General features: G+C 38.7%; 3 protein-coding genes across 4 annotated transcripts in view; 2 read left to right on the plus strand and 1 right to left on the minus strand.

Annotated features, from left to right (window-relative positions):
• Nucleotides 1-2897: 2897 nt before the first annotated feature.
• tmbim4 (transmembrane BAX inhibitor motif containing 4) lies at nucleotides 2898-20234 on the minus strand. The gene is made up of 7 exons (XM_028806854.2): nucleotides 20038-20234; nucleotides 16361-16469; nucleotides 15199-15304; nucleotides 14404-14437; nucleotides 9674-9791; nucleotides 8390-8435; nucleotides 2898-3815 (listed from the first exon to the last, which is right to left on the minus strand). Exons 1-7 carry the CDS (start codon nucleotides 20126-20128, stop codon nucleotides 3609-3611), a joined length of 711 nt encoding a protein of 236 aa, XP_028662687.1. The 5' UTR covers nucleotides 20129-20234; the 3' UTR covers nucleotides 2898-3608.
• Nucleotides 20235-42989: 22755 nt separating this feature from the next.
• irak3 (interleukin-1 receptor-associated kinase 3) lies at nucleotides 42990-110606 on the plus strand. Of its 2 annotated transcripts, none has more exons than XM_028806866.2 (14): nucleotides 42990-43214; nucleotides 59671-59853; nucleotides 61734-61813; nucleotides 67220-67268; nucleotides 69119-69294; nucleotides 72444-72508; nucleotides 75537-75651; nucleotides 91155-91273; nucleotides 94235-94433; nucleotides 103055-103117; nucleotides 105227-105394; nucleotides 106905-107355; nucleotides 108655-108783; nucleotides 109542-110606. In XM_028806866.2, exons 1-14 carry the CDS (start codon nucleotides 43088-43090, stop codon nucleotides 109589-109591), a joined length of 1974 nt encoding a protein of 657 aa, XP_028662699.1. In that variant the 5' UTR covers nucleotides 42990-43087; the 3' UTR covers nucleotides 109592-110606. The 2 variants fall into 2 exon arrangements, with proteins under 2 accessions (XP_028662699.1, XP_028662709.1); XM_028806876.2 differs by having other exon boundaries at nucleotides 61752-61813.
• A 10206-nt stretch (nucleotides 110607-120812) lies between these two features.
• helb (helicase (DNA) B) overlaps nucleotides 120813-144179 on the plus strand; it is an 82622-nt gene continuing 59255 nt past the window's right edge. The window contains exons 1-3 of the mRNA XM_028806935.2: nucleotides 120813-121079; nucleotides 141191-141559; nucleotides 141652-141836. Coding sequence (XP_028662768.1) covers nucleotides 120890-121079; nucleotides 141191-141559; nucleotides 141652-141836 — 744 coding nt within the window. The 5' untranslated portion in view covers nucleotides 120813-120889. The remainder of the gene's footprint in view (nucleotides 121080-141190; nucleotides 141560-141651; nucleotides 141837-144179) is intronic.

Here is a 144179-nt window from a genome sequence, read left to right on the forward strand (position 1 = left end):
AAAGTGGTGGTGATGGACTGGCAGATCAGAAACAGCAGAGGAATAAAACAAGAGCAAGCAACACCAAGGATAAGGTGGTGCAGATTAAAAGTGGGAGGGTTTAAAAACAGGTTTAAGGAGAAAGTTTTAAAAGAAGAGGAGGAATAGCAGGAGAAGAATAGAAAAGTCGTATTAAGATTAGGTGAAGATGTGTTGGGGAGGACAACACAAAGGAGCCCACCTGGGAGCAAAGAGACATAGTAGTGGAACAGAGAGGTGCAGGATGTGAAGCTAAGAAGGAGGCAAAGAAAAAAATTGCACCAATCAGGGAAGGAAGAAGACAGAGAAAGGCATAGACAAAGAAGGTCAGGCACAGTCTTTGGAGGTGCACTAAAAATTCGAGACAAAAGAGGGAAAATGATTTTTCGAATAGCGAAGACTATGAGCAAGACTGTAAATGATTTTAGTCAGATAAAGCAGATGAAAGATGAGCAAGGTGTGGTCTGAAATGAGCGTGATAGGATTAAGAATAGATGGAAGTGGTTGAAAAACTTTGAAAAACCGTTCTCCTCTAGAAAAGAGAAATGGAAAACCAGTGATTGTGCCCATTTAAAAAGAGAAGGGCAATATTCAGGATTGTGGAAACTATAGAAAGATAAAACTGATGTCACACACAATTAAATTTTGGGGAAGGGATATAAATAGAAGTCTTAGGGAAGAGACCACCATAGGAGAGGAGCAGTTTGGTTTTATGCCAGGGAGAAGAACAACTTACTTTACACTGAAACAGCTTATGGAGAGGCATCAAGAAAAAAAAGATTTGCATATGGTGTTTATTGATTTGGAGAAGGCTTATGAAAAAGTACCATGTCAAGAGGTCTGCAGGTGCATGAGGGAGAAAGGAGTACCAGTGTAGCATGTGAGGATTATCCAGGATATCAGGGAGTGAGGACTTGGGATAATAGTAGTGTTGGGATAACAGACAAGATCCCAGTTACAGTAGGTCTGCACCAGGGATCTTCTTTAAGTCCTTACCTCTTTTTATCTTGCTATGGATGAGTGGAGTCATGGGATAAAAGACCAACCCCCTGGTGCATGCTTTTTGATGATGACATTGTGCTGTGTAGCACCAGAAAAGAAGTGGAGAAGGTGGAAGAATGGAGAACTGTGTTGTAAGATAGAGGGTTCAAGATACTGTTAAACAGGAAGAAGACAGAATATATGATGTTTAATGATGATCAGGATTCAGAAGACATCCTTCAAGGAGAGCTAATGAAAGGAGAGGATAAATGTAAATATCTAGGATCAGTGGTAGTCCAAAACATAAAACTAGATGCAGTGATAACCCATAACATGCAGTACCAATGAAACAATTAGAAGGTGGTATTAGGAGTATTGTGTGATTGAAGAATTTAAGTAAAAGTTAAAAGGTAAGGTTTTAAGTCAGAGGTAAGACCAGCAATGATGTATGGAGCTGACATATTGTCAGTAATGGGAATGCAGGAGAAGATATACGTAGGGGGCAGTATTGAGAGTGTTAAGATGGATGTGTGGCGTTACAAAAAAGGACAGAATAAGAAATGAGACAATCAGGGGTACACCAAAACTGGGAGAGATATCTAAGAAAGGACAGGAAAGTAGGTTGAAGTGGTGTGGACATTTGATGAGGGGAGAAAATTAATATGTGGGCAAAATAGTGATAGGAATGGAAGTATAAGGGAAGAGAAATCACTGGAGGCTAAAGTAGAGGTGGATGGATAAAAAAGAAAGATCTGAAGGAAAAGGGCTTGACTGGCGAGGTGGTGCAGGACCAAGATGTTTAAAAAAGGTTGATCAAGCAATCACCCCACATAGAAATGGGAAAAGATTAAGAGGAAGAAGACACATTGCTTATGCTTCTTTGTAGTCAAGACTTTTTCTAATTTTCATTGTAGCTGGCTAACCTACACACTTTCATGTTTTTCATCTACCGTATTTTTTGCACCAACACTGCATTTCTTTACAACAGGCACATTATAGACACAGCAATTCAAAGATACCTATAGTGCTTGGTTATCTCCCATTTAATAAAAGGAAAATACAGTTGGTTTGGCGAGTCGTTTAACTTTCATTCATTCAGTCAGAAATTTGGCAGACTGTGTCGGATGCATTGGTGTTCCACAATCTTTCCAATCCTTGTAAAGGTTTAAGGTGAATATACTGTACGCCTGACACGATTAGCTTTTGCTTTTTTTCCCCCATAATCCTTAACAGGACAAATCCGTGCCATGATGTTGTTAGTCCATCACTTCTTTCCAGTGTTATTTTGACTCATGCAAAGTTCAGTTTAGAAAAATATTAAAAATAAAGAACAATTTTGAGAATGTGTCACAGTAAAACCAGTGTCCTAGTATTGTATGAGTCCAAAGACATGCAGGTTAGGTGGATTGGTGATTCTAAATTGGCCCTAGTGTGTGCTTGGTGTGTGTGTGGGTGTGTGTCCTGCGGTGGGTTGGCACCCTGCCCGGGATTGGTTCCTGCCTTGTGCCCTGTGTTGGCTCCAGCAGACCCCTGTGACCCTGTGTTCGGATTCAGCGGGTTGGAAAATGGATGGATGGATAGTATTGTATGGGATCTGTACATCACTGCAACATTCTTCTCTCCCCTGTACAGGATGCATGGTACACAGCAGCCCCAATTCAAGTGTGTTTGTGATAAACGCATTCTTGGCCCAGAAACAAATTTTTACTGTCAGTCAAAGAATTGAACAACAAGGAAAATATACTCAACAACTGTTCTGGGTCAAAGTTAATCATTCACCTAGTTTCATTGCAAACTTCATTTATATTTGCAGCTCTTCAGAATTTTTGTATTTAGACTTTTTAAACTGTGTAGAGAGGGGTTTGTTTCCAAGAGAAGAACATGAATATAGGAAAACATCACATTAAATCACTTTATTATTTCTTTCACTAACAGTCACCTGAAACATTTCAGACAAACATTAACAATGCATGTAGTCGGTTATGTTCTCATCTGTTATTTTCAGCATTTGCCAACTTCTCTGCAACCCAAACTCTTAAACCAGCAGGATACCCTGCTTTTGGAATATCTCCCTTTTATTATAAGAAATGTATTTGTAATGGGCTGCTGGCAGAGTATACATGGACTTGCATAGGCAAACATTCATGGGCATGACGGGCAGCTAGGAACCCTATTTTCCCTTTTCAGGCATGCTGGATTATGACTCTTGTCACTACCATACATGCAGCCAATTAATGAATCTGTTTAAGGATGTAATTTGAGCAAACTATCATTTAAACATAGGGAGTTATTTAGTAATAAATTTATAAAGTACACTTTCAAGACATACTGCTAGCAGGAGAGACATTCAGAGGCCAGTTAGCCACAACAACCATGGGAAATACTGCAGTAAGATGCAGGAAACAACACTTCATTCAAGTTTGTGCTTAAACATTTAAATACTTTGCATGAAAGACACAAAGAGAGAGGTACTGTTCATATTGCACATTAAAAAAGTAAAATCATATATTAAATCATACATTAGAAACACCTGGAAAAACAGTAACCACCTGCACATCCCTATTCCCCAAGAAGCCAAATATCCCAATTCATTTTTTCTATTCCATATTCTAGTTCTTCCTCATTGCCTCCAGAAGACGAAGAAGATACAAGAAAAGGTTGATGATGTCTAAATATAGGTTGATGGAGGCCAAAATGTACTCTTCAGGTGATAGCTTATGCATAAGCAGGTGGGTATCATAGATGATAAATCCACAGAACACCAACGCCCCAGCAGCTGAAAATAAGAGGTCCATGGTGTCACTATGAAAGAAGAGCTGTAGAAGGAAAAAAACAAGATTGAAGTTAAACTTTCAATCTAAAGTTCAGTGTTTTCTATGGCAGAGAGAGTAGAATTGCTAATGGCTTACAATTGAAGGGTATGCAGCTACTTTTTTTGTTAGGTTTTATGCCTAACTGGGCTTATTATCTGCTTATTTTGCTATTCCAAATACATCATAAAATATATCCTCAAATGTTATTTGGCCTTTTAAAGAATTCATCATGGCTTCCAGTATCCTCGGTTTCAATCCTCTGCCCAGACATCGTCCATGTGAAATTTATACCATCTCCCCATGTCTGTGTAGATTTTGCTCAAACATCCCTAAAGACATGCATGGAAGAAAAATGTTGATTCCAAAATATCCCAGTGTAAGCTGTGTGTATGTGAGTGGGCCCTGAGACAGAGTGACCACTTGTCCATGCTGTTTCCTGTCTTGTGCTTACAAGTGTTCCAGCCTCCTATAACCCTTAATTGTATTAATCGGGGTTGAGAATGTGATGTTTTGCCAGTGATGGAGAACCTTTTGGGCTCAGTGTGTCAAAAATTCTGAAAATGCCTAATTGGACTCTGCTGGCATGTCACCCCCACTAAACATAGAAACAATTCTTTACATAGTCATTTATTAAAAAAATACAGCCTAATCATGTGTGGTGCTATGTATTATAAAAGTAAAAGAAAAATCAGTGACTTACAACAAAGAAAATGATATGCACACTGATAACTGGGCTTATAAGAGTGCATCAATTAATGACTTTTTGCTGCCGAGTTTAAATAGACAAGTCTGAAATTGAAGGTAGGTACTTTGTGCAATTCAAGCCCAAGCAAGCAGCACTAACTTCATCAGTCAGTCGGTTTCTTTTGTCTGTTTTAATGTAGTTTAACCCCGAGAATAAGGTCTTGCAAAAGTATAATGTGGAAAATAAGCCAGTTTTAGAAGGGATTAAGAAGGATAGTTGAGAGACAGGTAAAATGTAAAAAAAAATACAGACGGAGGGAAAACAATGTCAGCACTGCCCTTTGCACTCTTATCGAGACAGTATACCAAAATAATCTTTGAGGCTAATAACGTCCTTACCTCTGCAGCAGTGTTGTTTAGGGAAGCTCGGGACAGTACAATGAAAAGGGATAACCCTCATCTCAAGCATATCCTATCCATATTACTAACCGAGAATGCTAAACCGGATGGACGCAGGGACATCCGGCCATGGGCCGTAGCCGCAAAAAGACGTACTGTGCAGGCGCCCCAAGAAATGAGGGGCCGCGAGAGGCGGACAAGACCACAGAAAAAAGGAGTCAAAGAAATGAGGCGCCGCGAGCACAGAAAAAAGGAAAAGGCACAGAAAAAAGTAGTCAAACACAGGCGCTGCACAGCGCCGCACAAAACCCACTGCACACGAAACTAACACACAAAAAAAAAGAAGACGCTCGCGCACAACACCGGACGGGACACACACCAAGAGGGGGATTCAACAAGCCCCTGGAACACAAAAAAGAAAGAAGACGCTCGCGCAACAACAATCCTCACCCCCCCCCCAAACAACATCCCCCCCCCAACATCAATAAGAAGTGACACCCAAAGCCACATTTCTAAAGGAAACGTCCATATTAAACATACGTCATCTCAACACCTTCACACTAGGCAGCATAGGTGTCAGCATGGGTGGATCTCCTTACAATAAAGCACTATTAACCGTTCAACTGCAGAAAAGGCTACATATTAACAGTGAGTGCGATCCTCCTTATTACTTATCCATATTTCGCATGCTGAGGAACAAACAAGTCATGAATACACGGTGACGGGTACAAAACGATTCGGATCGGATAACGGGACCAAACACACGAACACGAATGAAACAACAAAATACACGGCGGCGCATACAACGCGCTTCGGAAACTCCGGGAGAAAAAATGTCTCGGATCAAAAAACGCAAAGCTCAAGTAACCCCGTTACAGAGACATGCCCAAATGGACAGACACAATGAACGTAGACGCATACAGCGCGCGTCTCAAAGTGCTGCATCGAAACAAGCACGATTTCAAACCGAAAGAGCTCGCGTCTCAGACATACAAAAAAGGGAGCAAAGAGACAGAATAAATGAACGCAGACGTGTACAACGCGCATATGAACTGCCAGAAAACAAGCAAGCAAGACTCCAAAAGCAGAAAGCTCAACTGACCGACATACAAAAACGGACAAGGCTCGATACAAACAATGCACGACGTAGACTGAAACGGACTTTTCGCAAAGCGGAGGCGAATAAAAAAAAAATCCAAAATAGCGCGTCACAAATAATGGACATGCAACAACGCGGCACTCAAACGCCACAAGCAAAACATGCCCGTCGCGGACATCAACGCCAGACACCTGCTAAACACTTACGCCAGTTGGCTGACAACGCCTTCAATAATGAGTCCACTATTGAGGAAAATTCATTGGGATTAATGAATGTCATTTGCAATCATTGTCATTCACTTAACTTCCCAGAAGAAACAACTGGCAATACAAATAATGAATTTACACGTTGTTGTCAAAAGGGGCAGATTAGACTGCCTCCTTTACATTCATATCCTGAATATCTACAGAAGCTTCTAACTAACGATGTGCCTGAAAGTAAAAACTTTATGAACTGCATTAGATCCTACAATAGTTCATTTGCTTTTGCATCTACCGGAGTACATATCAGGCCACCAAAAGGCAATGGCCCATACTGCTTTCGCATATGTGGACAAATATTGCATCACATTGGAACAGTGCACCCTGAAACAAATCAACAACGCAAATATGCACAGGTCATTTCATTACTTCCTGGAGAGACACAGCTCTTTCTAAGCTCTGACAAAGTTGACTCTGATGACGACAATGAACATCTGAATTTCCCCTTAGAATATTTGAACACTATTAACCCGGCCGGATTACCACAACACAACTTTACCCTTAAAAACGGAACAATAATCATGCTATTAAGAAACCTTAACACTAAACAGGGTTTATGCAATGGCAGACGGTTAGTCGTCAACACCATGACACACAATGTTATTCAAGCAACAGTTCTTACAGGATCACATGCTAACAATACTGTTCTCATTCCTAGAATTGACCTTACGAGTTCTGACCTAGAATTACCTTTTACATTGAAACGCCGACAGTTCCCCATTAAACCTGCATTTGCCATGACCATCAACAAATCACAAGGACAAACCATGGACAAGGTTGGCATGTACCTCTCTGAACCCGTTTTTGGACATGGACAACTTTATGTTGCCTTCTCACGTGTTCGACATTCATCTAACGTTAAAGTTAAAGTTATAAATGATCCATGCCAAGGAAGACTCATTCAAGGACAAGACACCATCTTTACTACTAATGTTGTATACAAAGAAATATTCCGATAAAACATTACTCTATGCCAAACACTCTATTTTTTATTTCTATAGGCATCATCCAAACCTGCACACTATTCTATATCTAATTCATACATCTCACTCTTTGTCATGCCCCAACGCCAGGGGTTGGCGAGCGAAGCGAGCAGAGGGCGGAGCCCCCTAGTACATACATGAAAATATCACAAACACAGTACATACAGGATACATACAAAATGAGGATTATCCCATTTTTTTTCATTTGCGTTTCAGAGCTTCCATACTTGTTGAACTGGCTCCTGGCAAAATAATTATACGCACTGCAGACAAGTAATGAATGCAAAAGCTGATTTCAAACAAATGCTGATAGTGCAATCATTTTAAAGACTGCAGTTGCAGATATCACCACTTGTACCATAAAAATGAATGTCTGGTCGCCCAGTTAAAAGTCAACTTAACTGTGCGGCTGCTTTGATGGCAGATGAAGTGTTGATACGGATAGTGAAAATCCACTTTAAGCTCAGAGTGGTGCAGGATCTCAAAATTTCTAATATTTTTGTTTATTCAGTTTCTCTGAAACTCGGGTGTTGGTGAACCATAGGTATGTGGTATACCATAGGTTTGCCATCACTTTGTTATGTCCTATTGAAAAACAACATTTGTCAAAATGAAAGAAAACGTTTATGCACTTTTCTGAAAGGTTTTAAAAAATTTTGTCCTATTCTGATGAGCAGGAATAGATACAGGCCCAGTGGAGAGGTATCGATACTAAATAGGTAATTTTCATCTAAAAAGCTTGTAAATATACAATGACAAATTACCACATTACAAGAAGTTTATTAAACAAACAGGATATCTGCATTGGAGTAAGATTCCAGTAAGTGACTCTCACATCAGGACATTAATCTGACTTGTGAAAGCATGGTCTATAAGTATTCACACTCTGTATTATTAAAAAATCAAACTAAATGAGCTGGTTTATTTGACAAAAGCCCCATAATTAAAAACTAGTGGGACTAAAATTAGCAGCCATAGTGATCTCACAGAACTGAGGCTGATATCCCCAAGGATGAAGTGTAACTATATTTTTCACTGCAGTGCTTCATACAGAATAATGGGATTAGACTAATTTATATTCTACCCCTTCAGCCTTTAATTAAGAATTTCATTATAGTGTTGTCACTTTATAAAATTAAAATGAATACTTACTCTCAGGAAACTTGTAATGATCAAAATCCACAAGCAAGCAAAAAGTCTTAAAAGAAAAACATTAAAAAGTAGCTTTAACACTGGATTTTCACTTGCATAGAGTAAACTTAAAATTGCCCAACTGGAGGATTCTTTGAAAATAAACATTGCCTTAGTTTGATGACCTGTTCATTTAACGTATTACATACATCAAGACACAAGAATATGAAAATGCAATTGGGGATCAAAATTAATTACGATTATGCTATGAATAGACCAGGCAAAACTTGGAAAAGCACGATGGTGAAAAAGAAAGAGAGCTCAACAAAGACTGAATCGGATGAGCTTACTTTACTTGCAATACTAAATGAAGCTCCAGCAAACTTTTTCACTTGACAGTCTTCAACTTAGCTGCCCTGTCACATGTGATGCCATTTGTATTTGTACCTGTAGTCATGTAAAAAAAACTCCCATAATTCTCATGTTTTCTACTTTGGTCTCTATCAAATGACTAGATGTTGCAATTTCCTTCAGTTATAGTGGCCATCGATTAATTAGGTGTATCAGCAGTACTATGTAACCAAGTACTTTTCTGTATTCTGTATACATTTGTTTTTTTAAACCAGGAGCTATTAGTTCACTACTCTTAACAATGCTACATACAATTGGCATTGCCATGTTTAGGCTTCCAGAAAGTATACTTCAGGGAAAGTGCTTTTCCAAAGGTTATAAACAAACAAGAAACTGCATCAGGCTTTGACAAGAAGACCTCTCAAATGTGAAAAAAAAATCATTTTGGGTCTAATTTTCAGACCAGCTTAATGCACTGTGGGAATATCAAGACATTTTGAAATTATTTTCCTGCATCCTACATGGTCCCTTCTTTTTCAAAAAACAAGCCCTATTTTTCTTAAGTGAATCTTTCATTTTTATTTTCCTATGGGGCCGGATAAAATCGACACCCTAAACCACCCCCTCGGTAAACTGGCTGTATCTCGAAAAATATTGATCGTGATTTTTTTATTGGTGATTTTTCCAGAATTTTTTGAGTCCGAAGTATGTGGGCCATTGGTTGATTTGGCATGGAATGACGATATTTCTGCATAAAGACATGGCTTAGTTATTGTGTTCTTACTTTCAAAGGATCATGCAGAAATTATTATAACATTAGTTGCTTTGTTATTACACAATGATTCATTAAATGAAAGCAAGCTTTCTTTATTTTTCTTTTAACTTTAGTCTTTTTATAGCAAATGTGTGCACTAGTCTATCTCTCTGTCACATTGTTGCTGGATAGCCACTTACCCTGCGCCTAGCTTGCTGAAGTCCCTCTTTGACTGTAGAGTGTAGGCAGTCAACCCAAGAAACACAGCAGCTGTTAGTATAAAGGCCTGGAGAACTATCATATGCTCATAAAATGTCACTGTAAGACAGAAAAGTGTTGCTTAGTTTACAAACAAACAAGTTAGAAATGCAATTACAGAAACAATCACCTTCCATTTAATAAGTCTACATTAATCCTTCAAAAATTTCCTGCCATGCCTTAAACATGTCACTAATGCAGTCTTTATTAAAAATGTTAGAAATACACAAACTCAGCAAATGACCATTCCAACACATTCCAAAAGTGAAAAAGCACAAAGTTACACTTACACTACTTATTTGTACACAATAAGTACACAACTGTTTAATGAACTGCATATGTTTTTGTTGAAATACATGTAATGATTTGTATGTAGGGCGGCACGGTGGCACAGTGGTAGCGCTGCTGCCTCGCAGTTAGGAGACCCGGGTTCGCTTCCCGGGTCCACCCTGCGTGGAGTTTGCATGTTCTCCCCGTGTCTGTGTGGGTTTCCTCCGGGTGCTCCGGTTTCCTCCCGCGGTCCAAAGACATGCAGGTTAGGTGGATTGGTGATTCTCAATTGGCCCTAGTGTGTGCTTGGTGTGTGGGTGTGTTTGTGTGTGTCCTGCGGTGGGTTGGCACCCTGCCCGGGATTGGTTCCCTGCCTTGTGCCCTGTGTTGGCTGGGATTGGCTCCAGCAGACCCCCGTGACCCTGTGTTCGGCTTCAGCGGGTTGGAAAATGGATGGATGGATTTGTATGTACCGATATTCTTCTGAAGATTGTTTAAATATTAATAGCAAACCAGGTACAGGAAGATTCCCTGTGAATCTCGTCTTGTAAGATGCCACCATAGTCTTTTATGCATTATTATAAAATGACTGAAATACCTGCCAGCAGAGAAAGGATTAGTGTTTCTTTTTAAGCCAAGGTGAAGAGGAACTGTCACAGCTAAATCAATGCATTGAAACGTTCCTGCGTTGGGGAACATAGAGGAAATTTTGGGCAAGTGGAATATTAATACCTGTTCAAGTTACCTTTCCCTGGCTGACCTGTGACAGACAAGAACTGGTGAGCCATGAAAACTCCTAGCTTTAGGGATCCTTGTGCTTTTTTTTTCTAAATTGACAGATTAATTTGTACAAAAGATCACATCAAAGCTTACTGTGGATTACTTCTCATTCATGTAAGAACAGGAACAAAATCAGGACGTTTATCATTATGTTTACTAATACCTTACATGTGTAATATATTTGTGTCTATAAATGTTTACTGTCTATTTGTTTCCCTGCTTTCTTCTACTAAACATCATCACTGTCACTATTTTCAGATTATCAATCGAGGGAACAGTGTGGAGGGATTGTGGTATTGCCTAAAGGCAGACATTTCAAGCACAAAAAGGATTTCAGTACAGTAATCCCTCCTCCATCGCGGGGGTGGCGTTCCAGAGCCACCCGCGAAATAAGAAAATCCGCGAAGTAGAAACCATATGTTTATATGGTTATTTTTATATTGTCATGCTTGGGTCACAGATTTGCACAGAAACACAGGAGGTTGTAGAGAGACAGGAACGTTATTCAAACACTGCAAACAAACATTTGTCTCTTTTTCAAAAGTTTAAACTGTGCTCCATGACAAGGCAGAGATGACAGTTCCATCTCACAATTAAAAGAATGCAAACATATCTTCCTCTTCAAAGGAGTGCGTGTCAGGAGCACAGAATGTCACATAGATAGAGAAAACAATCTCTAGCAAACAAATCAATAGGGCTGTTTGGCTTTTAAGTATGCGAAGCACCGTGCAGCATGTCGTTTCAGGAAGCAGCTGCACAAAAGATAGCAACGTGAAGATAATCTTTCAGCATTTTTAGACGAGCGTCCGTATCGTCTAGGTGTGCGAACAGCCCCCTGCTCAATCCCCATACGTCAGGATCAGAGAAAGTCAGCGCAAGAGAGAGAGAAAAGTAAGCAATCTAGCTTCTCAGCCATCTGCCAATAGCGTCCCTTGTATGAAATCAACTGGGCAAACCAACTGAGGAAGCATGTACCAGAAATTAAAAGACCCATTGTCCGCAGAAATCCGCGAACCAGCAAAAAATCCGCAATATATATTTAAATATGCTTACATATAAAATCCGCGATGGAGTGAAGCCGCGAAAGGCGAAGCGCGATATAGTGAGGGATCACTGTAATTCAAAAGAGACTGTACTCTACTATACCTACTGTATGTCTCCCTCTGTAGGATATTTTCTCTTATTTTAGTAATAAGAAAATGAATATCACTGAAAACATCTTCTACCCCAACAAGTATGTTTCTCACATTGTTTTAAAAATAATAAAGTTTTGCTAATCCTGCTGTAGACTTCAAGAAATCTGCATGTTATTATTTTTATTTTTTTGCATAGATTACTTCTAACCAACTATGAAAAGCCTATCTATAGCATGTACTGACTTCTGCAAAGTATGATTATTTAACACTAGATGGAGTCCAATATCGCTTTTGAATGTGATTTCACTGCACTATTCAATCTGACCAGAATGCACTTAAATACTGTACTGTATTATTTAATGCCAGAAGTGCCACTATTTCTCTTAAGGGTAGTAAGTTAAAGGCAACAGAATAATCTGTATATTCATTAAGAAATTTTGCAATCATCCACAAGGCTCCATCAGTTCAACCTAATTGTTTGTCACAGATTCCCACATACACGATATTGTATGTAATTAACTCTTTTTGTTGTTTAGTTTAGCTAGTTTAGTTTTTCAAAGGCTAGAATGTACAATGCCACATTCAAACCTGTCTAAAAGGCATTTGCTTGTTTCAGCAGTGGGGAAAATTGATATAATTAATTGTTTTTGTGCAGTGATCAGTGGCTCCTGTCTAAAAGCTGTCTCTTCATGTTGGCCACCTCCTATAGTTGACATGAAGGGCAGCTCAAAGCTACAGTGAAGCTCCACAGAGCTACTCACATTTGACACAAAAATAGAAGATACCATGACAAAACTGTAAATGGACATTTCCTCAAAGTGATGTGCAAATAAGACAAATTTTCATCCAGGCCAAAATGAGACTAGGTGGAAAGTGTTAAAATTTTCGTTTTAAATTCCAATATTCAAACTGTAACATAGTTAATTCTAAGATCTGAATGTTTTAACCTCATTTTCTTCTATAATACGCTACCGTGGCTGTTCGTTTGTCTGTCCAGGATTTTAAATCACCTGTAGCTCGCAAACCATTTCACCTATTGACTTGAAATTTGGTACACATATACTACGTGACGTCTACTATCAGCTTTCGGGGTGATGATTTTATTACTCTTTTTATTTTTAATTTAATTTTATTGTAGAATCAACTCTCGGCAGCACAGCCATGCAGCGCATGCATACGGGCGCCGTTCTCATTCCCTACCACCTTCGCTAATCATTCTTGAGGCAGATTGAAGACTTAAGTACCAGATTAAGTGAAAAATTAAAGAAAACTTACTAAGTAATTGCAACACAAAAACTAACTTAATCAGTTTTAACGCGAAAAAATGCCGACAAAAGAAGAGAAGCAGTGGGCCGCTAGGGTGGAGTAAAGAAGAGCTGCTCAGGAAGCAGCAAGCACATCAACCTCTGAGCAAACGAATGCTAAATGTACAGAGAAAGAGGATGAATACTATGACTGCTCAAGTCAAGTGTATTCACTGCATGTTATCGTGCAGTGCACCATTACTGGTACTAAATATAAGGAGAATCAATTGTAACACAGTCTACTGTCACAAAAAATGTAAAATGAAACTAAAAAAAGTTTAGAGGAAGAGGACATAGTAAGAGACAGCAGCATGAAGGACTGCGCTATAATCATGCCGTTTAAAGCTGTGCTTGCAAAGCTGTGATGTGTTCAGAGTCTTTTAAAACTCATAAATACAATGCAGTACAGTACTTGTTTCCAGTGAAGAGTACAAGTGCAAATCTAAAGGCTTCAGCTTGTACAGAGTGGATATTGATCAGGTTTTAGTGTAAACACAAATACATGACAATTTAAGAATTTTAATCCTACCTTATTACAAAAGTATATATTGAGAAAATAATTACATTAAAAAACAGCAAAAATCATTTCAAATCAAAATGCCATCCCAGTACAGGAAAATTTGACTGCACAAAGACAGTGAAAGTCATCATGAACCAAAACAGGTGGAAAAGAGACAAACTTTCTGTTTAGTCAAAGTTAAAGGAGTAACAGAAAAATGAATGTAGTGACACAATACTTCATTTCTTGTCATGATTCCCAGAAAAGTATAGAACTTTTTTTTTTGTAGTGCAGTCTCTTTATATGCTCGCGAAATATACCTTCTGAACAGATAACAATAAAAGACATGGCAACTGTGAACAGACTCAAATGGTTGCTGGTAAGAAAGAGAAAACAAAAACTTGAAGTACAATTTAAATTACACACTGAAATTAAAATTATATATAAAAATAAGTAAGAAACAAGTAGAAAAGTGTATAAATATTTACTACCATATAATCAATACAGAACAACTGTATAAAGTAGGAACTGACAGTTTTGTGTGGATGTTTTCATGGTTAAAGCATGATATAAAAGGTATACTTTTATTTTACCACTAATACAGTACAATATTTCCATAATCAATCTTGTCACATATTGTACATTCTTTACATACATTGTATTACTGGTTGTGAATTGCTTACCTGCTATAGCAACAGTTACAGCCTCAGACAGAGTCTGAAATAAAAAGGAACACCATTCAAAATTATGATTGCTTTTTCACCTCTGCTGTGAATGGCTGTAAACAACACACTGAAATATAACCTCCAGCTTTATTAAGAATACAGCTATGATTCTTAGTACTAAAAATATCAGAATGTATATTTCTGTAACTGTTGTAAGAAGTAAAAATAATAATTTTAAGAAATTGATAAGTTGTATTATGTGCTGTAGTCCCCGGCTATAAGTAAATCAAATATTATGCCTATTCCATAAAAATTATTAAAACATGTAGCATGTAAATTTTACTTTTCATTAAATTATTCCTTCATGTCAGAACCTGCTTAATTAAGTACAGGTTCACAAGGAGAAGGGTTCTTTATTGCATGGGCACCAGTTCAGCAGAAGGCACATTAACTCTTTGTGGACAATTTCTTTATTGCCACCTACTCCAACACACAAGTCTTGGAAATAGGAAGGAAACCAGTACACAAAGACAACCTAGTCAGACACAGGAAGAATGTGCAAGCTCCAGACAGACAGTGGCCATGCTGTAAATTTAGTGCATGCACTTGAAGCAATGTCCCATTCTGCTGGCTTATACTATGGAAACTGTACTGCATTATTTCATAATAATGATTTGAATGGTGCTATACAAAGTATCGATTTATTCATTACAAAAGAGGACTGAAGAAAAAATATTTATTTACGTAAGATTAGAAATGAGTAAAGATGCAACATAATATAGAAACACTTTGGGACTTTTCCATAATACTTACAAATCCAAGAAGAAGGTAGAGGTTGGTTGGATGCTGGAGTCTGTAAATTGACAAGGCAACTATAAGTCCTAAAGATCCAAGGGCTGCTATCAAAACTACTGCTGGGCTAGAAAGAAAAAAAAGACAAAACATTACAATTAACTACAAATGCTTATCCTATAAAAAAGTTAATGACTCCTTAGAGTTTAAATTATTACTGGTACAAATGAAAAGTAGATTTATTTCAGACAATCTGGCTTGATTTAATTTATCTTAATTTTGAGTACTATAGTGTGGTTTAAAACACCATTAAAACATAACATTCTCAGATCAGAGTTGCAGCTGAGCCAGAACCTATACCAGCAACCCTGGAGTTTCCAGTCCACCACATGACCCCATCACATACACACTTACATCGGACCAATGTACTACTAACAGTTCATACACACAGTTTGTTTGGATGTTTGCAGAAAACCAGTGGAAAATGAATGCTAACACAAACAGAACGAGTAACTCCAAAGACTGCAGCTAGGTATATGGGATTCAAAGCAATGTGCAGATATTAAAGGAATACTCTGTCACAGTTTATGGTCATGTCCAAGTAAAAATTTTAGTGATATAACGGAACTCAGTGGTGACCTGTGCTGTACAAAAGCATAAACAGGAAAATGCATTCCCATTCCCACATTTCGAATTTAAAACAGAATCTTTGACCAATGAATGATAGAGAGAGGCAGGTCTTCAACTCAAAAGCAAGGAATTATGGAAATGCATTTTCCTGTTTACAATGTATGCTGCTTTTTATGGAAATAATTTAATATTTTAGCAAAAACTGCATGTGTTTTGCACAATTTCTGCATATGACGGAGTAAAGGACATGCTGATAATGCAATATGAGTAACAAAAAAAAATTATTTTTTCCATGGACATTTTTCATCTCATTTTCTGCAGGCCAGCCTGTGTCATCATTGGGTTCAATTATATCATTATTTTTTTTCTCTAGTTCTGCATAAAAACATGAAATAAACATTTTTCTTGGCCATCACTACAAACTACATGGTGTAACATATAAAAATCTAGTTTTCAGGTGAAGTACTCCTTCAAAATAGAATTTTGAAAATGTGACTTTGATTATGTCTTAATATTTCTTATCAATAGTACACAAAATGTTTTTAGGCATTACCTTGAATGAACAAAGTTCTTAATTGGATCACAGGACATGAACAAAGCAGAGGTCACTGTTGTTAGCATGATCTGAACAGTAAGAATACTGTACACTTTACGTAAAAAATCTGAAAAAGAAAAAAGTTGTTAATTTCTTAATCCAAACAAAAAACACAAATATAAACAAACATGAATTGTTTTGCCCTGTGTAAGGAAAATAAAGATGCAAAGAACAGTCAGTGAGACAGAGATGATAGGTCTAAATGATAAACAAGGGATGAATTGGGAATTAGGGATGTTGATATTAAAAACATAAATTTTAGTTTTCTGAATGGTGCCAACACATGTAAAGATCTTAATGAAAGGATTGATTACTTGAAGTGTATTACTCAATGATTAAAAGAAATTCTTGTAATAAAAAGCCAGACAGATAACAACCAGGACCAAGTGTTATCTCTCCTGCTGTATTAGTTCAGTAAAGCACAAACAGGGCTGTCTAGAGAGGACATTTAAAAATTACATGCTATGTATATTAAAATTCAAAGTTCACTTTTTTATTTCAGTTCATTTCTCAAAAAGCAAGCCACTTAACTTTTTGTTGCCCTAATTTTTACCAAAAATATGCCTCATTATCGCATTTTGATAACATATACATACAAAATCACTAGGAGTCTATTTTGGTTAATATTTAAAATATGTATATTATGACCTAGGGTAACATGAGGTTAACATTGTTGAATCACAAATCTTGAGAGTAGTGTTCAAATCCCACCTCAGGCACTGCCTATATGGAGTTTGCATATTCTAACAAAGTCCTTGTGGGTGTTCTTTGGGTGCTCTAGTTTTCAACAACATCCCAAATATTAGTATTTTGGGTTAATGTGAAACTCTAAATTAATATTATGCATATTAAGTAAGGTGGCAAAATGGTTATTACTACTGCATCATTACGCCAGAGTTCCATGCTCAAATTCCAGCCCAGCACTCCCAGTCCTTATAGTATTAACTATTTTTTGCTGATCATCATATTTACAACAAGTCTTACTACAATTGCAAGCCAATCCATTGAACCTCAAATAAAATTAAAGCAAATGATCACTTACGATAGTATAATAATAGTCACATAAATTGAAGCTTCATATTTTATTGCATACATACTCACTAATCATGGTGCTGGAGATGGAGAGTGCTGACGTGATGCAAGTCAGTTAACTCAGGTAAAGTAAGAATTTCACTGTACCTTGCACATGTGACAATAATGACCTCATAAAACTATAAATTTGTCCTGTGTGGGTATGTAAATAAATGTACCTTGAAACTGCCTGGACTCCATCCAGGGTTAGTTCTGGCCCTGTAATTGAATCTGATCAGATAGCCGTAGTCTCCAAAAACTGTATTGGAAAAAACAGGGCCAGAAAATGAATGCATATATGAATATTTTGGTTTTAGCAATTGTGGAGAATTAATCAGCTCCACATTCAGAACTAATAACTGCCTTGCCCTCAGTGCTGCTGCTGCACTCGATTTGTAGTAGGAAGTCGAAATTTCTGTGTTCCAACTCGGACTTTTCAACTGGAATGCCCCCTTAAGTCACATTTTCATCACAGAAACTCATGGCTGGTCTGTCAAGGTTCAAGTGGTAAACATAATTTAGTGTGGGTAAGTCATTGATTCTTCATTTCTACAAAATCATAATTAACATTCTCCATTATTATACTTTCTAAAGTATGGTACCTTTAAAAGTTCTAAAGTAAAATATTTTTTTTCAATAATCCAACAATTTTTTCTTTGTTCCAGTCCCTACTTTGACTCACCAGCAATGGGCGATTCACAGACTTTTTGACTCTTTTCAGTAAGTCATATAATTTGATAAATAATCATAAGTAAATCAATTCAGTAAGGAAGTGCTATAGCACAAATGACATGTTATCAGTATTGTTTGTTTCACAGGTAGATATTTAAAGTGCATGTGCAAGTACCGCCCATCTAATACTCATTCACTTCCCTTATGATTCCTCCAAGTCTGAACTGAATTATTACTGGCAAATGAGAACTCTGTCACTGATGATTCTCCCCTTCATCACAGTAACAAAACATTTATGTTAGAATATGTCAATTGTTTGTTTTGTACAATTCATTATGGTAAAGAGAGTATATAAACAATATTAAACTAATTCATTCATGGGCTTTTGCATCTTCAACAAATTATCTGCACAAAACTGAACCTTACAAAATTATTAGTCGGATTTCTAACAATTATTTGCTTTAAGTTATTGCTTTAATGCACTTTTTTTACGGCTCATCGACTGCACTGAGCAAGTGTCATTCACTGATTCATTACCTAGGGATGAGTCAAACGATTCTCGTTCATTTGGTTCTGGAACTCGATTATTACCATTGAATGAAGCTGCACAATTCTTATTTATTTTGTGAACTGAATCGTTACCCAACAACAAGGCATGTGATTCTTGTTTATTTCATTTATGAGCTGAATCATTACCTGTCAATGAGTTGACCAATTCCTGTTCATTTATGAGTCTTGCGCTTTCAAACAGGACAATGTTATACTATATGAATTAACAACATGTTTAATATATAGTTTCTGTCAGCCCTGAATACAACTGCTTAATCAATCAAATCAAATCAAATTAATAGTTTCAGTTAAAGGGGGGGCTGGGGGTTCAAAAGAATTGAATCAGTAAAGTGAACTGAAATGCCCATCACTACGTTTCAGTGCCCCATTTAAAGCCACACTGGGAGTACTGTTGGTACATCAGAGGTGTAGCCCAGAAGCAGTTCCAGTTCGGACGGAATGGGGGAGACTCCTCCCAGTAGCTCTGAAGGGCCTCAAAATGACAGTACATTACCATTAGATATCCTGCAGATGTCCACACAAGAAAACTGGGGGGATTGGGGGCTGGGGATGAAATCCTGTTTACTGAAGTTAGACTCCCATTCACATAACATCAAACATACTGTATGCATGCCTTCCATTACAGTGTATAAAGTAAAATATGCATGTTTACAACATTTATCATAAGGTATATAGTACCAAAGGAATTGAGAGCGTGTGATCAGTTTTTTTTTTTCTTTCTATGTACAAACATAATTCGGTTTTTATTGGGTAAACGTTTTTAACAAATTCATCAACTTGTTACTGATTGCTGTGTTTTCTTGAAAACGCCAAATACAACTTAGGACACTCAGTTCTCTTCTCAATTCTTAAAACGTGCTTCTTCTAAACAGTCCAGTGGCAGTATTAAGTTTGAAACTACCCAACTTGTAAAATAAAGATAATCTAAAACCAAATTAAAACTCAGGCCTCAATGCTACATGTTAACATTGTTTTTAAACTAATAATGCTCGACTCTCTCTGTAAAAGCTGAACAATCGCAAAAACTGTGGGTTGTAATTGACAGTCATCTGACATTGCACCACCACGCACGAACGCTAAATGTTTGCCACGATGTCTTACCTAACGTGTAGGACACTACGTAGCAAAGCGATACGAATGTAAAAGCAAGAAGCGCAAAGTTGCTAAGGAAGTTGCCGAACTGGGATCACAACACCCATGGGATTATTGGCCTAAGGGCATATGACGGCATTACTTTTTTTTTCTTTAAAGCAATACTGGTCTTTTGGTTTTTGGCCATTTAATTGAGCCTTTTCTCAGAATTAAAAATGTTAAAATGTTACCCATTCGAATCTGAACGCTGGACCCGGCCACATTGGTGCTATAGTTAAAGTCATCTTCAATGGTCGAACGTGGATACTTCTCCGAATTCATTTTTTATTTTTCACTGACACCAAAATGTCAGCAGACTAACACGAAAGTCCAAAGAGACGACACCGATCACAAAAATAAACATCTACTTCCTGATTGGTATTACGTCACTGTACGGAATTTCCTTTTCCGATAAAGAAAAAAATAACTCTGTGAATTGCCTTTAGATGTACACTACTGACAACTAGCGGTTAGGATGAGTACTTTGTTGTTTAAAGGCAAAAAAGACTGCTTAACTCGTACTGTTTTCAGTTTAACAAAAAAGCGAATTTAGCGAAAATGTAAGCAGCCGCAGACCTTAATACGTTTTTATATATCAAACTTATATATTCTGTTCCGAAGTATAGCATTTTGAATGCTGCACGCTTATAATAGTCCTCAACTATTACACTAATGGGTTGTGCAGTGGTTGGAATTGCTGTCTCCAGTATACCAGGTTCAAAATCTGCAGCTGGTCTTTGTATTGGGGGACGGGTGGCTTTATGGGGTCCTCAACCATCCCAAGTTCTGCATGGTAAGTCAACTGTAAATTAAGCAAGTGTAAGTGTGGACAAGTGGACCCGGTGATGGACTTGTGCCCTGTTGAGGATGGTTTCTGCCTTGGTGCCGATATCTAAGATAGACCCCAGTGTTCCACAACCCTGAATTAGATTAAGCAAATTTAGGAATGTTATGGGTCATTCCATGTCAAATCAAATGATTTTTCAGAATTCCCACGCACTTTGGTCTCAAAAAAATCTGAAAAAAATATCAGGTGTACCCATGTTATCTGTACTTTGATGTAAGATCAATACTTTCCAAGATACAGTCAATTTTTTGAGGGGAGAAGGGTGTCAAAGTTGACACAACTTTATTCTTTCATCATATCTCAAGAACTAAACCACCTAGCAGGCTTAAATTCTGCATACTGGTACCTTTTATAGATATAGTATGTAACAAAATCAAAATGTTTAGTCCAAATGACACCACTTGGTAAGAGCAGACTTTCAAAAATGGGGGGAGGTGGGGGGGGGGGGGGGGGGGTTGTGTCTTTGGCTTTGCCATTGTTAGGTTTTCAGAAAGCATACTTTTGACTGATACAGTCTGCTGAAAATTTTTCCATGTTTAGAAAAGGTTATAAATAAACAAGAAACTGCATCAGGGTTTGACCAGCAGACCTCTCAGATGTGAAAAAAATCATTTTGCTTCTAATTTTCAGACCAGCTTAATGCACTATAAAATAAGAGAGCTGCTGCTGTCTGATCGCAGGCTTGTAGGAGGGAGTAAGATATACTCAAATCTGTGCAGTTGTGCCACAGGTTTACATTTAAAGGCATTAATATTTAGATGGAGCAGTTCCAGATTATCATGTTCACAAATCCAAGATGAAGTCACCTGCATTCTAGGTGCAGAATTATTCCTTATTAGAGTGAATCATTTATAATAAATATTAGCAAGAATGATGTACCTTATCTACTTAGGCAGGCTTCTTTCCTTCCTCCTTCTTATTTTTGCCCCACTTCTGTGTGGGGGCAATGTGCTTGATCAACCTTTTCCAAACAGCTCAGTTCTGCACCTCCTCACTACTCAAGCCCCTTTCCTTCAGAACTTCTTTTACTTTCTCCATCCACCTCTGCTTTGGCCTTTGGCCTCCCTCACTTTCTATTCCCCTCTTCATCTATTCCCATCACTCCTTTTCCAACATATTCATCGTCTATCCTCATCAAATGCCCATCCCACTTCAACCTACTTTCCTGTACTTTCTTAGATATCTCTGAACTCGCTATGTCTTGCCATGAGATGTGATAGTTCATCTAACTTATTTGAAAGTGTTTAAAATGTCTTTATTATATTGAGGCAGGCCAAATCTGAAACCTTTCCACCTTAGTTTTATCCTTGGTCCAGATTTTTGCCCATCAACTGCTCAATCAAAAAGGTGTAACATAGTGGTAGTGACTATATACTACTACTACCACAATATTTGCTCTTATGATTGACTGTTCAGCAACTTTACGACCTGTAAGTAGAAACTGTGCCAATGGCCCTTTACCATTCGCCAGAAATGAGGAGTGAGAAAAGCAGATGTGCAGGATGGCTGAGATGTTTAATTATTCTGTTTGCTTTTCTAAGGCAGCCAGCGATCCACATGTCCTAATGAGAAGGCAACTAACTGGGTGCCAGTGATATTCTGTACAATTTTCCCTACCCACTGCAGTGTTTTGTAATCTTGAGCCGAGTAAGTGCATTACCAGAATGTCATGAAGCAAGTGAGAAAAGATTTTACTGTACCCCTTTAGACGTATGTAAGAAAAAATGGAAAGTTGCAACCTGTCTTCAGAGGTCTAAGGAAGCAGAAGCAGCAGTTAGCCTTTTTTTTTTTTTTTTTTTTTTTTTTTTTTACAAGAGCCGAAATATGATGTGCCTACATCAGATTGTCAGTTAATAGTCACTCCTAGAAATGTAAAGCTGCTCACTTTTTCAAAAGCTTCCCCTCCACTATAGTGATAAGACTTGTGAAGTCCATGAAGCTCCCTGGTTTTGCTGAAATTAAAGGTGACATTGTTATGCTGGCATCAAGCTGTCACCAGGCAAATTTAATTTAATGATGAAGCTGGAGCTGTGTCTAGCCACACAGTCAAGGATAAACAAGAAGTACAGATGGGGGCTTAGCACACTACCACGTGGAATACCTGTGCTGAGGGTCAGAATGTAGGATGTGAGGCTGCCAGTACTTAGAACTTGAGGTCTGATGGTTAGGATGTCTAAAATGCATTTGCACAAGGTGGTACTAAGTCCTAAATTGGTGATCAGCTTTGGATTATGTGAAGTGCAAAGGAAATGGAATGTGGACCATTTGTGATGATAAGCAAATTTAAAGTAAGCATGACTATGTGAAATATTCTGTAAATGTAACACAGCACCAGCCTCTCAAAGCACTTCAGCACAACTGGCTTGAGTGCCACCATTCTGTAGTCATGAGCACACTTTTCTTTTCTTAAGCATGAATCATATGGTGCTCCAGGCAATCAAATGACTGGTAGGTTGCTATCTCAATCAAAGCAGACATACTGTAGAAAGCTTTAAGCCAATCAATAAGGGAACATGCAGATCAGACTGGAAAGGTTTTAGTTTGCTTTATTGTCAGTTGTTCTGAGGAGACATCCAAGTAAAAATTTTATTGTACTAAGTTCATATGAGAATAAACATGACCTGATTTGACACACTACTAAAATACTCCCCCAGAAGAATTGGGTCTGCAGAATGTTTCTTGTGGATAATATTAATCTCCCCTCTCTTCCATTATCACACACACTTGGACAGTCTTTTGATTTTGCTGCACTTTGAATGTGATTGTCTGAATCAAAATGTAATCCGTTTCTGTAAATAAAATATTTTAATATATAAGACTTAGCATACAAAATTAAGTGACTGGAGTATCAAGTTACTGCATATAATATGATCCATCCATCCATTTTCCAACCCGCTGAATCCGAACACAGGGTCTCGGGGGTCTGCTGGAGCCAATCCCAGCCAACACAGGGCACAAGGCAGGAACCAATCCCGGGCAGGGTGCCAACCCACCGCAGGACACACACAAACACACCCACACACCAAGCACACACTAGGGCCAATTTAGAATCTCCAATCCACCTAACCTGCATGTCTTTGGACTGTGGGAGGAAATCCACACAGACATGGGGAGAACATGCAAACTCCACGCAGGTAGGACCCGGGAAGCAAACCCGGGTCTCCTAACTGCTAGGCAGCAGCGCTACCACTGCGCCACCATGCCGCCCGCATATAATATGATAAAAATAAAATTCTTTAGCCTGTTTATAATTTGAGAGTGCAGAATAACTGGAAAGTCCCTAAGTTTGTATAAATTAGCCTTCTGATTTCTTCTACATATTCCATTTGCTATTAAGGCACACTCACAACTGTTCTAATGACTGTTATATTGATATATTCAAGTTAACTGGCATACTACCAAATTCTGCAATTTTCGCAGTTGTGTGCATTGTTAGAGGTGAGACTCCACAATTTAGTGCCTCTATGAACATTTTATGGCTTAAATGCAAAATGTATTGCCTTCATCAAAAGAAGAGGGAGGAGACTTGTCCAGAGGCAGAAGGAGAGGAGGAAGGTAAAGAGAGTGCAACTGAGGGTAGGAACTTTGAATGTTGACAGTATGACTGGTAAGGGGAGAGAGTTAGCAGATATGATGGAGAGAAGGAAGGATGATATATTGTGCGTGCAAGAGACTAAATGGAAGGAGAGTAAGGCCAGGTTGATCGGAGGTGGATTCAAATTGTTCTATCATGGTGTGGATAGGAGGAGAAATGGAGTAGAGGTTATTCTCAAGGAACAGTATGTCAAGAGTGTTTTGGAGGTGAAAAGAATGTCAGACAGAGTAATGATTATGAAGCTGGAAATTGGAGGTGTGATGATGAATGTTGTTAGTGCATATGCCCCGCAAGCTGAGTGTGCAATGGATGAGAAAGAAGATTTTTGGAGTGAGTTGGATGAAGTGATGAACAGTGTACCCAAGGGACAGAAAGTGGTGATTGGAGCGGATTTCAATGGACATGTTGGTGAAGGGAACAGAGGAGGCGAGAAGGTGATGCGTAGGTATGGTGTCAAGGAGAGGAATGAAGAAGGTCAGAGGATAGTGGATTTTGCCAAAAGGATGGCTATGGCTGTGGTGAATACGTATTTTAAGAAGAGGGAGGAACATAGGGTTACGTACAAGAGTGGAGGAAGATGCACACAGGTAGATTACATCCTATGCAGAAGAGTCAATCTGAAGAAGATTGAAGACTGCAAAGTGGTGGCAGGGGAAAGTGTAGTTACGCAGCTTAGGATGGTGGTCTGTAGGATGACGTTTTAGATCAAGAAGAGGAAGAGAGTGAGGGCAGAGCCAAAGATCAAATGGTGGAAGTTGAAAAAGTAAGACTGCAAGGTTGAGTTTAGGGAGAAGGTGGCAGAGGCACTGGATGGCAGTGAAGAGTTACCAGACAGTTGGAAAACTACAGCAGATGTAGTAAGGGTGACAGCAAGAACGGTGCTTGGTGTGACATCTGGACAGAGGAAGGAGGAAAAGGAAACCTGGTGGTGGAATGGGGAAGTACAGGAGAGTATACAGAGGAAGAGGATGGCAAAGAAGAAGTGGGATAGTCAGAGAGATGCAGAAAGTAGACAAGAGTACAAGGAGATAAGGCACAAGGTGAAGAGAGAGGTCGCAAAGGGTAAAGAACAGGCGTAAGATAAGTTGTATGAGAGGTTGGACACTAAGGAGGGAGAAAATGGACCTGTACCGATTGGCTAGACAAAGGGACCGAGGTGGGAAAGATGTGCAGCAGGTTAGGGTAATAAAGGATAAAGATGGAAATGTACTCACAAGTGAGGAAAGTGTATTGAGCAGATGGAAAGAGTACTTTGAGAGGCTGATGAATGAAGAGAACGAGAGAGAGAAGAGGTTGGATGATGTGGAGATATTGAATCAGGAAGTGCAAAGGATTAACAAGGAGGAAGTAAGGACAGCTATGAAGAGGATTAAGAATGGAAAAGCCGTTGGTCCAGATGAAATACCTGTGGAAGCATGGAGATGTTTAGGAGAGATGGCAGTGGAGTTTTTAACCAGATTGTTTAATGGAATCTTGGAAAGTGAGAGGATGCCTGAGGAGTGGAGAAGTGTGCTGGTGCTGATATTTAAGAATAAGGGGGATGTACAAGACTGTAGTAACTACAGGGGGATAAAATTGATGAGCCACAGCATGGAGTTATGGGAAAGAGCAGTGGAACCTACGTTAAGAAATGAAGTGATGATTAGTGAGCAGCAGTATGGTTTCATGCCAAGAAAGAGCACCACGGATGTGATGTTTGCTCTGAGGGTGTTGATGGAGAAGTATAGAGAAGGCCAGAAGGAGTTGCATTGCGTCTTTGTGGACCTGGAGAAAGCATATGACAGGGTGCCTCAAGAGGAGTTGTGGTATTGTATGAAGGCGTCAGGAGTGGCAGAGAAGTATTGGTTTTTTTTTTTTGTTGTTTTTTTTGTTCTTTATTTCGTCTTATACGATTTCTCGTATTAGAAATTTGTTAGTTTTCGCATACCCCTTGTGGTCAGAGCGCAGGGTCAGCCATTGTACAGCGCCCCTGGAGCAATTACAGGTTAAGGGTCTTGCTCAAGGGCCCAGCAGAGTAGGATCTCTTTTGGCAGTGACGGGGATTCAAACCGGCAACCTTCAGGATACCAGCGCAGATCCTTAGCCTCAGAGCCAAGTATGTAAGACTTGTACAGGATATGTACGAGGGAAGTGTGACCGTGGTGAGGTCTGCGGTAGGAATGACAGATGCATTCAAGGTGGAGGTGGGATTACATCAGGGATCGGCTCTGAGCCCTTTCGTATTTGCAATGGTGATGGACAGGTTGACAGACGAAATTAGACAAGAGTCCCCGTGGACTATGATTTTTGCTGATGACATTGTGATCTGTAGCGATAGTAGGGAGCAGGTTGAGGATACCCTGGAGAGGTGGAGATATGCTCTAGAGAGGAGAGGAATGAAGGTCAGTAGGAACAAGACAGAATACATGTGTGTAAATGAGAGGGAGGTCAGTGGAATGGTGAGGATGCAAGATGTAGAGTTGGTGAAGGTAGATGAGTTTAAATACTTGGGATCAACAGTACAGACTAATGGGGATAGTGGAAGAGAGGTGCAAAAGAGAGTGTAGGCAGGGTGCAATGGGTTGAGAAGAGTGTCAGGAGTAATTTGTGACAGACGGATATCAGCAAGAGTGAAAGGGAAGGTCTACAGGATGGTAGTGAGACCAGCTATGTTATATGGGTTGGAGAAGGTGGCACTGACCAGAAAGCAGGAGACAGAGCAGGAGGTAGCAGAGTTAAATATGCTAAGATTTGCACTGGGTGTGATGAGGATGGATAGGATTAGAAATTAGTACATTAGAGGGTCAGCTCAAGTTGGACGGTTGGGAGACAAAGTCAGAGAGGCGAGATTGCGTTGGTTTGGACATGTGCAGAGGAGAGATGCTGAGTATATGGGAAGAAGGATGATAAGGATAGAGCTGCCAGGCAAGAGAAAAAGAGGGAGGCCTAAGAGAAGGTTTATCGATGTGGTGAGAGAGGACATGCAGGTGTTGGGTGTAACAGAACAAGATGCAGAGGACAGAAAGATATGGAAGAAGATGATCCCCTGTGGCGACCCCTAACTGGAGAAGCCGAAAGAAGATGAAGAATGTTTGGGTTATTTAAGACATTTTTGTTTACTAGTATACTAGTGGCTAACACTAAAGAAGCTGCTGCCCTTAACCATTCAGTATCATTTGCACATGCATCTTCTCTTCTCATTATTTGCCAGTACTGGATACAATTATGAGAGCAATTAAAAAGAATATGTCCAAACAGAGTTAGGCATTTAAAGTTAAGGAAAAACATTTCTTTAAATGTAATTGTGACACTAATGCACTTTTGTGAATACACTTTTGTGTACAGTATACTATTCTGTTTGTGTATTGCTACAGATTGCCTTGCTTGCTACTGAACTGTTGTTATTTATATTTGTTATCACCATTTTCTTTTATGACATCTCTTATGAGCAAGAATTCCAATGCACATGTTGCATATTGTAATAAAGATAAGCTTGTACTTGAGAAAATTTGTAAGTACAGATGATGAATTAATCTTCCTAGGCCCATTGTCTTGTAACAAAGATTGTATCTATTTTCGCTTTTCCAGACATTCAATCATGCCGTGTATCACTAATATTTGCCTGTATGCAATGCCATTAAGTGGATTACACAATGGATGGATGGGCCCATGGCAATACTCCTTGTCCTTATAATCTAGAATCGGAATACATGCTTTCCAGTCCTGCAAAATCCACTCCTTCTTCCCATTCAGGTTCTACAGACAATGTAGGAGAATGCTGTATGTTCACTCAGTTAATTAATATATGAGTTTTGCTTTTGACAATACCAGTAATGAATTAAAACCTAAATGCCAAATTAATGTACATTGTTTCACTTTCCAGCTGGGAAACTAGAAATATGAAAAGATCTGTACAATTTATGAATGAAATTATAAATCGTTGAAAGTTTATATTAAACACTTTCACTTCCCCTGTTGTGGTTCAGCATGGCGATAGACTTATTTTCACAAATAATCCAAACACACTCATTGTAATAAACAAAATAATACAATTTATTTATAGCATTAGGATAACAGAAGATGGATATATATGCAAAAACATATATACATTGTGACCACTAGTGGGAGTTGCAGCAACCCAAACCCCAGACAAAACCACCATGGCACAAGTCCTAGATTCAAATTAAAGGTTTATTTATGCAAATACCTTACTAAAGTCTTCTTGAAAGTAAATACGCACATGTTCTTCTTCTCTTTTTCCCTCTTCTACCACTCCTCTAGGCGAGCTTTGTCTGTCTTCTACCTGACTCCAACTTGCCTGGATGAAGTTGAGCGGCTTTTATCTTAGACATGGGAGTACTTCCAGTACTACAGCGTAGCCCATTGGAAGCACTTCCAGGTCAAGTGGAAGCCCCGCAAAGTATGAATAATTGATCCCTGCAGCACCACCTGGCTTCACCCATGGAACCCGACAAGGCTGCCTCATGAGACTACAGTTCCCAGCATGCCTTGTGCATGGCTGTACAGGTACTGCTGCCCAGGGATGCTTTCACCTAGTGTTTTTTAGGAGCATTTAGTCCTGACAGGTTGTAATTCCCCTGTCCTTCCATCATACTGGTCTCTTGGCCAGGTATTGTACCTTGATCCAAACCTGCTGGGACACCAGCTTACCCACTTCTGCATTGACAACTCCTGCCTGGCTCCTGGCCGTGGCATGATGATCCTTGTCTTCTTTCTCATGCTTCCATAGGGCTGGCCTCCCATCTAGGTACGGAGCCCTGCCCTACCCCACCCCATCCTGGCCAGAACACCTATCCACATGTGCCGTCCATCATAATGCCCCTCCCCTAGTTGAGCCTCATAAGGTGAAGTGGCCAGTCCCACGAGAGGTACAATCCCATTGGAAAAATGCTGTGAGCAACAGTGTCCATAGCACTGGTTTAAAACCAAGGAATCACAGTCAGTAGTTATACAGCCTTTTCAGCATTTAACACAACACCAGTTTTCCCCCCTGCATTCTTCAAGGGCACTGTCTCTTGGCTTCATCATCTCCCAGTTTTTGGTCATTTGGTTTCAAGGACCAGTAGGGTGGGAGTTCTATAAACACGTCACCCCAGTGATTTTTTTGTAAGATTGTCAGGTGAACCCGACCTTTTCACTTGGTTCACCTTCTTAATGTGTGGTAGTTGAACCATCTGAAACCCTTTACTAATAACAGAAGGGCCCTTGGCTATCTATACCCATTTAGTCCTTTTGTCTACGGATTCAATATTATACCCATTAGGAGTCTGAATAAATTGGTCACTTGCATCTACATACAGGGCCTTTTAATTCTGAACTGGGCTCCTTAGTGTAAATGTTTCACTAACTGGATGCTCAAGCAATGGAAAATCAACCATTTTTCACTGTCCAGTTGTTGGAACTGCAGCTACTCTGTTCCCTTCACCTATGTTTAGGACCCCTTCACTCTGCGTTCCCTTTTCTCTGCCCACTCTAAATTCAGCCATCTGAGATGCTGCCTCTGAGACTTGTGGCTCAGATGTGGGAAAATTTTCTAATACATTTAACACAGTTGTTGAAACAAGTGCTGCTTGGTTCCCCTCAGCTTGATCAGGGACTGTTTCACACTACTATACTGTACAGGGATTTCTTACGTCTACAGCCATATCTATTCCAGGCAGCAGTCCTGTTCCCAGACATAGGAAATACCTTTTGACTGCTTGATTCCCTTTGACTCTGACAGGTCAATTTGATATTTGGGCGTTTTCAACAGCTGTTGATCAGGACCTTGGAATATTTCATTTCTTCCCTTGGACGAGAAGACATGTGCGTGTTCTACATATGCTTAGTCGAGTCTTCTGGAGTTTCCTGGGAATTTCGGGTGATCACTTGGACAACCGGTGTGTTCCAGTGGCAAACATTTTTTGCTCCCAACTATGTTTACTTTTGGAGGGAGAAGAGAGAATAACACTCACTGGCTCTTCTCTTGTGTCCATTTCCATGGTACAGTGCTTTGGAGTGCACAGCTCCATTTCTGGGTTACCATCTTGGTTTTCCCATAGGGCCTTGCGTTCTTCCCTGTGACTGGTCTCCACCAATGGGACATCTATGACACAAGGGCTTTTCTGGTTTTCTAGTGTCTGGCAGCCATCTTTTCTTGGGGAAGAGGAATGCAGGAAACAGCAAGGCATGGACTCGCCTGTCATGGTAAATTGGTATTTTGGTTTGTGAAACTCCACTGACTGCTTTAACCAGGCAGTAGCCCACAAGAGGACTAATGTTGAGTCTACCACAATGTTCTGAGGGATGTCCAGGACTACGTCCTCTGAGAGACTATTCATCCTTTTGGATGGAACTTCCTCTACATCCCTTAATGGGAACTTGCTCCCTTCTGCGATCCCCAGACAATCGGGTGAACTTGCCATGACAACCAAGCATTTACGCTTTCAAATACCTCTAAGGGGCTGGCCACCCGTCTGGTTAAAGAACATTTCCCCATCCTGGCAGGGATGCCCACCCATGTGTGCGATCCATCACAATATCTCGTCAAGCTTGGATCACAGAGTTGCACAGGAAACTGGAAAAAAGGATCGGGTTTCAAAGGTACAAAATCTTTATTGCTGAACTGGTAGGTACAGACACAAGACTTTATGCAGAAGGAGATTATCTTGAGCAGATAAGCACACAGGTTTCAACTGTCAAAGGTGATGGTCCATCTCCCCTCTCCTGGAATATAGATATAGAAAAAGAACAGTATCAAGCAACACAAAATATAAAATTAGGATACACTGTAGATTAGTTGAACTTTTCCTCTGTTGCAGATAAAGGCACACAACTTATGAGTTCTATCTCCTGGTTTAGCGAGATCAGTAACACATTAGTTTAGGTATTGCAAAAATTTATCTATTAATCTTTTATAATTATATTACACTTCCTTGGTTCTTCAAAACATTTGCAAAGCACCAGCCAAGTGTTTATTCTTGTCTGCCTACTTATAAAACGTCACTTTGGAGTGGTCTGAGGTGGCTTAACTGAGATGCATTTCCCTTGATATTACATATTTAGTACAAGTCCTGCAAATCCTTTATATTAACATGTAATTTTGCCATTGTGCCCCACTGCACAGAGGTGATTAACCTATCTACTGATGTTTTATAAGTGTTATGAAGACTATAAGTAGTATTTTTTAAGGTCTTGAGTAAATGTGTAACTGATGCATTTTTGCAGTACCTAAACTAAAATGTTTCTGATAGATCTTTTTCTCTCCTATAGAGGAAAGCACACGACTTATGAATTTTGATTATTCAATACATCTAGTTAAAATGGATAATTTCTTTAGTTATTAAGTTTCTAGTGCCTGCAGTGTGGCATTGATTTACTCACAGTAAGTCTGCACTGGCTTACCCTCATCCTCCACACAGTGTTTCAGTGTGTGTGAGAAGCTGCTCTGCACTTTCTTACTGGATTTAGGAAGAAATTTATAAAATGTACAACTTATCCTTCATAATGTTATTACCTTATGACTTTACAGTTATATTGAAACCAATAGCATAATACATTAGGTGGAATTGTGGAAGTCACAATTAAAAATTCTCAGAATCAAAGTTGGTGTACTTATGGTCTGATATAGGCAATGTTTTGTTCCTTTCCTGGTCAGCTTTCTATGGCACATGAAAAAATCTTTAAATGGATCTCTTCTTTCATTGTTCAGGAAGTTCTTCTCCACCTTGGTCACACCTTCTGGTTGTGGGCGGTACTGCAGTTTTCTCTTTAAGGCTTTTACATGCAATGTCCCTGGCTGTTAGCAAAATTACACCTGAGGGATGGTTGGTGATCAGTCAGCTCCCATCATTAGCAAGATTAATGTGTAGCTTTTATGTATGGTCTCTCTCCTCTCATGCAATTGCCTTCCTTAGCAAGGTTTGGACTCGCGGCTCCCTCATTCAACTCCTATGCAGACAAGTCTTCCACCTTTCCAGTCCTGCAGTAGTTGACCTTTGTAATAAAAGTGCAGGAGTTATGGCCTTCTGAATAGAGAGCTTCATAAAGAAGAGAGAAGATCTGGAGTGTGTAAGGGTTTTTACTTGGCCGAGAGGCCACCCTACCAAATAGATAAGATGGTCCCTGCTGCAGCCAGGAGATAGACAAAATGAATATGCTGGCATCCCAGAAGGACTTGATCAAGGATCCTTAACCAACTGGGATGCCAGTACAATGGAGGGACAGGGGATGCACCCAATGTGGATGATTCGGACTTCATTCAAAATGTATTTGTATCCATTCCAATTGTGAACACTCATAAAATTATAATGGCTGGTGACTTTAATTGTGTTTTAAATCTAGACTTGGATAGGTCTCCTGCCACAGAGACAATGACATCCAACACTGCTGTTTGTAACTGATCACAACTTATCAGACCCCTGAAGATTTCTAAACGCAAACTCAACAGCATATTCCTTCTGCTCACCAGTACATCACTGTTACTCAAGAACTGATTATTTCTCTATAGATAACAATTTATTACTCACTATTAAATTCTGCCAGTACAACGTTCTTGTAATCTCGGACCATGCCCCTTTGATCATGGAGTTCAAATCATTATGCCCCACATACTCATCTCGCAGCTGACGTCTTAACCCACTCTTATTAGCACACAAGAACTGTACAGAATTTATATCCAAGCAAATTGATTTTTTTTTAATTTAGAGACAAATACATCCTCAGAGGTCTCTGAGGAAACTCAGAAGGCTTTCTTAAGAGGACAGATTATTTCATAACTTTCCCACAAAAATAAATTGGAAACTAAGAAGGCATCAGAGCTAATCAGTGAAATTACCAGAATAGATCAAGAACATGCCAGGTGTCCAAATGAGGCACTTCATAGGAAAAGACAGGCTTTGCAATCAGAACTCAACCTCTTGACAACAAAAGAAACAGAAAAAATTATTTTTAAATCATGACATCATTACTATGAACACGGAGAGAAGGCTAGTAAGATGTTCACTCAACAAATCCACAAGCAGGAAGTTCTCAGTGCAATACCAGTAATTACCAGCACAGATGGAAGCAAAATCATTGACCATAAAAATATAATGCACACATTTAGAGACTACTATAAGTCCTTATATTTTACTCAGTTTAAAGAAGACAAGACACAACCTAATGTGTTTTTGGATGCATTACAGATACCACAGCTAGATACTCTTAGTGCTGTGAAACTGGATAAACATCTGGCACTCTTAGAAATACTAAATGCTATAAACTCACTTCAGAGTGGGAAAGCAGCAGGCCCTGATAGCTACACTGCCAAATTTTATAAAAAATTCTCAATTAAATTAGCTCCCCTTTTATTAGAAACCTTTACAGAAGCTAGAGACAATTCAATTCTACCTCAGACTTTTCACCAAGCATTAATTACTGTCTTTCCTAAGCAAAATAAGGACTTACTACAATGAGCATCATACAGATCAATCTCACTTCTGAATAATGATGTTAAGATACTCTCCAAAGTTCTAGCTAGAAGGACTGAGAAAGCTCTTCCTTTGGTAATATCGCAAGACCAAACTGGATTTATTGAAGGTAGACACTTAGTTTCCAATCTTTGATGCCTGTTTGATGTAATATATTCACCCACAAAGTCTAAAACCCTGGAGATATTATTATCGTTGGATGCAGAAAAAGCATTTGATATGGTTGAATGGGACTACCTTTTCACTATGTCTCAATGCATGCTCAATAATCCTGGTAAGGAAATTCTAGAAAGTTGATTCAGTTCATCTGGACATAGTTCTTTTCCAGGGAGATACGTTACATCACTCATCCAAGTGACTTTGTCAGTCTCAGTTGACTGCAGGTTTCTCCAACGTTATAAACAGTACCTTTGAATAATGACTGAAACTAGCACCATTGACTTCAGTTTGTATTAACAACATTTTTTCAGACTACTTCAAACTAGAAAGTGGTACTAGACAAGGATGCCTCCTGTCTCAAACTGCTTTTTAAAATCGCCATTGAATCACTGGCAGTTCACTTTCAAAATGCTTATAAGATAAAGGGGGTTATCAGATAAGGACTTGGACAGAAAATATCACTATATGCAGGTGATATGGTACTGTATTTATCAGATCCACAAAACACTGTGCCTGCAGTCCTAACAGCACTAGCAGAATTTCAAAAGATTTCTGGACTCATAATGAATTTGAATAAAAGTGTGCTCTTTCCAGTGAACTCTCAAGCACACAATATTAGATTGGACACCTTCCCTTCTATCATCGCAGATCAGTTTAAATACCTAGGGGTAAACATTACAAGTAAATATAAAGGCTCTTTATCAACACAATTTTGCTGTCTGCATGGAAAAACTTAAGCAAGACTTGCATAGATGGTCTACCCTTCATCTCACTTTAGCTGGAAGAATTAATACTGTCAGGATGAATATCCTTCCTAAGCTTCTTTTTTTTATTTCAGAGCATTCCAATATACATCAATAAATAATTTTTAAGAAGTTAGATTCAATCATAACCTCATTTATTTGGAATTCAAAACAACTACGCATCCAAAGGGCAACCTTACAAAAACCTAAGGCCGAAGGTGGAATGGCTTTACCTAATTTTAAATTTTATTACTGGGCGGCAAATATACAAGCTTCAAAAACTTGGTCATAGACACAAATAAATGAATATACATAGGCTTGGTCCACAATAGAAATAAAATACTGCAGTACTTCTTTATTTTCCTTGATTTGTATCCCTGTAAATACAAACCATCGCTAATTATACTAACAATTCAATTGTGCTTCATTCACTCAGAAAATGGAACCAATGAAGGAAGTACTTCAAGACAGAAAAGCTTTTAGCTGTGGCGCCTCTACATGATAACCACCTCTTTACACCCTCCCAAACGTACACAGTTTTTAATGTTTGGAAAACATACGGGATTAAATCACTTAGAGATTTGTACATAGATAACGTCTGCATTCTAGGAACAATTACACTCCAAATTAAATTTTCCATTAATGCAAGTCTTTCACTACCTTCAAATTAGAAACTATGCTAAACAAAATCTGCCCAACTTTCCTCACCTCCCACCTACTTCTGTTCCAGAAGAAATATTGTTCAGTCTTGAAGACTTGGACAGCATTTCTGTAATATATAAAAACATTTTAAAGTCCCTCCCTTTAAAAGATCCCAGAGTACAGTGGGAAAAGGAACTCTTACTCTACATTTCAGAAAAGGAGTGGAAGGCAGCCATGCACAAAATTCATATGCGCAAAGCATTCAATTATTCTCTTAATCGTTTATCGAGCACATCTGTCTTCTTTAAAATTGTCCAAAATATTTCCAGGGCAAGATCCAACCTGCAAACGTTGCTATCAAGTACCAGCCTCACTGGGTCACATGTTTTGTGCCTGCACCAAATTAACATCATTCTGAACCAAAATCTTTAAATGCCTTTCAGACAGCCTTTGTGTTACACTCCCTCCTAATCCATTAACAGCTGTGTTTGGTATACTTCCAGATGGGCTTAAAGTGGAGAAGGACAAACAAACTGTAATTGCCTTTACTTCTCTATTGGCATGTAGACTTATCTTGCTCAACTGGAAGAATCCTAACCTACCTGTTTTAAGTCAGTGAGAAACTGATGTTATATAGTATTTGAAATTGGAAAAAAATCAAACTATCACTTAGAAAACTCTGTTTTGTCAAGTTTGACTTGTGTGTATGGAATGTTACTTGCTTATAATAAATTCAATAAAATGCCAAAAAAAATATCTACTAATGGCTTTTTAAGTCAAGGACTTGTGTTCCAACCTTAGCAAAATGAACAATGTCAGTCCGTCCTTCAGCTACAGTGCAGCAACAGCTTGAGAAAAGCCTGGTAGAGCAGGATGTGTTTGTGTGTATGTCTGTGTTTGCGTGTGTCTGTCTGTGTGTGTGTGTGTATGGGTAGGTTTTGGTGTTATAGAAGGTACTTCAAAATAACATGACGTTCTCAAAGGTGGCATGATGGTGCATTGGTTAGCACTGCTACCTCATAGATTAAGAGTCCTCAATAAGAATCATACAGTCAGTCACTGCATGGAATTTGCATGCTCCCCCTGTACTGTATGTGAGATTGTCTTCCTCGCAAATCTCCAAAGAGATTTAAACTGGCCATTTGTGAGTGTGAATGTGTGTGTGAGAGTGGAACTGATAATAAACTGGCACCCTGGCCAAGGCTGGTTTCCAAAAGGGAAACAAACCTGGATAGGGCACTAGTTTATCATTCTCACACACACCAGTAATCAGACACCATTTTGATTTAATCTTAAACTGTATATATACTCAGTAATTTTAAATCTAGACTGTAGAGAAAAAACCTAAAGTGAGGCAGTACACAGGTCAATTAAAACACATCCTTTCTGCTATTCTCCCTGAAAATATAACAGCATGCAGGATGTGCACTTGCCAATGTTTACAAATGATAAAAGACCATTTTTTTCTTTTTACTCATTAGAGAAATTCACTCTAAAACTGCTAGAAATGGAGCAGGACATGCCAAAAACTGTCAAAGGCTATTGCAAAACATAAGGTAATAGAGGAGAAAAAACTGAGTTTAAAAGAAAAACCAGAAAGGAAAGCGACAGGATATGTCAAGTCAAACATATGGCCCAGGAATAGGTTTAGAAGCTCATCTCTAGCATTTCATCAGTGCTGTTATATTTTTTGTAATGTGATGATCAAAACTGAACATAGAATATTCCAGACTAGGCCTCTCTATTGTGTTATATAGCATAATAATCTCATCAAAATCCAAATTTTTATCATAAAAGTAACTACACAATATATTCCGTATCAATACTACACACTTATTGATCTACAAATCTCATCGAACTCTCACCTCCAATGCACTTGAGGAAACCAGTGCCATACACGTTATCTGAGACACAATTGTTAGCATTACACAATGCATTTGTTAGTTGTGATGAAATTTGTTCCCACTTAGCCCCTGTACCCAGAGAGGACAAAGGCAACAGGTGTCCTAAACAAAGAAGGGTTTGTTTTCTTTTACAACTAGTGGGTGTACCACTGGCAACATTCTGCCTAACTTACCCTGGCCACTCTTTATCCCTACCCACAAATTATTATAATTTGTCTCCTTATTTAAACATTGTACTTATAGGCAAGGGACAATACAATTCTTAAATATTCCCAGAATCACTTCTTATTTCAAGACTGTCTTTAAAAGTCCCAGGGCTACTAGAAGTACTATCATATAATTTTGCTGGGCTACCTGCATTTCTCTCACTATAACAAAAAGAAACAGGTCATATGCAAACTAGTTCAGCACACATTTGTGTAAGTAATCTTAAAACAGGTTTTCCTTTTGTTCCCCTTCATCTGACTGTAAATCCCATTTTTTGGTTCAGTTGTATCCTTAGGCTAGGTCACACTATCATGCAGATCCGTTTTTGCTGAGCATTGGGGGAAGTTTTCATTTTACTGTATCTCTTACCGGACCTAACCATGGTTTCAAATCTACATTTACTGACTGAACCTGGGATGTGACATGGCCCATTGTCTCTACTTTGAACAGATTTTATTCTCATTTTCTATTATTAAAGGACTCATGTTTACTATAGTCACCTTTACTTGCAGGACTTTATAATATTATTTGTTTAATTAAACTTAGTTTAAACGGGCAGTGCTGTTCAGGATTAAGTGGGATAGACAATTACATGAAATATATACTTGCTTTTAAATAAAAAAATGGTAGTTAAGAGGAAGCATTATGTATCAGTTCCACATTCACTTTTTTATGTTAGCAGAAGTCTTTTGAGCTTCCACAGGAATAAATCCTCTTAGGGCAAAAGTGAACTTTAGATTGTACCACATGCAAGGACTGACTAAATGTTGTTTAATGCGCACTAAAAAGACAATTCTCTATTATAGCTAAAGCTTAAAAATATAAATTATTTATAGCTGAGATCAAATTTAGATATTAAATATTTTATCATACCAGCTCATGAAATACCCTAAATGAGGAAATACCACAGGAAAACAACTCATGATTCACATTAAGGAAACTTTAAAGAGTTTGTATTGTTTATCTTCCCCAGAAATCTAAGCCCCCCTTCACTGCAGGCTTCAGAGGTTTATCCTAGTGATTAGTTATGACTTTTTAGTGGATGTTCTTACCTGGTCTAGTTACAGACACAGGTTGGTCAGCTACTACATGGTATTCCAGTGTTTTTCGCAGGTTGGGATAATGTTAAATTCTATTAATTTCATTTTATATTAAAGTCCTCTGTGTAGAGTTTTACAGTCACAGTGTGGAATTGACTTAATTGATTAACCTTTGGTATTGATGAGTAGAATATATTATTATTATTGGATAAGCTGCTTGTATAGAGAATTTAAAATTATGAATCAATGCATTCTCAATCAAGTTAAAACACAACATGTTGTATTAGCTAGCTTTAGGTTATAAGAGTAAATTACTAAAGGCTTGTTTGCCTGCTTGTTTGGACACTAGCATGAGGTAATGACAAGTCAAGGACAGTGTGTAATATAAAAGTTAAGGCCACTGTTTTAGAAATGCAGCTGCTGACTTTAAACCGGAGAGATGGTTGTAAAGTAATTATTCATTTGAGCAGGCACAGTATTGCATGTATGGGTCTTCCTAGTCTCAACTATAATGGTGAGAAACTGATCAGTAAATAAGTTTCAGACAGCTGCACAGGGTATGAAGTAAAGATGGCCACTTTCGGTCAGATGATGGACATTAGATAATGGTGGGCATGGACATTAGGTAATAGTGGGAAGAGCTAGAAGAAGGACTGTATTTTGCATAGATGATAAGAAATGTAATGTGAACCAGTGCACTTCCTAGTTTAAGTACTTGCACCTTGATGAAGTCTTTTTAGTACATTGCTGTGTAATAAAGAATGTAGTATATGATTTAAACTTCCAACTGCCTGTCTTTGGTTAACAGTCATTTCTACCACAACTGACATGTACAAAACTTTATATACTCACTGACAAACCTTCTTTGAGCTAACAGTCATGCCTAGCCTCCTGGAGGACATCACCACAGCAGACATTTTCTCAGGTCTAGGATGCTGTCCTACATTTTTAATTTTTCTATATCTACTTGGTTAGCTTCCAAACAAAACTGATGGGTGTGAGTTTGTGTGTTTTATTCTTGGCAGTTTTTCAATATGTTTAATGTTCTGGGTGCAACCGACATTTAATGTTAAGATTCTTTTAGATAGATAGATAGATAGATAGATAGATAGATAGATAGATAGATAGATAGATAGATAGATAGATAGATAGATAGATAGATAGATAGATACTTTATTAATCCCAATGGGAAATTCACATTCTCCAGCAGCAGCATACTGATACAATAAACAATATTAAATTAAAGATTGATAATAAGGCAGGTGAAAAACAGACAATAACTTTGTATAATGTTAAATGTTAACGTTTACCCCCCCGGGTGGGATTGAAGAGTCGCATAGTTTGGGGGAGGAACGATCTCCTCAATCTGTCAGTGGAGCAGGACAGTGACAGCAGTCTGTCGCTGAAGCTGCTCTTCTGTCTGGAGATGATACTATTTAGTGGATGCAGTGGATTCTCCATAATTGCTAGGAACCTGCTGAGCGCCCTTCGCTCTGCCACAGATGTTAAACTGTCCAGCTCCATGCCAACAATAGAGCCTGCTTTCCTCACCAGTTTGTCCAGGCGTGAGGCGTCTTTCTTCTTAATGCTGCCTCCCCAGCACACCACTGCGTAGAAGAGGGCGCTCGCCACAACTGTCTGATAGAACATCTGCAGCATCTTATTGCAGATGTTGAAGGACGCCAGCCTTCTAAGGAAGTATAGTCGACTCTGTCCTTTCTTGCACAGAGCATCAGTATTGGCAGTCCAGTCTAATTTATCATCCAGCTGCACTCCCAGATATTTATAGGTCTGCACCATCTGCACACAGTCACCTTTGATGATCACGGGGTCCATGAGGGGTCTGGGCCTCCTAAAAAAGATTTGCACTCTATTCTTAACAGTTCAGAACTTGAAATTAAAATGGTCAATACCAAATCTTTTCTGAACTGAATCAAATACACCAAACAGTGAAAAGCAAAGACAAGGTCTAAACCAGGCTTCATCTCTGTTTTCATGGTATAATTCATATATGTGAACAATGCAAATAAACCAGAAAATAAGTAAATATTACATTAATTCTTATGGGGTTAGGATGGTGCTGCAATGGTCAGTGCTACTGCCTGCCAGTTCCAGGGTCCGAATTCAGATCCAATGTTGGTGACTACCCTTGTAAAGTTTGCACATTCATCCTGTGCCTGAAGATGCTTTCCTCCCACATAATAATAATTCTTCACATTCATATAGAACTTTTCTCACTACTCAAAGTGCTATCCACACATGAAGGACCCAGGACACAAACCCATGATCTCTTTACGGTGAGGCAGTAGTACTACCAACGCATGGATCCACATCCCAAAAGTGCGTATGTTATTTTACTTGGCAGCTCTAAACTGGTCCCATTAAACTGATCAACAAAGAACAAATATTTTGTCACAGAACAGCTTAGGGTTGTTTTAAAAATGCCTTTCACATTGATTTTAGAAATGTATTCAGATTTTTTCTATCACCCATAGTTTAAGATTTATGTTTTGTTTTGGCTGTATATTTAGTATATAAACTCTTATTATGGTGTATGGGTTGTTTAAAGTTAAATTCTGGATTAAAATAATTTTTTTGCTGTTTGTGAACATTTTAGAACTTTTAAGCCTTTTCCATTGGCAAACAGTTTTTCATCAGGACATTTCCACATGGATTTCCTACCACAGTCTTCTGATTGGTTTCTCTTCTTGGCATTTGGATGTGGCACTTGGTTCCGCTGTTCTACTGCCAGGGTACTCTCCGCATATGGAAAATTCATCTTGGATAAAGGGGCTTAGGAATCATTAGATGGAAAGATTCTCCCATCGGATTGGACAGGCAGCACAGACTCCACAATAGAAAACCCAGGAGCGGGACTCCAGAACTGTGACTTTATTTTTGACCTTCTGTTGTATGATTTTTAATCTCCATCATTGTTAACTGGCCATAGTTCATTAATTAATTAATGAACAGATATTCATGGTTGGGCGGCACGGTGGCGCAGTGGGTAGCGCTGCTGCCTCGCAGTTGGGACATCTGGGGACCTGGGTTCGCTTCCCGGGTCCTCCCTGCGTGGAGTTTGCATGTTCTCCCCGTGTCTGCGTGGGTTTCCTCCGGGCACTCTGGTTTCCTCCCACAGTCCAAAGACATGCAGGTTAGGTGGATTGGCGATTCTAAATTGGCCCTAGTGTGTGCTTGGTGTGTGGGTGTGTTTGTGTGTGTCCTGCGGTGGGTTGGCACCCTGCCCAGGATTGGTTCCTGCCTTGTGCCCTGTGTTGGCTGGGATTGGCTCCCGCAGACCCCTGTGACCCTGTGTTCGGATTCAGCGGGTTGGAAAATGGATGGATGGATGGATATTCATGGTTTCAATTAATGTTTAATCAGTTCTACCTTGTGTGTTTTAAGAAATCTGCATTTACACGTGTACCAGTTCTGTATTTTGTAATCAGTATAATCTGTAATTGTATTTTAACTGAGATTTGTTCACAGTGCTCTGTGCCAGCACTCCGTGAAGAGCATGATACAAAAAAATAAGTTCTAGGTTGTAACAGTCCAAAGGCAGGCAGGTTAGGTGAATTGGCATTGCTGAATTGGTCCTTGTGTGAGTTATGTGTAGGCTCCAGCATCTCCCATGACTCTGCTCTAGCGGGTTTATAAAATGGGTGGATGGAATTCTGACATGGAAATGTGATACTAAGACAAGCAGATTCCCAGTATGCTTGCTAACTGCTCCTGAACCTTTGAGGGATATTCCTGGAGTCAAGTAAAGCAAGAAATTGTACACTTCTACCGGATGTTTCTGGGATGAATTAGGGTCACTTTGAATTGGATTCAACAACCATGAATTAATCCATTTAATGAATGAATGGATGAATTCTTTAAGTTTCCAATACAACATCATGGGTAAGATGACTTTGGCATTTCTATACTGTAGTGGAAAAGTAAGTTCAGTAAAAAGATGGAGGAAATGGTAAGAGTCTTTCAGTTACAAAGTCTATAACATAGCACCGTCTTCTGGCAAAAAAGGAATAATCCATAGGTCTCTCACATATATTAGGCTGAGGAACTGCCTCTAATAATTCAGTTAGTCAAAGTGAGTGCCATTTCCACAAACTTTTACTAATGCTCAATCTTATAATACGTCCTCTGGATTCCATGCTATAATCCTAATCTAAAACATCCACCCAACAGCTAAATTTCAGATACGTCCTGTCGGTGATGGCCTGGCTGAAATTTGTTCAAAATATTTTTTTGATATTTATACAAAATATCCTAACAGTTCAAGAGTTCGATGATACTGAATTAACATCTAACATCTGAAATGTCAAACTGAAATTCCAGAAGCTAAATTCACTGCTGAATTTACGCTCTATGAAGCACAGACACTCTATACAGGCACGTGCGCCCTTAACAGGTGACCGGTTGACGTCAAGCCAGCAGAGCACACAGAGGCTGAAGTGAGAAACCTCATAAACAGCAAGTACATTTTCAGAAGTGGCTTTCACACGTAAATGCACTTTTGCAGATGGGTGGGTTTCGCAATATTTCCGGTGTTGTCAAGCGCGAGCGGGGAGGAGCCGGGGATTTTCCCATGGCACAACAAAAGCACGAACGCTATTGCCCTTACAACATTTACATGACCGTCGACAGCCGCGATGTTACAGTCCTTCAGCAGCACCGTTTGCCTTTCTACGCCACTGTTTGACGTGCCACCCAGCCTTATCGAAGAATTCTGCAAGATTCTAGATTGCAGCGATGGACGACTGGGCTGGCGAGGTCTGGGTAAGAACAAGGCGGGTACTTCGTATTTTGTGACGCGAGAACAGCAGCAGCAGGTAGGATGCGAGGCGATTGAGCATACTTTATCGGCAAGACCCATGGAAGTACCGGAGCCAAGCGGCGGTGTCTGGCTGGTTCTATCAGCAGGTTCATTTTATGAATCAAAATACACTTTTCTATCTTCCCTTTTTACTAGGTCGATTTTATAGTCCGTCTGTGATTATAAATAAGAAGTTGAAGTAGCCTTTATATTTATTTGATTGACTATGTCAGAAGTGTGTCTTTAGCAGAGTTCTGTCTGGCTGGAGTGATACGCTGGCGCAGTGCTTATTGGTTGCTTTATGTAGACTTTTATTATTGTAGAGAGAAATTTGTTTGCAACAGGAAAGTACAAAACATAAGGCATTGTTACACAAATTTAAGAAAACAGGCAAAAACACAACAACGGAGAACAAACACACCATTGAACAAACTTCTGAACAGCAGATCCATGGCTGTCCTCTGTATTTTGAAGAAGACTCACAATGACAGAATCATTTGCAAATTTCAGGAAATGCCTGTCCTTGTGTGAACTCCTGCAGTCACTTTTGTGTAAGACAGACAAAAAAGAAGAGAAACAACAGTCTTGAGGCGTCCCCATGGATGTGTTAAGCCTATAATAAGTTCTGGTAATTATTTAGTGTCGGAAGCCTCCATTGCAGTAAAGAGTACAAATAAAAATGTCACAATGATGAGCATTTTGAAAAACTTATCTATAAGATGCAGAATCCTAAATTAGAGCAATGTTAGTACACTCCGAATGGATATAAAAGCATATATTTTTCTGGAAATTCCCGAAGATAGGTGGTATGTTTTGTTGAAGGAAATTGTGTGTGATGCACACTCCTAACAACATGAGCTAATGCTAGTACTATGATGAAAAACACATTTTTTTATAGAACAAATCAAGGAGCTATTTCATAACATTTTTTGTGGTGTAGTATGTTGTAACCAATTGAAGTGACAGTCATTTGAATGTAAATGATATCATCATCGTCTTCTAAAATTTCTTAAACTGAATTTGTGAGCATTTGCAGTATGTTGAAAGTACTTTAAAGTACAGAAAAAGATTTGTGTCAAACATAAATTAACTCGGTCACTACAATGCACTGACAACCCTGCCCAGTGTTGAATTCCTCTTTGTGTCTGAAGCTGCCAAACTTGGCTCTAACTTTCTGTGTCACCAAACTAAACTAAACAGTTGTAGTGTATTTTTTGGAGGTATTTACTGTGTTTCTTATGTTATGAATTAGCTTAGTGTTCTATAATTATTTTACAGAGTAATGCCCATAGCTTTGAACTTTAAACCTCATACTTGTTCAGCCCCCACCTTCAATTCACTGTGAGGAAACAGGAATCACTATAGAAAGCCTATATGACCAGTACAAGAGCATGCAAGCTTTGCGCAGACAGTGACCCATCTGACATTCAAAATGGGCTACATCTACTTGGAAATGGCCTGAGCACTTAATAAACAAGCTTAATTTCTTTGTAAACATCATGCTAAAGTTATATTCATGAGTAGTAAGTGATATGTAATAGAGTAATGCTGCAAGCTGGTGAAGGCTCACGCAGGGAGTTAAAACATGTCAGCAAATTGACACCATATTATTCTACTTCACTACCATTTAGCCAAACTGTATAGGTTAACATTTCTGGAAGATTACCTGACCTTGTCACCACTTATTATTGAGAAAGAGGAGTGTTTGTGTGTTGTACCCTTTTCTTAATTTTAATCAAGTATTGCTTTTACTTTTTTAAATAAGCAGTGTTTTATCTCTCATATACGCACATTTACAAAGGGTCAATTTAGAATAAACAATTCATAATATGTTATGTGGTTTGATGTTGAAGTTGTAATTTTTCAGATGATCCAGGATTTGGGCTCAAAAAGGTCCAAATACAGAATTTTGGAACTATCAGTCATGATTATAATCATTAAATTATCCATTTTTACTTAATAATGAAAGTTAGCCCGAAACATTTAAGAAGCAAGCCACTATGCCAAATCCTGTAATGTTTCAAGTCATAATGTAAGACTAGTTTAGTTTAGTCCACAAGCCTGAGATTGTTCGTTGCTAAAGCTGATGTTTTTGTTAGTTTTGTGGTTTTAACTGTTTTTGATTATATTGGAACGATAAAATGTATTAGAGACCAAAAAAATTCAAGTATACAGAACAAAGAAACCCCTACAGTAACTGTGTGTCTTCCTAAATTCAGTACCGGTTCCCTGTCTACCTGCTTACCCAAGTTACCCTTATGTCAAGTCTGCTCCTGCTTGTGCCTTCTAACTTTGCCTTTTGACTATTTACTGTATCTTACACGAGTCAAATATTTACCCACAACTAGCATCCCAGCTCTGCATATAGTTTCTCAACTGGTGAGAAGGTGGCTTTTAGCTTAAAACAGGATCTACTTCCAGGTACATCCTGAGAAAGACATATGGAGTTAGGAATGCCTTTTGCATATTCTTGAGCTTTCCTGATAGGACTCCCTTCATTGAACTTATCTTCATGTGGCACTTTGAGCTACATCTTTTATATGAAAATGTACTATATAAATAAGTGTTGTCAATTGTCCCTGAAGTTTTAAGCTCCAGTGCTATACTAAAGGATAACAAAACTCCCAGGTAAACTTTACCTTCTATAGAATTACAGGTTGACCATAGGTTCACCCTGATGAGACCTGTCTGGTAAACTGGGTAAACATATCATTTAAATTGCATAATGCCTATGGTGGTGGCAGCCCAGCTTCACTGGCATGGTCAAAAGTCAAAAGTGTTACCAATACCAGAGGTCTTTCTACCGGACATCTTTAAGATCCAGCTCTTATTCTGCATTATGTTAATTTCCTTGCATCCCTAGTACTTTAAGGCCCTATTTTCAATATATCCAACTGGCTTTTATTTTTTCAAAGGTCTTACATATTTACCAATATCACAAGTTTCTTTGCAGCATCATGGGTCCACTTTGGTTAAGGCTGGTGCAATGTAACACAGAGATGCGAGTTCAGATCCTCGTGTGGTGCTGCCTTTGTGGAGTTTGCATGTTCTTCCTGTTTCTGTATGTAGTTTTCAATTGGGTACTTCTGTCTTTCTCCCACATCCCAAAGAAATGCCAATTAGGATAATTTGTGGCTTTAAATTGTCAGAATGTGAATTTATGTTATAAAGCATCTCTACCAGGTACTGAGCAATATATCAAATTTTTGATTCATATTTAATAATCAATATGCAAATATTGTGATGGGGCGGCACGGTGGCGCAGTGGGTAGCGCTGCTGCCTCGCAGTTGGGAGATCTGGGGACCTGGGTTCGCTTCCCGGGTCCTCCCTGCGTGGAGTTTGCATGTTCTCCCCGTGTCTGCGTGGGTTTCCTCCGGGTGCTCCGGTTTCCTCCCACAGTCCAAAGACATGCAGGTTAGGTGGATTGGCGATTCTAAATTGGCCCTAGTGTGTGCTTGGTGTGTGGGTGTGTTTGTGTGTGTCCTGCGGTGGGTTGGCACCCTGCCCAGGATTGGTTCCCTGCCTCGTGCCCTGTGTTGGCTGGGATTGGCTCCAGCAGACCCCCGTGACCCTGTGTTCGGATTCAGCGGGTTGGAAAATGGATGGATGGATGGAAATATTGTGATGTTCAGCATTTATGTTTAAAGTTCCACAGCTTCTTCTGAATGTTAAATAAAATGCACAAAAATCTCCATCTCTCTTTCTAAGCCTGACTACGTCAACTGAAATTGAGAGTTGAAAAAAATAGTGATAATCAGAAGAGGAAGCATTTAGAACAGGTAGGGTTACCACTGCTGTTTGCAAATAGTTTGGTTTCCCTAGGATGAATGTTCACGTAGTACAGCATCTAAAGATTAAACATGTTACTGCATATGAGAAGGCCATTCTGGCATGTGCAGCACTTGCAATGTGGCTTTCTATTTTCCTGATAAAATGGATCCCTGCTAAGTGAAGTTCCGTAAAATGTTTGCAGTTCTGGTGCATAGCGTATAAGCAGACAGCAGCGGGGACGGTGGTGGTGTAAGAGCTGCAGTGACTACCGTATTGCAAAGCACACTTTTTCCTACTTAACTTGCACCCAGAAAATACCCCTACTTTGACAGTGGTCAAATAACTACACTAGCCAGTAATTCACATCACATCAGAAGAAGTCTGCACACCCTCATCAATTCATTTCACTGCAGCCTTTGTAGTTAATTTTTTCTTTTTTTCAATGTTCGTGTATCAGTTATGGTTTAAACTGCATTACTGGCCATTTTATGTTCATATTGAGTTTTATTTTTGTTTAGCAGGTGAACTGAGCTTCTTAATGACTGGGACAAAGTCTGTCCTGAATGATTGAATTATGGCATTGTGTTATCTCATCTTGTTTAGTGTTCTGTTTTGTCCTTGTGTACTTACTGTACTTTGTGTCTTGCTGCTTCTAGAAACGGCAGTTTGCACTCTGACTTATAACATTTCCCAAGTTGTTTGCATCAATGATCAAACATAAGTATATTTAGATTTAAAAAAATACATCTGTTCTATAAGATTAGATGTCTATACTGTATTAATTATGTTTATCTTTAGTTAGATATTACCTATTTACTGTGCTTGAAGTGGAACCAAACTACTGACAGTACTTTTTTTGGGGGGGGGTTCACTGTGAAAATTTGCAAAATGTGGCAATACTCACCTGTACACAATAGAAAAAGTATGTGGTAGTGTGTGGGATACAGCGTTTCTTTGTGTGCTTTTGTAAATAAATGCAAATTATTTTAGCACAGGTTCTGTTAATTGTTAGATTTCTTTTGTAATGATTTTTCAAGAATTGGTTGATTTGAATTGAGGTGTCAAAAGAACTCGAAAGATATGGAATTTTACTCATTGTTTGGTGTACTTTAACAGTTCAGTTTCATTGACATTATGGGGTGTTGTGTATAGAATTCTGAGGAAATAATTGAATTTAATCCATTTTGGAATAAGGCTGTAACATAACAAAATGTGGAAAAAGTGATGCGCTGTGAATACTTTCCGGATGCACTGTATATCATAGTATATGACTGGTTGCAAACAACAACAAATAGTGTGAGCACACAAACAGAAATAAAAAAGTTAAAGTACAAAAGAATGAAATAAAATATGCTGAACCAAGCCATGTACTGTAATTATAGAGTTTCTAAAAATACATGTATTTTATCAAACTTTGTACATACATGTCTGTTGTGTTATGTAATAGGTATTATACATTTTAGAAAAAAACAAGACCACTGTCTAAGGTAAAGTATATATAAAAAGACTTAATGGTGTGTGAAAGTTTAGCACGTGAATTGAGTGTCATTTTCTAACCTGCTTAATCCTGAGCACGGTCGCAGAGGGGGTTGCAGGGCTAGAGAGATAGTCTAAACCAGCAAAAATAGGATGCATTGAACAACCCCTAGACAGGGTGCCAGTCCATCACAGGGTGAACACACACATTCACAATCACAAAGTGGCAATTTAGTGACACCAGTCCTTCTAACCTGCATATATATGGACTGTGGGAGGAAACTGAAGTGCTTGGAGACACAGGGAGAACATGTAAACCCCACACAAGGAGGACCTGGAATGTAAACCTTGATCCTAATTCTGTGAGGCAGTACTACCATGCTGCCGCCATGCTGCCCTGCATGTGAACTGATTTTCTTTATTAAAATAAATATGTATTTTTAGAGATGACTTAGATAGAAAATCTGCAGTCCTAGTGCTTACCACCCACTATTAGAGTTATTTTGTAACTTAAAGAATAATATGCCTACATGGTCATGAGCTGATAATACATTGCAAGCAGGTGGGCAGTGAATACTTCTTATGATATCAAATATACTAGACAGTCTAGACGACAAAGCATTGTGGATAAACTTCAAATACTGAGAATTCGGAAAAGGAATGGTAGGATTCTTTCGGGAGTTTAAATTGCTGCAGGCAACTCAAGTAAATACTTCTAAGTGTAGACTTAAAAGACACATGTATGACTGTATACTTAAATAATTACAATTTTAACAAGAGATGGGTCTGTTAATTAACTTCATTATTAGGCAACATGATTAGATCATCCTTTACATTTCTTCAGCTGTGAATCTGCTCACACTGAGCCACTTTTTTTTCTTCATAGGTTCACTTTGTCACAGCTTCAGTGAATACCATTCTTCACAGATTATTGTCAATCTTGATTATTTTGTCTTCCTATGCATGTTTTTGGGGAGAGTAGAACAGCCTTTACTTTTAACTAATTGTCAATTTACATTGTATTCTCTCATTTGTAAAATGTTTACTCTTCTGTAGTAAATGCCTGAGGAAAGCCTGAATGTCTACAACTACTGTATGCTTACCAGCTCCTACAGGTAAACAGTGAAATCTGTAATCACTGGCTCTAAACATTCTGGTAGGACATGTGCTTCACACAAGATGGCAAAGCACTGAAGGGTATGGAGAATCAAGCTCAAATGTTACTGGCACAGAGCTGCCTTCTGTTCAGGTCATACAGTATAACAATTTTTAACAAAGTACACAGTAGTATTAAAGACATCAGCTTTCCCACAAAGCCACTCATACCTTCTGAATAAAGGTACAGGATTGTTGGCACACTTCTAGACTTAAGAATAATTTTATTAAATGGTCATAAAACTATTCCAAGAGTCTCTCATACTGATAACTACATGAGTGTTTTTTGTATTCCTCTCATTTTTGATGTTGCATTTTTGTATTATGTTCCATTTATGGTCTGTGTTGTATTCAAAGTCTGTTCTTCTTATTGTACTACTATGATTAGTCTGTGGGAAACTTGCTAGTAAAAATTGTGTTGTTCTATGGACACATTTCAGTTATAAAACATACTTTTGTTCGCTAAAGTTATTTTTAGGCAATTTTTACATCATGTAGATATCATTTATGGATCCATACTATATATTGTGTCACTTCATAAAGTGAGGTGACATCAGCTTGAGTAGTCATTCTGACACTTGTCCTTTTACAGATGTAGTTGAACAGATCTGCAAGAAAGGTTCGCAATGGTCAGCATTGTAAGGGCTTGGTTATCAAAAATGCTTGAAGCTGCCTTTGTGTACTACATCCTGTTGACTTCACCCTACATTACAATACCACACATGAAATACAATAAATGAAATAAAACTAGTAAGTAAAACAAAATACAGTATATAATTGTGTTTGCAGAATTCTAATCTTCAGGGCAGACATTGGCTGTACCACAAAGTGGTGGTGTGGTACTGGCTCATTACATTGTTTGAAGTCATGGGTCCACGCATTTAGTACATTTTTTTTTTTTTGTTTTCAGTGTATCTGTGCAGATGTTTTATACTTTTTTCCATCAAGAAGATAGAAACACCTTGTAAATAGTGTAAAATAAATCTTTTGTTATTATTTCTTTGGCTCATTTGTTTTCTGACTTGGGTAGGGAGACGGCTCCTTTAAGTCTTGTTTTGACTCGTAGCAAATTATTCATGCATTCGTCCAGCATATGAAATAAGCCAATGAGACTCCACTACAAGTGAGCATACAGAGATCAGTGTGTTACATATTTGGTGGCAGTACTCATAATATTCTCATTATGGTCAGCCAATGTACTCCTCAAATGAACTTGCTGCAAGTTTTTGTTTATAAGCATGTGCAGGGTGCAAATCTGTCTGGAATACAGATGGGATAGTGACATCATGCATGCACAAAGCACATCAGGTAGTAACGGAAAATGTGAAGTGGAGTATGCTTATAGTATAAAATAAGTAAAAAATGCTTTAGTTGCCTGATATTTTTATGCAATTGTTTTGTTCACCCCACTGAATTAAAGCTGAAAGTCTGCACTTCAACTGCATCTGAGTTGTTTCATTTAAAATTCATTGTGGCAATGTACAGAACCAAAATTAGAAAAAAGTTGTCTCTGTCCAAATATTTATGGACCTAACTGTATGTAACTTTACCAAGTTGAACATCATAGAATTTCTTTCCACTTGAAACTATTAACTACAGAGTTTCTCATTCGCTCATGGGGCACAACTTTGCTCTATGCCTTATAAGAGCCTGTAATGAGGATTGTTCCCTTTGCATGACTGGGTTCCTTTAGGCAACCTTTTAGACAGTTTGAAAGGAGATTGTCTTTGTTTTTACTGTTTCTGAAAGGAAACTTTGTAATTCAGTTTGACTTTCAAGAACAACCTTAGTGTTTGTTTTTAAGGCAACATGCATGTACCTGTATGGACAGCCTCAAGTACAGAAAGCTCCTTTTTCTGAAATGTTTGAAGGAAATGATAGAAAAGTATAAAAATAGGTCATAAGCCTCAACAGTTTCAGTAAAGATGCATAACTGATGACCTGTTCTGCTTTGCAGCTAGAGTGCTAGATCCATAAAATTCATATCAAATGAATGTATTTAAAACTTTTGTCATCATACATCTCATCATCCAGAAGATAATGTTTTTGTAACTTGTGTGTTAATAACTAATAACCAATCATATTAGATACTTGCTAAACTGACATCTGTTTTGCAGAATCATCACCCTAGAAAACAATATGCTGTGTATTGGTTGAGAGTTTCCTGATTTAATTGAATTAAATCTTTTTAGTTTGCATGTACCCAAGTAATGAAGAAATTTCGATACAGTAATCCCTCACCTATCGCGGGGGTTACGTTCCAGAGCCCCCCGCGATAGGTGAAAATCCGCGAAGTAGCGACCTATATTTATTTTATTATTTATACATATTTTAAGGCTTTATAAACCCTTCCCACACTCTTATAAACCTTTCTTACTCTCTTGTTAACCTTTCTTATAAACACTTCCTATGCTCTTAAACACTTTCTACATTCTTAAACACCTTAGACCAACACTGCACACTGCACGCAGTGATCAGACGTCAATGTGTTTGCACTCGCTTTGTGAAGGGGGGCAGCTGAACTGACGCTGAGCAGAAATGGACTTTGTGCTGCTTCTGCCGAAATGCCTGCTTGTCGCTCTGCGCGTTCGGAAGGAGGAGTGTGTGTGTGTGTGTGTGGGTGTGTGAGTGAGAGCTGAACGCACCTTCGCTCAAACCCCCCCTCCCCGGAAGCGCAGTACGCTCCTGCCACTTCGCATTGTCAAGGGGGTGGGGAGCTGAATGAATGCTAAGGAGAAGGGGACTTTGTGCTGGCTTTGTGCTGCTTGTCGCTCTGCGTGTCAATAATTTAAAAGCCTGTACAATCAGGCTTTTAGGTGTACATCACCTATTTTCCTGTCTCACTGTCTTGTCTTGCGTGAAGTTAAAATGTTTTATAATAGTGAGATGTTACTCATATCCTTAGCCCGACATCCACATATCATATGTGTTAACAAAGTGTGTTTTATAAGTTTACATGTGTTTAAAGCATGTGGGATTGGTATTTTAAGGCTTAAACTATAAAAATGTTTATTTATATGGTCTTTCTATATCGCGGATTTTCTCCTGTTGCTGATGGGTCTGGAACATAACTTCCGCGATAGGCGGGCAATCACTTGTATTTAAAAACCCGCGAAGTCGTGAATCCGCAAAAAGTGAACCGCGAAGTAGCGAGGGATTACTGTATAACCAATGTGTGTTCAGTCTTGTACATGTAGATTCTAGGTGTCATGTAATTTACACCAGTATCCTGAACATTACCTTGCATACTGTATCTCATCTGTTCTTAAGAATGTTTTGGAAGCATCTTTGTATTTTATCTTACTCTTCTTTTTTCCATTACAGCTCAGTAGTTTACAATGCTTCAATTAGCTCTAATTCAGAAAACTGCACTGTAGAACAAGAAAGCCCTATATAGAAGCAGATTTGAAAAGGAAATAAAAGATTTGTAGAAAATTAAAGTAATCCTTACTAGATGAACAGAAGTAAAATAAGTGTGGTCAGTGAAAGCACAGATAAATGTTGTGGCACCAACCCTGTCATCCCTGTTAAATTCTGACCACAAAATAACGAAAAAGAGCCACTATGTGCACCAATATAAGGTTAAAAAAATGAAACAAGGAAGTTGTCAGGCTAAGCAAATGTCGGTTCTGGTCAGGGCAGAAGGAGCTCTATCTTGTGGTTCTGTTTGTTCCAAACTGAATGCCTCTTTCTGGGAGCTGCAGACTTTATAGGTGGGGAACTGGAAGGGGCAGAGTCAGTTACACTCACTGGGCGTTTTCTCTGTACTGCAGAGGGAATAAAAGAGGAGGTTATCGCAAGCACCCCCTCTCGACCCTGCGTTAGTAATACCTACCTCAGATGAGCCCAGAGGGTGATCCACCAACACACATGTGTGAGACAAGCCATTTGTAATGAAGCAGAGAACAAGTGGCTTTTCAATTAAAGGAATTTAATTGTACTAAGTACGTATAACATTGAACTTGAATTTAATTTGAATGTTGAGATCAAAAGAAAGTGGTACTTGGGAAAAAAAACAAATTATTGAATTTGTTTTATACTGTATGTATTCAACAGACAGCACTTTATTTGCATGTACATTTTGGTAGTTTTTTGTGCCTTGTATTTTTACTTTGAGTCGGCTCTGATAAAGCTATCTGTGTGAAGTAGCATGTGTGATTCTGCTGGCAGGCTGAACTCCTGTTGCACAGTAAACCATATGGTTTCCTCTTGTGACTGTTCATTTTCTTATGCATGAACCTTTAATGCTTTTTGGATCAGTCTACTAAATTTTACTTCTAAGATAATGTGATTGATTGCATTCCTGGAATGTTTTTGACAATATGTTGACATGTGACAAGAGGATCTAATACTGTATGAGTGCTAAGTGAAAGGAAAATCTGCAATGGTGACTTGAATGTCCATCTGAGTGGCAGTGTAGGTACTAGGGGTCCTTCAGAGGGTGGTATACCTGCATATGAAGTTAAAGGAGGATCTGTCCAGCTATTCATTCAACATGTTTAATCTAACCTTGAAGTCGAAAGGAGCCAGATCTTATCCTGGGTGCTTCAAGCAGAAGGTGTGAATGCAAGGCACAGTCACTCACACTGGAGCGCTTTAGAGCTGTGAGTGACCCTCATACAAACATTTTTGGCATTTAAAGCAATTGTCAACCCTAACATTTGCAATTGGTTTCCTGTTTTGAAAATGTGTATGGGTAAGAGGAATCTCTTAAGTACTACACTTAAAATCAACATTTTCTCAGCTTTCCTAAAGATTTTTTAATGTTAATGATGATTACTAAAGTCACACTGTAAATAGAATGTCAACATTTCCACAGTACACTGACTCAATTCATTCAACAGTTGTGAAGATAAAATTTGTTGTGAATGAAGATTACAAAAAATAATTTCACACATTCTTAAGAATATAAAAAGTTTCACAAATGAGGGGAGACCCTTCAGTCCCATGAGCTCTTTTACTTAGCTAATAGCTAAGTTGTCCCAACATCTTATTCAGGTGCCTTTTAAATGTTGATTACTTGACTCAAAAGTTTTTTAAAGATTCCTATGCCATTTGTGTGAAGAAAAGCTTCTTGGCTTTGTGATAAGAAGTAATTGGTGAAGGTTGATTTTAATAAGTAATTGAGTGCAGGGTGCAAGTTGGTGCAAGTGCACATACAGTACGAGTGTGGGCACGCAACTCTGAGGTTGATACGTGTGCTTGGCTAATCGTACATTCATGTCCAAATATCAGAAGGTCAGTCAAGTGCTTCATTCACACCTTGGAGCAGGTGGAGGACAACACATGCCTCCAATTGGCGCTGTAAAGGGAGCCTGCATGGCAAAGGAAAAGATAAAGGAAAAAAGAAGGAATGGAGGTTAAGGGAGAAAGAGGCAGGATCAAGAGATCCCATGCTGGGAAGAAAGGAGGCAGTTGGTCAGGAGTATGCCCTGGGGGAGGTGAAGAGTAGGAATGGTCCTGCTGTGCAGCATCTCCCAGGTAGGTGCTGATGGAGATGTGAATGGGGTTCAGAGTGGCATCCTACAGATGTCAAAGGACTGGTGATGAAAACCGGAACTTGGGATTAATGGATGATTGCACCTTCTCTTGCTTCAAGATCTTGATGGGATAAGCTGAGGAGAAGTCACATTTTAGAAAGTGCATTGGAGCTGTTGACTGTTTTAAAAGAAGATTCTGCCTGTATTTTAACCTCATTTGTATTGGATTATTTATTGCATAATTTAACCAGTAAATTTCAAATTTTATGGATTATTTATGTGAAGATATCTGCACTGCACTTTGGACACTTGTAACAGCCCCTTGCTGACTGTGTGCTCACTTGTTGCAGCTCATCCTCTGGTATGTTATTGGCAGTTCTGGGTTCAAGAGGCTCCTGCCAGCAATCAGGGAGTGTGGAGCTGGCCCGAATCATCACAGGGTTTTATCTTAAAAAAAAAAAAAAAGTCTTTATTTTCACTAGTGTCCTTAAGTATGTTATTCACTATTCAAGGAGGAATTCTGATGTGTCAGTTTTATCAATGGCTTTATGAATTTCAAAGATTTAGATTAGGTCTCCACACAGTCTTCTCTTTAAATTTGGTATTTTTCAAGTTGTTGTTATTTGCTCACAATTATGGTATACATTAATTTGTCATGTTAGGTTGAGTTCTAAAGTAAAACATTTTTTTTATAAATTAAAAAAATATATAATACATATTCTTTTGTTTAAAATGTTTTTCAAGGGACACAAATCCAATTAAGATAACAAAAACATACTGAATATGTAAACTTTTAAGCCAGGAGTGTTACCAGGTATTGAGCTGCATTTTGAGTTTTAACACATAGTGTAAAAGAGCATATTTCTGTTGTTTTAGATAGGAAAATAGCAAAAATATGTTTGTGAGATTCAGCCATTTGCAAATGAGACTGGTTGTGTGCTTCAGCCCACTGCTCGTCTCCCTTCGCAGCACATTTTCATTGGCATGGTTTCCAGCTGGGATATACTTTTCACCTCGAAAAATCATCTCCAAGCACGGTTATTGACATTATTCAGTGCTGATGCCCAGATGTAAGGATGTGAATTGCTGTCTCTGTTCTGTAAACAACTAGACAATATTCACTGAAAAAATGCTATACGTACAATTTACTCACAGTCTTCCACTATGTGTGATAAAAAATATTTCAAAATTGATTTAAAATCAATTATCATATTATGAACGTGATTAAACAGTGGACCAACTCTACACCCTTGGCAGAGTCCTGGAGTGTGCATGGGAGTTTGCCCAACCAGTCTGCATGTGTTTTGTGGAATTGGAAAAGGCATTTGACCATGTCCCTCAGGGAATCCTGTGGGGGGGTGCACCGGGAGTATGGGGTACCGGAACCCCCTGATAAGGGATGTTCGGTCCCTGTACAACCGGTGTCAGAGCTTGGTCCACATTGCCAGCAGTAAGTCGAACCTGTTTCCGGTGAGAGTTGGACTCTGCCAGGGCTGCCCTTTGTCAATGATTCTGTTCATAACTTTTTGTGGACAGAATTTCTAGGTGCAGCCAAGGCATTGAGGGGGTCCGGTTTGGTGGGCTCAGGATTGGGTCGCTGGTTTTTGCAGATGATGTTGTCCTGTTTGCTTCATCAGGCCGTGATCTTCAGCTCTCTCTGGATCGGTTCGCAGCCAAGTGTGAAGTGGCTGGGATGGGAATCAGCACCTCCAAATCCGAGACCATGGTTCTCAGCCGGAAAAGGGTGGAGTGCCCTCTCAGGATTGCGAGCAAGATTCTGCCCCAAGTGGAGGAGTTCAAGTGTCTCAGGGTCTTGTTCATGAGTGAGGGAAGAATAGAGCGGGAGATCGACAGGCGGATTGGTGCGGCATCCGCAGTGATGTGGGCTCTGCATCGATCTGTCATGGTGAAAGAGAGCTGAGCCGAAAGGCAAAGCTGTCAATTTGCCAGTCAATCTACGTTTCTACCCTCACCTATGGTCATGAGCTATGGGTAGTGACCAAAAGAACGAGATTGCAAATACAAGCGGCTGAAATGAGTTTCCTCCGCAGGGTGTCTGGGCTTTCTCTTAAAGATAGGGTGAGAAGCTCGGTCATCCGGGAGGAGCTCAGAGTAGAGCCACTGCTCCTCCGCATCAAGAGGAGTCAGATGAGGTGGCTCGGGCATCTGATCAAATGCCTCCTGGACCCCTCCCTGGTGAGGTGTTCCGGGCATGTCTAACTGGGAGGAAGCCCCGGGGAAGACCCAGGACACACTGGAGGGACTATGTCTCTTGGCTGGCCTGAGAACGCCTCGGAATTCTCCTGGAAGAGCTAGTAGAAGTGGCCAGGGAGAGGGAAGTCTGGGCATCTGTGCTCAAGCTGCTGCACCCGCGACCCAATCTCGGATAAGCGGAAGGGAATGGATGGATGGACGGATGATTAAAAATGCAGGTTGTTATGTGTCCAAAGTACAATGGAATTCTTATTTGCACACTTCATCAACATACACCATTCTCGCTGCATAGGTTATGTAAATGTAACAACACAGAATGTAACAGAGGGGGCTGATTTTCCTGTTGCAGTCATTCCACCCTGCAGGGTCCACATTCCACTGTTTCATGATTTCAAAAAGGGGATCTTTTACCTTTGATATTGTTTAGATAGTTCACTTTAATTCTCTCCCTCTCACCCTCTTCTCTTTTATATTCTTAGAAGAAGCCTCACTATGTTGATATACTTTTCCATTTGATAGTTTTGTTCCTCTGGTTTCAATAGCAAACAAATGTGATATTTCAAGAATGCAAAGCATTTTGAGATGGTGCTCATCATGATCAACCCACCCCGCCATTACTGAACCAACCCATTCCACTTCAGGGTTGTAGGGGCAGAGGTCTATATCAAATGCATCAAACCTAGAACCAACCATAATACTGTATTACCTTTCAAAGATAAAGAATAACAGAGACAGCATTTAGCCACTTAGTGACAAAAGCTACTATCAGTTATTAGTACAGAATTTAACTGAGTGTTGGCAAACCTGGGAAGAATGATTTTAAGAAAAGCATCAGTTTAGTTTTATTCTTAATTTGTCTTTTTGCCACACACCAAGCCTGTTAAGGCAGCAGATTTAACAGACACCCAGCTTCACATTCCTCCACCATTCCAAAGTAAGGGACTGAACTCTTCATATAAGGACCAGCCAGTACTTTATCTGATAACAAAGGTGTAAATTTGAGTTGCACTGACATCTTTGCACGAAGACACAAAATGGACTCAAGCAAGAACAAAGACCTGTAATTTAAGGAAAGAGAGTTACGAGACAGACAAAACAATGCACCAATGGGAAAGCAGAGGTTTTGTAACTGGAAGTGCCTTTAAACCAATCTTGAGAACCTTTCTTCATACACTAGTTTCACTCATGCCATTTAAAGATATTCTCTGGACTCTCTCACTGAACTCCCTGGAGACTCTCTCGAGGCACTGTTTCTCAGGGGAAAATTGTGTTGTTAAACTGCAAAGTGACCTTAACACTCTGTGTGTAATCAGAAAGCATGGATGCTTTTATGATTTGGAGAATCTTAAAAATGGAGGATTTGTTGCAGTTGTCACTGCACCGTTTAAGTTATATGGTTATGTAAATAAAATATCTAAAAAATTAGATGATGCTAAATTAAGGACGTTACACATACCTATCAGATAGCTGAATCCTGACCGATGTATAGAGACAAAATAATGTTCTGTCAGTTTACGATGTAAATGAGATTAAATGTAGAAATGAGAAATTTAGGTACTTTTAAAGAAACACGAAACTTCAAAGTACACCATAGGAAGAAGATAAGGAAGTACTTGTTTTTTTCTATTCATAAAGATAAAGTGTTCAGGAAAAAAAAGTCTGTTTGGTTATATAGCTGTTAGTTTGTGGTGTACAAGTACTGTTTTACTTAAACTGCATGATGCACATGTGAAACCAAATTTGTAGCTTTGTTTTTCACATCAAAAAGATGAGCTAGCAACATAGTAAAGTTTTTCTGGCTGTTAAAGAGTTGTCAGGGGTATGTTCCTTGATGTGTACAACATAAAGGAAGGGCCAGACATGGGATATATTTAATCAGATCCTCATTAAATATAGGAATATACATTCCAAAGCCAATAAAGTTAATAAGGGACTTCTAGGAACCTGCTGCATTTGTTGTGAAACTGATTTATTAGGTGCCTGACACGACCCAGCCCTAATTACTCTTGCTTCTTGGTTATCTGATTTGTTTTAATTTGGATTCTCTTGTTAGTTTTTGAGTCAACAACACTCATGGAAATCTGTTTCTTTAACACAAAAACAGGGACCAGGGCTGCCAGAGGACATTCAGATGGTAGGGTAGCCTGGTTGTCTCGAGATACTTCTGAACTAAGGATCTTCCAAAGTTTATGCTGGTCATCAGGTTGAGTTTTACTTAAATATAGACAGATAGATAGATAGATAGTAATTTATGTGTTCCAATGAGAATTTTTATCTTGTGTTTTCAGTTTTTTGTGTGCTTTGCCCTATTTCTTGTGACAGCTGAACGCATTTTACCCAACTGGCTTGAAGTACGGTACTTTGAACGACTCTCGGAACAAGGAAAGAGCCAAACAAGAGAACTACTTTGGCAATGGGCTCAGAGTAACAAGACTGTGGGAGATCTGCTTCTTGTCCTAAAAGACATGGGCCATCAGAGAGCAATCAGTCTCTTTACGCAGGAAGGTAAAACAAGTGATTTTTATACTTATATCTTGTGTATGGTTGATTTATACCTTACATCTATTGCTAGAAACACAGGTTATTGATCTCCTGGCACTATTCAAACGTGTCCAGATAACTTCAATTAATTTATACATACTTTAGCATAAAAGTAGCTCTACATAAAGCAATTAATTTACAGATATGTCATATAATTGTACCTACACAGGAAAAGCTAAATATTACATTCCAAGCAGCATAACAAATTTCTTCCAAAATGCAAACTTGGCCATCCTATTAGCCTGTTCAGAAACTTGCATATTGATCAATAATAGTGCTCAAGTATTGACTCTTGCCAGCTTAATAGATATGCAGTTAGCAAGATATTGATAACAAAAATATTTTTGACTTTGACCTGCAAAAGTAAATCACTGAGCAGTCTTAGAAACACAGAGTGTTAGTTATTTTCTTCTCTTTGAAAAGACTTTAGTAAATGATTGCTAATTGCTCTAGAAACTATACTTTTTGTGGGACCTTAAGGTTCAAAATAAGAGGCTTGGGATCAAACTTAAAGATGTAGTGTATGGGTGAGGGGTGTTATGACTAGTCTATATAATGTACTTGTGAGGCTTCATCTTTAGTACTGTGTTCAGTTTTGGTCTCTGTATTACAAAAATCATAGCAGTGCTAGAAAAAGTACAGAGAACTACAACTAAACAGATTCCAGGGATGCAAGGTAGAAAGACTGAAGCAGCCGAACCTTTTTAGTATTACTAAATGTGATTAAGATGTGACATGATTTAAGTGTTTAAAGTTATGATTAGAAACAGTACAGTGGATCCTTGTTGCGGACTCTGCAGGGTGGAATGACTGCAACAGGAAAATCAGCCCCCTCTGTTACTTTAAAATAAAATACATTTTTCACCAAAAACATTGGGACAAAGATGGAATGTTGTTATGGATAGGTTTCATGAAACCTTTAGGAAACACTTCCTATACACAGTGAACCATAAACAAATGGAATATGCTATCAAGCAGTATGGTAGAGAGTAGTACTTTGGGAATATTCAGAGCTCAACATTCAGAACTCCGCTTTGGAGTATTTAGTTGAATACAAATGATGAGCTTGTTGAGCTAAATGATCTGTTCTCATTGAATTATTTTAATGTATTATTAACAAGCCACAGTAATTGGTATTTAAAGTTAAGTATTTAAGTGCTGAATATATTGTAGTACAGATACTAAATTCTTGTTGAGATATTTATAAGAACAAAAATGAGTGGGGAAAAAAAAGGAAAAGTAAAGAAGCTTTAAGATCTCCCTAACCACACACACATTCTGATCCATACTAATTACAGGATATGCGTTGTAAACACAAACACAATGTACATGATAAATATCAATGAGATCTCAAAAAAAAAATTGAAACAGTGCCATTGACTAGTAACACTAGAGATAGCTATACAATGAAGTGTGAGGAGAAAAAGGCAATGGACAAGCTTTATGATGCATAATGAATACTGGCAATATGTTGTAAATGTGTTAACAAAACAAACACATACTGTACTTGTAATATTTTTATGTAGATTTAGATATAGTGTGTATGCATGCATGTATTTATTTATTTACTTTTTATCTATCTATGTATTTATTTATTAAAAGAGTTTCTGTAGAAAGCCAAATTTCCCCAGGGGACAAATAAAGATCTATGCATCCATCCATCCATCCATCCATGCATGCCCTGCAGATATTTTTTTCACTTTCTCTACATTATTCTAGGAGTGCACCCTGTATGGTGTGAATAAGAAAAAGCCTTACTATAAAATCTGGATCATTTGTAACATCTGGAAGTCTTTTGCCTTTTGATGATTATCTGAGTAGATTTTATTTTCCATATATTTTAGACAGTGTGTCGTTTTCAGTTCCTAAGGTATGTGACTTGGTGAAGTCTGAAACAAACCCTGCACAAACGAGATGCTCTAAGGTAAACTTTAAACATCTGCTGCAATATATGCCATATTTCTAAAGCTTGCATTTCAGAGTAGTGTACATGTTTCAGGAAATTGTTTGGGTAAGAGTACAATAAAAATTCTTTTTTTTATTCCACAAATTACATTCCCAGTTAGAATGCAATTTGATATCTTTATTTTAGCATTTAACTGCATTTAGGGCTGCTTAATGGTTTCGAGGTTCACAGTGCCTCACAGCTCCAGGTAGCTGTATTCAGTTTCTGTTCTGGTAACAGCTATGTGAAGTTTGAACTTTTCTCCTGTCTGCTAAGTAGGTTTTCTTTGGGTACATCAGTTTCCACCCCATTTCCAAGATAAAACGTGGTAACTGGTGTTAGCTTAATTGGCCTGATGTATGAGTGTGTGCACTATGATAAACTGCCATTCTGTTCTGTTCAGTGCTTTTTCTCTGGCTCCTCTTAGCCCAGGTAAATCAGGTTCACAAAATAGATGGATCAGTGGAGAGATTTTCCTTGAATGAGCTTGAAATATGCTTTTTCTCAAAACCCCTGATAGTCTAACCCCTTACATCAGTGGTTCTCAAAGTCGGTCCTGGGGGCCCACTGTGACTTCAGGTTTTTTCTTCAACCAGATTCATAATCAGTGAGCAACTGCTAACACTGATCTCAATTAATTAGCATATTTTTTTCCTCTTCTCATTCTATATTAAGAAAGCACAGAGGCATGATTTTTACATTTATTATAAGACATTTAGAAATATTTCCATTTTTGCTATAGATTTAAATGCTTAACTCACTTTTGTTGCTTTCTTTGTATTTTGCCCTTTCTCTGTGCAGTTTTTCCCCCTTCGTTGTATCTAATTAATGACAATTAAAAATTAGCAGAGCAGACATCCAGGAAAAGAACACTGAATCATGAAAGGCTGCAACTACTTTAGCGTTAGACCCACTAATTAGAAAACAATGGATTAATTAAACAATTAGAACACCTGGTGAACATCAAGATGAAAATATTAAAAAGAAAAAAATACATTATTCCCATATAATTGCTTAGTACATTTTAATATATTTTTTTTTTTTACCAAACCAGTTTTGTAAATGGGCGGCACGGTGGCGCAGTGGGTAGCACTGCTGCCTCGCAGTTGGGAGACCTGGGGACCTGGGTTCGCTTCCCGGGTCCTCCCTGCGTGGAGTTTGCATGTTCTCCCCGTGTCTGCGTGGGTTTCCTCTGGGTGCTCCAGTTTCCTCCCACAGTCCAAAGACATGCAGGTTAGGTGGATTGGTGAATCTAAATTGGCCCTAGTGTGTGCTTGGTGTGTGGGTGTGTTTGTGTTTGTCCTGTGGTGGGTTGGCATCCTGCCTGGGATTGGTTACTGCCTTGTGCCCTGTGTTGGGTGGGATTGGCTCCAGCAGACCACCGTGACCCTGTGTTCGGATTCAGCGGGTTGGAAAATGGATGGATGGATAGTTTTGTAAATTCCATATTGTTCCCAGAACACAGAATTTGGGCAATAACAGTTCACTTAACTAGCCCCGGATTCCAATTATAAACAGAAGTGGGTTGAAACAAAAACCCGCAGCCACAGGGGGTCCCCAGGACCGACGTTGAGAACCCATGCCTTACATTAAAAAAAAAAAACTTTTCTGAGTAAATGACTGCCTTTCTTAACTCACATGACAGAATTACAGATAATTACGAGAATTCATTAATTTTAAAGTTAAAGTTCATCCTTATTTCAGGAAAGTATCAGATAAGCAAAACTTGGAAAATCATTTCAAAATGCAGTTGCTGCATCAGTTGCAGATGCAGTTGAAGTGCAGACTTTCAGCTTTAATTCAGTGGGGTGAACAAAACGATTGCATAAAAATGTGAGGCAACTAAAGCATTTTGTTAACACAATCCCTTCATTTCACAGGCTCAAAAGTAACTGGACAAATTAAATAACTGGAAATAAAATGTTCATTTCTAATACTTGGTTGAAAACTCTTTGCTGGCAATGATAGCCTGAAGTCTTGAACTCATGGACATGACCAGATCCTGGGTTTCCTTCTTTTTAATGCCCTGCCAGGCCTTTACTGCAGCGGATTTCAGTTGCTGTTTGTTTGTGGGTCTTTCTGTCTGAAGTTTAGTCTTCAACAAGTGAAATACATGCTCAATTGGGTTAAGATCAGGTGACTGACTTGGCCATTCAATAATTTTCCACTTCTTTGCTTTAATAAACTCCTGGGTTGCTTTGGCTGTATGTTTTGGGTCATTGTCCATCTGTATCATGAAACACCACCCAATCAATTTGACTGCATTTAGCTGGATTTGAGCAGACAGCATGTCTTTGAACACCTCAGAATTCATTCGGCTGCTTCTGTCCTGTGTCACATCATCAATGAACACTAGTGTTTAAGTGCCACTGGCAGCCATGCACGCCCAAGCCATCACACTGCCTCCACCGAGTTTTATAGATGATGTGGTATGCTTTGGATAATGAGCTGTTCCACGCCTTCTCCATACTTTTTTCTTGCCATCGTTCTGGTAGAGGTTGATCTTGGTTTCATCTGTCCAAAGAATGTTTTTCCAGAACTGTGCTGGGTTTTCTAGATGTTCTTTAGCAAAGTCCAATCTAGCCTTTCTATTCTTGAGGCTTATGAGTGGCTTGCACCTTGCAGTGCACCCTCTGTATTTACTTTCATGCAGTCTTCTCTTTATGGTAGACTTGGATATCGATACGCCTACCCCCTGGAGAGTGTTGTTCACTTGGTTGGCTGTTGTGAAGGGGTTTCTCTTCACCATGGAAATGATTCTGCGATCATCCACCACTGTTGTCTTCCATGGACATCCAGGTCTTTTTGCGTTATTGAGTTCACCAGTGCTTGCTTTCTTTATCAGGATGTACCAAACTGTAGATTTTGCCACTTGTAATATTGTAGCAATTTCTCGGATGGGTTTTTTTCTGTTTTCGCAGCTTAAGGATGGCTTCTTTCACCTGCATGGAGAGCTCCTTTGACCGCATGTTGTCTGTTCACAGCAAAATCTTCCACATGCAAGCACCACACCTCAAATCAACTCCAGGCCTTTTATCTGCTTAATTGATAATGACATAACGACGGACTTGCCCACACCTGCCCATGAAATAGCCTTTGAGTCAATTGTCCAATTACTTTTGAGCCCCTGAAATGAAGGGATTGTGTTAAAAAAATGCTTTAGTTGCCTCACATTTTTATGCAATTGTTTTGTTCACCCCACTGAATTAAAGCTGAAAGTCTGCACTTCAACTGCATCTGAGTTGTTTCATTTAAAATTCATTGTGGTAATGTACAGAACCAAAACTAGAATAAAGTTGTCTCTGTCCAAATATTTATGGACCTAACTATATAGTGAGATGACACCTTAATGCATAATATATACTGTATATTTATAAAATGCAGTACATATAGTGCCCTCCATAATATTTGGGACAAAGACACATTTTCCTTTGATTTATCCCTCTGCTTCACAATTTAAAATTACAAATTGAACAATTCAGACATGGTTAAAGTGCATATTACAGACTTTTGTTTAAGAGTTTTTACATACGTTTCGATTATACCATGTAGTAATTACAATACCTTTTATAGATGGACCCCCTCATTTCAGAGCACCGTAATGTTTAGGACAATTGGTGTCACAGGTGTTTGTGATTACTCAGGTGTTTGATTGTTTCAATCAAGGAAAAATGTGTCTATGGCCTAAACATTATGGAGGGCACTTTTTATGCAGATATACAATATAATATGTCCTGCAGTTTTCAGTACTGTTTTGAAAGCCAATATATGTTTATATGTCAAGTGTAAGTAAGTGGCTGAACAATTCTAAATCTTATATACTTTAGGTGGGTAGACATACAGTTGTGGCCAAAAATTTTGAAAATGACACAAGTATTGGTTTTCACAAAATTTGCTGCTTCACTGTTTTTAGATCTTTTTCTCCGATGTTTTTATGGTATACTGAAGTATAATTACAAGCATTTAATATGTTTCAAAGGCATTTATTGACAATTACATTAAGTTTATGCAAAGAGTCAATATTTGCAGTGTTGGCCCTTCTTTTTCAAGACCTCTGCAATTTGCCGTGGCATGCCAATGTTCAATGTTTTGTTCCCCAAGCCACTTAGTTATCACTTTTGCCTTATGGCATGGTGCTCCATCATGCTGGAAAAGGCATTGTTCATCACCAAACTGTTCTTGGATGGTTTAGTTGTTCTTTGAGAATGTTTTAGTACCATTCTTCATTTATGGCTGTGTTCTTAGGCAAAATTGTTGAGTTAGCCCACTCCCTTGGCTGAGAAGCAACACCACACATGAACAGTCTCAGAATGCTTTATTGTTGGCATGACACAGGACTGATGGTAGCACTCATCTTTTCTTCTCCGGACAATCTTTTTTCCAGATGCCCCAAACAATCGGAAAGGGTATTCATCAGAGAAAAAGACTTTACCCTAGTTTTCAGCAGTCCAATCCCTGTACCTTTTGCAGAATATCAGTCTTTCCCTGATGTTTTTCTTGGAGAGAACTTGCACCTTTGCTGCACTTCTTGACACCAGGCCATCCTCCAAAAATCTTCGCCTCAATGTGCATGCAGATGCATTTACAAACCTGCCTGCTGCCATTCCTGAGTAAGCTCTGCACTGGTGGTGCCCTGATCCTGAGCCATGAATAAAGAATGGTACCAAGACATTGTCCGAGAGCAACTTCCCCCAACCATCCAAGAACAATTTGGTGATGAACAATGCCTTTTGCACCATGCCATAAGGCAAAAGTGATAACTAAGTGGCTCGGAGAACAAAACATTGAAATTTTGGGTCCATGGCCAGGAAACTCCCCAGACCTTAATCCCTTTGAGAACTTGTGGTCAATCCTCAAGAAGCGTATGGAAAAACAAAAACCCACAAAACATTGATTATGCAAGAATGGGCTGCCATCAGTCAGGATTTGGCCCAGAAATTGATTGACCGCATGCCAGGGTGAATTGCAGAGGTCTTGAAAAAGAAGGGCCAACACTGCAAATATTGACTCTTTGCATAAACGTAATGTAAATGTCAATAAAAGCTCTTGAAGCTTGTGAAATGCTTGCAATTATACTTCAGTATACCATAGAAACATCTGACAAAAAGATCTTAAAATACTGAAGCAGCAAACTTTGTGAAAACCAATACTTGTATCATTCTCAAAACATTTGGCCACGACTGTACATTAAATAAATTAATAAAGTTTGCAATGTCCACATTTCTGTTTAGTTTAAAAAATACTTGTTGAATTCTAGTAATGAGAACAATGTTTGCTATTCTCTTTGCCACCATATTTCCCATATTGCTTATCATTTTGACTTTTAATAATACTTTTTTTTTTTTTCATCATACTTAGATACACCTTTGTTCTTTTCTTTCCCAGGGCGACAATAATGTTTTTTTTCCAGATGATTATAAGCAACCATGCACAGGTAAGAACACGTTTTTACAATAGCAATTACATGTACAGTACATTGAATTTAATTTGGTAAAAATCAGATACATGGAACTCAATACATATATACAGTACAAAGACAACTATAATCTCCTTTCAAACAACCAACCTAATAAAGACACCTAGGCATATTCATTTTATAGATGTAATTCTAAGTTATGCAAAAAGAAAAAGTGCAGTGTGAAGTTGAAGAGGATTAAAAACTAAGGTGCTACATTAACACATCCCAAGGATCATGGATAAATTCTATGGTTATTCATTATGGTAATCCTATTCTTTTAAGATGTTTTTCAGATGGAAGGGCAGAGTATGTTAGGTAGGTGGAACAGATCAGATAAGGTCTTTAACACTTTAAACTTCAGTCTCTGTTTGTAGAAAAAAACCCATGGGAAGTAAATGTTTCCTGTTATTTAAGAAGCAGTGTACTCCACTCTGTCAACCTGTCAACAATGTTGTTGATTTCTGTGACATTCCAGGCTTATTTCATTGTCTCAAAAATTAAATTGGTACCGACTTTAAATAAAATATAATTCTACTTTTGCTATTATATTTTGTGCAAACATATTCATGTAATGGCAATCAGAAGACAATTTGTCAAAAATGCAGACAGTCTAAAATTAGGAAAATCCATTGCATTTTCAAGTAATTCTAACCTTTTATTTGTATCTTGATAATTTTAACCCATAACTACTCAATACTTTGAAGCTTAGTTTTTGTGATGCCTTGGTTCCACAGATATTTTTCCTTTATAACCCAACTTTATCACATCTTAAATTCCCCCTGTTAGTGTAATGTTTCAATGTACCAATGAACCTATTTAATCTCAGGTACTGCATTACATCCATAGCAATTTCTGATGTTGGGTTAAGTAAGCTGTTCTTGTTTAATACGCTCAGCTTAAGTGCCTGTTCAATTAAGGATTTAGTAATGTAAGGGTAATGGTTTTATCTGGGTTATGGAACCATCTGTAATGGGTGCAAAGGGTTCAGCTGTAACATCAGGGTTAGGGTTATGATTCAAGGTGATTTTCTGACTTCAGGGTGGGCTTTATAAGAGGAAATCCTTGAATCCTGTTGTCTTTCCATACTCTGTACATGGTCAGTAAATGATCTTCTCAAGTGGTCTCCTTGGGCTTCAGGTTATTAGTCTATTACACACTATAAATACCATCAGCCTGGGACAGGGGTCAGGGTGAGTCCATCAAGAGTATGTGTGCATAGAAGAGTGACAGCCTTATACAGTGCTTTCCTCATTTCTTCAGTACAGTATAGCTGTGAATATTGAATTCAAAGTTCAACCAGTAGCTGTAGGTTGTCGTTCCAACCTTCTTCTAGTTGTAATTAGACTCCTACCTTAATTAATCAAGCTGCTATTTGCTACTTTCTATATTTCATGTTAATCCAGAAATTAAAAACTTAGTTTACTAAATTTTTATTGGAAATGAACATTTATTTAGATTATGCAGTGTTTGTATCTTGTTTATAAATTTTTCATCGTCATCATGACTTTTATTCTATTTTTCCAGGTGTTCTGGTTATTTAGGCCTTTATTTATTATTGACATTATTGTTAGTTCAGACCTTACCTGTGACAGAAGCTGTCCCCTTGAGGATGGCATTTAACTAATTAAAAATAGTAAAAGCAATAAACAACTAATTACAATTGGAGCCAAAAATATAGAGCATCCACCAATTTTATCCAATATTTTGTTTTGAGGCTAATTTTTCATAGAGATTATTTATTAACGAAAATGTTAATGTCAATAGTTCTCTGATTTTGTTTTGTTTTTTTTTTTTTTTTTTTTTAATGGATGATTTTTGGAAAATAGCACCTACTGTCATCCTACCTCAAGACAACTCGGCAAGACAACTCACTGACCCTAAAGTCATTGCTGACGCAACACAAAACTTTCACTCAGATCAAAAGATTGGAGAAGGAGTGTTTTCAGAGATATATAAAGGTGTGATTCAGAATAAGTTATTCGCAATAAAGGTGCTGAAACAGGTATGACCTTGATATATCTTTAGTGAATTTCCATAACATTTATTAATAAGTAACATGTATTTCTCTTTCACCCTTTTCTATATTTTGCAATAAATAGACTAAATCACCTTTGTATTAGAACTTAAATTAAACAATGAATTGTGATTTCATTATTCTTTTTGTCTGTTAGTTTTACTTGTGCTGAATAGAGTTCAAATAATATAATAAAATATTATGTAAAATCAGTGAAAACTAGTGAATTGGCATACTGAACTCAAATATAATTTGATTATGCTAAATTAAAAAAGGTTGAATTCTAGGTTCCAAAGACCTGTTTCTGTATGTGACAGTCAATGGTCTACAATGGGATTAGTACTTCCTCTATCAGCCCTTTTTATTTCCTGTCATTTTTTTCTATCAAAAAAATCTGCTTTATTATGTTATAGTGTTAATTTGAATACATCATGTGTTGTAATGATAAAGGAAATGTATCTTATTAGTACATTTGACAGAAGCCTTAGAATGGGTAGATTGAGAAAGAAGTCCTTGAGTGAACTTGTCACAAGTAACATTGTAGTATGAGTAACGGCCGGTGTCCTTACCTGGCTGGGACACCCTCAAGGTGGAGGACCTGGGAAAAGAGCATGCGCAGGCCATTATCTTCTTCAGATCACTAGAAGACAGCCCCCATCCAACCACATATACAGAACACCGGAAGTACTTCTGGGTGGTAGATAAAAGGAGCTGCCTGCCTCAGTTCCAGGAGCCAGAGTCGGGAGGAGGAGGACGAAGCTTGCTTGCAGGAGGGGAGGAGGAAGCAGAGAGAGAAAGAAGGAGACAGAGACGACAGAGTTATATTGTGTTGTGTATTGTGTGCTGATTTGTAATTGTGGCTGTGGTGTAGGAAACACTTGATAAGGAAGAGTTTCTCACGAATAAATCCTCTTGTTTATTTTTTACTTGTGTCCGAGCCTGCTTGTGTTGGGTATTTGGGGAGCTGGAATATTCCATTGTAGCCACAGTAGTTATTGCAAACTATAGTTACACTCAGGGCTGGTGTGTAGGTGAAGCAATGAGGTGATCCCCACAGGCAGTATTTTCCTAAGGATGCCATTTTCATGTAACCCTTTTTTTTTTTTTAAACGTTATGAAATAATAATGCCAAATGTTAAGTGTAAACCTTAAGAATTATATACACATCCTGTATCCTTTTTATATACTACCTTTAAAATTTATAAAAAATATTTTCATTTTAAAAGTTTTAAGTTTCATATAATGTACTTCAAAACTTCACCACATTGCAAACATCTGAAAATCAAATGGCACATGCACATTTTGAAGCCACATGTCAGTCAATGGTATTGGTGCTAGTTTTCCTGTTTTTTACATTTTGCCATTGGTGCTGTCTTTTTCGGGCATTCCTGGAACAATATTAGAGAAAATTTGTGATGGTAAAAATGAATTGGTAGTCCCACACTGGCTGCATTTGTCTCGATATGTTGCTATTGCATACTGAAGCTACATTCAGACTGTAGTTAAGTGTCTCAATTGGGTTTTTTAGCTGATATGTAATTTTTTATTTTTTTTGACAGCTTTACAAGTGATTGAAATCTGATATGACTGTGTACTGATATTAATCCTGAAGCTACAAAATTAATAACAATTCATCAGTCAGATGTAACATAATAAACACACATGAATATCAGCTGCATGCTGATTTCAAATTGTTGACATTGCAGGATGTCTGCAAAATATTAAATGCTCAAAGGTGCTTTCATTAGAATCATTTGAGCCGTTGCAGAAAACATCTAACAATTGGGCTGTACTGAAAGGCTCTCCTTTTTTTGTATTTCACATTTCTTTAAAAAGACTGAATCTTTCATATGAATAAAAAATAAGTTGTCTTTGAACAATAGTATAAATGAATGGTGCTCAGCTCTGGGTGACTGTTTACTTAACTTGCCATCCTTCCAGGTAGCTTACAGTGATGGCAAAAGCACAATTATAATTTATCATGAAAGCCATATAGATTAAATTTAAACCCTTTATCTAATCAGACCAGTCTTACATACTCACAAAATCACTATATAATGATTATCTTTAAGCATTTACCCATGATTTGTATTTAGTGTATCATCTCTAATGTATATCAAAGAAGGCAATATCACAATCCAATCAATGCACAACATCCGTTTTCTCAGCGAAGACTCTGGCTATGGAGAACTTTTTTAGCATGTCATGAGCAAATAAGAAAGAGTATAATCATCAAGTCATTGATGACGGTGAACAACAGAGGGTGGTACTTGTGGAGTTTTAACATGAGTTTTAATGTAAGCCCATTTAAGAGATGCTTATACTTTGAATTACATTACTCTTTAGCTATACATCCAAAGTGTACATTTGTAGTCCTATTGCCATATTTATCATTTAGTTTTACTTTGCCACATCTGGGTCTTCAATGTTATGCCATTTGGAGGAGTGTTGTTATTATTATTGTTGCTGTATTTGTTGTTACTCTATTATTATCTATGTTGTAGCCTATAATTTTTTTGCCTCTTCCCACCAATGTTTACCATAGGTCGGCACCCATGCATATTGCATTGCAATTTATTTAATTTCTGTTTAAAACATTAGTCACAATGTCTGTTAAAAGTTTAGTAAGTTTGCAATGCAAGTATTTTAGTTAAAAAGGACATGTGCCTATTAGCTTGCAGGACAAAGTTTGATGCAGCTAAGGTATTTAGAGAAAGCCAATTTAGAGAAGCTTGTAGAAAGAGTGATACATCAGAGTTTCATTTTGCTTTCAGTTTCATATTATACATTTGTATTGTTTTTAATGCCTATTTTGTGTTTTATTGTTTAAAAGTTAATATTTTACATTGTTGCACATTTTTTCCTAAAATAATATATTATTTATTTACTTTTTTGTCCAATGTTCAGAGAATGCACTGTTTCATGGAGCCTGAATAGCAATACTTATTGTGCGAGTTAAGGGGAATTGGGGCATTATTTAACATACCAGCCCTGGTTATACGCTCCATTGACTTTGAATTAAGTGATGCTTCTGCACTGACTGGACCAGCTAATTTTGTAATATTTTATCAGATGTTTCTTATTGCTTCATTTTACAGTATTTCCCAGAAATTTCACAATATCTCTATTTTTGTTAGGAGAAACAAAGTGACTGGAAAAAATTGTGGCAGGTTTTCCTGTCAGAAGTAGAAGTTCTGTTGATGTGAGTATAAAATGATTAACTCCACATGTTCATGTTGCAACTGCTCTTAAACATCATTGGATTAGCAGGGTTCCAGCAATTTAAATCCATCAGCATACACAGCAAGATTAAAATAGCCAAATATCTAAAATTGGTACACTTTCTTTTTTTCACATTAACTTTAACATTTGAGATTTATGGAGTGCTTTAATACACAGAGCTGAAAAAAAAACATTATTCAGTGAAATTCATGCTTGGTGTGTGAATGACACTAATAATAACCATTACATGGAGTATGGACTATGTAAATTAATATATTGTATTAACATCTATTATTTGATGTTTGAAAACTAAAAATGCTAAATCTATGATAAATAAGACTCATACATGAACAATGTGGAAACATGTTGCCTTGTAATAACTGTTGATATTGTGGGTATTAGGTGCCTTAGACATTTACTTGATGTGGTTACATTGATATGCTAAAAACAAAAATCATGTTGTGCCTAGGGCGGCACGGTGGCGCAGTGGGTAGCGCTGCTGCCTCGCAGTTGGGAGATCTGGGGACCTGGGTTCGCTTCCCGGGTCCTCCCTGCGTGGAGTTTGCATGTTCTCCCCATGTCTGCGTGGGTTTCCTCCGGGCGCTCCGGTTTCCTCCCACAGTCCAAAGACATGCAGGTTAGGTGGATTGGCGATTCTAAATTGGCCCTAGTGTGTGCTTGGTGTGTTTGTGTGTGTCCTGCGGTGGGTTGGCACCCTGCCCGGGATTGGTTCCTGCCTTGTGCCCTGTGTTGGGTGGGATTGGCTCCAGCAGACCCCCGTGACCCTGTAGTTAGGAATATAGCGGGTTGGAAAATGGATGGATGGATGGATGTTGTGCCTAAAATAAACTGCATGCACACATAACATTATTTGAGTTATTTGCAGAACATTATACTTATTGGATATTAGGTAATAATAAAATTGACAAATATAGTAAGAAAGGCCAGCATGGCATTCCTCCACCCCAGGCTCCCTCTGACTAAAGAAAAGACAGATCTCCCTACAGATAGCTTGTATCCCTGTCCCCTACAAGTCTGGGAGAGCATTACATGTCTCCACTTAAACTACCCTTGTCGCCATTCCAGGGCATACAGCACAGATACCACCCTTTAGCAGACCTTCTGCTCCTACACTGACATTTTCTGGACATGTCTCTTCTCTCTCTTTCTCTCTCTCTCTCTCTTTCTATGTTACATTTCTCTTTGTCATAGCTGGAGCTATGGTGAGACCTAGTCATGTTCTGTGTCATTTGGTGGTGTCCTTGCCCTGGTAGCCCCCTGGCAACCCCTTGCTATCCAGACATATCTTTGTCATATAAACAGTGTGTGAAATAATATTTACAGTTTCAAATATATAATATTGTGGAAAGCAGCCTGGACACAGACTGGCGGACACTGATAGTTCACCCAACACACGTTTATTATACATATTATATACAATTAGTGCTCACACAACCCCAGTACTCCCCCAAAGTTCAGGCCTTCCAATGCCTTTCTCTGGTCTGCCTCTATTCCTCTCCTCCAAGACTTTGTCTACTCCGCCCCTGACTCCACCCATCGAATGGAGGGAGGCGGCCCCTTTTATATCCACCCGGATGTGCTCCAGGTGCCTCCCAATGAGTGACTATTGGCACTGCCTGGTGTGGCGGAAGTGCCAGCTGTGCACCCGGAAGCACTCCAGGTGTCCCTGGTTGTCTTCCCCCCAGCACTTCTGGGTGTGGCAGAAGTGCTGTGGGCCAGGGCTCTTCAGGCATCCGGGCGCCCCCTGGCAGTGACCACAGGCCCCTACAGGGTTGAGCTTCCAAGCTCTGTTCCTGTGGTCCCCATACCATCCAGGGTGGCTGCCCTCTCGTGGTCCAGAGGAGGCGTAGTCCCTCTTCCGGTCCTTCCGGGTGTCCCGGCTGGGTACCACCCCCAGCCACTTGCCACAATATATATATACTGTACTATTCTTTATTTGTGAGGTATCTGTAGATATCTTTGATAAGATATAAAACTTGATTGTTAGTTTGGGACGGAAACATGGTATACTTTAGATGAGAGTGTTTAACATGGGCTGAAGATGTTAGTGGACTTGATCGGGTGTTTTTGATAGTTACCTTTCTAAATTAATTAATCTTAATCATGATCTTTAATTGACTAATATGGAGGAGGCAGTGATAATACAAAATGAACATCATTTTTCATCACTGGCAATTGTTTAAAAAAAATAGTACATGTTTCTATATAGACAAGCACAATAAATACAAGCTAAGAGAAGATATGTATATACATATCTACATGAAATACATTCTGAAAAGGATTTTGGTTCATTCATTGTAACAGAGTTGAATACTGCACAACCTGAATAAATATTTTTATTTTCATGTTTTTTCAGTAATAGTTTAACTTTTGAGTGTTGTGTACTTTAGTCGTTACATTATACTGAGGCTGCTCATGTAATAAAAGAAACTGTTTGAATTCTTGATTAAAAGACGCAATGTATCATACTCTGATAGGTAAGTGGAATTTACAGTATTTACTCTTAACAGAGAATTACAAAAGAACACAATAAAGGTGTCCCAAATTCAAACTCATTAAAAAGTAATTAATAAGAATGATCTTTTGCAAAAGGATATGTCATGTTGGTGATATAGATATCTAGGTCTCTTTTACAGTGTTTTGGGATAGTTGGGATATTAGAATATTTTAGGACATCTTAGTTAACCAGCACCAGAAAAACTTGTATCTTTTGTACACTTTCTGCACTAATACAGGTATTAAAGAATCCTTGAATGGCAAACATTTAGGTTAGGGTTGGGTGCTGATATAATTATAGGTAGGCAGATAATGGCCAAAAACACTTGGCTGTTGAAGTATAATATTATATATTTAATGATTACATAGTTTTAATATTTGCTTATTTCCCCTTGTCTTGTTTTTGAAGATTGTAGCCACTGTTTATCCACTAGGATTTTAATCAAAATTGTTTATGCATAGTAATTTCTTCCTGCTTTTTTATTACTTAGGTATCGCCATCCACATATTCTGGAACTTGTTGGCTATTGCTCAGATGAGGAGCGGTATTGTTTGGTCTATCCCTTCATGCAAAATGGATCTTTGCATACCAGACTGCACTGCCAGGTAACTTGGTATAACAGCAAATGATACATAGTTGGCAACCAAATAGCAGAATGTACAAATAGACTATAGAACGTATGTGTTATAAAATACAGCACTATTTGCAGCTCATATAAAATTAATTTCAATGGCTTAAATACATGAAATTGCATACTAGCAGAGGCATTACAAAATGCCTTTTATTTTCCAGCTGCTAAACTATTAATATAAGTGACCTGATCTATGACTTTATATATACTTATATAAGTGAGTAAGTATCTATAATATGTTTAATATTTATACATCTCTCATATATAGGCCAGGTCTCAACATTCTAGAGCAGATCAGAGGGTGTACAGTGCACAGAGACATAGTCATGCACTTTCATCTGGGGCTCCTAAAAGTTTCAGACATGGTGTTGGGCCCACAAGTGATTTTAGGCTTGGCCAAGAACTGAAATGAAACCCAGATGATGTTTAAAGATCACATTCTGCCAGAGCCCAAGTGACTCAAGTATTGGAGTGATGACACTGATATAGAAGAAGAGTAAACAGAGGTACAAGAGAGATGGGAAGGTGAAAAGCAGCAATGTCATCTCCTAAGATGAACATGTCAACGAGAAGTAGAACTTTTGGGCAATTTTCATTTACTTAGAAATCCCTGTGAAAGAATAATAGCTTTTGCATCCAATTCATACATACCACTGCGGGTTTCCAGACTGGGATGCCTTGATAGGACCACTGCCACCTGTCTTAGGGTGGATGGAACAGCTCCAGGCCTCCCATCTTTCGCTCGACCATCCTTTATATATATATCAAGCTGGGCCAGAAGCTGTTCCTTTGCCTAGCCGGCCTGCCCGTCTGTCCTCCATGGTACTTACATTATGCATATGATATATACAGTTTTATATCTGAAGGCAAAAAATATTGCAATCATAAAAAGTAGAGAGACGGAGACAAGATTAAAATAATAAACTTTAACAGGTTGTTTTTTTGAGGTTGTTGCAGTGTACGTGTTTATACCATATTATTGGCATCCCTTGTAAAAAATTAGTAAGAAGGGTTAGGAAAAATAAAAATCATTGTTTGCTGAAGAACCATCTTCTTGCACTGAAAATATGAGTTCATTCAAAGAAAAACAAACCCCTCATCAAGAAATAAATATTTTTAACAAAAACATGTGCCACAATTGTTGGCAACCCTACATTTAATACTTTGTACAACCTCCCTTTACCAATATAACAGCACAGAGTCTTCTCTTGTAACCTTTTATAAGGTTGGAAAATACAGAGCATGGCATCTGAGACCATTCTTCTTTACATAATCTCTCCAGATCTTCCAGGTTCCCAGGGCCTCTCCTGTGTACTCTCCTCTTCAGCTGAATCCACAGGTTTTCAATAGGGTTCAGGTTAGGGGACTAAGATGGCCATGGCAGAAGTTTGATTTTGTGGTCAGTTAACCATTGCAGGGTTGATTTGGACACGTGTTTCAGATCATTATCCTATAAAAGGAGCCTGCAGGCACTACTCTATGCGCCAGAGTTGGGAGGAGGAGGACGACAAAGCTGCCTGGGAGGAGGAGTAGTGGAGGAAGAAGAGTGTGGTTTGGGGTGATTTTCTTTGTGTGTTGTTTTGGGAATGTGTTGGGCCTGTGGGACACTGTGAAGACGTGCCCCACGGCTGAAGAAAAATAAAAGTCCTTTTTCTTTGATTTTTACATGTGCCTCCATTGTCAGTCTATGTCGGGTCGATGCCTATATAGCGCCTTTGCCACAATATATATTACAGTTTACTTCCTATTAGCTCCCCAATATCCATAATTTCTTATTACTGTGGAACCTCTAATAGTTCCACAGACTTATACTACATACAGTATGTGTACGTGTTTTCAGATGTACTAAACTTTTTCAACTTTTCAAAGTGTGCAGCTCTCCTTCTCTGCTGCTTGCCATGGTGTGTAGACCTCCTGTAATTAATGATACTTTCATCTCTGAATTCTCTGATCTCTTGGCTGATATCACCCTCTCTCATGATAAAGTTTTTTTATTGTTGGTGATTTCAACATTCACGTTTGTTGTCAATCGAAACCTTTGGTCAATGACTTTTTATCATTTTTGAACTCATTTGATTTTATACAGCATATTAATACGCCAACCCACTCTCTCGGTCACACCCTTGATCTCGTTCTTACTCGTGATATTTCAGTGAATAATATTGATTTATGTGATATTTCTTTTACTGATCATTTTTCTATAATGATGAATCTGAATATTACTGTTGATGTCCCGAATAATAGCTGTCCCCCACGCTGCTCGCGCTTTTTAAATTCTTATATTATATCTGATTTTAAAACCATTTTCTCTAGTCTTTATGTGCATGACCAAAATAATGATATCGATGATTCTGTCGTAAAATTTAATTCTTCCTGTAAAACGATTTTAGACTCGATTGCTCCGCCCAAGATACACAGTAATAAGGGTAGACCTGCTCCCTGGCTTAATGAAAATAACGATAACTGCGCCGCACCTGTCGAACTGCTGAACGGCGTTGGAAAAAAGATGGACTGATTGTCTCTAAACAGATTTTTAGGACTTCTCTTTTCAATTTCCAGGCTGAAGTTAAGATAACGAAACAAAACTTCTTTGCCGATTTAGTATCCCGTCACTCAAAGAATCCTAAGGTCTTATTTAATTCAATTAATGCGGCCATTCACCCCCACTCTGCAATGGGATCAAATAGCATTGTTCATTCAAGTGACCAGTTTCTATCATTCTTTGTTAGCAAAATCGATACTATCTGCTGTGGCATTGTTCAAACGGGCTATGAACTTTCTACTGTTAATCATGACATTGTCTTGGAATCCTTTGATCTAGTCTCACTTTCACAGCTAAAAAGAACGATTGACACCCTTAAACCAGCCCCCAGTCCTCTGGATATTGTACCACCACGTCTCTTAGTGGAAGCCTTTGATGTGTTGGGCCCACCCTTACTAGCCATCATCAATGATTCTATTAGTTTGGGAGTTGTGCCCTCATTTTTTAAACATGCTGCAGTTCGTCCCTGTCTAAAAAAGGCAGAATTAGATCCTGGAGTTTTAGCCAATTTTTGTCCAATTTCCAAACTGCCATTTCTGGCTAAAATTCTAGAAAGAATTATTTATAATCAATTGGTTGATCACCTTAACTCCAATAGTTTATTGGAGATCTACCAATCTGGCTTTAGGCGTTACCATAGTGTTGAAACGGCACTCCTGAAAGTGTTCAACAACATCTCTTTTATTAGTCCTTCTCCTCCTTGACCTGTCCGCTGCCTTTGACACTATTGACAATGAGATATTGCTGTTGTGGCTTGAACATCTTGTTGGGCTTAAAGGGGCTGCTCTTAACTGGTTCAGGTCATATTTAACTGGTAGACACGTTTCAGTGACTTTTAATTCCTCTTCTTCATCTACTGCTCCTCTTAAATATGGTGTTCCTCAGGGATTCATTTTGGGTCCTATTTTATTCTCCATATACCTTCACCCTATTGGAGCAATCTTTAGGAAATTTAACATTTCTTTTCACTGCTATGCTGATGATACTCATATTTATATTTCTGTCTGCAACTCTACAACAAATCAACTCCACAACTGTCTGTCTGAACTGAGATCCTGAATGGCTAATAATTTTCTTGATCTAAATCAAAATAAAACGGAGGTGCTTATAGTGGTCTTGGACTTCTCGGCTCTTTCTCTGTCTTTCCCAAACCTCAAGTCCGCAATTTTGGTGTTACCTTTGATAGTAACCTCTCTTTTGAGAAACAAGTAAATTCTGTAGTCAAGAGTTGCTTTTTCCAACTTTGTCTATTAGGTAAGATAAAGCCTTTTTTATCTTCTAGGGATCTTGAAATAGCTACTCATGCGTTTATTTTTTCTCGCCTCGATTACTGCAACGCGCTGTAATCTGGGATTAATAAATCCTTGATACACAGGTTACAGTTGGTCCAAAATGCTGCCGCTCGCTTTCTGGTTGGGGCAAGAAAGTATGACTCTGTTTCTCCTATTTTAGCTTCTTTACACTGGCTGCCTGTCAGTTTTCGAATTGATTTTAAAATCTTGCTGCTAGTTTTTAAATCTTTACATGGGCTTGCTCCTGCCTGTTTATCTGAACTGTGTGTTTTACATCAGCCATCTAGAGTGCTTAGATCTTCTGATCAGCTGTCTCTGGTTGTCCCTTGTACCAAGTGTAAAACCAAGGGGGACAGGGCTTTTGCAGCTGCTGCGCCTCGCCTGTGGAACTCTTTACCTCATCATATAAAAGAGTCGTCTACAATTAAACTGTTCAAAACAAGACTAAAGACTCATTTCTATTCACTTGCATTTCGTGACCTTCAGTAATACTGATGGTTTTCTCTTTGTGATTATATAACATTACAGTAATCCCTCCTCCATCGCGGGGGTTGCGTTCCAGAGCCACCCGCGAAATAAGAAAATCCGCGAAGTAGAAACCATATGTTTATATGGTTATTTTTATATTGTCATGCTTGGGTCACAGATTTGCGCAGAAACACAGGAGGTTGTAGAGAGACAGGAACGTTATTCAAACACTGCAAACAAACATTTGTCTCTTTTTCAAAAGTTTAAACTGTGCTCCATAACAAGACAGAGATGACAGTTCAGTCTCACAATTAAAAGAATGCAAACATATCTTCCTCTTCAAAGGAGCAAATAAATCAATAGGGCTGTTTGCTTTTAAGTATGCGAAGCACCGCGGCACAAAGCTGTTGAAGGCGGCAGCTCACACCCCCTCCGTCAGGAGCAGAGAGAGAGAGAGAGAGAGAGTTAGAGAGAGATAGAGAGAGACAGATTAAAAAATCAATACGTGCCCTTTGAGCTTTTAAGTATACGAAGCACCGTGCAGCATACTTAAAAGCTGCACACAGAAGGTAGCAAAGTGAAGATAATCTTTCAGCATTTTTAGACGAGCGTCCGTATCGTCTAGGTGTGCAAACAGCCCCCCTGCTCACACCCCCTACGTCAGGATCACAGATAGTCAGCGCAAGAGACAGAGAAAAGTAAGCTGGGTAGCTTCTCAGCCATCTGCCAATAGCATCCCTTGTATGAAATCAACTGGGCAAACCAACTGAGGAAGCATGTACCAGAAATTAAAAGACCCATTGTCCTCAAAAACCCGCGAAGCAGCGAAAAATCCGCGATATATATTTAAATATGCTTACATATAAAATCCGCGATGGAGTGAAGCCGCGAAGGGCGAAGCGCGATATAGCGAGGGATTACTGTACTTCTATTTATTAGGTATTTTATTTTATGTTTATATATTTTATTTCTATTTATGTTTTATGTTAATTTGTTTTTCTTTTATTCTATTATTGTAAAGCACTTTGGCCCCATCATTACTATGTTGTTTTAAATGTGCTACATAAATAAATTAACATTGACAATTGACATTAAACTTTGAAAAAGTGGGAATTGGAAAGAAAAATGTATATTAATGAATAACTTACTGACAAAAAAGCTCTCATAGCCAAATATAATGAAATGAATAAACAATGTGAGGCCTCTGTAGTGTTACGTTTACCCCTGGAAAAACGAGTCAAAAACAATGAATTTTTTATAACAAGAAAAAATGTTATTGTGTAATGGAAACATGTATGTATCCAAACACCAATTTGGACCACGGTGAATCTTCATTTGACTGAATTCACCAGGTACATCACAATGGTTTGGCTGTATGGTGCTGTATGCATCCGTTTCACTGTCTAATTCACACTGTCATCTTCTTCTTGTTCTTTCGGCTGCTCCCATTAGGGGTTGCCACAGCGGATCATGTTCTTCCATATCTTTCTGTCCTCTGCATCTTGCTTTGTTACACCCATCACCTGCATGGCCTCTCTCACCACATCCATAAACTTTCACTTAGGCCTTCCTCTTTTCCTCTTCCCTGGCAGCTCTGTCCTTAGCATCCTTCTCCCAATATACCCAGCATCTCTCCTCTGCACATGTCCAAACCAATGCAATCTCACCTCTCAGACTTTGTCTCCCAACCGTCCAATTTGAGCTGACCCTCTAATGCAGGCATGTCAAACTCACTACCATTCGTGGGCCGCTTCAACTGCCATACGAGCGTCAGCGGGCCGCACTGTAACAAATACTATTATACAAAGTTACTGTAGCTTTCTTTCCAATACTGAAAACTTTAAAAAATGTAACACTTAAAGTTTAAAGAAAAGCAATTTATTTCCATACAATCTCCATACAACAGCGTACAATTAGAGTCTTAGCCTCTTAGCTACAGTAGATCCTTATATTATTATATTATACTAGCCAACCCGCAGCGTAGCATACGCCGCACAATCTGGCCGCTTTTTTAACGATTTTTAAGCACAGGGAAAAAATTAACATTTGAAAAATCTGTAATTTAATAAACCACCAAGAAAAGTAACATTGTAACAATGCACGGTACGAACCAACATACAATTGTCCGTGACTGAAAACTGGAGGACCGCCTTCGCCCCTTCTCCTCCCCCTCCGTCATGCTAGTCTGCTGATTTCTCGTTCAGTATGCACTGCCTGCTCATGTGCCCACCCCCAACTCGTCACCTGAGTCGTTTTCGTCTTTGCACAGTCTACATGCACCTGTGAGTCACGTTGACTGTTCATTTTCCAAACAGCGCATCATTAGTTTTTGTCTATGGTACAGTCCAAATGCACCTCTGCGCCACGTAGACTTTTCATTGTTCTTTGCGGTTCTGGCTGCTTTTCTATATATAATCCACCAAGTCACCCGACCATGGAAGTAGCGAGGGGGTGGGGGGGGTGTACAAAGGGCAGGGACGTAATCAGTGCGAGCGTATGACCCGCACTTACTGGGAATTCCTCGTTCATGGGGAACAATAGCAAGCCCCGGTTTCCAGCACGAATGGGGTTCAGTGGCTTACCCACGCCTCTCTGCGCCGGGTAGACACATGTTGATCCATTCAGTGTAGCGCGCGTGCTATTTCCTGATGCAGGAATCTGTATAACATTGAAAGAAGTGTTGTTTCCATGAAATATATTTGAAGCGGTGGCAATGGAAGGCAAATGAACAGTCAACGTGGGTCACAGCTGGATTGACGGCGTGTTTTGTGTCACCCGACCATGGTAGTAGCGAGGGGGGGGAGGGGTGAACAAAGGGCAGGGACGTAATCAGTGCGAGCGTATGACCCGCACTTACTGGGAATTCCTTGTTTGTGGGGAACAAATGCAAGCCCCGGTTTCCAGCACGAATGGGGTTCAACGGCTCACCCACGCCTCTCTGCGACGGGTAGACAATCGGATGTGGTGGACCCGGGCCGGGGAATAAGGAGTGTTGTTGGCCCGGGAAACGTTTTCCTTGCTCCTGCAGGACCATCTAAGAAGACGTATGTTTGTCTCGGATGCGAATTGCTGTATGTAGCGTGTAAAACAGTTTGCGATGGTGCACGCGGTCGTGCGTCGTAACCGAAAAGTCAACGTGGCTCAGAGTTGCATGTGGACTGTAGCTCAAACGAACACAAATGACGGCGTCGCGTCCGAGTTGGTGGGCATGGCTCTGCGAGTTGTCGTCGTATCCAATGGTCTTAGAGTTGGTGGGCGTGGCTGTCTTGCATGCTTTCCATGGGTGGCTACTTGTCGGCGGTGCATGCTTTCCATGAGTGGCTACTTGTCGGCGGCTTAGTGAATTATACTGTATATATAGATTCATTATATTATATTCATTGCTTATATAGGAGTCTCACAGTGTGAGATCTATTTCTTTTGTCCCGAAACTTGGCATCTCTTGTTAGTAACCAGTTCGTCAATATCAGGCTTGAAATCTTGTGCAGCTGCAACTTTTATGAGTAATGAAAGGTGCTCTACGGTAAGTCTTGAGCGATGTGGGGTTTTGGTAGCTTTCATTAACGAAAACAATTGCTCATAAAGGTAAGTGCTTCCGAAAATAGACAGTACTCTCGATGCCAACTTACAGATCTGCACATACAAGGGTGGCAGGTAAGCATACAAGCCTGGCACACCAACTTCATTGTATTTTGCCTTCAGAATAGAATCTGACTGCAGTTCAATCAGTTCCATTTGGATATTCTCAGGCGCATTCTCAACATTGTAAGAGTATGGTGACGTAAACAACGCAAAGTCCTGTTCGTGTGAACTGAAATTACGAAAACGCTCACTGAATTCATTGCTCAGTAATTCAAGTTGGAAAACAAATCCTCCAAAAATCAAATTTTAATTCACTAAGTTTACTTCAGTTTATATTGTAAAATAAGCCGATATGCAAAAAGCCCCCTGACCTACACTAATTTTACAAACTCAAAATCACAAAAATTTGTTAATAAACAACTCACCAACTTCTCGCATCTTCAGCTGTAGTCTGCACTAACTGTTCGTTACAATACTAACACAAAATTACATAAAACTAGAGCAAAAAAACGTGAAAATATGCGAGCTATTACTACTCGTGATGGTCAGTTCTGCCCAGTGACCAGTCTCAGCAGCCCAGCCAGTAGTGTAGCCTGCCAGGGGCGACTCTAGGCTGGTGGCGACCCTGGGCAGAGAAAGAATCGGTGGCACCTTCGCCTGCCAATGTCAATATGGTATCTTATGCTCGGCGGATGGCCACGTCCGTTGCGGACACTGGATAGCCGCCTCGTGCTTATGACACGCTCCTATATGCGCGTGTCCGTAACTTGAAAACCAAGTGGCGGTCCATGATATTCTCATTATGGCAGAACGTTATAATACTACATATAGCCTACTGCTCAGACTCGAGCGACATTAGTAAATACAGCCTACTAATTAACAAGAAACGCAATGTTTTTCGGCCACATTGCCGTCAGCTGTTTCATTATTTTCTCTTTCTGTTTTATGTTCAATATATATTGGTGTGGCGGCCCTGTGCAGGTGCACAGTTTCCACATGCGTAAGGCCGCCCCTGCTGCCAGGCTGGTGCAGCCTAGCACTTCAGTTGCGATGTCGTGGCTCATTAACTTTGGACAAGGGTCGTGGCTATACTAGCAGATGACGTTTCCGGTACTGTAATACCATGGGAAAACACGCTTTTGTCAGAAGGCAGAAGTAAGAAAAGTCAATAAGTAACGCCGAAGATGCAGAATGATTCAATCACAAACGATAGTAATCATTTTGTACAAGTTTAGTGCTAACTAGGATCTGTCATGCGGGCCGCACACATTTCTGTTGCGGGCTGCATGCGGCCCGGGGGCCGCGTGTTTGACATGCCTGCTCTAATGTACTCATTTCTAATCTTATCCATCCTCGTCATACCCAGTGTAAATCTTAGCATCTTTAATTCTGCAACCTCCAGCTCTGTCTCCTGCTTTCTGGTCAGTGCCACCGTCTCCAATCCATATAACATAGCTGGTCTCACTACTGTCCTTTAGACCTTCCCTTTCACTCTTGCTGATACCCGTCTGTCACAGATTACTCCTGACATTCTTCTCCACCCTGCCTACACGCTCTTTTTCACCTCTTCCACAGTCCACATTAATGTGTACTGTTGATCCCAAGTATTTAAACTCATCCACCTTCGCCTGCTCTTCTCCCTGCATCCTCACCATTCCACTTATTGCCGTCTCATTTACACACATGTATTCTGTCTTGTTCCTACTGACCTTCATTTCTCTCCTCTCTAGAGCATATCTCCACCTCTCCAGGGTCTTCTCAACCTGCTCCATACTATCGCTACAGATCACAATGTCATCAACAAACATCATAGTCCACGGGAACTCCTGTCTAATCATGCCTGTCAACCTGTCCAACACCATTGCAAATAAGAAAGGGCTCAGAGCTGCTCCCTGATGTAATTCCACCTCCACGTTGAATGCATCTGTCGCTCCTACCGCAGACCTCACCACTGTCACACTTCACTCGTACATAGTCTGTACAACTCTTACATACTTCTCTGTCACTCCCGACTTCCTCATACAATACCACAGCTCCTCTCAAGGCACCCTGTCTTATGCTTTCTCCAGGTCCACAAAGACAAAATGCAACTCCTTCTGGCCTTCTCTAAACTTCTCCATCAACATCCTCAGAGCAAACATTGCATCTGTGGTGCTCTTTCTTGGCAAGAAACCATACTGCTGCTCACTAATCATCACCTCACTTCTTAACCTAGCTTCCACTACTTGTCCATAACTTCATGCTGTGGCTCATCAATTTTATTCCCCTGTAGTTACTGCAGTCCTGCACATCCCCCTTATTCTTAAATATCAGCACCAGTACACTTCTGTTCCACTCCTCAGGCATCCTTTCACTTTCCAAGGTTCCATTAAGCAATCTGGTTAAAAAGTCCACTGCCATCTCTCCTAAACCCCTCCATGCTTCCATTGGTATGTCATCTGGACCAACGGCCTTTCCATTTTTCATCCTTTTCATAGCTGTCCTTACTTCCTCCTTGCTAATACGTTGCACTTCCTGATTCACTATCTCCACATCATCCAACCTCTTCTCTCTCTCTCTTGTTCTCTTCATTCATCAGCCTCTCAAAGTACTCTTTCCCTCTGCTCAACACACTCTCTTCACGTGTGAGTACGTTTCCATCTTTATCCTTTATCACCCTAACCTGCTGCACATCTTTCCCACCTCGGTCCCTCTGTCTAGCCAATTGGTACTGGTCCATTTCTCCCTCCTTAGTGTCCAACCTCTCATACAACTCATCATACGTCTTTTCTTTAGCCTTCGCCACCTCTCTTCACCTTGCGCCTTATCTCCTTGTACTCTTGTCTACTTTCTGCATCTCTCTGACTATCCCACTTCTTCTTTGCCATCCTCTTCCTCAGTATACTCTCCTGTATTTCCTCATTCCACCACCAGGTTTCCTTTTCCTCCTTCCTCTTTCCAGATGTCACGCCAAGCACCCTTCTTGCTGTCACCCTTACTACATCTGCTGTAGTTTCACAGCTGTCTGGTAACTCTTCACTGCCACCCAGTGCCTGTCTCACCTCTCTAAACTCAACCTTGCAGTTTTCCTTTTTCAGCTTCCACCATTTGATCCTTGGCTCTGCCCTCACTCTCTTCCTCTTCTTAATCTCCAACGTCATCCTACAGACCACCATCCTATGCTGCTTAACTACACTTTCCCCTGCCACCACTTTGCAGTCTTCAATCTCCTTCAGATTGACTCTTCTGCATAGGATGTAATCTACCTATGTGCATCTTCCTCCACTCTTGTACATAACCTTATGCACCTCTATCTTCTTAAAATACGTATTCACCACAGCCATGTCCATCCTTTTGGCAAAATCCACTATCCTCTGACCTTCTTCGTTCCTCTCCTTGACACAATACCTACCCATCACCTCCTCGTCTCCACTGTTCCCTTCACCATCATGCCCATTGAAATCCGCTCCAATCACCACTTTCTGTCCCTTGGGTACACTGTTCATCACTTCATCCAACTCACTCCAAAAATCTTCTTTCTCACCCATTGCACACCCAACTTGCAGTGCATATACACTAACGACATTCATCATCACACTTCCAATTTCCAGCTTCATAATCATTACTCTACGTGACACTCTTTTCACCTCCAAAACACTCTTGACATACCGTTCCTTCAGAATAACTCCTACCCCATTTCTCTTCCCATCCACACCATGATAGAAAAATTTGAATCCACCTCCGATCCACCTGGCCTTACTCCCCTTCCATTTAGTCTCTTGCACGCACAATATATCAGCCTTCCTTCTCTCCATCATATCTGCTAACTTTCTCCCCTTACCAGTCATACTGCTAGCATTCAAAGTTCCTACCCTCAGTTCCACTCTTTTTACTTTCCTCCTCTCCTCCTGCCTCCAGACACGTCTCTCCCCTCTTCTTCTCCTTCTTCTTCTTCTTTGGCGGCCAATAGTAGCCCAATTTCCACCAGCACTTTGGTTTTCACCATTAATTTTAAAGAATTTTCACACCACAGACATTTTGTGTTCTCCGTTTATTTATTTATTTTTTGCTCCTTAACATTCACAAAATCAAGTGTAAGAGTTAATAGCACCGGTTACAGGTATTGGTTCATTTTTATGAATAATAGTACAAGTACAGGTATTGTATAACAGGAATCAATATTATCGCATCCCTAGTTCTATTTCTTTTGCCTCTCTGAGGTAACTCATCAATATTCATGTTTGAGGCGCAGCCTTCAACCAAAACACAATGGCATGTAAAGAGTTGAAAAGCCAGTTTTAGAACAAACTGAAATGGAACCATTGGTTGAATAGAGTGATAGTGATTCTAACACTGTCATCACTATTCCTGTTATACAATACCAGTACTGCGTTTTGGTCTGATATAGTGCTTATGTACTTGTACTATTACTCATAAAAATGTATCAATACCTGTAACCGATACTATTAACTCTTACACTTGATTTTGTGAATGTTAAGGAGCAAAAAATAAATAAGCAGAGAACACAAAATGTCTGTGGTGTGAAAATTCTTTAAAATTAATGGTGAAAACCAAAGTCATAGTGAACTATAAACTGTGTTCTGCTAAAAGATTAAATGGAGGTACAAAAAGAAATTAAAACACACAAGTTTTTTAATTAAACATCTCAAAAATAAACAGAGAATGAGCATGTTGAAATTGCCTCTGGCTATTAGATAGATAGATAGATAGATAGATACAGTAGATATGCTTATATATATACTGTATATAGATAGACCGATAGAAGATATTCTATCTCATGAAGCTGCATGTGTTAGCAATAGATTTTCTCAGATTTGTGTCCCAGCTCCTTACCTTGACTACGTGTAAATAAATTTGAAGAATTTATTATGAATTACTTTTCTGGTGTGGCTAATTTAAAAAATCGTCAATTGCCAAAATGTCTTAAAATAAATACTGTATGTAGCATTTTGGAACAATTTCTTCAATTACTTACATAAAATGTTTTTTAAGTATCAAAAACCATCTATTGATTGGACATAAAACTGTAATATCATAAGAAAAAAATATTTCCTGTTATAGATATAATGATTAGTTCTTTTCAAACATTAATGCACCCAAGGAGGCCAAAGAGATGTTGTTCCTGGAGCTGCAGGAATTGTGTCACCTAGAGGCAGCTGAACAGTATTATGTGGCTTCGCCTGCCAAAAGTCCTTGAAGGACCAACTGAGTAGTAGTTTGGAGGGTATGAGATTGTAGATGAACGTGCAGTGGCATCAATGTGCTGTGTTCCAGTAACTGATGCCATACAGCTGGAAACATGGTTTATTTTTCAGACAAACCACTTAAGTACTGATCAGTTAACAAAGTGCAGTTCCTCACTTTGTCTCAGATGTCAAAGGTCAAATACCTTTCCACCCCATGCAGTAGTGTAGAGATGGATTATTTAGTGCTCTGTCACATATTGTTATGGAAACCAAAAAAAAGCTTACAGCTGAACATGCAGAGATGCTTCTATTCTTTAAAAGGAATCTGACACTTTTAAAAATGGTGTTGTAATCTATTCTATGCAATTTACCGTAATTTAAGTTATTTATTCAATTTGAATTTTTTATTCCAAATTATGAGTCTTGTATTTGATGTTAACATCAAAGTTGACAGTTGAAGGTCAACATAAATACAATATTCAGCCTCCAGTTTCACTACAGTGGTATCAGTATTGGCAAATACTAAAAAAACAAATATCAGTAGTCATACTCAGTCTGAGAAAAGGGGAATCTATGCATCTCTTCATATAAGTAATCATGATTCTTTGCAACATAATGTTATTTTATCCACTAGATGGCAGCAGAATATTGCCCCAAGAGTTATTCTGGTCAAAATAGTAAGGTTGTTTTTTAACATCACACTGGGACTGACTCAGGCCTAACCATAATTAAACAGAATACTGAGCCCAAATCACGCACAGGGTTAACACCAAGGACAGTAAAGATAGTATATTAAAATGGTGGAACACATGAGATTTCATTTTTTTTAAGTTAAATTAAAATAACACTTAATTTCTGTCTGCCAAACGCTGTGATTTGAGATGAATGTTATTTAAAATTCTGGAGTCTATGTGAAATACACATGTACTATTTTTACATTAGATGAATGCTAATGTTGGAACAGTATTATTTAAAGAATTATTATATATATGATCTATGTACATATACTATAACCAATTTTCTGAAGTGGGAAAAATAACAAAATTAGATTTTCTTTTAAAAAGATTTAAATAAAGTTTTACATACAGTGCTTCACCAACATATCTTATATTTCATTAGTCTTGCATCTAAAAGCCAAAAGGCTCAGGTGACTTTAATACGTTGTTGTATTTTTTACAATGGGAGGCCAGTTGTATGCCTTGGAAGTATGCAATGACACCACTTGGTTTTTGTCAGACTGGTTGTTTTGTTTGAGAAAACAAGCTGGTCCTTTATATTTCATGAAAAGATTGAATTTGTCCATAAGATGAGGTGTTCTGTATGAATAACATGATTTACTTTTGTTCTATATGGTACTATAGTTAAGTTTTATGTCAGAGTTAGTAGTTTTGAACTTTTTTTAAAAAAAGATAGCTTGTTTTGCATATGGACATGTGTGTCTTGTGTCTTTAAAAAAAACTGTTCACATCAGTATTAGCTGAATTTTTGTAAAGTACTTCATTTGTTTGTTTTTTTTCATTTTGTAGTGATGTTTGTTTCATTTTAACCCTGCTACCAAGATGAGAAAGCAGATTATAAAATACACTCTATGGCCAAAACTATGCGGACACCCCTCCAAATTACTGAGTTCAAATGTAATAGGTGCATAAAACCAAACACATAGCTATTGCCGTTGCCATTGACAAATACTGATAGAGTTTGAACCTAAAATGGCTACTCAAGCTTGGCAAATTCTCCATGGCTCAAATATTCAAACTACTTGGCTGTATCTTTCAAAGAAGTGTTATTTTTGCTCCTTTTCCTTTGAGTTTGGTGAATACTTCCACTTATGCATCTGTGAAAGATGATCAATTACAGGCAATTAAATCCACAAAATAAGTCACTGACAAGTGATGAGGCTTCAGTATTTACCCTCCGCTCTAGAAGGGGAAAGCTGACTGACAGCTGAAATGAGTAATGAAATCCATAGGATACAGTAGTTGAGGGTGATACAAGCTCATATAGGTATGATGGCTTGGTGTTCTTAATTTTTTAGCCATGCATTGTATATCCTTGTAAGCTGTGATTACTGCAGCTCATTTGTACAAATATAATCCTACCATGGCTTTAGAGGCTATATTATGGTTAATTTTGTGGCTTTGCAGGGCTCCAAATTCAGGCTTTATTTACAGCGGTAGTAGAATGTAGTGCTTATTTGAATATACAAAAAATATTGAACACGTTATTGAAATGTAATCAGTAAGACTGTTTTTAATTAAAAAACAATTTGGTGAGCTGTTATAATCCTGTGAACAATATTTTTATTGTAAATGTAGACAAAGTGTTGCCTGTTATTATGGGCTTTCAATAGGCAGAAGGATGAAAATGGAAAAAGAAACCCTGAAATTGTTTACTATTATACTTTCAGGACAAAATCATGGGACTACCTTGGCAGCTACGACTTAATATTATTAAAGGAATTGCAAAGGCTGTTCACTACTTGCACACAGCCCAGCCCTGCTCAGTCATCTGTGGAAACATAACAAGGTGTGTACAATGGATAGGGGGTCTACTCTGTTCTTCTTGCATATTAATGAAAACAAGGTGCTAACTGACTTCTTTGGCATAGGCTGATAATCAAGTGAATTGTTACCTAATAATTTAATGTCACACTCCATTTCATGTAGTTAGTCATTCTTTGATCCCATCCCCTACACAGATTTTGAACATTCATTCACCAGAGAAACAAGTCTAAGTCTTAACCTATTTTAGAGCTATAGCATTATCTGCAGAGTCTATGAAAGTAATTGTAGGTTATTTTAACATGCTACTCTGTAAAGGAGAAACCATATCTGCATGATTTTATGTAATTTTACACTTCACAAAGTCATCTGATCTTGGAAATTAACAAGTGAAAATTGTATAGATTAGCTATTTATTGGGTTCTCATAATGTCAAAATTTCAACAATAAGCAAACAATTGAAATTACCCAATACAGTTTATTATACAGCTCAATAAAAAAAAAGTATTTAAATAAATTGCACTTCTGTATGCATGAAAATCTTTATATTGCTGAAAACAAATAATAGAAATATTGAGTTATTAAATGTAAATAGTGCAGTCTTTTGAAAAAAGTTAAGAGTAAATTTCTGTAAACAAAGTAAGGAAGTTTAAATCCAGTCAACAGTTTTTTTACACTGATGAAAACAAGTACAGTTACTGAGATGGTACAATGAAATGTTGCATTTTGTCATTAAATGTTAATTGAATGGGCGGCACGGTGGCGCAGTGGTAGCGCTGCTGCCTCGCAGTTAGGAGACCCGGGTTCGCTTCCCGGGTCCACCCTGCGTGGAGTTTGCATGTTCTCCCCGTGTCTGCGTGGGTTTCCTCCGGGCACTCCGGTTTCCTCCCACAGTCCAAAGACATGCAGGTTAGGTGGATTGGTGATTCTGAATTGGCCCTAGTGTGTGCTTGGTGTGTGGGTGTGTTTGTGTGTGTGTCCTGCGGTGGGTTGGCACCCTGCCCGGGATTGGTTCCCTGCCTTGTGCCCTGTGTTGGCTGGGATTGGCTCCAGCAGACCCCCGTGACCCTGTGTTCGGATTCAGCGGGTTGGAAAATGGATGGATGGATGGATGTTAATTGAATAAGTATTGCAATCTTTTGTAAACAATACACATACAAATTTAAAAATTAAATAAATGTGGTCTTTTGTAAACAATAGTTCAGAAAAAGTAACACAAAACAGACTACTAGTATTTTTAAAGACTTTTCGTAAATGTAAACAGTGGAGATCTTGCATTTTTGTGTAATAAACTACAGTGTCTTTGTAAGTTCCAAATTGTTAGCAGGAAAAACTAGTAAGCTAAAATGCTCTTACATAAGGTGTGCTTTTGTTGGGTTGCAAATGAGCCCTGATGTACTAAATACACATTCTGAAACACAACTGGAAGTATATGAGCACACTGAGGAGCAGTGCCACTGTTGATGCATCTGAGCAATGAAAAGTTATAGCACCTTATATTAGGTAGTAGATATGATGAAATATAATTTAAAAATTGCACTTAAAATAAACTAAAGTAACATGCTACGGCAGCAGACTTTGTGGCAGCAGTTTAAAAATCAAGGGAGCGAAGGAGCACTAGTGCTAAAATGTGTTGCCCCTGAGTGTAAAATAAGATACCTGTCAAAATTCTTTGTATTGACTTTGTGTGATGGTCCTTTAAGCAAGCCAGTCACTCTATTAGGCCACATAGGTAGCTGCCTATGGCGTTGTCATCTGAGGGGTGCCATTTAGGTTACTTAACAGGCATGGACACCAAAAGGAACTCACCCCTCCTAGCTTAGGTCTCCATATGGGCTTTGACCATCACTGCCTTTAATTGTTTGACTAAATTATATTAGCTGCTTTAGTTGGTATTGTGCGATAGCAGGACTTGCATACAGTCTTGCTTGTTATCTTTCGTCCCCATTTGCCACAAAGCCGAACTAATTCCAGACACCACTCTGGCTGCACTCTTTGGCAATTAAGTATGCTAGTGAAGGGTCTGAATCTGCCGTATTAACACCTGTAAGTGGGTGGAAATCTAGCCGTTGCAAACTGGAGGTGCATTTATAATTCTGGCTGCAGAATTGATACCATGAAAAATAAGTATTGAAGTAATTTTAAAAAGTTAAAATAGTTATTTACCAATATTTCATTGTTTTTGACTACCCTAGTTATTTAACACTCCAAAAATTAAGCAAATCTTAAAATTACTCGGGTAACTACCTCACGTTTTAGTAGTACTTTGTATTAAAGATGAATATTTATAAATGCCTAGTCATAACAGCAAGCACAGCATGCTGTGCTAAACCAGTAGTTTTATTAGTAGATAGCTTCAAATTATGAAGTACTACATGGTATTAAAGTAACAAACAATTCATACAAGATGGTCTTCTGGAATCAAATATATTATTCATGAAACATCCCCTTGTTAGATTTCAGTCTTGACATGTTGTATGACTTAATTGTGCACTTTATGGAAAGCTCCTTACTACTTTCCTTTCAAGGTGAATTTCATTTTCCACCTTCTTTATTTGATTATGGGAATCAAATGTAACTTACAAAGTTAATAATCAGAATTTAATTAGGTTGATCTCGGTTTTTCATGCCAGTTGGGTTTAATGTTAAAACATCTCAGTCATGATGCTGCTGAAGCCGCCACCGGGGTTGTTTCCTCCCTTGTCATTGATGCCCCTCAGGATAGACTCAAACTCCTGTGACCTGGGATTATAAGGATTTGGAAATGGGTGAATGAATACATTTATAAAGATAAAAATAGCACTATTAAGGACAATTTGAATCAGCTAGTCCTCTGTAACATGCAAGCAAAAAGTAAAAGCTGTTCAGTTTAGATTATATTAATTTAAGCATTCCAGTGGAAGTATTGAAATAGTAGATTATCTTCTATGACAAAACAAAAGAGAAGAAATAACACACTGTTCCACTTTTTGTTTTCAAATTTCAGTGCTAACATACTGCTGAATGAATACTTTGAACCTAAACTGACAGACTTTGGTTTGGCCAGACTAAGACCTCACACTGCAAATCAAAGCTGTACTATTACACTGGATGTGGACACCCGCCAGATGATGGGCTACTGGCCTGAGGAGTACATTCGAGATGGCAAGCTGTCTGTGAAATTAGATGTCTTCAGCTTTGGCGTTGTAAGTATACACATTATTCTTCTTCTCCGAGTCTCCCCTGTAGCAATATTTATGAAGTTAATTATTCTTCTACTTTAAGTCCTTTTATTTCTTATATAGTGACTTCTCTAGGGGAACTGAACAGAACAAAATTGTTTATACAGTTTCATACTGGAAAGAAAAATTTTCCATTTAAAAGAACCATAGAAGAGGTAGACCTATAAATAATTTCTTCAATATACAAACATAAAAGCCATTTTTGGCTATTGCACATCTACATCTGTGACTGAGAACCAGTTAAGTGCACAACGAAACAATACCATCATTATGCAGCCTGTGGTAGTGTATTATATCTATTGTCAAGCTTGGGTCACAAAGTTGCGCAGCAGAATATGGAAGGTTTTCCAAGGAGTAGAAACTTTATTGCTTTTCAGGCAGATACAAACACAAGTCTCTTTCAGAGGTGATCTGGCCTCGCAAGGAACAGCAATCAAACTTGATGCTTATGCCCCAAATCCTGCTCAAAAGAACACAAAGTCTTCTTCATCAAGGGGTTACAGTGGCTCAGAAGCAGTAGCCAGAGCAGAGGGAGTCAGGGGGAAGAGAGACAGGAAAGTGAGACCCAGGATGGCCATGGCTCGATCTTTTAAATGTTTGAAGCGTGCAGCAAGCCAGCATGCCTGCAGCTGATCCCGCAAAGAGGAGCTGAAGACTGTGTTTATTTCCCATTGAAAAACTATTTAAGAGGGGGTTTCAGAAGGGCGGCCTGTCCCCCAGCTGCAGTGTTCACACTTTCGTGAACTAAGTGAACTATAAAACCAGGCTCTGCCAGGTGAGAGAGGACATCGGCATTGATGTGCACAGAGCTGGGATGATGACAGACAATAAAAAATAATAATAATAATAATAATACATTTTATTTATATAGCGCCTTTTCCATGCTCAAGGCACTTCACAGAGTTTAAGAAAGAACGGCAGGGTGTATAGTATATAGCATTGTACTAAACCAGATTAATAAATAAAGAAGAGTAAGATAGGCTTTTTTTTCTCTGAATTTACTAACAGACAACATAAATGATGGTCTAGCACACACACACCGGTTACATGAGCATCTTGACATAGAGGTAAACTGAAAGAAGGGTAATAAAGTCAGGTAGAGCTAAAAGCCTTCCTGAACAGATGAGTTTTGAGTTGTTTTTTATAAGAATTCATGGAGTCAGCTGATTTAATTAATTTCGGTAGGTCATTCCAGAATCTGGGTGCTATGGAGCTGAAGGCCCCATCACCCATGGAGTGTAGGTTGGTGTGGGGTACAACAAGATGGCTAGAATCAGAGGACCTTAGTGGGCGGACACTCACATAGTGATGGTCACTGATGTAGTTTGGCGCAAGGTCGTTTAAGGCTTTGTAGGTTATTAGTAGAATTTTATATTCAATTCTGTAAGACACAGGGAGCCAGTGAAGGCGAAGCAGGATGGGTGTTATGTACTTGCTGCTGCTGGTCCATGTAAGAACTCTTGCAGCTGAGTTTTGAATAAGTTGGAGCTGTGATATGAGATTAGAAGGGGCGCCTGCCAATAGGGAATTACAATAATCGATGCGGGATGTGATAAAAGCATGGACAAGTTTCTCAGCGTTAGAAAAGGAGAGGAAGGAGCGAACACATGATATGTGATTTATGTGGGTGAAATAAGAAAGGGAGGAATCAAAAATGACACTAAGATTCTTTGCAGTAGAGGCAGGTCTGATGAGATCACCGCCAAGATTGACTGGGAAGGAGCTAATTTTATTAAGTTGCACTTTAGTTAATTTGCAGGAGTTCAGTTTTGTTGCAATTTAATTTTAAAGAGTTCTGCTCCATCCAGGTTTTAATTTCACTGAGGCAAGTTGTGAGCTGAGAAAGCTCTGATGAAGTTCCACTTTTTACATTGAAATAGAGTTGAGTATTGTCTACATAAAAATGATAACCCAGTCCAAAGCTACGAATAATATGGCCAAGGGGAAGCATATAAATACAGAAAAGCAGAGGACCGAGGACAGAGCCCTGAGGAACTCCTTGTATGATTGGCGCTGTTCTGGACCTGCTGTTGCCAAGACTAACAAACTCTTGCCTATCAGTTAGATAGGACTTGAACCACTGGTTGTCAGTGCCAGAGATACCCAGCATGTTCTCCATTCTAGACAGTAGAATGTCATGTCTGACAGTGTGAAATGCTGCACTGAGGTCTAACAGAATTAATATGTTGGTTTGTCCAGAGTCTGCTGCCATAAGCAAATCATTGGTTACCCATAGCAGAGCAGTTTCACAGCTGTGCTGTGCTCTGAAACCAGACTGAAAGGGTTCCATCAAATTATTAGAAGTTAAGTAGTTGGTGAGTTGGGAAGCTACAACATGCTCAACTTTTGACAGAAAAGGTAAGTGGGAAATAGGCCAAAAATTGTTAAGATTGTCAGCATCAAGACCAGACTTTTTTAACATTGGGGTTACAGAAGCGGTTTTAAAAATGAGCGGCACAAAGCCAGTGTCAAGAGATAAGTTTATTATTGTTGTAACAGTCGGGATTATGGCATGAAGGCAGGATTTAAGTAGTGTGCTGGGGATGGGGTCCAGTTCACAAGTAGTTGGCCTCATCTTACAAAGCATTAACAAAAGCAGATGTGACTGGTGAGAACTTAGAGAAGGAGTGGGAAAACAAGGAAAGATATAAATAGATGATGTATTTATGTTAATTGAATTATTTAGATCTTTTATTTTGTTACGGAAAAAGTGGAGGAATTTCTCACAGACTTCAGTAGAAGAGGTAGTTGGACCAGATGCGGGTTGGAGTGGTTTATTAACTACAGAGAACAAAACCTTTGGGTTATCGTGGCCACTTTCTATTATTCTGCCATAATGGGTGTTCTTAGCAGCAGTTAGTGCTACTCTGTAAGCTATTTGGTGGTCAGAGAAAGCCTGGATGTGCACGGTGAGGCCAGTCTTATGTGACATTCTCTCAAGGCGTTGGCCAGTTGCTTTCATAGATCGCAATTCTGAATTATACCATGGAGCTGAATGCTTAAAGGAAATCTCCTTATGTTTTAAAAGAGCTGTTTTATCTAATGCTGAATGAAGGGCTGTGTTATAGTGGTCAACAAGACTATCTAGTGTTGATGGAATAGATAAAGACAATAAAAGATCAGAAATGGATCCAGAAAGGATAGAGGGGCAGATATTTTTAAAGTTTCTGTAAGAAATTTGTTGTTTACAGGTAAGAGGAGGGAGAGGTAATGAGACAGTGAAAAGCACTGCTTTAAAGTCGGAGAGTCCCAAATCAGTGCTGAAAGGGTTGGCAGCAGATAGTCCAGATGTACAGATCAGATCCAATATATGACTACCAGAGTGGGTGGGAAAATCAACATGTTGTGTCAAGTCACAACAGTCCAGTAAGGATAGGAATTCATTTCTCAGTTTAGATGTGGGGATGTCATTATGGATGTTGAAATCAACTTGAAGAATTACTCTCTGGGAAAAGGAACTTAAGTAGGTTAATAGTTCAGTCAGATCAGATAAGAAGGATGCATTGTATTTTGGAGGACGATAAAGAACAATGAGTAAGACAGGACCTGATTCCGTTACTAGTTTAAGAGCCAGACACTCGAAAGACAATGGACAATCAACTGAGATTCTTTTGATGTTTAACTCCACTCTGACAATTACTGCAAGGCCTCTGCCTTGTCTTGAGCTATGAGGCTCTGTGAGGAAAATGTAACTAGGTGGTGTCGCCTCCGTGAGAGACATAAATTCATTTGGTTTTTTCCAAGTCTCCGTTAAACATAGCATATCAAGTTTGGTGTCAGTCATGAATTCTGACAGCACCAATTCTTTGCCATTAAGAGATCTCAAATTAAACAATGCAATATTAGTTAATGAGGCTTCTTTTTGCACACAGCCATGACCGGAGCTTATTTACACATACTGTAAATTTTGCACACTGACACTTCTATTTCCTAGGCCTTGAGTAGGACGGTGTATTCCTGAGCAAATCATGTGATCTTTTCATTCGCAGCCAGGCAGTGGCGGTGACCTGACCCGCGATGTACATAGTTCGGGCGCCACAAAATACCGCTGTCTTTTAGGATATTCCAGTCAGACCATTTGCTCTGGACAAACTGTTTAATATGAAGGAGTTTGTCGCGAGAGTATTTTAGCTGATACTGATAGATAGATAGATAGATAGATAGATAGATAGATAGATAGATAGATAGATACTTTATTAATCCCAATGGGAAATTCACAATACTTGATAATAATAATAATAATAATAATTGAGCAATACTTATCTGATAGCAGTGGAGAAGTACTACAGCACAGTGGAGCCCGTGAGACGAACGGGTGCGGTAGCGCAGATGAGCGGCGATAGCAAAAAGCAGAAAGCATAGCAGGAGGAGGTAGCAAGATTTGGAAGTTCCAACATATATCCACAAACAAATAACGCTGGGTATTACAGGCGTGATCACCCCAGAGCCACAAGCCTGGTGATGTGAACATCAGATCAGTTCTTAGTCATAAAGCACAATAAAATGAATCAAGAGCAGACCAGCATAGCAACTATAATCAAGGAAACAGATCATCCCAGGCTCCTAGATTGCCAGGTACAAAGAAATGTTCATAGGTCTCGTTCCGTTATCCACAGATTCAGTTGTTCCTAGTCAAGGTAAAGTCCATAAAGTTCGTAAAAATTAATCCAAATCCATACAATTCGAGTCAGCTGCATCCATGAACAATAAAGAAATAAAACAAGTGTAAAAAAGTGCAGGATTAAGGCGAATTTTACGAAAAGTGCAACATCTACAAGCTTAAGAACCACCATGTAAGACGAGAGTTCGTATCCTTCTGTCTGTAGAGCCATTGAAGGGGAGCGTGATTGGTCACCAAGGTAAACTTATGCCCCCACAAATAATAATGGAGCGCTTCCATGGCCCATTTGATTGCCAAACACTCCTTTTCTATAATCAAGTAATTACACTCCCTGGGAAGCAGCTTCCTGCTCAAAAATGTGATTGGGTGCTCCTCACCATCGAAAACCTGAGACAGGACAGCACCTAAACTAAACATACTAGTGTCCGTCTGCAGGACGAATTCCCGAGAGAAGCCCAGGTTTCTGTATTTTCTATATTTAAAGATGCACTGTTCAAAAAAATTAAGGGAACACTTAAATCACACATTGGATCTAGATGAACAAAATATTCAAGTGGAAAATCTTTACTGAGTAATACTCTGTAATTCGTTGAGAACAAAATAATGTAACAACAGTCAATGGGAACCAAAATCACCAACCCATTGAGGGCTGGATTCAACATCACACCGAAAATCAAAGTCAAAAAAAGAAATCACAACAACTCATAATGTATACTCAGTAGTGTGTATGGCCCCCACATGCCTGTATACACTCCCAACAATGTCTTTGCATGCTCCTGATGAGACAGTAGATAGTGTCCTGGGGGATCTCCTCCCACACCTGGATCAGGGCATCAGTGAGCTCCTGGACAGTCTGTGGTGCTACTTGGTGGTGCTGGATGCACTGATACAGAACATCCCAGAGGGTCTCAATTGGATTCAGGTCTGGGGACTATGCGGGCCAGTCAATGGCATCAGTGCCTTCGTCATCCAGGAACTGGCTACATACTCTGGCTGCATAAGGCTGGGCAGTGTCCTACACCAGGAGGAATCCAGGGCCCACTGTACAAGTGTAAGTTCTGAAAATGGCTCTGAGGATTTCATCCCGGTAACTAACAATAGGCAGGGTACTGATGCCTAGCACATGGAGGTCTGTGTGACCCTCCAAAGATATACCTCCCCAGACCCGGTCATGCTGGATGATGTTGTAGGCTGCATAATTCACCATGGCATCTTCAGACTGTTTCACATTTGTCAGTGTAAACCTGCTCTCATCTAGGCTGCCAACTGTGGTATTCTTTGGCGAATGCCAATCGAGCTGCATGGTGATGGGCTGTGAGCACAGGTCCCACTAGAGGATGTCAGGCCCTCTTGCCACCCTGATGAAGTCTTTTTTTCTGACAGCTTGGTCAGAATTATGCACACCAGTAGCCAGATGGAGGCCATTTTGTAGGGCTCTGGCAATACTCCTGTTCCTACTCACACAAAGGAGCAGATACCAGTGCTGCTGCTGGGTTGATGCCTTTCTAACAGCCCATATCCTGGTATGTTCTTCATTCTCTTGAGACTGTGCTTGGAGACAAAGCAAACCTTCTTGCAATGGCACGTATGGATGATAGAGCTGGACCACCTGTGCAACCTGAATCAGTTGCAGGTACTGCCTCATGCTACTAGTAGTGACAAGGACACTAACAAAATGCAAAACAAGACAAGAATCAGTCAGGAAGAATAAGGAGTGAGCAATTGTCTGTGGCCACTACCTGCAAATCCACACCCATTTTTCCCTTTCTTTTTTTTTTTTGGTTGTCTTGCTGTTGCCTCTCCATTGCAGCTTTTCTCCTGACGTTTAATTGACTTAGTATTAGACTGTGATGATTAGAGTTCCTGTAACTATATTGAGCAGTGTATACTGGATATAAGTATAGATGGTAAGACATGATTTAAGGTGTCTGAGGCTGGAGTATATCTCTACGAGTACAAGGGAGGAACCAGTTTGGGTTGGTATACATGGCAACCTAAATTATATTTCTTAACACCATAACTGTCCCTCCTTTACTGTACCATTTATTTACTAATTAATGGTAGCTCTATAAATACAGTATACAGATATACATTTTTGTAAAAACATCATACTTTAAGTTAATGTGTTTTAAAGAGCTAATTTTATGCTTCTGTAGTCACTTTAAGTAGTATGTCTAGTCATACACAGAGCTTACTGATCCTGTTGCTATCCTTATGTGGCATGGTAGATGAGGCTTATGTATTATGATGGTATTGAATCTCTGTCTTTGTTGCAAGGTTAACTTCACAGAATCGGAAACCAGATTTTGATTCACAGACTGGCCATTGTCAGGGTCATGGCTGCATGTTCTATTCATACTTGTACAATATTTGTATAGGTACTTCAGATTGTTGCCATGCTAGAAAAGATTGAATGCTAAGTTAATTGACGGTTCAGGCATAGCCTAGTATGACAGTCTGAATGTCTAGTTACTGCTTTGCATTTGATGCTGGCTGTATGAGCTCTTTGTCCTCACCAACCCAGTAATGGGGAAAGGAAGTTTAAAAAAAAATAATGGATGGACACAGACTTTGCTTTAGCCAGACTGAGACCTCACACTGCAAATCAAAACTGTACTGTTACTCTGGATATGGAGGATTGCATGATTTTTTTGTGGAAATATGTTTTTATTTAATCCCATGATATAATGATTTGTGAACTTTGGTGGTTCCAAACTGCAAAACACAAACAAAAATGAAAAATCAAACTGAAATGAAATGCAAAACATGAAGAAAATTAGGCAGCATGGTAACACTGCTGCCTCGCAGTTAGGAGACCTGGGTTCACTTCCTGGGTCCTCCCTCCGTGGAGTTTGCATGTTCTCCCCGTGTCTGCGTGGGTTTCCTCCGGGTGCTCCGGTTTCCTCCCACAGTCCAAAGACATGCAGGTTAGGTGAATTGGCGATCCTAAATTGTCCCTAGTGTGTGCTTGGTGTGTGGGTGTATGTGTGTGTGTGTGTGGGTGTATGTGTGTGTGTGTGTGTGTGTGTGCGCGCCCTGTGGTGGACTGGCGCCCTGCCTGGGGTTTGTTTCCTGCCTTGTGCCCTGTGTTGGCTGGGATTGGCTCCAGCAGACCCCCATGACCCTGTAGTTAGCGGGCTGGATAATGGGCTGACAAATGAGGTCAATTCTCTAATAAAAAGTGCCAAAGTGCTTTTATTACACCTCTTTTTCTCATTCTCCCCTGCTTACCTATAACTCGCGTAGCCGGCGGAGACCCAATAGCAACAAGCTCTTTTTGGCTGACCTCCGTCTTGGCTGCCTTAAGACATCATGACCAGACCGTCGGAGGTCGGCTCTCCTCCCTTCTTCCTTCGCAGGTAGTTGGATAAAAATACAGTGTGGTTGTGTTCACATATTTTGAGTGAAATGTACATTGAAGGTAGTGTTGCCCTAGAGTAGAACAGGAAAATAACTTTTATTGAAGGATTCTAATGTCTTTTAGTTGTAAACTGGTTGTAGATTTGAAGTGCATAGTTTTATGTTTGAGCCAAGAACTAGAGATAGCTTTGAAAGTACAGTCCTAAAAGCTATCTTTAAAAAGAAACATTGCTGCATGTAATTTCTTTAATTTAACTTTCCAGATTTTCTAGTCTCAGTCACTCTAACAATGCACAGTGCTTTTCCTTGCATAATATTTTCCCCTGGGATTTCAGCATTACCATATACACACTACATAGTAGTGTCTGAACTAGCATTATATACATCCCCAAAGTACAACTGGGTCTTCATCATTTTAATAAACTGCCATCGTTGTAGATAAATTGACCTTAAAATTTCAAAGAGCATAGGAAAATATGGGACTGCAGAATTCATGGTAGTAAATACTGTTAAAAGATAACAAAGTTAAAATGAACAGTGTATATGCTGCATGTTACAATACAAAAGCATTTATGACAGACATGTGCTTCTTTTTATTTTTAAGGTTATCTTGGAAGTCCTGACAGGAAAAAAGACAGTCTTGGAGGGTCCCAAACACACATTACTGGTAAAGTTCTTTTGACTTGCTTAGCTTTTTTAATCTTTCTTCTACTCATATGTCTAGGTGATTATGAACACTACTGCTCATCAGTTATTTAAGAATTGACGCTATCTGAAAATACCATTTAACTACCTTGAACCCTCTGACTATACGCCAGACACCAGATAAAAGTCCAAATTATTATTTTATTCGGACAATACAGTGCACAAAGCACCCTCCTTTCCACAATACTCATAAACAAACACAATACTACAATAATCAATAATCAATTAATCCTCCACTCTCCCAGACCTGTTGCCACCCTTCCACCCAACTCAGCTCAACTCTGGGATCTCCCACAGTCCTTTATATAGTCCGTGACCCGGAAGTGCTCCTGAACCCCTGTCCATGTGACTTCTTAGCACTTCCGGGTCAGATCCAAAAGTCTTCTTTTCATCCCAGAAGTACGTCGGTCTTTTTGTTCATGTGATTATGACGCACTTCCGGGTTGTATGCGAATGTCTCACTGCTCCTCCCTGCAGTGCCTTTTAGGGGCCCCTGTGGTATCCAGCAGGGTTGTGGATGAAAACTCCAATGTCCATAATTCCCTGCTGGCATTCGGGGCACCTCCATGCTGCAGGGAGGGCTGCATCTGGCGGCCTGGGGGTATTGGCCGGGATGAAAGGCCGGCCATATTCCACAACTGTAACTTCCTCAGTGTGCCATGGGTCTGCCCCTGGGTCTTCTCATAGTGGGCCATGCCAGGTTCACTACCTATAGAAGGTAATTGAGAAGCATCCAACCTACAAGCTCAAACTATTCAACCAGATGCAGTAATTCTACTGTGAGGTCCTCTTGTTTTTCCAAGATTCTCATCTGAGCCCAGCATCCCTGTGCAAGAATCTCACTTTGGCCACTTCTGCTCAAAGTTTCATTCTTTTGGTCACTACTCAGACCATGTTATCAAATGCACGGGTGCTGATGTAGACTGACTGGCAAATCGAAAGATTTGTCTTTGCTTTCAATTTCACAATTTCATTCAAAATAAGCAAACAAGGTACATGTTTTCACCTCTACCATATGTAATTTTCTTGGAGTTTATCCTGTTTGGAAGTCTAAACACTGAATCTCATGAATCACTGAATCAGATGAAGGTATTCCTTTGGCCTCCACTTGTTCAAATAATATTGGTGAAAAAATGATTTATGTTCTCATGTAGCCAAAAACACTGGTGTAACCAGATTTTACTGAAAGCACAATAATAGGTAGTTAAAATGCTGCCTTAACGAATTGGTATTTGTATTCATGATATGTAAACTAAGATTTTATTACTCTGTCACCTATGTGCTTTCTTGCAGTGCTATATTAACTATTTACGGTGAATTCTGTGATAACTTCTGTACTAATCACAGACCACCAAGATCACAAATACCTGATTTTTTTTAAGTCTGGATAATATAAATTGAATCATTATAATAAAATGGTAATTTTAAAGGTGATATTAAGAAATAAAGAGTCCTTTCACTGTGTGAGCCAGAAGACATTATAGGACAAGGAATAGAAAATCATGTCAATCAATAAGATGAAAAATATTAAGATAATGTACTGGTTGTATAGGAGCATGGTGGTTATCACTGCAACTTTACTTTGGGATATTGTGTACAGTTTGTCTGCTCTCCTTGTGCCTGTTTTCCCCATGTTTTCTTTCCACATCCCCAAAGACGTGCCGAATTTTGCCTGTTTGAATGTGAATGTAGGTGTGTACATAGGTGGGCCCCATCATACAAAGGCACCCTGCTCAGGGCTCTTTAATTGCCTTGCTGTCAGTACAGCTCTAAGACCCAGAACGTTGTAATATAGTTTGAGCCTGGGATAAAATTTTAGGGGAGCTTCTTAGGCAACTGTTTGGCAGAGCTGAATGTTCTCATAGGCAGTGGTAAATTAAAATGCCAATGTAACAATTTGTCACAATTAACTGCTCCTTCCATCTATTAACTGTAAATGTCCCTATCATATATTTTCTGAGACCACGTATTTAATTACAAGGGTGTGACAAATGCTGTCTGGATAGTATTTGGCACCCCACAACAATGAAATGCTAAAAATTAATAATTCAAACTTTATCTTTGTTTTCAGAGAAATCTAGTGACAGAAATAGTAAAACAGAATGGCAGTGTGGACAATTGCCTCCCATTATTGGATGAAAAGGCTGGTGCCTGGCCTCACTTAGTTTCCTTAAGACTCTTCTCATTAGCCCTGGAATGTACATCATCACGGGTGAAAACAAGGCCTATTATGAAGACAGTAAGTACTGGTTTCAGTCTGCTGTGTGATCAAACAGTGCAAGGAATACAAATGGATTTACCAATATGCATTCTGTTTCATTCGGTTGTATCTGACTATATATTAACATGTATGTGAAAAGAAGAGGCACTTGCAGTCTTCTATTCTTAGAATAATTTAAAAAACAAAATCTAAACTCTGAATCTAAATTTATGTGTGTAGGACTGCTGTCTTCTTGGTGGAATGGCTTGCCCATCTGCTATAATATCAAGTACTTGAGAAGTATTCCATCACCTATGTCTCTCTCTCTCTCTCTCTCTCAGACCCTGGACAAATACATTTTTACACAAGTCCAACTAAATGTTCTTCTGTTCTTAAAGACCCTTTAAACCTCATCACAGGGTAAAATCTAACACTAGGATTCTCTTCCAGTGTCTGGTAGCTCCAGGTGTGACTGAACCATTGAGCCTTTAGTGCTTTTAAAAGGCTAGTTTTCAGAGGCAACCTCTCAGCTGCCCATTCTTTAAATGGAGCAAAGTAGTTGCTGTCATTTTAATTAGGAAATGTGTGTTTAGCACTGGAGCCTAGACCAGAGAGTAATGGCCTCCAGCCAGTCCTTCTCCAGCTCACCCTTGAATTAGTAGCGCAGTCCCCATTTGTCCGGCTAGTTTCCATTGCTGTCACCATTCAGTAAGGAGGTCCTGCAGCATCTTAGCTATCCTCCTTGGACTCATTCGATCTGCTTGGTCACCTGTGCTGTAGTGTTACGGGGAAACTTGACATATAATACTCCCACCCAGATTGCATCTTTCTGTCACTTGTGTTGGTGGCTCTGCTTATTAGAAAAAAAAATATCTTATCTATCAAAGTACTGCATGTATAAACAGCTAAATACTGTATAAAGTCAGCAGAAAATTCCACCAAAGTTGCAATGAAAGGTATAGATCAACTATTTAAATGTCACAGATTAAATACAAGAATGGCTGGCAGCTTATTAAATGGAATACACAGAATCGTCATCTTTATCCTCAATCATATGTAAGATATGAGGGACTTCATAGATAGAATTAGGCATAGAGTTTATTAGAATGGTCACTATAAAACCTAATTGGAGAAGCTGCATGCCCAGAGGAAATTTAGGGATGTTTGAATATATAAAATTTATTCAGAAACATGCTGAGTTATTGAACTGTCATGTTTGGCATAGGTCAGATTTTCTAGCAGTGCCATCTGGAAACTGTAAATGTTACTCATTAACTGCCAACAAAAGATCACCTGATTGGTTGAATTTGTTGCTACAGATTGAGAAAGCGTCAAAACAGGCCAAAAACTTCCTGTGCCAATAACAAGGAACTGAAACTCTGTGCAACAGTTTGCTTGCGCAAAACAAAAACAGTCACATACACAAGACTTAAAATAGCTAGCTAGCCTTTTCAGCAATACCAACCGGGATTTCAGTGGAAGAGCTATTTTTCATTATTTTGATTTCTCAGCATAAAAGTTTTTTTTTTTTTTTTTTTTTTTTATCCAGGTGTCAAAGGCCCTAGAAGAGCTGAGTATCATGTGCTATGAAACTGATGATCAACCAAAGACACTGAAGGAAACAGTTTCTCCAATCTCCACTGATCTACACAGGAGACACCCAGTAGAGAATGATGAAATTCAAGACTCTCCATTAAAATGGGCAGGACCAAATAAACCCCCACCTAACCAACATATACAAGAAAGAGAGAGAAGTGTGCCATGTGAATGCAGCCAGTCTGAGGTTACATTCATAGGAAAAACTGTATGTCAAAATACCACTCCTTCCAAGTCACCACTTAATGTGTGTGTAGTTGGACAAGATAAAAAAGAATCTTGGCTGCCGAAGAGCTTTCAAAACGTCTGGGGGCCTGTAGAGTGCAGCTGTACAGCTGAAAACAGTGAAGAGGAGTGCTTGGAGTGCAGGGCAAATGGCTTCCTCTCCAATACACCAGTATCAGGTTTCAACTGGATTAGATTGTTCTTTACTTGAAGCTAATTTTTTGATATTTCTCTCACTTTCTGCTCTAGTTTGGCCAGGTTTGCTGTTAAGTTACCTAAAACTTAAACTTACCATTTTCATCATTCATTATTCCGTATGATAGTTTCAGTTGCAGTGGGTGTACTGTATTTTTTTACTGTTTCAAAACTGATAGAACTAAAACTCACTTTACTGGCTGAGTGCATCAAAGATGTGAGGCAGAGAAGATCAGTACATTCCTGTGAACAAACTGAACAGTAGACAGAGTGTAAAATTGTTGAAAAATATTAAAAACAAAAAAAAGTTTATGATAGCTGATGCTTTGTGAATTTATAATTTTTTGTTAGATCTTATCATTTTTTTTACTTTGCAACATTTTTCAAGTGCTTTAGGTTAGACCTTCTAGTAACGACCCTTTTGCTTAGTGTTTTCTTGACTATGTCTTTTGAAGTCTATTTTAGCACAGTCACATAATTATTAGTCCTTTTTAGTAATGAACCCATACTTTGTTTTTCAAATACGCATCATTTCTGGTCCACTCTGTTTCCTTCAACATCTGTTGTTCCTTCCTGTGGTAGTATAGATTTATGCTTAGATGTTAGTATCTAAGTAGTACAGTATCTTAGTATACATAGTATCTGTCAGTATTAGGCTCTTTCTGAAGTGTTTGCACACAGTTTGTGTGAGGAACTTATGGACTTGGGTGTGACTGCTGATCCTAATGTGATGTGGGAGACCTTCCATGAAAAGACCCTGAAAGTTGCTGAGGGTTGTGTTGGTGTTACCAGTGTTCCCAGAAGGAGGTGTTTTATCTCGCAGGGCACTCTAGATATCATTGAGAGGAGTCTCAACACATGGCGACCTGACCTGACTGTTAGTATGTCTCTTAGGATATAAACCTAGTTTTAATAAGTTATGCAAAAATCCATTTTACTATACAGTATGTCTAATTCTATTCACAGTGTTTCCATGCATAAGTACAGTGCAGGATAACTTTTAATACTAAATATAATAAAACAATTCTGTTTTTTTTAAAGTTATGGGTGTGATTATATTCATTGACTAATTTTAATCTTTACAGAATATTGACAACTGGAAGAAAAGGACCTCACCATTTTTAAATCAATGCAATTAGTTTGTGCCCCATACTCCTGTGCATATTCTCTTTTTCATTAATCTGATTTTCTTCCATTCTTTTTTGGCCCTCTGTCCTATTGACTTACATAGGTTTCAAAATAGTCTTACCTGAATGTGCATCATCTTCATTTGTCTGTTGTAGGCTCTGACTGTGAATATTCAATGGTTGTAGAAAACACAGCCAAAGTGAAGTTAATGAACAAAATACAGCTCTACAAGCAGGGTGAACTGACATCAGAGGAGCTGCTTTCCATCACCCCTGTTTACCAAGGTATAGTAGACATCTAGGTGTACAGCAATGTATTAGTGCATTTAGTCAGAAGGACAATCAACCCTGCATAGAGGTGCACGGAATACCAGTACTGAAAAACTCAATTTTTAAAATGGTATGGTACAGGGTAACAGCACGTCCTTAATTTCAGCACCACACGTACATGGTAGTTTTCGAGCATCTTGTGCTTAGTCGACACTAAGCGCGATTGCAACTTCCCCCAATGCCTGTGTTTACTGTAATACAAATATTATATCTAGTGCAATTAACCCCAGGGGACCACCCCATACTCCCTTTTGAACATTTAAATTAACATAAACTGAGGTGCGAAAACTGTTATTGATACTAAGGTCAAAAATTGAGTACTGATCCAACACTACTTCTACATGATTTAAATTATGTGGGTTGTTTCAAATTCACATTTAATTTTTCACGTGGAAGATTTTTTTTTTCCCAAATGCAGTTTTTTTAATTGCTTTGTTACATTTGTTTTGGTGTTCGTGTAAAAAAGACTTATAGTTTGGCGACAGTGTATGGAGGCTAAGGCTTTAGGTGTGAAACTGCTAAAGAAAAGATGAAATACTACTGCTTGGCCTGTTTTTGGCTTGGACAAGAACTCCCACAAATGTGCCTACTTCTAGAATTTTTGTCTCTTTAGATTTTGTTATTCATTAAGGGTAAGATGCTTAAAGTTGTCAGTCACCATAAATGACGATGAAAAAAATTAAGCTTGACTGTTGACTATCTTTTTTCCTTAGAAATTGAGGCTGTAAGTTCTTCAAACCAGCCAACTGAAGAGGAAGACTAAGGCAGCATTTTGGATGAAGACAAGCTGTACCAGAAACTTCATGGTGGTTATTGCAGTCTTTCATATACCCACTATCTACTCACTTCATAGTTTATTAAACAATATATAACCAATGAACAATTATTATTTTTTTAAATATGGATTGAAAATGCTTGCTTTCCTTTAGTCTGTTAGAGATGAGATGAGTATAGAAGAATACTCAGACTTTCTACAGCATTGTGCTGCACAGCATAACAGCTGAAACCTGAAGCACTTTGCTTGTCCATGTTATTTATTCACTTAAGGCAAGGGACATCTGCAGACACACCGTCACTGCCACTGTTTCTTAGTGTAACAGCTTAACAATGTTTGTACAGACAGGAAAGTTATTTTGTAATGTCAGTAGCTCTCATTTGATGAGCACTGTACCCCAGAGTTAATGTTCACACAGTAATATGCATCTAGAGTTAAAGTCGCCACTGTCTGCAAACAGTGAAAAGGAGCCTGGAAATGACCCACTGTAAGATACATGGGCTCCCCTTCTGATGTAATTAAGGACAAATGTTTTATCCATCACTTTCTGTAGTTCTAGACTAGTAAACAGTCTCTTTTAAAAGGAGTTCCATTATGAGTAGAAATTGCCCTCCAGTCCCCCACCTCATAAATATAAAAGGTGTAGACTGAGGAAGACCCTTTGACTTTATTTAGCATGCTCACCTAATTTTTTTTGTAGTTTTTGCTAGTTTTTAGTTGGATATTCATGTATTTTTTAATTAAATTGGGGTCTTATTGAGTAAGTAAATTCATTGGTATGTTTCTTTTCTTGCACTGAACATTCTGTGTTTCATAAACTACAAAATACTGCATTTTAACATATTGAATTTTAACATATTGACAACTGGTAAATTAATGTATATCTCAAGCTGTTTTACAGTGAAGTATTTTTTTTGAGAATAAGAATAGTGATCCACTATGTGGAATATTACAATATTTTTTGACAGAATATATTTTAAAATAAAAGTATGTTGGTCTCAAATTTGTGTAACTCATGGGTGTTTTTATTGGTATCTTAGATTTGAGTTGAGTGCATTCAAAGCTGGTGAAACTTGGATCAATGTTTATTTTATTTAGCCTCTTGGACAGCAAGCCCTATCACAAAGTGGTTGACAAAGGCACAACATAAAATTAAAAAATGAATGTGTGCAACATAATACTTTACCATGCAAAAAATTACTGTAGTGTTTAGAAAAGGCTTATGAAAAGTTAAAGATGTCAAAGATGAATGTCCCAGGATGGCAATGATTTAGCAGTCGATATTCATTGAATGCTTTAGCTGATGATCAGATGAAAGCGGTCGCATGTGGCTGGTGCCCTCTTCTGACGTCACTCTTTCCTCTTCTGATGTTGCTGCTCATAGGCATGCTTGAGGCATATTATAATAAAATTTTATGGGGGTTTTGCAACACGTAATTGTTACATACATCTGATTGGCTGGCTGTCAATATGATGGATGAATTTGCTCACTCTTCAATCTGTTTTAAGTATGTCTGTTTTCCCAATAAAGTTTTTGATGTTTTAAGAATCTCCTGCTGTCGCAAGCTGTAAACTAGTTTGTCAATGTCTAGTCCAACGGCATCTCCTTCTGTTCGCAGGTTGTAATCGGATACAGCTTGAAGAATTGGCATGTCTTTCTTTCCTAAGCTGTAAACCAATTTAGACCTGGTGCCCGTCTCTTCACAGGTGATAAAATCATCAATATAGCTTGAGGCATCTCCTGAATTCTTGCTCAGTTCAAACAGATGTTACTGTAATTTATACTGGTACAATTCAGGAAAACAAAATGCTTTGATGTTAAACTGCCCATGCAAGTTTCCTGTATTTTAGTTCTTCTTGTTTGGTTTGAGCAAAATATAATGAAAATATAGACAAAAATTTGCAGATTTTGCACACCTCAACACCAACACAGACGTAGATAAAATAATTGACCATAAAAATATAACCCACACATTTAGAGAGTACTACAAGTACTTGTATTCTACTTATTTTAAAGAAGATAAGACAAAATTTTATGAGTTTTCTGATTCATTACAGATACCACAGCTACAGTAGATACTCTTAGTGTAGATGAACTGGATAAACCTCTGACACTTTCAGAATTACTAGACATTATAAATGCACTTCAAAGTGGGAAAGCAGCAGGCTATATGGCTACCCAGTGGAATTTTATAAAAAAAATTTCAAATACGCTCCACTATTATTAGCAACATTTATAGAAACTAAAGACAAAAAATTCTACCTCAAACTTTTTGCCAAGCATTAAATACCGTCTTTCCTGGGGGTTGAATTTTGGTTTGTTAAGTTTGACTTGATTGTATGGATTATTATCTGCTTCTAATTAAAATCAGTAAAATATAAGAAACAGAATTTTGCAACTTATGAATGAACACAAGGATTATAGAAATATGATAACTACATAACAGACAGACAAAAAATAATATAGAATAGGCTGGCTGTTTACTGGATATTTACAGTTCTAATTTATCTTGGCACAGATAAATAGCTTTATGATACCAAGTCTTTAAAGGTGATATCTGATGTTATGTGGAGTTGTTGCTTTATTTATGCTGTGGGTTCAATTTGAGGATTTTTCATGCATTGGAGTGCACTCTCACTTTGTTACATGATCCTTTGTTTGTGGTGTTCTGTGGTTCTTCTTTCTTCACTCACTTTCTGCTCTTAGGCCATTTGCTGTATCATCATCAGCTTCATAGGGAAAAACATTACTCTTTCTGGCATGATAATTTAGATGCTGAACTTCCCTTCTTGAAGCAATACCTGCGTCTCAGTCTTTAGCTTGGACTCCGTGCTTGGCTTGGCAGATTGGATCTTAGCTTTCAGGTCCACAAAAAGAAAGACTGCCAGTCTCAACTCCCCAAAGAGGGAATGGCTCATCAGTTTTCTGGTTTCAGAGATTTTAGAAGGTAATTTTTCAGAGTGAGACCACAATTTCTCCAGGGAGTTTAGTGAGAAAACCCTGGATGGGGATGAGTGCAACTGGTTTATGAATGAAGGTGGACCCTCTCATGACTGGATAAAGGTCACTTACAGTTACAAAATCAGTGCCTTCCCATAGGTGAGGTATTCTGTCCATCACAGTTGTTATTCCTTGAATTATAGGTCTTTGTTCTTGATTGAGTCCATTTCTTACCTTCTGGCTCAAGAAGTCTCTGTAAAGAGGCCTCTGCAAAGATGTCAGTGCAGCTGTGATTTACACCTTTATTATCAGATGAAGTACAAATGGGTCCTGGTATGGAAAGGTCAGCCACTTAGTTTGGAATTCAAGTAGGGGAAGAGACCTTTCTACAACCTTCAGAAAAAAGTTTCCTTGCCAGATAATTATGATGGCCACTGCTAAAGGGGTATTAATAACATAACTTATCTATTACCTTTACAGCAGTTCACAAAAACAAACTTAAGCTTTCCACTGTCACTTTTTTTAGCTCCAACCAGATTTCTTTTCCCACTTCAAACTAATGTTTTTGAGATACCACTGGTACAGCAGTCACTTCCTAGTGGGGTGGCTTCAACCTGACCTCCACTAATAGTTAATAGTTAGGTAATAGTTAATTTTTGAAAAAGGAAATTTTGTGAATTTTTAGACTAAATGAAACAGTGAGAAACTGGAGTGTCAACATTACAGACAATAGATGGGCGAGTGTGATAATACTTGATATATGCATTAGTTTGTAGAAGAGATCAATCATGAAGTGCCCAGATCAAACAGTTGGCACAATAGGTCATTGTCAAACTACCAGAAATAACAACTATGCTTAAAAAAATCAGTGGAAGGGAAAATTGGCAAAATACTACCACTGAGTGTCATAAACATAGCATTACTATACTGTATATCAAGTGAACTAAGCATCACGGCAAGCATAATAGAAAAGGTTTCTTCTCTGTTCAATGTTTATTGTCATTTCAGATTGTTTCGTTTTTATGAACGCCACAGTGTTGTTGGTAGCATCTGCATCATTGCTAAACCTCTACTTACATCTTGGTTTCTGAAACAAAAAAGGCAACATTCATGCTGCAGCTCCATTCCCATTTTTTCACTTATATGTGACACAGATCTGATTTTTATAGAGCAGTATGATTAGCAAAAAATGTAACAAACTTTTCAAGATTTACATTATTCTTGTAACATCAGTTTTGCGTCCAAATTGTTCATATTGCTGACACCAGTCCTGTCTCGTGTCGTTTGGGCCATTTGTTTCTGTATATAAAACACTGGAGGGGATAAATGTGCTCAAATCATCATCTCTGATCTTTTGTGTCCCGTTTCTTTTTCTTGCAATTTCACAGACGCCCTGCACTGAAATGACGTGATGCAGAATGGCAACAGAATCATTCAATTTCAATGTTTGTCAACATTGTTTTATTCATTCAGGATAGACTCGTCAGATTTGGATAAGTCGCAAAATGAATCTGAGCAGTTGTGTCAACCCAAAAAAACAAAAACAAAACAGATAAGGAAAAACCAAGATACAGTCACTTATACCTACTGTTTGCACATAGCTTTAGCATCTTTGGACAAGAGCCCTTTTTATGTCAACATCAGCATCCAAAAAAAAGGTAAATATGTGTTTATGCCAACAATGGTAACATTAAACTGGGGTTCCATTGAAAATGCCTCTGACCTAACCATAAACTGGTAGCTAAAAATAGATAGATTATTAAACAAAATGTTTCAGCATTACATATTCTCAGTTACATCACAAAGCCAGTTCTTTCTGCCATTATGAGCCATGACAGATTCATTTATATTTTTCATCTTTTTTTAATCAAATGTTTCTGGGACTCATTTTTCCATACACCCATTCCTTAGATATGAAGACAAATGATGAGCAGGTAAGTCTATAAGTCACAGAGAACGTGCTACCAAAGACCGTAACTTTCAAATTTTGTTCCATCTGTATCAGGTAATGATCAACTTCTAACTGTGACCAGCCATTTGACATCTACTTTATCACATGCAGCCAACATACACCTGTCCTCGGTTTGTGTATGGCTATTTATGAAAGAGGTAAGGATAAATACAAGCCAGCAGGTCTACATAAACAGATGACGAAATGAATTAATTGATGGAATAAATACAAGCCAGCAGGTCTACATAAACGGATGACGAGATGAATTAATTGATGGAAGACTGAAAATTCTTTCATTTTTCTGTTATAAAGCCTAAATAATTCAACTGATACAAGTTCATCCTTTTTTGCCTTTCCCATCTTCCCTCTCCATCCAGCCCCTTTTCAAAATGTTCACCAGTTTCATCTAAATTTATGAATGACCTGCTCTATAAGATGAGGACTACTACTTGTGCACTAAATTACATCCCCACTACATCTGTCAAATCTGGCTGTCATGTCATAATCTCCACTGTTACAACAATAATAAATACATCTATTGACACCATCCCTGTGCAAGTTACTTTGAAAATCATTTCTGTAACCCCAGTATTAAAAAGTCCAGTCTTGATGCTAACAATCCAAGCAATTTTCTACTTCTCTCTCATTTACCTCTTCTGTCTAAAGTTCTTGAACATGCTGTGGCCTCTCAAATCAACATTTACTTAACTTGTAATAAGCCGATGAAGGTTTTTCATTCTGGTTTTAGAGGACGGCATAGCTGTGAAACTAGTCTGCTTTGAGCAACTAATGATTTGCTCATGGCATCAGACTCTGCACAAACCAGTATGTATATTAATTCTGTTAATCCTTAGTGCAGCAAATGATACTGTCAAGCATGATGTACTACTATCCAGAATGGAGAACATGCTGGGTATCTCAGGCACTGCCCTCCAATGTTTTAAGCCCTACCTGACTGACAGGCAAATGTTTGTTAGTGTGGTCGAATGTTAGTGCCAGATAATGCTGACAGTTTTGCTGACTACAACACCTATTGGTAAGAATAGGACTCAATTTCTTAAACTTATTTATTATTATTTTTCTTTTTAAACAATTCTTTTTCTCAGGTTTCACACAATGAAACTATGGTTTTCCCATATACAATATCTTAAAAAAAACTACAAGATATTAAATAAAAAATATAGAAACACTAGCAAAATTGTCCAACACCCTTCAAGGCAAAAACTGCTGTAGTCATTCCTGTTGTTCCCAAAGCCGGCAATGAATCCACCCGTTTGCAAAGAGAGAGCACCTCATTTAGGGAGAGAAGAAATCCAACCACACCAAAGGAACCCTGAACCACTATTTGTAGTTGGATTCCTACTTCACAGGGCACTTAGCTTAATCTGGAAACTTCAAGTCTCGTCTCACTCCAGTTCCCTCTATGACATTCATCTTTGGCATAACATCCAGACTCCAAGCCTCTTACATCACTCCTAGACAATGACCCATAAGGATAGGACATCTGACATTAAGGCTTTGAAGCTTGTGTTGCTAGAAAGAAGTCTATGGTTTCTAAGCAGTACATCAAAGCTTCATTAGCAGGGGATTGATGACATCTGAAGCTTTGAAAAATCATGAAGCACCAGCAGCATTCTGACTGTTTTGAAGCTTTGTGCTGCTCCACTTGCTATGAAAGGGGATGTGAAACTACCGGCCTTATTTTATACAGAGTCAACATACAATAAATTTGGAGTCCAGAAGTTTGTAACTTTATATCCGACAATAAACTGTGAATTTCCCCTTGGGATTAATAAAGTATCTATCTATCTATCTATCTATCTATCTATCTATCTATCTATCTATCTATAAACTAAACACCATGCAATACTATTTTGCAGTACTGAAACTTCTGTGTCATTAATAGTCTAGCATACTGTAGGCACATTCTTTAATCCTCTTTACCCATAAAAGAGAGAGAGAGAGGTTGGGAGCATGCACTGATAGCGCATTGCCGTACCCACCACACAACGAACCACCTTGATTGTGACTCAAGTGAAGTGAATGACACCTCAGCACCACACTGGAACAGTGCAAGGATTTTTACAGTGGCTGGAGTGCCAATCCTGCTGCCAACCCCCAGGTTTTCCCTGTAAATTGGAGGAACTGCTTGCAGGGTTAGATGCAGATTGATGTCATACCCGGGACAAAGCAATTGCAGGTTAAAGGCCTTGCTCAAAGGTTCAATGGAGTGGAATCACCTTTGGCATTTATGGGATTCTAACCGGCCTCCTTCCAATTGCTGGCACAGATCCCTAGCCTCATAGCCACCACTCCTTCCAATTCCTAAATTACCTTTGTGCAATTATTCCCCAAACATAGATGGGAAAATATTAATCTTTCACTTTGTTGCACAGCAAAAACCCACTGACGTGAAAAAGTTGTCACAGAAGCATGGATTAGTGGTGGCTTGTATCACAGCGTCTCACTGGTGCTCACCAGCGTCAACAGATAGATTCTTCTTGTTTACATTGCTATCATAAAGGTGCTGGCAGGTTGCATCATCTGTGTAAGAGCTGCCAACACTATTAGTTCCATCGTACAAATGAGCGGCTTTACTGCCAGTTGCAGCTGATCTGATAAAAACAGCAAGCCTGCCAAAGTTGCATATGAATTCCAACTTATGCAGCAACACTTAACGATCCTTCTAAGGAAATTTGCAGTCTGAGAGAATGATAGAAAGAGCAAAGAATCCCATTGGCACAGAGAACAGGTGAGCATGATGCGGTGGTACAATATTCATAATGGAAACAAGTTCATCGTTAGGACAACACATTTAAACATTTTATTGTAGAAATCTGTCACTCATACTAATATGTAAATTTATTGCAGCATTTAATGATAACATGATTATTATAAGATCAAAATGAACAGAGTGTTCCCTTAAGTCTGGTTTATACTTATTGTGTGATGCAGGTGCGAGGTGAGCGACCAAGACTCATTTAACTTGTTGGAGCCTGTTCCGATGATCTTCAAATAGTCAGCAGAGGACAGCAGACTGTTGACAGAAGAAAAATTGTGCCTGCTATTACTGACTTTAAGAGGAAGAAGAGGAGGTGGTGCCTAATCTACTGACTGAAAGTGGTGAAGGAAGGGAGAGTGTAATATTTTCATCAGTGGGGGACCTACATGATGAGGAGATACATTTCGGATGTTTTTTCAAGCCTTCCTTACATTTGATGACCTGTTGCATCTATTCAGCCCTTCATTCATCATTCTGGCACTCACAATATAAACCTCTTCATCAAATCCACCATTTTGCATATAAGGTTACCAGAACACCACATAGGTTGGAAGCAGGTGCTGATAGCGCATTTCTGCACCCACCACATGACAAACCACATGGATTTGGACCGGAGTACAGTTGTGACACCTCAACACCACACTAACAGAAACAGTGGCTAGAGTGCCAATCCTGCCACCAACTCCCAACTGTTCCTGTAAGGTGGAGGATCTGCTCGCAGGGCTGGATGCAGGTTAACGTCATGCCCACGACACAATTAGAAAAACAAATTCTGTGTACAATCTCCAAATTTAACATCATTTTCGCCACGCTGGGCACATCAAGCATAAACTAGGCTTTAGCACCTTTACACTTAAAACTATGGTATAAATTAGGCCAGTGGTTTGCAAACCTGGTCCTGGGAACCCCCTGTGGTTACAAGTTTTTGTTCCAACCAGATTCAAAATAAATGTAAATAATGGATAACTGGTCTTATTTAGTTGGCTGGTCTACCCCCACTCTTATTCTGCAATAAGAAAAACACAGCAGTATGGTTTTTACAATATAAAACATTTAGAAAGATTTCTATTTTTTGCTATATACATGCGTAGCTCATTTTTTTTTTTTTGCCGTTTCCCTGTTATTTTTCCCTTATTCTGTGTAGTCTGCACCCTTCATTGTATCCTAATACCGACAATTTAAAACAAGCAAAGCAGACACCCAGGCAAACAACACTAAATGATGAAGGGATGCAACTGCTTTTGTGTCGGACCCACTAATCTGTCAATAATGGAAAGGCAGAAAAAGAAAAATCAGGATGAACATAAATAAAAAGTAAAGAAAAAAATTATACACATATAACTGCTTAATATTTATTAAAATGTGTCAAAACACTCACTTTTGTAATTTCTTCATCAACACACAGAAACTGGGAAATAACAGCTTACTTAATTAGGGAGTCCAAATAAAAATTAGTTGGTTGGAACAAAAACCGGGTCCCCAGGACCAACTTTGGGAACCCCTGAACTAGGCTTTAGCACCCCTCCGATTGAAATTACGCGATCATATAGTGCTCATGTGTACACTTCATCCAATGGCCGCATCGGGCTCAAGTCTGTTATGTTATCTGCAAACCACCAGATGTCACTATTTTCGAAGCTTCGAATCTTTTTTTGGTACAATCAGCAAGAAGCCTCAAAAAGCTCCACCGGGCTTCGTCCGTCTGTCCCTCATGGTCGCTGTACCTGCTAAATTCCTTTTCCCAATTATCATAAAACACGTTTAACTTATGATTGTTTACTTTTCAGATTTTACAAAAAGATAAAATTTTAATGAGGAGAGGAGTGAAGGGAAAAAAAACTACAGACAACATTACAAAAGGTCTCAAGCAACACAGCCATACTGCCATTTCTGTGCGCTAGAGATGGGAAAATGATATCAGTCAATCTGAAACATAGTGAGTCGAATCACTGTGTCGGAGCTTGTGTCAAACACCGCTGTCACATGACCCGTGACGTTTGAAGCTTCGAAAGTCATCAGTGCTTCACAGTGCGCTTTATTGGTTTGACAGGGCTTCTTCGGTTTGAGAACTTTGGCGCTAAATTAACAGGTAGCCTATATAAAATGCATCAATCTCATTCAACAATGTTGGGTTGTGAGGGGAGAGAGATTTGGAGAGCTTTGGTGACAGATGGCGACTAACAGCGGAAAACGGCGTCAAAAGTTAAATTAATGGACAAGGACCTTAGCAGAATAAAATGAAAACAGACTTTTCTGACCTTTTACTTGTCACATGAGACTGAAACAGCACTGCTTCACTTGCACTCTTGAGAGCTTGCCTTGACCTCAATTAACCGCCAGATGTCGCTATTCAGGCTGAGGCTTCGAATCTTTTTCGGCACAAATAGAAAGAAAGCCTCAAAGCTTCACGAGGCTTCATTTTCCCATCACTACTGTGCGCCCATCCTCCCAGTTATTGTCTATCGCACTAATCTAACATCAACCCATTATCAATTAACACATTAAATCAGAAAGACACTTAAAAGAAAAAAACAATCAACCATTTAAATAGATCAGTTAACTCTGTGCACAAAAAGAAAACGGAAAAGGTTGAATTCAAACAAAAGTGAGCAATAATTTTAAAGGAAAGTGAACAATTAAAATTAACAAACGTTAATAATTCTAATCTGTTTTTAGCACAAGTATCAAAACATATTCAATCAAACAGGTGACGTTAGTCTCTGCAACAGCAAGTCAAGCTCAGCGCCAGTCACACGAAGGAGGGCTCTGTCATCGGCTCTTCTGTGTCTGAATGCTTCCACTTGGCCATATCGGTCGTAGCTTAAAACTAGATTATCATTTTAACGTTTATGACACTTGGATCTGTTTCAGTGTTAGGAGCGAAAGTTCTTCCGTGTTTGTCCAGTTTACAACTTTCCTCAGTGAAATTAAAAACTGCATGGAATACAACTCTTTAAAATTTGACTGCAATAAACCCGAAGTCATGCTAATTGGCAATTCGGATCTAGTGGAAAAAAGGTACGGTCGGGTACCTATTTCATTTAAAATGTAAAGCTACTCAGTTCTTAGACAGAACTGCGTTTTAAACAATCTTTCAGTGGGTCCGAAAAGGATAGTTAGAGGTCTCACTTCTATTTATTGATAAACACAATTTTCAACATGTGAAATTTCTCATTCTTAAATTTAACTAGGAGAAAGTAGGGTGAAATGACACCTTTTATTGGCTAACTAAATAGATTACAAATGCAAGACTTCGAGGCAGCCGATGAAGGGGCCTTAGCTGCCTCGAAGGCTTGCATTTGTAATCTATTTAGTTAGCCAATAAAAGGTGTAATTTCACCCAACTTTCTCCTGTATCAGTCTATTGCTAACACGGTACAACACTCTACTGCTTTAAATTTAACTAGTCAGTAACTGTATGAAAAATGCGAAAGAACGCGTATGTGCCATTTACAGTATATCAAACTCCAAGTCACCAGGGGGCGCAACGACACCAGCCAGCCTCCGATTCTCGAGGACACTTTCCTTTCTGCTCACGGCTCTCCTCAATGTTTTTGTGATGTCATCGAGGAAAGCAAAGGTTTTGCTTTGAACGGTGGCGGGCAAGTAAATATGGTGAATTGTACGGTAGAAGGATACATTCTGCCCAGGCGGGATGATGAGAAGTCGGAGTCCTTGTCGGATGGGGAAGATGATAGCGACTTGGAGGATAACGATCCGGAGTTTCTGGACTTACAAGATATGAAGCGCATGTCTTCAGGAGGGAAGCTGTTCAAAGGTTCGCTGCCACCTGTTAAGAAAGGTAAGGGAGGCGTTCGGCATTTGTAATGTGGTAGAGAGCAAAGCAAAGTTAGGTATCATTTTTGTATGGACGTTGGTTTGGAATATAAAACGACAACACTCACCAGAGAAGTTTCCTGTTTAAATTTAATATACAGCCCAGCAGAGTAACTCTTGTTACATATCGGCAGTTTAAAAAAACACAAAAGTTACAGGGATAGTAGATTTCAAATGGAACTGACAAATTTAGAATCTTTAGGTATGATTTGAGCTAGAGAAAAGTTTCTCCGTCTGCAAATTGTTCTTTGTCATGGCGCTGTACCAACGCAATCACAGAAACCTGCTGGAGACGAGGTTAATAACAATAATAATAATAATAATAATACATTTATACAGTATAGCGCTTTTCTCAGTACTCAAAGCGCTATCCACACAGGGAGGAACCGGGAAGCGAACCCACAATCTTCCACAGTCTCCTTACTGCAAAGCTAAGGAACATCGGAAAAGTAGTATAAATAAAACTGGATCGATGATGGTATTTAAAATGAATGTCCTACGAGTTAAACAAGAATGAATTAACACACAAGCATATTTGCGCCATCATTTGTTGGGTGTTTTATTTCTCTCTTCCTTTTTTTAAGCTTGCTTCTAAACAGGGTGTGCACTCTGTTCTTCCAGCACAATGCACCACAAGACAGTTTAGATTCTTTTCAATAAATAAATCCGTCTTATTTACAAACTACAAGAAGCGCATTTCTGTTTCTACTTTTCTTGACTATTTTGCGTTTTGCTCTCCCTTTTGGTTATTTAACTTGTTCTCCATCAGAGAATTTCTTGTTGGTGTATGACTGGACTGTCCTATTTTTAACACTTTCATCCTTCCGTTATAAAACGTTTTTTAAATCGAAAGATCAAAGCTTGTCTTGGCAGCATTAGATAAAAGAGTGGGAGCAAACACAAATAAATCGCAGGGTGCATTAACACGCATTCTGTGATAATTAACCTGTCCCTTATGTGTCTGAGATTTGAGTGAAATGTGGATCATACAGGGAGAACGGAGGAAGAGTTTAAAACTCCACACAGACAGTAATCGGACTTAGATTTGAAACTGTGATGAAGGTGATACTGTTAAGATGGTCATCTTCAATGCTGTATGTTTCTTCCTTTCACAAAAATGGATTAGCGACCTCTAGGGCTAAGATTGCAAAGTTCAGTCCAAAGGTACCACTGTAACTGCCAGTTTCCATTCAAACCAGTTTCACAAATAAATGGTTGTTTTACTTCTAAATGATCTAATTGTTTAGTCTTTTCTCTTATTTTGCAATCAGAAATATGTACTAGTATATTTGCATGTAAACAAAATTTAAAAATATGCCTTATCTTTTAATGTTACTATATTCTTTTTAATTGACCTTTTCCTGTGGAGTATACTCCCAAAATTGTCTTGAAATACAGGTGATTAGTGATGAGCAGTGTAGGCATGGGTTCAAATGGCACCGAGTACTAAAGGGAAGTAACTACTTTAGTATAAAATTCACATTTGAGTTAATTAATCGATCGAAAAACAAGAGTAAAATCTTTAAAAGCAAGAACATCAATAACTAATGTCACACACAGCACTGTACTGTATTTTAGGACCACTTAGTTAAGCCTTTTATTACAAATTAGCACACGTGTAGCGGTCATGGTGCCCCTAACATTCATACCATTGGAAGCACAGTGATTTTCATTATGGTGGGGACTCCAGGAACATACCAAGCTTTGACCCTGCACGCACACCTTCACTTACGGAGACACAGAAGTTTAGTAAATAACAATGAAACATATTAATCAAATGAATGAAAATAACATGCAAAAACGGACACCTTTGCAAAATGCCCTCCTCGGATACCTGACGGTGATAACACAGCTCAGCAACAATAAACCCTAACAATAATGTGCAAAACACAGTCTAATGTAGCAGAAGTAATGCATAGCGAGTGGAAAATCCTGTGAACGGTACACTGAAAGCAATGTAAAGTTTGTCCTACCGGTGTCCTGATGAGGTGATTGGGAGCACTTCCTCTAAAGAAGACACATCCAATCTGAACAAACTCCCGGCAACAGGCAGGCATGAGACAGACCATACATCCAGACAGGAACAGTAATCCAAGATAGTAAACTGGTAATCCAAATAAGTGAGAACAGCGTTTTAATAGACAAACGATAGCTATCCTATACCTATCTTGCCAGTTCTCTTTTTAAAGATCGAGCTAGTGGGCTCGATCTTCCTCTCAGCAGCCCCTTTACCCTCTGAGCAGTCCAATAGTGTAATACTGGCGAGGCTGCTGGGATATGTAGTAGTGCTGGGCGGTATACCGGTTCATACTGAAAACCGTTTTTTATTTTTTTTATGATATGGATTTTTCTTATACCGCAACACCGGTTTAAATTGCCTAAACGACGTTCGGAATGTGGCGCAGCGGGAAACTGTTCAAGTGGGGACCTTTTTCACTGCTACACTGCTAAACACAGATTTGTTGCACTAGGGCTCTTTTTCACTGCTACACCACCAAATAGTGGGCGGTAGCATAGGTATGGCGCGCGGTGAAAATGGACAGAGAGCATTCCGAAACTGAACTAAAAGTAAAGTTGAACATGATAAACAGAAGAACTTTTGCCAAAAAAAAGGAGTCACGTCCGTCGCCTGGAGATACTTTAGTTTTAAAAGGTCAGATGTGTAAATACTGTTTCTATACTACTGGATAATACTGCAAGCCAAGTTGTACTTGTTTTATTTGTTTTCAATACAGTGTAATGTACCTGGGTACTGTGTAATAGTGTGACGACATGTTGACTTTAATCTCGACGCTTATGTCAAGATTAAAGTCGACATGTTGACTTTATTCTTGTACTTTGTCATTAAAGTAGAACATCGTAAACTGAACTTCATCGTAAAATGAATATTTAATTTACTGGATTTTCTCAAACCCCGTCATAAGTTATATAGCACATTAAATGCTTTAAGTGTTCCCCGAGCTTCTTAAACTGACTTCCTCTTGCACTAAGAGGAGGCCCTGGCAGCGATCGCCGCACAGAATACATTCACTTCATGATATTCCTGCTCTCTGAACGTTTAGAATGCTAAGATAAATACTTGATATAATTTTCATGGTGAAATGCATTAAAGCAGGTATTAATCATGTGGGGGCACTGCGGCGTGGAGGTTGCACTGCTGTCTTGTAGCAAGGGTGTCTCGGGTGTACCCTGCCTTGCATTTGCATGTTTTTCTGGTGGGTTTACTTCAGTTTCCTTTCGAAGTCACGTAGAATGTGGGGTGTTGTTATGCTATATTGACCCTGCTAATGTATGTTTTGCTCGTATTCACCCTGCGATGTGCTGGCGACTCGTTCAGGGATGGGCGCCACCCTGAATAGATGGCATAATTAAACATGTATAACGAAGATATTTTTAAAGTTCTGAACACTCCGTGGGCTAACTTTATAACTAGTTTTAATTTCACAAAGACGTTTATCGTGTGGTGATTGGTTATGTGGAGAAAGAAAAATGAAAGATAGGAATTGTGGTTTTGGTACGTCAGATAGAGACAGCACGCGTGGAATAAAGAAAGCCTGCTCAGAAGAACATCCATTGAATTCTGTGTTAGTGTTTCCGACCACCAGATCACAAACCCAACATTTACACAATATTTAAGTTAAACCTGTGCGATAGCCATTCATACATCCAGTTTTTTGGAGCCTCGTCACACCTGCCATAAAGTTCTCTAAACTGAACATACGCCTGGGGACCCCTTACTGCGAGGGAGCAGTACTACCGCCTCACTACCGTGCATGTTTAATACCTGCTTTAATGCATTTCATTATGAAAATGATATCAAGTATTTATCTTAGCATTCTAAATTTTCAGAGAGCAGGAATATCATGAAGTGAATGGATTCTGTGCGGTGATCGCTATCTCCTCTTAGTGCGGGAGAAGTCCGTTTAAGAAGCGTAGTGATTAACAACTGGGTCGGGGAACACTTAACACAAAGCATTAAATGTGCTACATTAACTTATGACGGGGTTTGAGAAAATCTAGTAAATTAAACAATGATTTTAGGATGAAGTTTAGTTTACGACATTCTACTTTAATTATAAAGTAAACTATGAGAATAAAGTGGAAATGTCGACTTTATTCTCGACATATAGTTTGATTTTTTCTTCCCCGTGTCCGTATTTTTTTCTTCACCGTGGCCCTAATACGATTCTGTAGCGCTATACCACAAATAGCATTATAAATGCAAGTTTTAGTTTTATTATTTATGCATATAGCTTAGCTTGAAGCAAGGTCCATATTAATGCAGTTTGCCTACATGATGGTTCAGTTGGTAAAGATGTCATCACTAAGATTGCATTTTTTATTTTATTTTATTTTAATTTGGTGAATACTGTGTAATGCACCTGGGCTTGAAACCTTGAAGTAATAGTGCAACTATCAGTAATAATACTATTATTTTATTGTTATTATTTATTAGTTTAAATATTATGCAGTTTAATGATGGTAAAGTTGTTTAAAAAGTCACTTTAACATGTAAGTTGACAGAGATGGTTAACATTAACAGAAAGTGTAGTTGTTTTACAAAAAATATTTACTATTTATTCCTTTTCTAAGACATGTTCAGTGCAATACAACTTTTGACAAGCACTTCTGGATATTTTACTAAGTCTAAATGCCTCTTTGGATGGTTGAAAATATGTTGTCAAAATTATAGTTTAAGTTTTTGCAAAATTTGTTCAATAAAAAGGTTCTATATTTTGACTGCATCTGTCATGCAATGTGATTCCTTCTCTTCATTAGTGCCACCCCCTTGAAAACTATCACTTTATGGGGCCATGCAAACCTGTATTAATACTTGTGCGCACATTACAATGTACAATGCATTTGACAGTGGAATAGGTTATTCTTAGCCAGTAACTGCAATGGAAAATGTGGTTAACAACAGCATGGGAAAAAAATACTGTTGAATACTGTGAAACTGGGATAATTTAGAAAAATACCGTGATATAGAAATTTGGTCATACCGCCCACCCCTAATATGTAGTAACCTATTTACATAGTGCTGCAACACAAGTGTAACATTAAAGTAGTGGCTCTGCTTTAACATTGTCTCATTTGTGCCTGTGTCTGGCCAACTCATCACTAGCTGGCAGTATGCGAGTACAATTTAAAGAGCAAACTCCACAGGTGAATTGAAATAAAAATGCTAAAAGAAAGTTAAGTGTTTAAAATTGTTTCAGAGAAAACTAATTTCTTCTTAATGCAAGTTTTATACTAGGGAATGTTTCTGAATGCAGAATAGGACAAAAACAAAGGCTAGCTAAACAACAAGAATGACCTACTGATTTGTGAAACCTGTGCTCAGATTGGTACTCCAGGGCCCAGTTGTTCAAACTATTTAATAGGGATAAAAATGATCTGGATTTTGAAATCCCTTGTTTTGCTATCCAGGATCTGGTAATTCATTTTACTTTCATGCTGGTTTTTCAAAGCAACACTTTATTGGATCACTGTTATCCAGATACAGAATATTCAGGATTACCAAATCCGGTTTACTAGAGCTTTAAATGGAACCCACAGTGTAGCCTACTGGCTATGTAAAGAACAACAGGCGGACCAAAAATACCAGTAGCCAAATAGCCATCATGTGTGTTACTTGAAAGAAACAGAAAACACAATAATAAACAAATATTTTTCCATTTTATTTATAAGCAGCCAGATCCATTTCAATCTCACAAGAATAAATGAATGAATGAATGACTGAAAGAATAAAATATTTCCCCACATATGCACTGTGGTTATTTGTACAGTGCATCCGGAAAGTATTCACAGCGCATCACTTTTTCCACATTTTGTTATGTTACAGCCTTATTCCAAAATGGATTAAATTCATTTTTTTCCTTAGAATTCTACACACAACACCCCATAATGACAATGTGAAAAAAGTTTACTTGAGGTTTTTGCAAACTTATTAAAAATAAAAAAACTGAGAAATCACATGTACATAAGTATTCACAGCCTTTGCTCAATACTTTGTCAATGCACCTTTGGCAGCAATTATAGTCTTTTTGAATATGATGCCACAAGCTTGGCACACCTATCCTTGGCCAGTTTTGCCCATTCCTCTTTGCAGCACCTCTCAAGCTCCATCAGGTTGGATGGGAAGCCTCGGTGCACAGCCATTTTAAGATCTCTCCAGAGATGTTCAATCAGATTCAAGTCTGGGCTCTGGCTGGGCCACTCAAGGACATTCACAGAGTTGTCCTGAAGCCACTCCTTTGATATCTTGGCTGTGTGCTTAGGGTCATTGTCCTGCTGAAAGATGAACCATCGCCCCAGTCTGAGGTCAAGAGTGCTCTAGAGCAGGTTTTCATCCAGGATGTCTCTGTACATTGCTGCAGTCATCTTTCCCTTTATCCTGACTAGACTCCCAGTCCCTGCCGCTGAAAAACATCCCCACAGCATGATGCTGCCATCACCATGCTTCACTGTAGGGATGGTATTGGCCTGGTGATGAGTGGTGCCTAGTTTCCTCCAAACGTGACACCTGGCCCTGGCATTCACACCAAAGAGTTCAATCATTGTCTCATCAGACCAGAGAATTTTCTTTCTCATGGTCTGAGAGTCCTTCAGGTGCCTTTTGGCAAACTCCAGGCGGGCTGCCATGTGCCTTTTACTAAGGTGTGGCTTCCGTCTGGCCACTCTACCATACAGGCCTGATTTGGTGGATTGCTGCAGAGATGGTTGTCCTTCTGGAATGTTCTTCTTTTTCCACAGAGGACCTCTGGAGCTCTGTCAGAGTGACCATTGGGTTCTTGGTCACCTCCCTGACTAAGGCCCTTCTCTCCTGATCGCTCAGTTTAGATGGCCGGCCAGCTCTAGGAAGAGTCCTGGTGGTTTCGAACTTCTTCCACTTACGGATGATGGAGGCCACTGTGCTCATTGGGACTTTCAAAGCAGCAGAAATTTTTCTGTAACCTTCCCCAGATTTGTGCCTCGAGGCAATCCTGTCTCGGAGGTCTATAGACAATTCCATGCTTGGTTTGTGCTCTGACATGAACTGTCAACTGTGGGACCTTATATAGACAGGTGTGTGCCTTTCCAAATCATGTCCAATCAACTGAATTTACCACAGGAGGACTCCAGTTAAGCTGCAGAAACATCTCAAGGATGATCAGGGGAAACAGCATGCACCTGAACTCAATTTTGAGCTTCATGGCAAAGGCTGTGAATACTTGTGCTTTCTCAATTTTTTTATTTTTAATAAATTTGCAAAAATTTCAAGTAAACTTTTTCCACGTTGTCAGTATGGGGTGTTGTGTGTAGAATTCTGAGGAAAAAATGAATTTAATCCATTTTGGAATAAGCTGTAACATAACAAAATTTGGAAAAAGTGATGCACTGTGAATACTTTCCGGATGCACTGTATATAATTGTAAAACAAAAAGTCCAATAGTCAACAAAATAAGGAACATTTACAGTTCCTCATTGGTACAGAGACCAGCTCTTTCAATTTCTGCTTTTAGGAGTTGAATTTCCATTCTGACTTTAGTTTGTTGTAGTCGGGTAAGGAGGAGTTGTTCCTTTGCCAGAAGAATCTGCACTTCTGCTCTTTCAGTTTCTCTTGTAAGAAGCACCTCATATGCGTCACCATCCAAGTTTGGAGAATGCTTACACTTTCTTTTTAGAGCCAGCTGTTGTCACAGAAACTTTATCTGTGAGGATCCACCTTCTTCCTCAACCACTTGACTGAGATTGAGGACAAATATTTCCTCTTCATTAGGAGGACCAGGCCCACCCTCCTCTGTAACTGTGGGCTCACCATCGACTTCAACACCATCAATTCCTTGCAGAGCTTCTGATTTGTCACCACCAATAATGTCAAGGACAATGTCAGTATACTCGCCCCTCTTAAAAGGCTTTGTTACCCGTTATGGGGTTTTTGGCCTCAGCAAGGTCCTTTATTGCCTTGGCTTTAAGGTTCTTCCATCTTAATATTGTTTTGTGGTCCTTTTCTGACCAACCCCTATAGCATTCACATTCTTGGTGATGTCCTCCCAAATGTTCTGTTTGCATTTCTTGGTCACTACTCTCCCCTTTAATGAACTGAAGTGTCCTACTATGGAGGAATAATGGCACCTAACACCCTCCAACAGTGCATGTTTTTCTGCCACTGTGAAATTAGGCCCTTTTGAGTCCATGGTTCCGTCTCTTTTGTGTAGCTAACACTGATTTTATAGGCCCTGTGCTTAATTGGGGTAATTCAACACATGACAAACCAGTCAGCTTGTTGTTGCTTAATTGGTATGTGACCAAATAAAATCACCAATTTCTTAAACACCTCGGTCATAGGTTTACAGAGGCATTGGCATGGCAGGTGTTGTTCATCGCTACCACAGGTTGGGAAGGAGAAAATATCGTGAAAGAATGTATGCTGAGCGTGCCAAACCACTTGCGCAATACACTACAGAGGAACTGTATGCCCGTTTTTGCTTTGGGAGGGATGATATCAGGTACATTGCAAACCTTGTCAGGCCAAAGTTACAGCACAAAACCAAAAGCAGTCATGCTCTGTCTGTGGAGGAACAGTGCTTAATTGCACTGCGCTTTTATGCCTCTGGGACTTTCTACCAGGTTGTTGGTGACAATATGGGAGTAGACAAATCAACTGTTAGTAATGTGGTGAAAGCTGTCTCAGTTGAATTGGCCAGTCTGGTCAATGAATTTGTTTCATTTCCCAAGGATGACCAGATGGCGCAAACTAAGCGAAGTTTCTTTCTTTTGGGGAACACGCCTAATACTATTGGTGTTATTGATTTATACTCGTGTGCACATTCAAGTGCCTCATGAAAGGGAGTGGCAGTATGTGAACCGAAAAGGGAGGCACAGCATCAATGTCCAACTTGTGGCCAACGCTGACCTCATCATCACAAACTGTGTTGTCAAGTGGCCAGGGTCTGCCCATGATGCACGTATCCTGAGGGAGAGAGCACTATACAGAAAGCTCCAGTCCAACCGACCAAATGGCATAATATTGGGAGACAGTGCTTATCCACTCCTACCATGGCTGATGACCCCTTTTCCAGTTGCAAACACACCTGAGCAGGCAGGCTTCAACTCTGCACATTGCAAAACAAGATGCGCAATTGAGCGCTTAAATGAAGTCCTGAAGAGGCGCTTTGCATGCCTTAACTACTTGCGGGTGGAACCCAAGGTGGCATGCAATATAATACTAGCCTGTATTGTCTTGCATAACATTGCCACCAGGCGTAATGTTCCTCTTGATGACATATATGATGGACCTGAGCCTGATGAAGTGCAACCAGAGCAACCTCCAATGTTCGCTCCAAATGAGGGCTAGACTGGACGTGTGATCAGGGATGCAATTGTAAGACATTACTTCTGACTAATGACTTGAGTAATAGTAATTGTCATTTTCATTAAAATCCAATGGACAGTAGAGCTTTTTGAGCTTTGAGATTTTGTTTGAGTACTGATATTTCACAGGGATTTTTTTTCCTTTGACTATACCAAAAGGCTTCATGTCTTATTCCCTACTTTATTTACATTGTCACTGTCCTAGTTCAACAATTGTACAAAATATAAATAGATGTATACACCACCTGCAAACATAGCTTTTTTGATCAATTTTCAAGTTTTATTTTGTGTGCCAGAAATCCACACTGAATCCACCTCTGTGTTGGGATCAGGATTATCCTGATTTTTGGGATCAAATGTGTCCCAATTCATACACAAACTTTTGAACAACACAAAAGACTGTTTGATCCTGATTAAAACTGAGATTGGATTAGGTGATCTGATCTGATTCCAGAATCCCTCTTTTCCCTTTGGATTGAATCTTGAAAATGGGCTGTTCAATCTGTTATCCCAAATCCCATTGGATTACTTTTGAACAGCTGGGCCCTGGACTAAACTTGGGAACCCTTGCTATTTGGTGAGTTGAAGCTTGAAACTCTTCTATAACAAAGGATATCTGTAAACTATGCTTTTTGTGTAGCATAAATTAGACACTTTCAATGACCAATAGAGTTTGTATTCATTATATTTATAACAATAATTTGGTGTTGTGTACCTATTGCCACTTCTGAATGTTTATGGAATGAAATTGAGCTTCATAGCATACAACTAATCAAAAAACACAAAAGCTGTTACATGTTACTAAAGGACTGCAGTATTATTGTAATATAAGACATTATTATAAAATGTAGTGTAATGCAGAGTTCATTGTGTCCCCTTTGCATTCTTTGGTTACAGTCCTGTACAGTGTAAACACAACAAAATACACAAGATTTAAGTTTCACATGTAATTCAGCAATATTTGAAAAACCATTAAACAGTATGAATAGTTTTGGTAGACAGTTTATTAATGATTTAATGAAATAAAAATTATTGTCTAATGCCAAATCCAAATTTTAGAAAGGGCTGAGACTGAGCCCAATGCCGAATACCTCATATATTCCAATTATTATTTTTTTTTTGCACTTTTTGGCTGTGTGCCATTGCATAAGTACTTAAGTCAGTTTAACATTCAGTTTGTGAAACTGAATAGTAGAACTGCAAAATCCTTAAGTCATTTTATTATTCAAGTCAGTCATTTCAGAGAGGACATATTTAGAAAAAACTGAAATTAGTTAAATCGAGGAAAAAAAAAAACCATAATAAAACAGTTAAAAATATATGAGTAAAGTTATGTCGTTGGGATTCTTTGTTCATTCCCTGGCTGGAAGGTCATGTAGATTCATATTGTTTATTAAGTTCAGCTTGTTTAAATAGCATTGCAGTGCGACCGTTAAGTTGTCCTAATATGATTCTTCTGTTTTTCCATCTTTTTTTACTTCTTCCTTCCTTTTAGTCAAAACCTCTAAAGATGGTGTCAACACTTCATAATGCAGTGTCATGTTATATACTATTCATTCCCTAAAACGGGAGGTATTATTAGAAAACGTCATCCATAACCAATGCAAGAGAGCAAAGGAAACAGTCTCATTTTCGGCCACAAATTCTGTTTTTTACTCATTTGGGTCAATACAGAATATATATACATTTTTATTTTGTTTTGCTAGTTTTGGAAAACATTTTTAGTGGCCAAAAATTTAGGTGCATCCCGGCTGTTTATATTTACATGGTGATACTTGAAAGTTTAAAACTCTACTATAGACTTTTAAATACTACATTTCTATTACTAACAGGCACATTGGGTAAAAGGGGAGCACCCTGTACAAGGTAGTTTGTCATGGACCTCAATTATGCACATAATTCTAATGTGGTATCACCAGTCAACCTGTCAAGAAGGTCTCTGATAATGTGGAAGGAAAACTTATGCATATTCAGGTTGAAAGTTCAGACACCGTAGCCAAGCTTGGCATTGAAACCAGGGCACAGATTATTTTAAGCAGCAGTGCTAACCACTCTATCTCTGTGGCATACCTTAATCAGAATTAGTCTGATTAATTTATACATTCTGTGAATTGTTTAGGGGAAACGCAGGAAATAAAGTTAATCCACATGGAAAGAAAGTTAACCTCATTCATGTGCTCAGTCCGAGAGAGCAACAAACAAATGCTAAAATAATGAGCTGCCATGTTAACCAGTTCTCTTGTATCCAGAGTTTATATTAGTTTCCTAATTCATCTACACCTTTCAGTTTTATACGATATTTTTTTGTGCATCATTCACATGCCCTCATATCTTGATGGGATTGCCATTCCCTGCTTCTGAAATACATCCCCAAAACATAATGTATGCAGATGGTATTAGCAGGTTTGTTTGTAGGCTTATATTTGCAGTGCATGTACAGTATATTACTTGATTTTTGCTTTTTTCTTTTTCTGTAAATTGATGACCATTTTTAACAGTTTTTAACTATATTGACTATGTGCACAACTTTATAAAGGCTGCATGGCGGTACAGTAGCCAGTGCTGCTGCCCCTGGATTCAAATTCTGTGCCCAGGTGCTGTCTGTGTTGAATTTGCTTGTTCTCCTTATGTCTGAATGGATTCCCCCACCTTCTCCCTCAGATATGTGCATGTTAAATTAATTGGTAATTTTAAATTGAACTTGTGTGAGAGTGGGTGTGTGCATTGTTAATTAGAACTCATTTATTTACTACTACAATATTGTTTTTTTATACTTTTTATTTAGTTTAGCTTCATTTGTTTCAATCAGAACCATTAATTTCCTGTTATTGTTTTAAACACCTGCATTAGGATTTTAATTATTGCCTGTTTCTTTAACCATCCATCAAATAATAATAATGTGCATTTGACTCCCAGCTCTCCAGCTAATGTGCTTCCATTTAAATCTGTGTACATGCATCATGAAGTATCAGTGTTAATACAATATTTTGAAATAAAGAGAAAGATCAAGAGTTACAAAATTGTTCTGGACCCCAAAACATACGGGTAATGTTCTCAGAAAACAAAAAATCTACAATATGATAAAGATTAGTCTTGGAAGACTTAAAGAACTAACAAACTGTATTATTAAAGATCAAGTTTAATCATGTGCCAGACCTGTCTTCCAATTCCAAAACTGGTTGGAATGAAAACCTACAACCACTGCTAACCTCCAGGACTAGAGTTAAATATCTCTGCAATAGAGGGCTGTTTTGCTAGAACTTAACCTTCCAGAAGGCAGTGCCTTTTCATCATAGGACACATACATTTATTGCTATAAGGACAGATAAAAATCATAAATCGGCCTAATCTACATAGCATTATTGTAAGTCAGGAAGCTGAAATAAAGAGAATTAACATGCAAACTTGATGCTGAGGTTTCATCCCAGACATTTGGACTTGTGAGGCTGCAGTACCAATTACTTCCATTGTGAAGCCTTTGTTTACAAGCTTAATATAGTTAAAATATACAATATTTTTTTTTAATGGAAATCATACTATAAATACACTAACATCTTATGATTCTAGTGCCTCCCTACATTCTGATTTCCCTATTTCAAAGTCAGGAATGGCTATTTGGTCAGTCAGTTAGGTAGAAAATGTGAAAGGCTTACTAGTCCATCCATCCATCCTTCCATCCATTGTCTCCCGCTTATCCGAGGTTGGGTCGCGGGGGCAGCAGCTTGAGCAGAGATGCCCAGACTTCCCTCTCCCCGGCCACTTCTTCTAGCTCTTCCGGGAGAATCCCAAGGCGTTCCCAAGCCAGTCGAGAGACATAGTCCTTCCAGCGTGTCCTGGGTCTTCCCCGGGGCCTCCTCCCGGTTAGACGTGCCCGGAACATCTCACCAGGGAGGCATCCAGGAGGCATCCTGATCAGATGCCCGAGCCACCTCATCTGACTCCTCTCGATGCGGTGGAGCAGCAGCTCTACTCTGAGCCCCTACCGGATGACTGAGCTTCTCACCCTGTCTTTAAGGGAAAGCCCAGACACCCTGCGGAGGAAACTCATTTCAGCCGCTTGTATTCGCGATCTCGTTCTTTCGGTCACTACCCATAGCTCATGACCATAAGGGAGGGTAGGGACATAGATCGACTGGTAAATTGAGAGCTTCGCCTTGCGGCTCAGCTCCTTTTTCACCACGACAGACCGATGCAGCGCCCGCATTACTGCGGATGCCGCACCGATCCGCCTGTCGATCTCACGCTCCATTCTTCCCTCACTCGTGAACAAGACCCCGAGATACTTGAACTCCTCCACTTGGGGCAGGATCTCGCTACCAACCTTGAGAGGGCACTCCACCCTTTTCCGGCTGAGGACCATGGTCTTGGATTTGGAGGTGCTGATTCTCATCCCAGCCGCTTCACACTCGGCTGCGAACCAATCCAGAGAGAGCTGAAGATCACGGCCTGATGAAGCAAACAGGACAACATCATCTGCAAAAAGCAGTGACCCAATCCTGAGCCCACCAAACCGGACCCCCTCAACGCCCTGGCTGCGCCTAGAAATTCTGTCCATAAAAGTTATGAACAGAATCGGTGACAAAGGGCAGCCCTGGCGGAGTCCAACTCTCACTGGAAACGGGTTCGACTTACTGCCTGCAATGCGGACCAAGCTCTAGCACCGATCGTACAGGGACTGAATAGCCGTCATTCACAGTTATTGATACAATTAAAATAAATAATAGGACAATGATGCAGTTTTAACATCTAGATCAGCAGCTAGAATGCTCAGCCTTTACATAAATATTGAGACAGCAGGAAATCCTCAATATTGGCTGTGCTTCCTACTAAAGTTGAATTAATGCTTAGAATTGCACAAATAGGGAAAAATATCTTGCTTGCCAAAAGAAGAATTTTGGAATCTGTTGTAGACTTATTTGGAAGGCAGGGTAATTGACTTTAGTTTAAGAATGGTAGTGATTTTTAGACACTGATCTATAGATTGATAGATGCATCATTGATTCCAAGAGGAAACTAATATTAAAGCAGCAGTGAATATTACTGCAACTGTGATTCATGCAATAAATAAAATATTTTTATAATCTACAGCAGTTAAAATTTACATGATTGATGTTTTAGAATTCTAACCATGCAATGTTATTTGAACAGGCTTTCAGTAAGGAATTGCAGTATTTCAATAGTGCTATAATAGATATACTGTACATTTTATTTGGGTTTTTTTCTAAAATGAACTTCGAGTTCTAGTTAGGAATTGATAGTCACAGATCTAGAAACCAACTGCTTTTTGTATGTTTTAAGCTTTTTTAGTTTATTATTAAAGGAATCCACAATATGACTGCTTCTAATTTTAGGAGAAATTGAAAATTAGAGGTGTGGTGTCTTCTTATATTCACTATAAACCTTGGAGCTTCTCAATCTTTTCATCAGTTACTTTGAGAGGTTTTCAAAGTGCAGTGTTGAAGGCTTTCTAATAAAATTTATTGTTCTGAAGACCAGTAAATACGTAATTGTTTTTTAATTTTATATTTCTGTAGTAGACAATATATATGGTATACAATTTGGTACTATGCAACATTTGTACTGTGCTCCTGAAATAAAATAAATTTTCTCTTCGCTTGAGAATTTGTTTAATCTCCATCCTGAACTTGCTAGTTGTATTTAGTAGTGCATCTGAACTGTCTTCCGAGATGCAGTAGTATCATAACAAATGATTCTCTGCTTCAGAAAGGGGAGTTCTTTTTACTGCATTAGATCACTAAGGCTGCATTTCAGTTTTTGATTTATCGGTAATTTCAGTTGTATGGCCTCCATTAATTTGCTTTTGTTCCTTTTCTTTGTGATCTGTAAAAAGATTTTTTTCCACCAAAGAATATTTTTTTCAGAAAATCAAAAAATCTGTCATGCTACATTGAACAAGTGTATTCTTTTGATAAAGACTTGCCTGCTCTCTGTCGGACATTTTGCTTTAAAGAAAGTTATTGTAATGAATGTTTTTTTAATTACAGTATTACTATTTGAGATCTGTAGCACTTCACTCGCTTTGAAGGTGTAATCTGCTTGTCAGTTTATCTCACCTAATCGCTGATCGCATCATTAAATTGATGCTGCATTTTGTATTGTAAACATTAAAGTACCAAACTGTGGTACATTGTGAAGATTGATTAGTAATTGATTGATTGTTTCATTGTCCAAATTTTATAATGCGGACAGTGTGGGGAAAGAAAAACATGGAAGTTTAGAGCAAAATTAGTAGCTAGGGCTTGCTATAAAATGTACAATATATGAAGCACAACGGAGGCAGGTTTATTATAATTGCTGAAAAATGGTCTGTCTTGAGTCTTTTTGTTTCGGAGCCGTTTGCATACTTGAATTGCACATTTTAGTTAAAATGCAGTTACAAATAAGACATTTATGAATGTGTTTGAGTGAAGTATAAAAATGTGTTATGTTACCCACTGCAATAGTGACTGTAAAACATCAAAAGTAATGGTTAACATTGAGGTTATAATCAATTGGATTAAACTACCAGCTTGTTTTTATAGTTTTGTAAATAGCCACAGCAAAATATTTAAATAGTAATTTCTCTGTAGGTTCCAAGAAAGAAATCTCACCAGGGACAGTGATATGTTATCTGTGCGGTACACTGAGGGAGAAAAAAAATGCTCTAAGCCACTGTAGTGTTGTTTTTTTTTTTTTTTTTATAAACTTTAACTGACTTGCTACCCCTACTTTCAAGATATGTTTAATTAGTTAATTTCTTAATGAAAATTTTAATACTGCTTCATTGTATTTTAATCTAATCCTTTTTTTTTTTTTTTTTTTTTCTTTATAAATTAGACCACTTGTTAAAACCATATTGACTTGAATCTCGTTGTGGAGTTGCTCTTTTGCCTTTTGAAAAAGTCTTCTGTGTATTCTAACAGATGGTGATAGTAAATGCAATCTCTGAGAATAACAAGGAGCATGAATGTTGTCATCTGGTTTGAGGCTGTAACAGATTGCTTGTTTGATGGTGCGATCAGAGCTTTACTAGACAATCCTTATGTTGCTCATACTGATTTGCAAAGCTGCCAGCAAATATGCCACTTGGCTTCAAAATGCATTAGTTAGTTGAGTTGCAATATGTAACTGTAGATTCGTTGATTTTCACAGATACTTTTTAGTACTGGTTCTTCCTACTTCTTTCTTTTGTTGTTACTCAACAGACAAAACACTAAGATAAACAGTATAATCTATGTAGTTATTTTGATATAAATTTTATTTCTCTTTCTTTCTGTTGGAGTCCCTTGAATATGATGTATACAGGTCCACTTTCACTTCTATTTTCTTTATCTTGAGTTAATGCCTGATATCAGCAGATAGATAAATGTATTTGAAACAGCCTTTTAAATAGTGTTTATAAATGTAATATCAATTTTTATATACATGGGCATTCCCATAATTATTATTCAATGGCAAATTATAATGATAGGGCTATGTTAATTTATTGCAACGGGGCAGCACGGTGGCGCATTGGGTAGCGCTGCTGCCTCGCAGTTAGGAGACCCGGGTTCACTTCCCAGGTGCTCCCAGCATGGAGTTTGCATGTTCTCCCTGTGTCTGCATGGGTTTCCTCCGGGTACTCCAGTTTCCTCCCACAGTCCAGACATGCAGGTTAGGTGCATTGGTGATTCTAAATTGTCCCTAGTGTGTGCTTGGTGTGTGGGTGTGTGTGTATTCCCTGCGGTGGGCTGGCGCTCTGCCCGGGGTTTGTTTCCTGCCTTGCGCCCTGTGTTGCCTGGGATTGGCTCTAGCAGACCCCTGTGACCCTGTAGTTAGGATTTAGCGGGTTGGATAATGAATGGATGTAATTTATTGCAACTGTAATTATATTGGTTGTGAAAATGCTTAGATGTGTTATTTTTGGCTGTAGCAACACTCACATATATACACACACACACACACACATATATATATAATATAAATACGACATTCACTTTTAACAAGTAATTTGTCTGCTATTGGCTGCCTTTAAGGATTCTAGTATGGCACTTGCAGGAACAATGTTGTTATTTCTGTTATGCATTGCAAGGCCTTTGTAATAAAAATTTCTAGTCATTTATTAGATTGGTGATAACTGTTGTTTATGTGTATTTTTATTTTTTTTTAATTATTACTCCTCTGCTATCTTTTCAACCCCATTCTGTTCATGTACTACATTGTCTATAAAGATGACAAAGTACAACTCTGTGCAAATAATGCAGCTTTGAATAGTGAGTGAAGCACTATATAAATGTAAAGAATTATTATTATTACTTTACAATTCATTTTCTGATGTAAAATTTGTAATGTTCTAGCAGGCCTTTCATAGGGATGCTGAATACTTAGTTATTTGTTGGTTTTGTATTAATCTGAATCATTTTTGGGGGAAGGTATGCTTTCATTTATACAGTTCCTTTTTCACTTCATGTTACCAAATTCTAAGATTAGAATTTACTACTAGAGGACATTAGTACGTCAAATTTAAAAATTTGGTGAAAAAAATCTTTGTTTTTTTTCCCCTTACTTAAACTCTAACCTGTGCATATAATATCTAATATAAATAAAATTATTAAAAAAAAAAATTGTGCGCAATACCTGCTTGTAGCCTATTAAAGGTCTTTCCTTCCCATTTGTTTAGAGAGCTTGGATTTTGTGTATGTGTATGTATATATAATACACACACATTAAAAAGTTTGGGAACCCCTCTCAGCCTGCATAATAATTTACTCTACTTTCAATAAAAAAGATAACAGTGGTATGTCTCATTTCCTAGGACTGGGGTGTTTTCCAAACAAAGATTTTCAGTGAAGCAGTATTTAGTTGTATGAAATTAAATCAAATGTGAAAAACTGGCTGTGCAAAAATGTGGGTCCCCTTGTAATTCTGCTGATTTGAATGCATGTAACTGCTCAATACTGATTACTTGCAACACCAAATTGGTTGGATTAGCTCGTTAAGCCTAGAACTTCATAGACAGGTGTGTCCAATCATGAGAAAAGGTATTTAAGGTGGTCAATTTCAAGTTGTGCTTCCCTTCGATTCTCCTCTGAAGAGTGACAGCATGGGATCCTCAAAGCAACTCTCAAAAGATCTGAAAACAAAGATTGTTCAGTATCTTGGTTTAGGGGAAGGCTACAAAAAGCTATCTCAGAGGTTTAAACTGTCAGTTTCAACAGTAAGGAATGTAATCGGGAAATGGAAGGCCACAGGCACAGTTGCTGTTAAACCCAGGCCTGGCAGGCCAAGAAAAATACAGAAGCGGCATATGCGCAGGATTGTGAGAATGGTTACAGACAACCCACAGATCACCTCCAAAGACCTGCAAGAACATCGTGCTGCAAATGGTGTAGCTGTACATCGTTCTACATTTCAGTGCAGTTTGCACAAAGAACATCTGTATGGCAGGGTGATGAGAAAGAAGCCCTTTCTATACTCACGCCACAAACAGTCGCTTGTTGTATGAAAATGCTCATTTAGACAAGCCAGATTCATTTTGGAACAAAGTGCTTTGAACTGATGAGACAAAAATTGATTTATTTGGTCACAACAAAAAGAGCTTTGCCTGGTGGAAGAACAACACCGCATTCCAAGAAAAATACCTGCTACCTACTGTCAAATTTGGTGGAGGTTCCATCATGCTCTGCAGCTGTGTGGCTAGTTCAGGGACTGGGGCCCTTGTTAAAGTAACTGAACTGAACTGGAGAGATTTTGTATGAAAAAAAAAAAAAAAAACCTCCATCCAGAATCCAGACACTCCTCAAAGGCTATAGGAGGCGTCTAGAGGCTGTTATATTTACAAAAGGAGGCTCAACTATGTAATATCTCTGTTGGGGTGCCCAAATTTATGCACCGGTCTAATTTTGTTATGATGCATATTTTCTGTTAATCCAATAAACTTAATATCACTGCTGAAATGCTACGGTTTCCATAAGGCATGTCATATATTAAAAGGAAGTTGCTACTTTGAAAGCTCAGCCAATGATGAACAAAAATCCAAAGAATTAAGAGGGGTTCCCATACTTTTTCATATGACTGTATATATAATATAATCTACATGGAAGGTAAGCAAAGAGTTGTTTATGGGTGTGTGTAGTCGGGCATTTCCTGTGCATTGGTGGGACTTGAAGTCATAGTTGTTGTTTTTAACAGTGTGTTTGGTTTCCTTTCTTTACTGTAATTATTCCATCTGTTTCTTTTCAATAAACTTATTTTTCTACTTTGGTCATCTGTGTTCATAGGTTAGGTATAGTGTCTGCTGCTATATATAGCAGCATACCTATTTGCTATAGGTACCATTTTATCAGTAATGAGGACCAGCAGCAGTCAGATAAAAAGCACTGTTGTACACAGATGTTAATAATGGTATCTATATTTCTGTTAAAGTAAGATAGTGACCAATCCGTATGCTGATCCTGATGGAGGTGTGTTTTGTTTAGCCCTCTAGACCGAGTCCTGACTCTTGATTTTTACAAATAAAACTGGATTCTGTTACTGGGCAAAGTGAGTCCAGTGTTCTGCTCTTGGTGTGTAGCCAGTGCAAACTTCACTCAGACAAGATATCTTGAAAATAAATGGATAGAGATGCCTTAAGTAGTGGATAAGTTTCTTTAATATAGTTTCTCATTGCATAATATTTGAACAGAACAAGTAAATATGAGTAAATATTATAATCTGTTGCTTTTCTTTACATTCTTTTAGTTAATTTTCAAGATCTGAAATCAAACAAGAAGCATTGTTTTGTGGGGCGCCTTCCATTGACTGACCCATGGTGGAAGATCACAGTACTTGTACGATCCAAAGAATCCCTGTACAGTGCAGTTGGTTATCCTTTCTATGCCTTACGGACTCAGCTGGGATCAGAGAGCAAATCATTGATGTCCTTGTTCCTAACAAGTTGCCAAGTCCCCTCAGACAATGTAGCTATCTTTTGCCAGTGGCTTTTTGGAGGGAAACAGAAAAAAATTGAGTTTGACAATTTGCCCAGTATACTGGAAAAGTTTTCGAAAGAGAACTTGGATCATGCTGATAAAATAGCAGAAGATATAAACAAAAGGATCAACTCAATGGGTAATGACAATCTTTTATTTGAAAGCACATTTGGTATTAGTTTCCCATAGCATTCATTTCTGTGATCTTTTTTGTGTTTTCTTTTATGTTAGCTAGTGGCAAAGCTGTACAGGTTGCTGCACGATTTCCACTTATAATGCATTACCTGCCAAGTTTATTGCCCCGTGAATTTGTAAATTTCATATTAACATATTCTAAAGAAGATGAAGAATCTTGTTTCTTGGAGAAACTAGACACCATCATAAAGGAAAATGTTTGGAAACTTGGATTTCGAAATGTAAGTATGATGATCCAGGTGTATTGCACCATTAGTAATATCTGGGTTTTCCAGATGCATTTTGTAGTAAAAGGCAAAAATGATGTGATCACCATAAAAATGCTTCTGTCCATGTCATTTCAATCTTCTTTTGTTACTGTCGCTCCATATTGGTTTGATTTTCATATTGGTCTTGATCTTCAGACACTAATACACAATATTCACTGCAGTTTCCTAAACCAGTATGATGCTCTTCTACTCACCTCCAACTGTTTGTACACTCATTAGCAGACACAAATAGACTCCAAGACTATGTTCATAAGATGTGGATTTTTTCCCTCTCAATCACTTATGATGCAGATCCAGTCTTTTTAGAGAAGTGTGGACAACTTTCTTGTGCAGTGCTATATTCAATACAGATAATTTGTATGAGACATGAATGTGACTTGTGGTTGGATGCTTTAATCTGAAGTGTCCAGAAATGTTCACTCCTCAATTAAGACACAGTTCTCGTTAGTCTCCTTAGCGTTACATGTTTTCTCCAAAATACATCCCAAAAGCATTGCATTTTTTTGGATTGAAAAATTACTTTTTATTTTTCAAGTCCTCTTTCTACTGTAAAACATGTTAAACACTAAAAGTACAATGTCACCATCATAGAAAGTATAATAATGATACTAATAATCTGAACAGCACACTGCATATGTGCGAGTGATGCAAGCGTCGCTTTCGGATTCACCAAAATAGCTTTCAGTTTCACTGCCTGAAGACAGATTCACTTTGTCATCACTGCTGATGAGAGGTGTTTCTTACAAGACGCCATTATGAGGTTAGGAGAAGACTCATCTACACTGTTACCTGGGTAATTCTTGGGCCTGATGTTTACACAAGACACGCATATACCGTTGTCCGAGTAACGCTTGGCACTTACGCTGTTAGCACTTTTACAACCTGAGTACTGTAATCCTTGGGTCTTATGTGAGATGTGTGTGTATACCATTGCCCGAGTGACACTTGGGGATTAATGCTTTTAGCACTGTTTTTACAGCCTAAATGATGCTTGGGTCTAACGCTAAGGAGGTTAATATAAAAGAATCTTTCCATTTTTTTTTTTTTTTGTTTTTTTTAATTTGTTGTGGCTATCCATTCATACTGAAATGTGTTTTCTGAACACTGAAAATGAATTGTTTTGAAAAATCATTCCAAAATGTATACATTGCCACGGGTACTACCACAAGAAAATCATATGTTTATTTTGTTATTGAACTTTTCAGATTTCTCTGCCTCAATCAGTGAGTGTTGCCCCCTGAAACAATCAGCTGTATTTCTTTTAACAGGACACCCAGCCAATATCATGTTTGGCTTTGGCTACATTCTATTCATTTGTAACTTTAAAAGCAGTTGTACACCCTTGTCTGTCTAGACAAAGTCCAGTTTTATGATTGCTTCAAGTGCTCTTTGCTTTTCCTCATTCCTTCTGATAAATGCTCCATAAACAAGCATTGCTTTTGTTTGACAAATCGTGCTTGTCTAATATGAAAGATTTACAACAAAATATTTTTAAAGCTAATTCTCCTAAGCATTTTTCTAAAATAAAAGTAATGTTTTTGAATTTGTCTGTGCTAGTGTGGGCTAAATCAAATTTTACGTGACCTTCATCATATCTCTGCTTTGGGTGTCAAGATATCACTGACTCAGGATGTCAATGGGACAAGAAGGTGGCAGAGTTAATAAGTATGAGTTAACTGTCACCAGCCAATTCAGGTCAGTTATGAAGTGTTTTATAATGGAACTGGTGTACCTCTTCCACATTTGGCTGAGAGTATTGCAAACCGATTTTGATATAAGTAGTGTATGTCTCCTTAACACTCTGAAATTGTTAAACCACTAATTGCATTAAAACCCAACAAATCTCTCTCTTTCCAGTCCTGGTTCCAGTTTTTGTGTCCACAGATGTCTACGTATAGATATGGCAGTGCCATTTGTGCTCCGAGCAAATGCTACTGTTTTGCATTTTGTGTTAATCTTCCTCACTATCACTGAGACAAATTTATAGATGTCCTAAACTGAAATAATATTAAGTAGCACACCAGCCAGCACATTTGTGTTCATTGTTTTCTATTAGGGTGAATGTCTTACAAATTAATTTTTATTACCTTTGTAACTGTGGGGTTGATTCAGGATAGATATCTGTACACACTTGTATTATATTTGTACTGCTTACAAGATGCATAGTCAAATAAAACAATTGAATATAAGACAAAAATCATAGTCCAGTCACTTTAAGCTGCAGTGTGAACTAGTGCTAGGCGGTATGACTAAAATTCTATATCACGGTATTCGACGGTATTTATTTCCAATGCA

Source organism: Erpetoichthys calabaricus, chromosome 1 (assembly GCF_900747795.2).
Source record: "Erpetoichthys calabaricus chromosome 1, fErpCal1.3, whole genome shotgun sequence".
In the NCBI taxonomy this organism is placed as follows: domain Eukaryota; kingdom Metazoa; phylum Chordata; class Cladistia; order Polypteriformes; family Polypteridae; genus Erpetoichthys; species Erpetoichthys calabaricus.

What these genes read in the sequence shown, in the direction of transcription:
- tmbim4 (XM_028806854.2), bottom strand. Translation starts at nt 20,128, where the DNA reads ATGAATTCGGAGAAGTATCCACGTTCGACCATTGAAGATGACTTTAAC. An exon ending in TCTACCTTCTTCTTGGATTT is followed by an intron (nt 14,438 to 15,198) that starts GTAAGTATTATG and finishes TTTTTATTTCAG; the next exon opens with ACTCTGTCTGAGGCTGTAAC. An exon ending in TGTAACTGTTGCTATAGCAG is followed by an intron (nt 9,792 to 14,403) that starts GTAAGCAATTCA and finishes TCTGTCTTACAG; the next exon opens with TGACATTTTATGAGCATATG.
- irak3 (XM_028806866.2), top strand. Translation starts at nt 43,088, where the DNA reads ATGTTACAGTCCTTCAGCAGCACCGTTTGCCTTTCTACGCCACTGTTT. An exon ending in GAAGTAGAAGTTCTGTTGAT is followed by an intron (nt 72,509 to 75,536) that starts GTGAGTATAAAA and finishes TTTATTACTTAG; the next exon opens with GTATCGCCATCCACATATTC. An exon ending in CTCCAATACACCAGTATCAG is followed by an intron (nt 107,356 to 108,654) that starts GTTTCAACTGGA and finishes TGTCTGTTGTAG; the next exon opens with GCTCTGACTGTGAATATTCA.